General features: G+C 39.6%; 4 protein-coding genes across 4 annotated transcripts; 1 reads left to right on the top strand and 3 right to left on the bottom strand.

Moving 5' to 3' along the window:
* Positions 1-23809: 23809 nt before the first annotated feature.
* On the bottom strand, positions 23810-24643 carry LOC137025237 (putative nuclease HARBI1). The gene has a single exon (XM_067393258.1). The coding sequence runs from the start codon at positions 24641-24643 to the stop codon at positions 23810-23812; it is 834 nt and encodes a 277-aa protein (XP_067249359.1).
* A 4893-nt stretch (positions 24644-29536) lies between these two features.
* LOC137025236 (complement C1q-like protein 4) lies at positions 29537-38816 on the bottom strand. Its single transcript, XM_067393257.1, has 4 exons — positions 38723-38816; positions 30147-30209; positions 29916-30047; positions 29537-29814 (listed from the first exon to the last, which is right to left on the bottom strand). Exons 1-4 carry the CDS (start codon positions 38814-38816, stop codon positions 29537-29539), a joined length of 567 nt encoding a protein of 188 aa, XP_067249358.1.
* Positions 38817-61147: 22331 nt separating this feature from the next.
* Positions 61148-124977, top strand: LOC137025235 (NACHT, LRR and PYD domains-containing protein 3-like). Its single transcript, XM_067393256.1, has 12 exons — positions 61148-61243; positions 61296-61468; positions 61564-61692; positions 62954-63034; positions 81606-83459; positions 94617-94790; positions 94918-95088; positions 102155-102325; positions 102481-102654; positions 105633-105797; positions 124272-124318; positions 124400-124977. The coding sequence occupies exons 1-12, from the start codon at positions 61148-61150 to the stop codon at positions 124975-124977; spliced, it is 3813 nt and encodes a 1270-aa protein (XP_067249357.1).
* Positions 124978-137398: 12421 nt separating this feature from the next.
* LOC137025234 (uncharacterized) lies at positions 137399-141333 on the bottom strand. Its single transcript, XM_067393255.1, has 7 exons — positions 141276-141333; positions 140942-141063; positions 140341-140545; positions 140211-140294; positions 137997-138058; positions 137775-137907; positions 137399-137676 (listed from the first exon to the last, which is right to left on the bottom strand). The coding sequence occupies exons 1-7, from the start codon at positions 141331-141333 to the stop codon at positions 137399-137401; spliced, it is 942 nt and encodes a 313-aa protein (XP_067249356.1).
* Positions 141334-144179: the final 2846 nt, after the last annotated feature.

Below are 144179 nucleotides of genomic sequence, written 5' to 3'. Positions count from 1 at the left end.
TATTTCCAGTATGTTTTATATTATCACACTTTCTGATGTTCAACGGTACTTTTCATCTCTCTAGAAAAATTACACGCACACACAGTATCGTCGGTTCATTGGTTCTCAAATCGGTCCAAAAGAAGCAGTTCTCGGTTGTGTACTGATGATCCGAAAACCCTTGCAACCGATTCTTGAATCGATAACAAGAACGGTGACAGGCCATGTACGTTCGTTTGTGTATGCCGCGCATGCTCACTCATGTCAGCTGCTCTGCTGCTCGTGCTCATCATCATCATTTCTCTCTTTACAGCAGGTTAAGTCAGTGTCCTGTTGGAGTAACTGAATAACTCCAGGATGTTGGTTTATTTCAAGAGGTAGTGTCAGGCATGTCAAAAGTCACCGGTTCACTGAAAACAGATTATATGGGGCCGGACAGAGTCTCTCCCGTCCCGGCCTTCATCCTCCCATCTCGCGGCGCCGTCATTTGTCGACTCGACAACTGTTGGCAGTACGAGCCCACTAATGAGGGTAAGTTGCCGTGTGTGCTTATGTTATAATGAGTAGGTAGTCCACAGTAACTCTACTAAAATTTGCAACCCTTTAACGTGTTTCTTTTTATATGCATCAGTATGTTTGACTCATTAGACAAGTCAGTTAAGACGGCAGCTCTCTCGAATGGGTGTGGTTTCAGTGCAGATAGTGGACACGCCCGAGATTTTGATAACTTCTTTCATTTACTTGCAGATTTTTTTAATCATTCAAACTTGGCTGGGTGGTTAATAACACATTTTTCTGCGGTGTGACAAACTCAGAACACATACTTTAAAATGACTTTACAGGGACTTTAATACTTCTATGAGTCTGTTTTGGACTTTCTGTGCGAGAGCTCCCTCTAGCTTTGAGTATGAATAAAACAGACTCTGTATGAGAGTGTTTAGTGATCGGGTGTGTCTCATACGTCCTGAAAAGTGAAGCTGCGGGCTCTTTGATCGCCCCCTGGTGGCTGGATGCAGTACAGGTCATAAACCCCACCCTCTCAATGCAGTCGAATGAGACTTCAGTGAAAACTTAAAAATAAATTCTGCTTCAAATAAAACTTTCTGAAAGATGGTTTTGGTCATTTAAGGTAATTGTTATCACGCTGATATATATTCAATTGTTCGTTTTTGTGATAATTTAGATTTTAGCTAGCAATTTGATTCTATAAAAACGGGCCGTGTCGTCATGATTTGCAGTTGATTGACAGCTTGTCTGAGGACTGTCGGAGCTTCGAGGGGAGATTGAAGATGTATAACTAACTATTAATTTTCGATTTCTTTGTTATTTAACACCAACAAAATTAGTTGTTCAGCAGTAAACTGTACTAACCGACCTACAGGATCTGACAGATCATCGAACTTTTTTCTGTAACATTAAATGTGGGCTTTATAAGCTAATTAACAAATGTTATTAGTTAAGATAACACACCTAATGTTAACCATGTCGGGAAAAAGCAGGTGATCATTATCTGGCAGTTACTTATTATTTTTATGGGTATAAAATAATAATTAGCAGGACAAAACTAATGATAGCCTACTCCAATTACAGCAATCGATCTCCTGTAACGTTAGTTGAACTTGATTTAAAATGGCAGGACCATTTCTGATATTTAGAGTTGTTTCTAGTGGCATATTATATTGAGTTTATCTACTGAATTTGCTGTTTCAAAAATATTATTGCTCTAGAAGCAGAATAGCCTATTATTTTATAGGTGGAATTTTAAATTGTGTATAATTTTTATAGTCTATTTAAAATACATGAAAGATGACGCAATCGTCTGGGCGGAAGTTTGATACCGCGACTCCACTTCCGGGCTCCACTGACGATTCCTTCTGCGCATGCCCATGCTCCAAACTTTTTTTTTTTTTGACGTATTGCGTAACATGTCAGCGCCCATTCGTCGGCCCATTTTGGCTTCAGTTCATTACAATGGAAGGAAGCTGTGTCGCGTTGTCCATCTTTTTTTACAGTCTATGTTAGCGATCCGTAATGTTCACATCTCATCATTTTGGGAAATGAATAAAACACCAGGCATGCATAGACTATTTTTTCTCTTAGAATTTAAATCTTTTACACTGGTCAGTGAAAACCTCTACATGAACAAACTTGCCTGAAAAAGTGTGGGGGACAAACTTTTGTTTTATTAAAAGTGGGGGGACACATCCCCTGAGTATTCTACACCCATGGTATCATATACCTGAGTGCTTCACCGCCAAAAAAACTCAAAGAATATAAGAGGCAGGTTTATTATGTAAAAAATATAAACATCAAAAAAAATGAAACATTAGGAGAATCAATTAATTGTGAACAACTTACTGCCATTGTGTAAATAATATGTAATCACGTAATCCATAAAAAGTATCTGTAGTCTGACTATGAGTATTTTAAAAAATATTTTACTCTAATTTCAAGTACTTTTTGGAGTCTGATTATGTAATCCAGATTACATGTAATCCGTTACTACCCAGCTCTTTGGGTCATAATATGATATAACATAATGTATTGCGATACAATACATATAGTGATATACTATGACATACTTTTTTATATAGGCCTATATCAAAAATGTAAAAAGAAAAAAAAATGCAACTTGCTGTGTACCACCTGGGGTATTCTGGTATGTATATCACATTATATTGATAACTCAGCAGAAAAAAATACTTCCATTCTAATTTATTAGCAAATGTATTTGTATTGCACAGTGTCACTGAACAGCGAAAACACTAAAATGTATGAAGTGCATATTGTGTAACTAAACACTTTTAACTAAAGATGTAGATACCACAAAAAAACTTGCAGTGCTGTTGATAGTGGGACGTTTGTGGAAGACAGTTATACGAGTTCATCTTGAGGTTGGAATAAAACACGAAATGTGAAAATGGTTCTTTGAGTCTGACTGGGCATCATCCACTCTGAGACCGCGACGCAAGCACTGCCTCGACTGCACAAAATGCTTCCACAACGGCCGAAAGCGGTAGTCATGCAGTGATTCCACTTGCTGCGACCCATGTAAAACTAAAGTGCACCCACACATTGGCTCTGAAAGCTGGATGCACTAATATTTTCCGCTATGCTTCCTTCTGCTTACTTCTGAGACACTGGCCATATGTATATGACGGGCAACTGTAAGCTTTGTAAACAGCGAGGTGTTCTGGCACTTAAAAAACAAAGTGATAAACATTGGATGACACTCAATCTCCAACAGTTAATTGAGCTTTATAACAGATAACAACCATGCAATTGTAACCCAAAAATTGATTTCGGAAATCGGGAAAAAAAATGTCTCAGTCCTATGTAATGTGTGTAAACAAAGGTGTCTCAGTCCTGTGTAATGTGTTTAAAAAAAAGTTTCTCAGTCCTACCACTTCACCAGGAATACCATTCAGTTAATTAAGTACGGTAGAAAGAAGAGCTGACGAGTTGATAGAGTGCGACAAGATGACAAAGAGCTGAAGAGTTGATAGAGTGTGACGAAATGATGAAAAGAATTACTTCTGAGACACTGGCCATATGTATATGACGAGCAGGTAGAGTCCTCATTCAGTATTTGTCTGAGAAATCTATTTTAAGAATCAGCCCTGATTTTTTAGGTGACCTGTCAAGCCCTAAAGACCCTGCTATGACACGGCATGTAAGAACAGTCCGTGATCTACATCAGCAGAGGTTAGGCAGGGAACTGGCATTAAGATACTAAGACGAACTGAACGCTATCCCTGGGAGTGGTAGAGCAGAATTCCTACTTGCTCTTCAGAATGAACTTCAGAGCATTCAGCTTCATTCGAATAATTCACTAGCTGTTGAGGCAGATCCACATCCTACTGTTCACAGTCCAAGTCTTCAAGCACTAACCCTGCTGAGTTAATTCAAGCTCAAAATACGATTCCAAACTTTTCCCCCTTGCATGTTCCACCAAGTCCAGTGCATGTTGATGAAAGTATGCTTAACCCCCCTCAGATTCAAAGGGTTGTTGTGGAGCATGTCATTCGTAATAAGTCTGCTCAATCACCTTTGAGCCGTATCCGCACATTCTCTGGCAGGACCCCCAAGCCAAATGGAGAAGTAGACTATGAGACGTGGCATACTCAAGTTGATCTTCTACTTTCTGACCCCTCTTCGCCAGATTCTCAGAAAGTGAGGATGATCTGAGAGAGCCTGCTTAGCCCAGCAGCTGACATTGTCAAGCCCTTAGGTATCAATTCTTTACCTAGCTCTTACCTTAATCAGATTGAATCTGCCTTTGGTGTAGTAGAAGAAGGAGAGGAGATCTTTGCCACTTTTCTTAACCTAAATCAAAATGCAGGAGAAAAGCCTTCAGTATACCTGCAAAGACTGCATTCTCTTCTTACCCGAGAAATATCCAGAGGGAGTGCCAGTGTTGCAGATTCCCGCAAGCATCTGCTCCGCCAGTTCTACCAGAAAGACTCGGGAGGCAAGATAACATAACAATGAAATTTATTAACAACCAGTAAGCTACAGAATAAGATAAAGTTCTTTGGCGTAGGCCCCGTCCATAGCACATATCCAAAGGGTTGTAGGCTCAGCATATCCTGCCCGGAATTAAGGCAGGGGCGTAGCCAACCCCCAAAGGATGGTAAAGAGTTATCCCAACTGGACGGAGCCTACCCCCAAAAAATTTTAAGAGAAATGTATACGCACCAGTGATGAATCTTGTAGTTCCTGAAACAGAGATAAGAAAAAATTAGGCATGAAAGGATTTAGTGTAAGACAATGATAACATAAACACAAAAGGCCACAATAAGCCACATAAACACGATAGCCTTGAGCGGCGACAACGGCTATGTTAAGCCACATAGACACGACAGCCTTGAGTGGCGACAACGGCTTCTGAGGTGATTCTGAGGTAAATTCCCCTGGATGCATAAAACCATAAAAAGCTGATAGAAACACTGCTTCTACTGCTTCATATATGTTAATATATGAAGAAAAAAGACAATTGCGAATGGAAATTATTCATCTTTGCAGAATAGGCAAAGTGATTGGCAGGCTTTTATCTGGGGTTTTGCATGAAGATTTAGCTATGCCTTTGAGTAGCAAGCAAATAGAAGGTACTGAGAAAAGACTTGGATAATTAGGATTAAAATACCTTGCGTAAAACTGAACGTCTGCTAGCAACCTACGAATAGAAGAAATTTTTAGATTGCGTTTCTCATGATTATAAACCAGAAAGGAACAAACAGTTGTAATCAAGATGGGAAATAACAGGATCTGAAATAAAAAGCAAAACATTAGAAATGAAGACCAAGCTGATGTATAAGCATTAAGTGTAGAGGGAGCCACACCTTTTGATATATAGTGTCTAGCCGAATTCAGCAATTTGTCTAGTTTAATATTATCTCTGCTAGAAGGGGGCAGGGTGTTGGATCCGGGTTGGCTGAAGGGCAAAGCCGTCTGAAAACCCGAAAACGAAAGCGAGAAAGAGAGTCAGATATAACATTGCAGTGACCGGGAATATGGGCTGCCTTAATAATAAAATTGTGAACAACTGATTGCCAAATTAAACGTCTTAAGAATGACATAATCGTAAAACAGAATGATCTACCTTTGTTGATAATAGCGACCGTGGCTTCGTTATCGCAAAACATCATGATACGTTTCCGAGACCACGTCGGACCCCAAAGAACACTAGCTACCACTAAGGGGTAGATTTCATGAAGAGCGGATGAAACTGAACCTGATTCTGGCTTGGGAAAATCATTTGGCCATTTCTTGGCAAACCATTGCCCTTGAAATAATCCCCCAAAGCCGATAGAAGGGGCAGCATCAGTGAATAATTGCAATTCATCAGACGATTCAAGATCATCATTGTAAAAGAAAGAAATGCCGTTCCAATTGTTTAATAAACTAGACCAGAATCTGAGATCAGACAGACATCCTTCATCTAGCTGAATTGGGTCGCATAAATTTGGCACGGAGTGAGCTAACATTAACAAACGAGATATGAAAGCCCTGCCTTGAGGAATAATACTCATTGTGAAGTTAAGGTGACCTAGCAGAGAGAGCATATAACCCTTGGAATAAAACATAACGAGACAAAAGATTCCAGAAAAGCCCTAATTCGGAGAAGCTTCTCGTTAGGAAGAGAAGCTTGCATTTTGTCAGTATCGAGTAAGATCCCTAAAAATTCTAATGAAGTAGAGGGACCCAGGGTTTTCTCTTCTGAGAGAGTTCCATTTAACGCCAAATAAAGGCCAATCGGAGGGGTGAATTGGCATGGTCTTGAATGCATCCGTAATATCAGCTTGGTTAACCATACCTTGGTTACATCCAAGTTGCCATAACCTTTCCTTGTACCGTCACGGGTGTCACTTGTACATCCCTTGTGCTTGTGGTTCCAGATTGTCACTTTAACAGTAAGGTCCCACTGTTGATTGGCACAAACGTTCTTGACCGCTTGTATCAGCAGGGCATAGAGAGGAAAGGGACCAAGTTCTTTCAAAAACCTGGGGGCAGTACTGACTATGCTTTGCTCTTTCAGCATGTTGCTCAGAATTATGAGATTAGGAGGAAATAATTTCAAGTAAGAGCACTGGGAAAATACCATATCACTATCCCTGCCAAACAGAAAACATGTATCCCTTGTCAAGTGAGAATGAAGGGCATGTCAAACACTGCATTTGTTTTAGAGCAACCAGAGTCTTTTCCCTTACCAGGAGGTCTTCTGCTTGAGTACGCTGTGGTCAGTGCCCCACGCAGGGCTTGTTCTAAGATTCCTGTCATCATAAAGAACATAACCGACCGTGATATTATCCTTTGTCCCAAGGGTGTGATCGCGAAGATGGCAGCTGCTTGTGTTCTGCCTCTGAAGACTGAACTTTTGTCTTGTTCTGGTCAGGTGCCATTTGGCGAGCTGGTGTTCGATCTTGATAACTCGACCATTCCTGAAGAATGGAAAAAACGCATCTCTGATAAACTCAACTCACTGTTGGAGGTCTTTGCTGTTGACGACTTATCATATGGTCATGCTACTACAGTGAAGCACCACATCAGATTAAAGGATGAGACCACTTTTAAGGAACGACCCAGGCCAATTCATCCCAGTGACAGGCAAGCTGTAAAGCAACATCTGAGGGAACTCCTAGATGCTGGAATAATCAGAGAGTATGAGAACCCTTTTGCATCACCAATCATTTTGGTTCGCAAGAAGAAATGGCAAATCAGACTTTGTGTCGATTATAGAAAGCTTAATGCGCACACTATAAAAGATGCATACGCACTTCCCAACATAGAGGAGACTTTCTCGGGACTCAGTGGTGCTAAATGGTTTTCTGTCATGGACCTTAAATCGGGATATTACCAAGTCAAAGTAGCCGAAGAAGATAAACACAAAACAGCTTTTGTTCGTCCTCTGGGCTTCTTTGAATTCAATTGTACGTCTCAAGGTGTCACAAATGCATCTAGCACTTTTCAGAAGCTTATGGAAAGGTGTGTAGGAGACTTACATTTAAATGAAGTACTTGTATTTCTGGATGATCTTATCATCTTTTCTAAAACACTCGAGGAACATGAAACCAGGCTGATGAAAGTGTTGACTCATCTGAAAGAGTGTGGATTGAAGATGTCTCCTGAAAAATGCCACTTTTTCAAATCCTCTGTAAAGTATCTGGGACATGTGGTGGATGTTGATGGAGTTCACACCAATCCAGAGAAGATCTCGGCTCTAAAAGATTGGCCTCATCCTTCAACCAGGCGAAAGCTAAAGCCGCTGAACCATCTTACTGTGAGATATTGTCCTCCAAGGAGAAGGGGGAAGGTTTACAAGAGAGAGAAATCAAGCACTCCTGTGAATACCAATGCTCCCATTGATGACGAGTGGACAGTCGAGTGCGAAAATGCATTTAAGACCCTGATTGAGAAATTGACATCTGTCCCAATCCTTGCCTTCATAAATCCAGAACCTTCCTATGTCTTACATACAGATGCCTGTAGGGAGGGGCTTGGCACGGCTCTCTACCAAGAGCAGGAGGGAAGCTCTGCGTGATAGCATATGCCAGTATTTGTCTCTCAAAAAGTGAGAGAAACTATCCTACCCATAAATTAGAATATTTGGCCTTGAAATGGGCCGTCTGTGAAAAATTCAGTGATTATCTTTATGGTACTGAATTTACTGTTCTAACAGTATTCAATATAAAATACAGTGCTGGGTCTGTCAATAAGGATGCTGATGGATTGTCCAGGAGACCACAGAATCCACCAGAGGAGGATGATGCGTTCCTTGAAGAAGAGAGGGCTATTGGAGACTTAAAACGGCGACTATGCAAGGAAACTGAGGTGATCTCCACCGAATTGCTCTCTGCATTGTGTGAGCGTCATTCATTTGTCTTGTTGAACGACGTGTCAGAGGCATCAGTGTCTGTTGTTCCTGTTGAGACCTTGGCTTTGAATGCTACATCTGTCCCTGAAAATTTCACCACCAAAGGGTATGAGACAATCCCTGGAATGACCTGTGACGATTGGTACCGAGCTCAGAGGGAGGATCCAACTTTGTGAAGGATTATTTCTTTCATGGAGCAAGGTCAGAAACCCAAATTCTGATACACCAAGCTTGAACCACTCAAGGTCAAACTGCTCCAAAGAGCAGTTTGACTGCTCAAACTGAGGGAATGGAAACGGCTTGAGTTACAAGATGGAGTGTTATACCGGATAACACTCCATCAAACTGAGGGAATGGAAACGGCTTGAGTTACAAGATGGAGTGTTATACCGGACGTGGAAAACTCATGGGACTGTGTTGCACCAGCTGGTTCTGCCTCAAAAGTGCAGAGAGAAAGCATTGGATGGTGTTCATGATGAGGTGGGCCATCTTGGCTATGAGCGTGCACTTGACTTAGCTTGTGCTAGATTCTTTTGGCTGAAGATGGCAAGGGATATTGAGAACAGATGTTACACCTGTGAGAGATGTTTTAGGAGGAAAGCAAGCCCTCAAAAAGCTCCCATGGAATACATACAGACAACTTATCCCCTTGATTTAATATGCATGGATTATTTGTCTCTCGAGCCTGACAATCATGACACCAGAAATATATTGGTCATGACCGACCACTTTACCAAATTTGCTGTGGCTGACCAGAAAGCTAAGACCTTCGCAAAGGCATTCTGAGAGAATTTCATTGTCCATTATGGGTTCTCAAGTCGCATCCTTAGCGACCAAGGAAAGGATTTCGAATCCCACACCAATCATGTTCTAAACATGATTCACAGAATCTACACAACAGCAAAATAGAGGCTTGATGCCAAAATAACTCTTGAGGCCTGTTTCACACTGCAAGCATAAGCAGCGCGTGAGCAGCGCATATTTTTTTCGGCGCCCATGTTAACCAACAGATGCATTCACACAGGCAGCAGGAGCAGCGCGTAAGTGTAAAGCAGGAGCGTCGCGTAAGCAGCAGTGAAGCGGGGGTTTCGGCGCCGAGTCTATTTTTGCTGCGCTGCTGAAAGCACATTTTTGATGGACAAAATAAATATAATTTTACACACAAAACATGTTCAAAATGCACAGAATAAGCATGTCTAATGTGTTTTAACAAGAATTTGAGTATGACAGAAAAGAAAATTAAGAACCAAAAATAATTATGGAAGACTTACCCATATAAACTTGTTTTTAATTATTCAGTTTGGGTTAAAGTATGGTGTATTATAAAAAAAACTAAAGTAAACCAGCCAGAAAATAGGATATATAAACATTATTTCAGTTATTACACAGAGAGATATATAGGCTCTTGCATACCCAAATCAAATCCGAGTTTGCTGGCTTTTTTCGCCGAGTTTGCTGTCTTGTAAACATGTGCACGCGGCAGATGTTGTAAAACACAAAGCTTACCTCATTCGTGTGCAGCAATGGATGACACAAGGCTTTTATTTATTTATTTTTATTTACTTATTACGTTTATATGAGAATGTTGTACACCTCCCCATGTTAACAAACTTTCAAGACTCAAGTTTATAAATGACCAACTTATAAAAACGTCTCGGTTACGTATGTAACCCTCGTTCCCTGAAGGAGGGAAAGGAAACGTACATCAGTAGTGACTGACGAATCGGGATATCGCTAGAGAGCCCCATCAGCTTCGAGAGAAATAAAACAAGCCAATGGAGATTGGCATGTGATATTTGCATAATGCGCACCGCCCCGAACAGGTGGATATAAATAGGAAGCAGATGCAATCGCACTCTGTTTTTCGCTGAGGAGACAACTGGTGTCCGCACTGCAGCGAGGGTACAGAAACTGTGGCGACGGGACGTACGTCTCTGTTCTCTCCTTTAGGGATAGAAGGTTACATACGTAACCGAGACGTTCCCTTTCAGTCGGTCACGTTCGACACACGTCAGTAGTGGGGAGTTTTAGGCCGTGGACAATTACACATATGGGACCACTCACATAGAGGGATCGCAACATATTGAACCCAGCCAACAGAAAACGTCAGTGACGGATGTTGGCCTGGCATCAGACACTCCGCAACCTGGAGGACCTGAAAACAGTTCTTTGTGGGTACCGCTGGACTCTGGAGAGCCAGTGTTGGAACAGACCAAAATTCTCCACCCGGCCCTCCTCCGGGGAGGGAGCAATGCGAGCATCGTCTCACGAAAAAACTGTTTACCTCAGCTCCAGGTCGCCTTATCTCCAGGACCACTTCCCGCTAGCCAACTGGGTTGACTGCAGGCTGAGCGGGCTGGGTTCTAGGCCAGCTTGTGAGATGAGCGCATCGAGAAAGCGTACTTTGATGGCGACACATCCCAGCAAGGCTAGCCAGGGGTGTTTCTGGACCACCATGGTGGACATTGTCTTGCCAGGGGCCTGCGCTATGACTTGCATCATACGTAGCTCAACCCTGACTCAGAACTACCCATATGCAATGAGTGCTTTGGCCTACCACGGACTTGCCGGGGGCCAAGACCCATGCAGGGTAGAGGGTAGTGAGAGAGAAAAAAACTTGCAATGCAGATTATGGCCCTTTTGGCGTTCCATATTTGACGCCAAAAAAGGCTTACAAACTGACAAGTTTTTCCATGCACTTCCGGGCTAAGACAGGGGGCGGGGCAAGGCGAGTATGCATTGCACGACGCCCCCAGGGGCCCGGGAAAGCATGGTGTCAAGTCTGAATCTGATTCAGCACGAGCACACCACAACCGATGGACGCTCAGCCTCATCTTCATGTTCAGAGCCCAACAACACTCTCTCCAATGTAGCAGTCGACATCTGATCCTCTGCTGAAGCCCTGACTAAGACACTAGGTCCCCCATGGGAAGGACCAGCAATCCATGCAGAAGCTACCAGCCATGTTGAACAGTGAACGTGGCCGTCCAACTGGATGACACACGGCGCACTGGGTGCCGACATGGCCATGTTGTACTAAACATGAACCACCCACGAACATAGTCACAACATGTTTGTGATGCACTAGAGGAGTGGGGGGCCCACGGAGAATGGCTTGGCGGGTATTGCCCCACTGTGATCCTTTGGTCACCCAGGCTTATTAACCAAAGTAGTATTTTTCTGATTCAGAAAAATAAACTAGATCAGGGAATAAGTGAGGGGACTCCACCTCATTAAAAGGCACTCGAGTCTCGACCGTGCATCTAGAGTGCCAGACAATGCGCTGGGTTGCCATGGCAACGTGCGCTGTAGCTCGATGGCACACGGCGCGCTGAGCGCTCGAGCCCTTACAAGAAAGGCGAGACAAACAACGTGCCAACGTGGGCATGCTCTCACAAGAGAACATGAACCACCCACAAACACAGTCTCAGCACGCTAAGCAGACATGAGAGAAAGTGATTGTGGCCGTCAGCAAGGATAGGAAACGACTGCCTCCAGAAACACACAGACTGAATGACGTCTTGAAAAAGACGCAGTGTCTGTCTGTGAAGCTCTTTTAGAAGCTTTTGTTCTTTGTGCCGAAGCACACAGGGAACAGCTACGATGTGACTGCAGGTACACTTTTCACTCCCTGAGTCACATACACAGAGGAAATTTCAGCTCTTTAGTGCTGAGGCACGCAGGGAGCGTGACCAGCATGTTCAAACAAACACGGGAGGAACCGGCCCAAATCACAAACCAAACAGCGTGGATTTACAGCGGAACAGATGTAGTTCTCCAGGCTCAGGCTCCACTCGCTGCTGTGCCGTCACTCCAACACCAAAGGCCAATGAAGAGGCTTGAATAGTCTTCTTTAGAAGCTGCAGGACACCAAAGTGTTGGCTCCGAAGCGAAAGACAGAGTGCGATTGCATCTGCTTCCTATTTATATCCACCTGTTGGGGGCGGTGCGCATTATGCAAATATCACATGGCAATCTCCATTGGCTTGTTTTAGTTCTCTTGAAGCTGATAGGGCTCTCTAGCGATATCCCGATTCGTTGGTCACTACTGACGTATGTCGAACGTGACCGACAGAAAGGGAACAAATTTATAGCTGTCTTTGTAAAGAAATGCTCACTTTATATGCAGCTTCGAGCCACTACTGTTACGCTGTACAAACGCTTGCAGTGTCACAGTCACATACTCCCGCGTCTCTGCAGCTGCAGTGACGGTGTAGTTATGCTCACGCGCTGCTCACGCTTGCAGTGTGAAACAGGCGTGAGACTGTATCTCTGAAATGCTTTAACATATTGACACTAAACTTTGCGATTGTCAGTGTCACCTCACTCTGATCATGCCACACTATTTTGGTCAGTGCCACCTATTGGCTGAAAGTGATAAACCAGTAAATCTTTATTATTGATTGTATTTTATTTTTCAGCTATTTTTGATATAAATTATCTTAATAGGTCTTTACTTGCTCACTGTTGCAGTTGGTCTGATGCTTCCAGCCGTGTTGGCATAACTTGTGCCTCCTTTGTGATTGGCCCCATAATTGCTGCTTGCAGCTATATTCTAAATTAATGCACTTAATCGTTTCTGTGAGAGTGGTCTTTGAAAATCTGAAATTCACCTGGCATATAAAACATTAACCTGCATTTGACACATTTGGCACAAACACTCATCCCACAGTTGCCGTTCCTTCTAGCTCTTGCGAAATGCAGGAAGAAATTTTATTGGTGTAGAATTTTGGCACTTTAGACCAGATCAGTCTCTTTGTTAAACCAAACAAGTCAAAAAGCTGGTGGGAAAATCCTATGACCAGATTCAATGATATATATATTTTTTTTGGACATGATATTTAGCCTGAAAGCATGTCTCATGCCAAATGCGAGAGAGTTGGAAACCCTGTTGCTAGTATTTTTATAGCATTTTTAGCACTTTGGTTGCATGTTGCTAGCTTGCTTTAGAATATTGCTAGTATGTTTACATCATGTTGTAGCAGGTTATTTTATCTTGATTATCTTGTTTCCATAATCACTGGGAGCCAAAACCTTAATTGAATATATAACGTGATTAACTCCCTCGGGTCTGCGGTCATGCCGGCGTGACCACCTCGGTTTTTTTCTAACCAGTGTGAAAGAGACTCAAAATACTCCGTCAATGTTGCACATACAATTAAGAGTTATACACCATTTTAATCTGTGGAATATCTTCTTTTATTTGTGTACAATCAGAGTAAAACCAAAATGTTGTGCTTTTTGTAAAATAAAAAAAACTTACATGATGCGTGATCTCTCGTCTCCCTCTGAACGAAGTCCAATCTGATAGTTCTCAGAAAATGAACTGTAACTTAGTGAATACTAATCACAAAAAAATGAGACTTGTGTCTAAAAAAACGTTGAAATGTCAGGTTTTAAATCGTGTAAGTCAAATCGAAAACGTGTTTATGTAATCTGTATGAAAAGAGAGCAATGTCAGAAGTCCGTGATTCAGCTCATTATCCGCTAATGCGGCCACGCCCACAGAGGGAGCGCTATTCAGACGCAAATTCAGTCAATACATGCATTCATCGTCTCAATCGTGTATTTATTGTCTTGAAAAGTGTTTATCTGGATGTTATAGCGATCTCTGGCCTCTGTTAGTTCCTGGTGAGTCACATGGTTGTTCTTCTTTAGATGAATTTGTGGAGTAAAGGTGCACAGAGCGCCCTCTGACTGCAAGTATGAATTGAAAACACAGTATCCAGCGTTCATAGTGATGACAATAAATATTGAATAAATATTACTCCTCTGTATAGAAAATTGACAGAAACATATGAGAATCCATCAATATTTCTCAAAATGTGCATGTTTTTAAGCTAAAAGGCTATATGAAATGCCATAGAGGTAGCATAACTATTCAGACACTTTGCATCACAGAAATGCATTATATTTTAAAGAATATAATAGAATACCATTATTTTAAATTGTAATAATATTTCACAGTATTGCTGTTTATGATGAGCTGAGACATGATTACAGAGGGTTTTTGCACAGCCTACCTGACTGAAAGACCTCATCAATATGCAAGTCATTTCAGGTCATTATTATGCAATTCTTTTGTCTTCTCTGGTGTAAATGACCCATTATTCATGATGTGTTTAATGCGCATATTGTGTTTCTTGACACAAAATTCTTACAAAATTTAAATCTCTCTATTGTTTTATATGAAGGAGTAGGCAGCATAATTTTTACATCATTCTGAAGAAAAAACTCTAGTCTACAACCTCCAATACCCAGAAGTCTTGTGAACACAGATTTAATATATATTTTTTGGCCTTATTTCAGTGACTTTTTTGTTTTGTTTGTGAAGTTTTTTGTTTTTTCAATAACCACGAATAAATGTTATTCCTTCAAAAACACAAACATGTACATACATGTTCCTCACATATTATGGTAGCCTAGTTTGTGCTGAATACAGTGTAATGACACTTTTGTCATTTATATGTTTATGAACAACTGAAAAAAGCACAAATGTCAGGGCATGTCAAAACTTCTCCAGGGCCCCAAAAATCCTCAGACCCCAGAGGGTTAATCGCCTTCCCTTTATTGTTCTCTCCCTCTGTGTGTGTGTGTGTGTGTGTGCGTAGTTTATCGGGACACAAATGTGTTTAAAGACATGGGTATTACAACGTAAACATTTTATGAGGACACTTCCCGTGTCCTTGTAAACCAAATAGCTTAAGAAAAACATAGTAAATGGTGTTTTTTTCCCATTGTTGTTGTTTAAAAAAATGCCAATTTTTTTCTGTGATGGGTAGGTTTAGGGGGTAGAATATACAGTTTGTACAGTATAAAAAATCATTGTCTATGGAATGTCCCCATAAAACATGGAAACCCAATGTATCTGTTTTTGTTGTTGTTTTACTAATTGAATATGGCACTGTGTGTTTTATAGTGTGGATCATGGAGGAGAGTTCAGGATTACAGCAGGACTACGCAAATGTATGTCTACACACACACAACACACACTCACACATACACAACTTTAGTGATTGTTGTTGTGTCATCAATGTCTCTCTTCTTGTGTTCAGATGCCTGTGATCTCACACTGGATACAAACACAGCAAACACTCGTCTCATTCTGTCTGAGGAGAACAGAAAGGTGTCATACGTGAGAGAGAAACAGTCATATCCTGATCATCCAGAGAGATTTGATAGTGAGCTTCAGGTGTTGTGTAGAGAGAGTCTGTCTGGACGCTGTTACTGGGAGATTGAGTGGAGTGGTGATACTGGTGTGTATATATCAGTGTCATATAAGAGCATCAGCAGGAAGGGACAGAGTAAAGAGTGTGTGTTTGGGAGGAATGATCAGTCCTGGAGTTTGCGCTGCTCTCCCAACAATGACTCATTCATAGACAATAACAAAAGATTCTCCACATTCTCATTCAGACACAATAACACAGAGACTGGTCTCCCTGTAAAGTCCATCAGCAGTAGAATAGGAGTGTATGTGGATCACAGTGCAGGAACTCTGTCCTTCTACAGCGTCTCTGGAGACACAATGAGCCTCATCTACACATTCCAGACCACATTCACTCAACCGCTCTATCCTGGGTTTAATGTTTATCCTGGAATATCAGTGAAACTGTGTTGATGAATCAGAATAGACTGTAGAGAGATTCTACCCATAATGCTTTGAGCTCATGATGAATCAGTAACAGTGAGATGTTATAGAGTCTCTTATTTTCTCTTCATTACATTAAATTCATTAAAGCGGAACCTCTGTCACTGAAATAACATGTCAGTAGGGCTGTCACGGTTCCTTGATTAAATTTGAGTACTTGATTTAAAAAAATCCTTGATTACAATTTACCCATGTTGAGTAACCGGCAAAATACTGGAAGTGGTGCATTCTACAGACGAGAATCCATGAACCGTATTATTAGACTGTTTTCTGCGCAATGTATTAAAACCCATTTAAAACCATAGAATAGTGATATTCTTAATTAATATTCTTAAAAAAGGCTGCGATTCAATTATTGACATAACTGTGTGTGTATTTGAACGTTTATGTGTAATAAACCGCGACCCTAAACCCCTAATAAACCCTTTTATTAGGGGTTCGAAGGGATGAAGAGTGTAGGTGTCAAAAAAAACTCTTCTGCGTCATCTTAACGAGACAATCAGGGAAGAGTAGATTGTGCAAGCTGTGCCCTTTGTTTAACGTTAGTTTATTTATTTATTTATTTATTTTTGGTTTATCGCACCATGTTGTATATTGTGTCTTTGAAACATTTGAATGGACTGATAAAGGGAGCTGTAAAGTATTTTTGTTGAAGTAAAATGTCATTTTTACCATAATAATGTACCAAATCTAACTTGTATAAATATTATAATATAGAAAAATATACATAGGTAAAATCGAACTCCGAGCCTCCTGTACCCATTCTGTGATGTCAAACAACTTCCCTGTGCAAAGGATCATAGGGGCCCGAAGTGTCCATCAGTTGGAGGGCGATATATCCCGTTTGGAACGCACCGTATGTGTATGCGTTGAGAGCGCACTGGCTGAAGACTGTCTCTCAGAGAGAGTGCACAGTTTATTCTCCCTAGGACATAGCTTACATTTTACCATAATGTTCTTGCCTACCTGTGTCAAAAAAGTTAAGTAATTGGAATATTTCCATTCTGTAAAACAACCACTTGCTTCTGCCGACATCTTCAGACAGCCAACTGGTGCGAAGTTGCGAATGTTATGACCTCAAGAGAGTTATTTAATTTGTTTCATGTTTTTGTTTATTATAGATAATTTGCAGTAATATAATAAGATAATATAAAGAAAACCTGAGGAAAATTTGTATACTGTTGGGGGCGCTGTGGGAAGAAGGACATGGGAGTAAAATGATTAGAGAATAAGTGCAGTTGACGCATGTTGTTGTTCGTGTGAAAGCCCCAAATCTGTTGCAGAAAACAAAAAGAAGAAAAAACAACCAGGGCAAATAAATCTACAGAAAAGTAAAGCTTGTCGTTGTTATTGTCCAGTGGGGCAACACGAACTCACGCACAACTGCACTATAGCTAACGATTTTAAAGAGGCAGTGTTAACTTTTACATTTAGATGACAAATTTAGATTTTAAATTCAATAATGATTTATACAGAACTGTTGAACTAATTTACTGTATGTAATGCAAATACATAAGTAACTAATTCAATTACATACAAATGAACAGTTATGCCTTACTTTACTTTTTCAGTGGATAAGTAATTTAATTACAGTAACGCATTACACCCAACACAGACTGTGAGTTTGGGTTGCTTATAACATTCATCTGGGAACGCAATGTGCACCGTTTCATCAGATTTGTAAGGTAAATCATTTATAAATCTACGCCAACATAGAATACATCAATGTGTTTCTAAATATGTAAAAGTTTAAACTCTCGCTGAGTTTGTGATGTTTTGATGTTCACATTTTCTTGTTCAAGAAATTCTTAAAGAATCTTAAAGAAATGGCCAAATATTGAAGATTAAGTAAATATTTGAATTAAATGTCTTTTGGCCAATATTAATCAAGGCTTTGATCTGCTGTAAAGTGTAATAACACAGGCCATTGGCACCCTTCTGCCGAAATTTGTTATAATACATAATGTACATAAAATGACTGTTTCTATGATGTGTGTTATGTATTTTAACAGTGTTGTTCTATAAAACCATGATTATTTGCTTTTGATATTAATATTTTATTTGAACCAAATATTATTGCCTCATTGTTATTATATATGTATCTTAAGTCATTTTTAAAGGCCTACTGAAATACTTTGGAATGCATAGCATTTTTCAATGTGTTGATGTAATTTCCACTGAAACAATAGCATTTTGTTTATATCACAGCTTGGCCAGAGCCGTTCAGCTCGGTGAAGCCACAGTTTCCTCCTAATCTCTAACTGTTTCTCCTCCTAATCTCCTGCATATCACTTTAAAATACAGCATTCTGTGCAGAATTCAAATGTGTCCGATACGTTTTGTGGTCTGCGCCAACTCACACATATGGTCTGCTCTGTGCTATCATGTCTCTGGTCTGGAGCAGACTGTGTGCACTGTGGCAGTTCACGTGACACCAAAGAATCAAAATATTCAAGTAGATGTGCATATCCCAAAAAAAACCCAAACTGGGCTTAGGTGCAGGACAACAAAAAAACGAATGAAAAAAGAAACGTGAAACATTAAATAATGCCATGTTTCGACCAACGGGTCTTCATCAGGCACAATAAACATGTAGCATACTCTTTATAGACATCAGGCGTTCAACTTAATCAACCTGACTCAAGAAACAGGTGACACCCTAAGGCTCATGTGGGAGAAAAAGCACAAACAAACAAAAAACACACCATTATATATGTATATACACACACATACAATATATATATATATATTGTACACACACACACACATACACACATGAACCTCATAAAAATATGCAAAGTCGAGAGAAAACTCATATCAGAAATAACAAGATCTTAATTACTAAAAAATAGCACTTAAATAAATCCTTATAAAAAGGTTTAATATCAAAATCCTCATCTAACCCTGATGGTGACAAAGTATTTAGTGTGTTAACAGCTTCCTCTCATAATCACCCCCTCTCAATGTTTTTTTTTTTTACCTTCTTTATACCAATGTATTGTAACACTAACAATATGGTCAATTTTTAAAAAATGAGACAATATAGGATTACGCATATCTCCGGTCCTAATGTTGCTACAATGTTTGCAAATTTGAATATGCAACGATCTAGAAGTTTTACCAACATATGCGATTCCACAAGGACATCGGATAAGATAAATAAAATTAGTAGATGAACGGGTAATAGTGCAGTGTATCAGTATATTGCGACCAGTGTGTTGGTGACTAAAAGAATTACATTTGTATGTAAACGCACACTGGGCGCAATTGCCACACATATAATTACCAGAAGGAAGATTCGGAATGCCTTGTTTATCACAAGAAGAAAAATCTAATTTCACAAGCAAGTCACAAAGATTATTTTGTTGTTTAAATATCAATGTTGGAGAATCCTTGAAAACACATGATAATTTATTTTATCACTACAAATGATATGCCAATGTTTATTTAAAACATTTCAGAAAACGTATTTAAAACATACACATGAGAATTTGAACATTACTTTTTATTGTTTTTAGCACATAAACACTGAATCTGAGATAAATCATCAAATTTATTTTTGGCATCATCAATCCATTCTTTACGATAGCCACAATTCAAAAATCTTTTGGTTAAATCAGTAGATTGCAGAGAGTAAGCTTTATTTGTTTTGCAAACTTAAATTGACTGATAGGCAAACTGTAAATTAGTGTAGCATATGCACACTTATCAGGACAGTCAATAAAATCTGGAATCTTCAGAATGCTTTTAGCATGCTGGACTGTTGTAAATCTCACATCGGCTCCGGCCGGTCTGCGAAAGACTGACATTTTTCCCATCACATCTTTGAGGTATAAACTCACAATTGTATGAAACTTTATTTCTTGCAGTTCCTACTTTGCTTGCATTTGCTTTCATTGCGGCTGACCATCAGGATTATTGCTGCTTCGTTATTATTCTACATAAAATGGAAGGCATCATAAAGGATTATTTTCAGTGCAGATTTACCAATAAAGAAATTTTGATTTTACTGGAGGAGACAAATAACATAAAAATTAGTCTCTGGACATTAGAGAGAACATTATGCAAGAATCATAAGCCAGAGCCTTCTGATTGAATATGCATAGCATGTTTCCACAGTAATCTTGTACATGAGTACAGCATTTCAAACAGAAAAACAGCTTTCACTGCCATCTAGTGGGCTTAATACTAAAACACCAATACCTATGATGTTTCATCAACACCACTTTGTATGAACTTTGCAACTTTGTCTGGTGGCTCCATAAAAGGGGCATTCAAGGGTAGAATCATGTAATTCTGCAATAATAAAAATAGTTTTTAACAGAATTGGATACACTAATGAATTTTTGAGCAAATGTGTTGTGATTACACAATAATAACAATATACCAGTAATAATAATAATAATAATAATAAGAAGAAGAATCAGTTGTGGCGGAGGTGCAATAAAACAGACGAAAGTGGCACATTTTATACACCAACAGCTTCAGACATCAGTACAGCAGCACGGCTATCGTTGGATGCACCAGAAATGTTGGATTTTGAATTGTTACAGACAGTAATATAGTATAGATGTGAAGGATTCTCATAGTCCAGTTAGTATTTTCACCCCATAATGGCAGCCGCGCTACCGGAGCGCCATTTAATGGCTGTTACCCAAAAAGTATCAAAGTGTCGCCTCTTGGGTTCTATACTCTTTAGTGTAAATGCAAGCTCCTCTCCACAACTCTAACGAGGAACAGGTGGCATGAATTAGGCTCCTGCAAGAGGACAGCGAGGAACACAGGGTAAAACTACACTTCCCAGCAGGCTGTTGGGCATCAGGGAAACACAGTCACATACACATATATTCACAAAATTAACAACAATTAATGATATACATCCTGGGACATAACACTAGTCAAGTAGAATGTTCTTCCGACTCAGGCTCCCTGTCTCTTCTCATTCTCTTGGATCTTAGTTCTGCCTTCGATACTACTGACCATGCATTATTACTTAATCGTCTTGAAACTGTATTTGGTTTGTCAGAGACAGTTCTTGGCTGGTTTAGGTCTTATCTTACTGATTGCAGTCATTTTTTTTTTATGGGTGGGTATAGGTCCAAAGTTGGTTCTGTACATACTGGTGTCCCACAGGGGTCAGTATTGGGTCCCTTACTTTTTAGTATGTATATTTATCCACTTGGTCAACTACTTAGATCTCTTGACCTTAACTATCACTTTTATGCTGATGATACGCAGATTTATATCCATTCAAGGCCAGGTCAGCATGTGGACATTGTGCAACTGTATCAATGAGATCAAGATTTGGATGTCTAATAATTTTCTGTCTTTAAATGGCTCTAAAACGGACATTATGCACCTAGGCTCTCCTTATCAGCTGCGAAATGCTGGTGGTTCTCTTACTTTGTCTGTTGATGGTGTCGCCTTGGAGTTTCAAGGCAAACTAAAAAATCTTGGTGTCATTTTTGATGCCACCCTGTCATTTGAGCCTTTTGTTCAGAATATGTTTAAGACATCCTTTTTTCACCTCAGGAATATAGCATGTTTACGTCCTATGTTGTCCTTTGCTGTGGCTGAGAAGTTGATAAACTCTTTTGTCTTTTCACGTCTGGACTATTGTAATGGTCTTCTAGTAGGAGTATCTAAACCATTACTCAACAAACTTCAATATTTACAAAATTCGGCTGCTAGAGTACTGTCTAGGGTCAGGGCTGGGGATCATATTACCCCTGTCTTGAAGTCTTTGCACTGGCTCCCTGTCAGGTATCGTATTGATTTTAAAGTCCTCATGTTAACATATAAGGCTTTGCATGATCTGGCTCCTCAGTACTTGACTGATCTTTTAATGCCTTACACACTGCGTTCCTCTCAGAGTGGACTCTTAGTTGTTCCTAAGATACGGCTTCGCTCTAGGGGTGATAGAGCATTTTCTTCTTATGCTCCTAAGCTTTGAAACTCTCTCCCAGCTGACATCAGGGAAGCAAATACATTAGTGACTTTTAAATCTCTTCTCAAAACATTCTATTTTAGGATTGCTTTTACTTGATTAATCTTTTTAATTTTTTTTTATATTTCTTTCATGTATATATTTTTTTGTATTTAAATGTGTTGTTTTCTCTGTTATGTTTTCTTGTAAAGCACTTTGAGAAAGCCACTTTTAAAGGCGCTATATAAAATAAAGGTATTATTATTATTATTAGAAAGTTGTTGTGTATGCACAGGGGAAATTTAGCATCTGATTTTTTTTCCCCAATACCGTAATTAAGCAAATGTACAGAATATGATAATTGTACATGCATACCGTGATAAACCATCATACCGGTATATTGTTACAACCCTACAAACAATATTCTTGCCTTCTATTCTTTCCTTTTTTCAATGCTTTTTTGGCTAATTCGTCAACTCTTTAATTTCCCATGATTCCTTTAATTGCAGGGATTCAAATTAATACAACACCAGTACCATTCTGGGGTGCGTTTCCCGAAAGCATCGTTGGCCAACTATGGTCGCAAGTTCCGTCGTTATCAGCATAGTTCAACGATTTGGTGTTTCCCGAAACCATCGTTCCAACGAACGTTCGCAAACTGCATCGCAAACTTGTGTGGTTGGAACGACAGCTCTTGACCTGTGGTTAGAAGTATAGTTCCTTGTTAGTTTGTCGTGTCAACGTCATTGATTTCGCAGCAGCTGGGATGTGTTCTATTCAGAGCTATTGACCCTATAGCCTATTTCTTTCGAAGGTTTCACCATCCACTTTAAGTAATTTGGATGATTTAAAGTCGAGGTGCCTAGGTTTTACACAATTTGCTTTCTTCATTACAAATTATTTGAAACGATATAATAGCGTGACGATCGCAATTATTCTCCCTTCGAAGTGCCTTCCGAAAGGATTATTTATGCCGGTTGGGACGCAGTCTTGGTTTCGTTTGTGCGAAGAAACGGTGAGTGTGCAAGTGAGTAGCTTTGTTAAATTCCCAAAGACAAATTGTCATATAACAATATTTTACAAAAAGGGGTTTACCCTTAAATATTAAATTGTATCTGTACTGTAGCATTACACATATACGCAACACATGCAGTGCTTAGCGCTAAGGAAACGTAGGCAGATTCAGATTTATTTTATTCAGACATTTAAACATTTAACAAATTATGACATAAATCAACATAAAGTCTGAAAAGGAATAGGCAGAAGCAAAAGCTTATTGCGCCTATCCTAAATTAGCCTATAGGCTATAGGCAAATTTACATACGTTAACATAGGCTAATTTACATACGTTAACATAGGCTATTTAAAATATTACACACTCAAACCACAATATTGTTTGTCAATGAATGAAGAAAAATTGTATAAATAAGCAGTTTTGTGTAGTAGAATATAATATTCTCATGGTGTTATAAGAAACAAATACATATTTATTGTTTGCAAAAGTATTTAAGTGAAGTCTGCTGGGGGAAAACATAGGCAAATAAACAACATTATTTATTAACACAAGTTATGTCAGATTAAATTAAACAAATAATAGAAAACACAGTATCCAAACTGTAAAATATTGTATTAGCCTACCATCCAAACATATTCTGAATTAAAAGTTCTCTGACTTCTGCTCCTGCAGGATGCATTCTGCTTTGATGTGGGTTCAAAGGATCATCATCATCATCGTCATCATCATCAGAAACAGCATCTTCCACACCATTGGCTCCAACGGCATCAACTTCCTCCTCAGGAAGCTGGACATTTTCCCTGACTGCAATGTTGTGAAGAATTGCAGTAACCACAATAACAGAACAGCTTTTGGTGGGGTTTAGCTTCAGGCCACCACTGGACTTGCTGATGCAGTCCTCTCCACTATAGGTGTCCTTCCATGGGCCTGATTAAACCTTTCCTCTGCAATGGTGGCTGGATGCTGCACAGGTGTCAAGAGGTAGGGGCGAAGAGGATATCCATTGTCTCCCAGGAGCCAGCTATCACCAAAGCCACCTTCTTCAGCCATCTGGCAAATTGCCGAATTGGCCCATGCAAAAGAGTCATGTGTGCTTCCAGGCCATTTTGCCACAATGTCAGTGAACATTCCCTGGTGATCACACACTACTTGAACATTAATGGCTGGATAGCCCTTCCTGCAAATGTACAAGGGCTCATTTACCTTAGGGCTTAATACTGGGATTAGGGTGCCATCAATGATGCCAATCACTCTGGGGATGTTGTCAAGATCATAGAATTGTTGATTGGCCAGCTGTATTTCCTCGGGGGTTTTGGGGAAAACCAGGATGCTCTTCATCAACTGTAAAAGCAAAGGTGTTACTGTTGTCACAGTTTTGCTGACTGAAGACTTGCTGAGCCCCAGGCCATCACCCACCACCTCCATAAAACTTCCAACAGCAAAATAACGCAGTGTAGCTAACAACTGCACCTCTGGACTTAAGGCGTAGTTTCTTCTTGTTGCCCTCTGAAGGTGTGGTTTTACTATCTGAAATAATTCAAGGATCTTGGTCCTTGGAAGACGGAATTTTCTTAAAATTGCATCATCAGATAGTGAGTCAAGAGGGGTAAAATTTGTCCTTATGTGGGCATTTATATAAACTGATTGACTTCTCAGTCGCCTTCTGTGCTCCAGCTGTAAGAATCTTTGTAAAGCTGCCATTGTTGAGCACTTGAAAAACACATACACACTGTTTTATTAGGAGAGGCATTAGTACACCTGCTTTTGAGTTAATAGAAACACCTTGGCTAATAATCATTCTTAATTAATTAAATTACTACAATTAATTATTACCATCTTTGATTTGTTATAGTAATAAGGTACAACATTAATATATTGTATATGTTGATTTGCTTTAAAATAGACTGTTGTCATTCTGTTATTTCATAATTTTCATTCTTCTCTTAAGAATAGTCTTAGTACTTAAGAGTGTTTTGTGTTATGTTTGGCTTATATTGTCATTGATGATATTAATGTTGTGAATGAACAAAATTTTCATTTACTTTATGGTCTATGTGATGGTGGCTCACCACTAAAATAAAATCAAAGTTCCATTTCATATGTTTCATTATCAGGCTTGGTCACGTTATTCAGGTATTTAATAAAAGATGACATGGCATGGTAAACATGCTTCAGCTTCACTCAGTAATGCCTGCATTTTTATATGGCATTAATATACTACTTTGAGTCAAGTTACAATAGTATGCTCTTTTCCTCATATTAAACTGAATGCCCAGTGTATTAGAAAAGCACTTGAAATACATATTACAAAAGAGTATATTTGGCCATAACATTTTTTATTTATTTGTATTTCAGTTCAACTGCTGAAGGGTTTTAACTTCATCACTCAAAAACAAATTGAATGCCATGCACCACACAGCTTCACCAGAGCCCCATTTGCCAGAAGTGAGGCATGATGGCCAACAATGTAGCCCAAAAAAAAAAAAGGGTTACATCTGTGGATCTGAAAAAACAGAAAAAAAGATTACATGGCTGTCAGCCACACATGATTTGACTTTCCATACTGAGTAAATGACACAATTTTCACTTACTGTCGGTTGGTAGAAACATGGTTAAAGAGGGCTTGATGGCTTGTTGTTGCAGGAGTTCCAATTTAGCCTTCCTATAGGCCATAACCTCCTGATGATGTTGGCCTTTCTGCTCCTTCAGGGCCCTCAGTTCTCTCCTGATTCCCTGGAGTTCAGATAATTTCTTCTTCTCCGACTGAAGCAGCTTCTCACTGCAGCCACAACGTCCCCTGTTTCTCCTTTGGCGGGAGATTAATGGCTGGTTTTCTGGAATGCCAGAATGACGTTGCCCAGCACATGAGGAGGCCTCAGACTGAGGGGAGTCAGAAGAAGAAAGCAATAGCCCAAGACCAGGACTCATTGCTGATGTTCCAGGGGCAGGTTGGAGGGGTTCTGATGTTCCAGGGGCAGGCTGGAGGGGGCCTGATGTTCCAGGGCTCAACTTTGAATTCAAAGGCCTGGTTGACGCACATGCATCTATGCCTCCAGGGATCCCTTCCAAGGCCTCAGGCCCCAGGATGGCCAAAACTCTCTCTTCCTCTGCAGTCAGAGGAGGAACGGAGTTGATACCCCCACCAGTCTTTTTTGCTTCCCTTCTACGTGCTGCAGCCCTCCGTTTTGTCACACTTGCGAAGTCCGTCCACTTTTTTCTAACTTCTTCTGGGCTTCCCTCATAACCATAGCCAGCAGCATTGATTTTTTGGGTGATTTCTGCCCAGGATTTTTTTTTTATCAGCATTTGTTACACAATTTTTCAGCTTTGAAAATAGCTGTATTTTTTTATTCTCCACCTCCTCCAAAAGAACTGTAACATTTTTTGAAAATTGTGGTTTTCGCGTCATTTTCATATAGGTCATATGAACACATAGCTGTATGGCAAGGGGACTTAAATAGGTAGGCTAATGATCTTAAGCAAAATATGCAACAGGTGTACACAGGGATCAGAGAAAACAATATTGTGTTTATATATGTTTACATTTTATTGTGCAAAGAATGAATGTTGAGTTGTTAACGTAATTACTCCACATCGTCACTAAGAAAGCGCAGTCGAAAAGAGAAAAGAACCAAATTTACAGCAGGTGGCGATATGTGCTCATAGCACCAGTCCCCCATTAGATCGAAGAAGAAGAAGAAGAACGTCATAACGACAGCTCCAACCAATGTGGTTCAAACCATGGTTTTGCGACACAGGTACCATGGTTTCGGGAAACAGTAGTGACTAGCTAGTTGATTTCTTTAAAGATGCATCGTACTATGGTAGTTAAACCAGCGAGTTGCATCGTTGTACGGGAAACGCACCCCTGCTTAGTTCTTGAATGGATACTCATTATTTCATAAAGTTATTTATAATGATTTTTTGTCATACCCAACTTGAAACTACACAAAGCAGAGACTGAATCACTACAAATAAGAACTTTGTCCACTTTACTTTGTTCAGCCCATTCTTATGCTATCAGGATGACATAAAACTCAACAACATGTACACTCAAATTATTTCAAGTCGCCTGTGTTTCCCTGTTTTACATAGGACTGTTATTGTGTTTATAGTGTTTTCCCTTCTCCTATTGTGTCCGTGGTTCCCCTACATGTTTGCCCTGTTTCCCTAGCTCTCTTGTTAGTTCCTGTAGTTACCCTTGTGTGTTTTTTAGGAAAATTTACCACACCCCCTCACTACATTGTTAAGCTTGTTTTGTTCCGTGTATAAAAAGCCCTTGTGTTTTGTCAGTCGTTGTATCTTGTTATAAGTTTCTTCTGCCTTAGGGTGTTCTCACACCTGGCCTCTTTTTTGAAAAGAAAACACTGACAAGGGCATTTTTAATGAAAAAAGAAGCCGGCAGCGTTTGGTTCCAAATACGTGCTTCTCTCTTTTGGTCACTAAATAAAAACTTCTCGGTTAACATAACATTTCTTTATTACACTTGTTAACATTTAGGTCCTGCTATAATATTTCAATTTGAATTCAGTTGATATAATACATTATTTGTGAGGTATATGACAATAAACATTTTGAGGTCATGCTCTCCCGACAAATTTCTTTTCAGGTAAAGTGTAAACACATATTCTTTTCTCACTTTAACCTTGGCTTAATATTTTTTTAGCTCTAAAAATTATATTGCATTTTGACTAATCTAACTTATTAAAAGCTGCATTACACTTGATTCAGATGTAATTCTGCAAAATATTGTAGGCTATATGTTTAAAAATAAATTACACATTTCAGCATTAGAATCTTGGTCTATCTGCATCATTAATTAGCCTATGTTTGGTTATAAAAAATAAAATCTATAACCTGCAGGGAGCATTCTGGGAACGTTCTCTTTAGGTTATGAAATAAAACTCAAAAATAACCTGCACTCAAGTCACCTTTATTATATAGCACTTCTTACAATGCAGATTGTGTCAAAGCAGCTTTACAGTGATAACAAATAATTTTGGCTGCACAGCAGCTCTTAAAGAAAACGGCGTCATTGTCCATCTTAAGTAAATTCAGTATTGATTCATTCCGTTGTCAGGCGTACCTTGATATGATGACACAATGAGCATGTTTACATGAACACTATTAAGCTGATAACTAACAAATATCAGCTTATTTAAATAACCAGTTTTCCCTGTTTACATGCATACCAGTAAACTGACAACACAAGTAAACCGTGTTTACATGACTTTATTAATAATTATTTGTGCATCTGACTCTAAGTATTTCACACGTACAGAGCCCTGGACATGACATGCAGGAAAAAAAATAGTAGGCTAAATCATGCGCACAATTTACTAATTCGTTCCCTCGATTTATTAAAACGTGCGCTTGATTTACTAATTTGTTCCCTCAATTTATAAATCAGGCACATGATTTATAAATTGAGGGAAAGAAATAGTAAATTGTAAAAGTATTGTGTATTGAAAGAGTCTACGTTTGCGATATATTTCATTCTTACTTTCCTGCAAAACGATTGCTCTGTCTAGATGTGTTTAAATCTGCACTAAGTATGCGTTTCTGTCACGTATCACACATGCGCACTTCAATAAGCCGACAGAAAGCAGGTAAATGTGTGTACATGCCGTGCAAAATCGGGTTAAGAGCCAAAAAACTACCTGTTCCGACCAGTTTATGCTTAAGCCATTTATGACCTTACTCCGTTAAAAGAAAATGGGTTACCGCGTTTACATGACCATGTTCATTGTTGGCTTATTAAGCATAAACGGCATGTAAACGCATTCAATGATGAGAATGGAGGTGCAAAGGGTATATCAGATATACACATATATCTGATAGTGTTCGTCTGAAAGAAGATAGTCATATACACCTAGGATGCTTGAGGGTAAGTAACTCATGGGATAATTTTTATTTTTTGGTGAACTACCCCTTTTACTTTGTTTGATGCTGATGTCATTTTTGAAAATGGTTCTGTGATTCATAGAGCACACACTAATATGAAACATGAAACTCATGAATATTCATGTATGTTCTGCCCAGTGCCATCAAATATCTCAGACAACAAATATTCCAAAACATAGGTCGGGCTAGGGAGGTGTCAGGTGTTTAGTGACTGAATGCCAGTGGCTGGGACCTATGGTGTAATGATGAAAAACTAATCATAGATATCTTGTTCTAGAGGCAGTCATATGTAAATGTGCTTGTGTGATGTCACAGATCCCACAAACCAAACAAGCTTTTTTTAAAGATTGAGTAAATAAGGAGGATGTTTTAAGATGAGGCTATTTTAATGGTACAAAAACTTATGGCAAAAGGATGTCAGAACTAAGAAAAAATGTATTTCTCATGTAAGACTCCCTAAAAAAAAAAACAACAACAGAATTTGTAATGTTATCACAGAGACAATAGTCCCTCTCCAGTTTATTTTTCACATCAATTTATTATTTAGCATACATTTCCCATCCCCCCCAAAAAAGAGCTTTTCTATTTGTAATTTTGTACTTGAGTGGTGGTTTAGTTGAGGTTATTTACTTGGATATAGTTTACTCACACTGAAAAGTATTTTTACATCACATCAAAAAATTCAGACATTCACAAGGGGAAAATCAGAAAACCACTGAAACTGGTGTAGCTGTGGTCATCATCATAAACCCAGGTGTTCTCCCAAAGTTGTGTGTAGATTTGATCACCGGCCTGCAGTGTGAGAACAATACCATTGCTGGCATTACCATTGGTGATAGGCTTCCAAGAAAACACAGAGCATTGGGTTTGACCATTCTTCAAAAGACTGACTGCCATTCTGTTTCCACTGTGACAGTGGGCATAAAATCTGAAGAAATAGGCTCCTTTCAATGGTGCTGTAAATATACCTGTATGGGACATGTAAATTATCACAGAAAATGTCATCACTGGTGAACAGGATTATGAACTACATGCCACTCTTTCTATCATGTCTCTTTGCAGTACTTACCAGTATTTGAGTCATAGGCACTTCCAATATTACTAAAAACTCTTTTGTAGACTAGAGTTTTCCGAATACCAGTAGGCCCAGTGTGTCCTATTCCATTATCCAGAAGTCCAGCCGAGAAGGCAACTTTTTTGTCTGTGAACAAGTGAATACACACTACCATTTTTTTCTCATTGTCATCAAAAACATTAAAATGTGTAATTACTACAGAAACAAAATGTGCTCTTTACTTGCCTTCATTCTCTTTCTGTAAAGATTCAAGCTTATTTATTGAATATTGTACTTTGCTTTTCAAATCTGTTCGAAATAAACACATGATAATGTTAATAAATTATTCCCGTTTGAGCCCCAAACAGGAAAATGACTTGCTTGATTTCAAATAGTTGTCTTTCCTAAACCATTTGTAGTATGAGATAAGTATATTTTTCTTATTTAAAACTTAACTCTTCTGTAGTTACAGCATGTACTGAGATCAACGGAAAATGAAAAGGTGTGATTTTCTAGGCTGATGTGGCTCGGAACTATACTCTCATTCTGGCGTAATAATAATCAAGGATCTTTGCTGCCGTACCATGGGTGCAGCAGGCACAATGATATTACACAGCGCCTGAAAATAGTCTAACTTCTATCAACATAACCAACGCGACAACCTGCTTACACAAGGGAATGTGCCTTGCAACCATGGAGACATTTGTGAGAGACGATTCAGAAGATATTTACTTTGGTGCAGATCCTGAACCATATCTATTTGAACCAGAATACACTGAAGATGAGCTATTGGAACGTGAAAGATAAGAAAGTGTGGCTGAACAGACTGGGGCAGAAGGGAGGATGAGAGCAGATTCGAACTGGTCCTATGCCGACCAAAAGTGAGAGCTTTGTAGAGAGTGGGACCAGGTCCTGCCATTGATGGCAAGGGTTAATCTACCTGATGAAGAAGTGTCGCATCATCCGAGGACTTATTAGTAATGCTGCATCCTGCAGTGGTTGATTTTTTTTTTTTTTTTTTTTCAGTTTGACAAAATAAACTGGAAAAAACATTCCATGCCGAGTGGACCTGATGGCCAGCTATTGCTAGAGTAAGTGAAGAGAAAGACTTTGGGAAGAGGCAACCGAAAACCACTGCCATTGTGTGTTGTTGGTGCCATTCACAGAAGATATCCATCAGAGTCAGGAGAAGCAGAAGATGCAATAAATATACTGTAGGTACTGTGACTGTTCTGTAGGCCTACATTCCAAGTGCTCAGGTTTTATGGCTTCTTACTTTCCAAAGACATTTTGCATTGTGGTGGACTATAAAGATTATATTCTGTTATATATTGCACAAGCTGTGATTATAAAACATTTGGGTTCTTGTGCTTGTGAGATTTATGTTATCAGTAATTACATTAGTCTGTTTGGACATTTTTTCATCTGACTGTCAGACTTTCAGGCTTTCCCATACTAGTAATTTCACTCTCCCCCTACTCACCAGTCAGTGGTGGGATGGTGAAGTAACTACCTTTGGAAGGCCTCTTGCAATTGCCTTACACTCAGTCCTCACAGATGTGAGGTGTCATTTAATTTGTCTAAATAAAGCTGTGCCTTCATGTACCTAGAAAATCTGTGAAGCCTTGTTTTTTTTTTTTTACATGATCTTATAGAAATACAGTAGGGCAACATGTATATTGGGTTTGGTTAGTTTTGTTATGACCATATGTACAAAATGAGATCAAACAGCTTTTACTTGTAAAATACATAAGCCTAGCTGATGTTTACAAACATAAGGACAATCACAAATTGAGAATGCAATCATTTATTTAACTGTACAATAACACACACACACACAACCTGTGTGTAGCTTGAACCTTGATGTGTAGGCTCTTAGGACAATTTCCTTGCTGGGTTTTGGCTGTAAGGCGATGATAGTTGCCAGATGAGATCTTCTGACATGGGATCCAATCGTCTCTCAATCACTCCTTCCATGAGACCATTTATGAATGTTTATGTCATCTTCGTATAGATAGTTCTGGCAATCCACTACTTAGAATGTCTTTGAAAGACAACATTGTGTCTTGGGAGTAGGGCTGCACGATATATCGCATGAGATTGTCATGCGCATTTCATCAATAAAGCCGGTTCCCTTATTACCACTAAATCGCCATCACCTGCTTTCAAATGCAGCGGCATTTAATAGACAGAGCCGTAGATCACTGAAAAGCCTCGCAATATCGCGTTCATATCGCAGATGAATCGCCTTCGATAATGAACGCGATATTGCGTGGCTTTTCAGTGATCTACGGCTCTGTCTATTAAATGCCGCTCCAATTGAAAGCAGGTGATGGCGATTTAACGGTAATCAGGGAACCGGCTTTACTGACGAAATGCGCGTGACAATCTCATGCGATATATCGTGCAGCCCTACTTGGGAGGCCTGAAATTATACACCCAGTAAGGTATTTTGAGTTAGTCTGTAATGGTTATGATATTTATGACATATTAGAGGCCTTTTATACCAGCCCAGTTTTGTGTTACTAAAAATAAATTGGTTCAGTCATACTGTATATGTGTTACGGCTGGTGGTGTAGAGATGAGGCAGATAACGGATTTCCACAAACATATAAGACTTTAATATAACCAAAGGCAGAGTACACCAAACAAGCACCTAACATAAACAGAGAACGGACAAGGAGTGCAGGGAGTGAGTGCAATATATGGGGAGTGCTGACAATAGAGTCCAGGTGCAGGTGATGAGTGCTGATGAGGAGTAGACGAGGGAAGTGAGTGCAGGTGTGGAAACAGGAGGATCATGGGATATGGAGTCCAGGAAGACAAGGGATCTGTAACAGTACCTCCCCCTCCCGGTAGGCGCGTCCTCGCGCCGTAAATAGAATAACCGGGAGGGGGGGCGGGCGCCCTGGAGACCTCATGCAGGTGCCAGGGGATGAGTGGACTGGAGTGGAGGTCTCCAGGGCGGATCCATGAGCCATGGCGGGTCTGGAGCCTTGGCAGGCCACGGCGGGTCAGGAGCCTTGGCAGGCCACGGCGGGTCAGGAGCCTTGGCAGGCCACGTCAGAGGCCCACCCACATGTGTGGCGCCCACATGTCCCCCACCCACGGGTACTTGGCCCCCCCCCAAAAAATACTTGGAGAGGTTTAGGATCATATTGAGGAGTCCAAGGAATAAAGTCAATGTGTGGGTGGAGGAGCATGGAGCTGGTTTGGCGGCGAATACTGGAGCTGGTTTGGCGGCGGATACTGGAGCTGGTTTGGCGGCGGAGACTGGAGAACTTGGCTCGGCGGCGGAGACTGGAGAACTTGGCTCGGCGGCGGAGACTGGAGAACTTGGCTCGGCGGCGGAGACTGGAGAACTTGGCTCGGCGGCGGAGACTGGAGAACTTGGCTCGGCGGCGGAGACTGGAGAACTTGGCTCGGCGGCGGAGACTGGAGAACTTGGCTCGGCGGCGGAGACTGGAGCGGCGGGCTCGGCGGCGGCGGCTGGAGCGGAGGGCTCGGCGGCGGCGGCTGGAGCGGAGGGCTCGGCGGCGGCGGCTGGAGCGGAGGGCTCGGCGGCGGCGGCTGGAGCGGAGGGCTCGGCGGCGGCGGCTGGAGCTGAGGGCCAGTTCATTCCCTCAAATACAATTAAGATCCCCACAGGCACAGGAGCTGGCTCTGTGGGGACTGGAACGGGCTCTGGAGAGACTGGAGCGGGCTCTGGAGCAGGTCTGGGGTAGGAAGGAAGTTCACCGGAGGGGTAAGCGGAGGAATACGGAGGCTGACTAACTGGCCCAGCCGACCGTGTTTCTGGACGGACTGGAGACCAACACTCATCCACATAGAATTTGGAATTATTCAAAAACAAAATAAAATTGATAGTTTCACTTAAGGAGAGACGATAATCAGGTTCATGGAGACGGAGAGTGTTGTCATCCAGACCGTCCAAAAACAGGGCGATTAAATTAGCATCGGGCCAGTCAGTCAGATAAGCCAGCTCAACGAACTCCTCCACATACCTCTCCAGTGAACGACCAACCTGAAGAAGCCCGATGAGGCGATCGCCAGCAGAAAGGTGAGTGAGAGGCGTTGGAGGAGCGGTAGCCAGGGAGCCGGGGAGTGTCTCCATCGCTTTCCTTTTTGTGGAAAATCCAAAGTTTCGGTCCGTTCTTCTGTTACGGCTGGTGGTGTAGAGATGAGGCAGATAACGGATTTCCACAAACATATAAGACTTTAATATAACCAAAGGCAGAGTACACCAAACAAGCACCTAACATAAACAGAGAACGGACAAGGAGTGCAGGGAGTGAGTGCAATATATGGGGAGTGCTGACAATAGAGTCCAGGTGCAGGTGATGAGTGCTGATGAGGAGTAGACGAGGGAAGTGAGTGCAGGTGTGGAAACAGGAGGATCATGGGATATGGAGTCCAGGAAGACAAGGGATCTGTAACAATATGTCTAAGCCAGAGATTATGTATCGATCATGTGCTTACGTCTCTATGGTTGACATCTCAAACATGTCATGGTAAGAAACAGTATGGTAATAGGAGAGCTTTGTGTAACCCCGGTTTTTCCTGCTTTTACTTTCTCTTCTCACGACTCCCCACTGTTCACGCTATCGCGGCATTCATGCAAGTATCGCGAGATTTGACAGAGGGAGTCATTTCCCTTTAAATATGACGGCGAGCTATTGTTTTGTGTGTGTGTGTGTGTGGGAGTCAATGTGTTGTGCTGCTGAAAGTAGGCGTTTAACCCTGTAAATGTTTTATATTGACTCATTAGACTGCCGGTTTTGAACTGTTATGCCTGCCAACCTTTTTAGATGCCTCCGGTTCGGTTGAGACTGTGCTGTGTTGAGTGATTTAATGATACGAGAACTGGTGAGTGTCATTGTTTGTATCATACGGTGCTAATGCTAACGCTTTTGTGTATGGCATATGAATCTGTTAGCCGGTGTTGGCGCTGGCTGTGGTTGTTATTGTATTGATTCAGACTATGTATATATACATATATATATATATATATATATATATATATATATATATATATATTGTGCTTAATTAAATATTTTTAGGTCTTACCAGCTGATGCTGTTGTTGCCTGTTCTCACTGTGTAGTATGGTTTTCGTTTATCTCACTAAAGATCGCTTTATAAATAATCTACCTGATTAGTTTCATCGCCTTAGCATACCAGACAGCTAAGAAGACCTCGATGTTGCAACAGAAACTATTGCCTCTGTATTTTCCAGCACATTAGACTCAGTTGCTCCTTTGCGTTAAAAAAAGATTAAGGAAATTAATCCAATGCCGTGGTACAATGAGCACACTCGGGCCCTAAAGGTAGCAGCCAGAAAAATGGAGCGCAGCTGGAAGAAAACAAAACTAGAAGTTTTTCGCATTTTGTGGAGAGAGAGAATTATTGAGTACAGAAAGACCTTAAACTGCTAGATCTGCCTATTTTTCAAAACTTTTAGAAGACAATAAGCACAAACCCTAGGTATTTATAGTGGCTAAATTAACAAAAAATAAAGCTTCAACTTCAACTTAAGCTTCAACTTCCAAAGAGCACAGCAGTAATGACTTTATGAACTTCTTTACTTGATTGACAATATTAGAGAGAAAATTATAACCATGCAACCATCTACTGCAGTATCGTGTCAGACAGTGCATTGTAGTGTCCCTGAAGAAAAATTCAATTCATTTACTGCTTTAGAAGAAGAATTGTCTAAACTTGTTAAATCATCAAAATCAACAACATGTATGTTAGACCCTATACCGACTAAGCTATTGAAAGAGATGCTTCCAGAGGTCATAGATCCTCTTCTTATCACTAGGATACGTACCAAAAAGTTTTAAGCTGGCTACTATTATACCACAACTTGATCCTAGAGAATTAGTCAATTACAGGCCGATCTCAAATCTCACTTTTCTGTCAAAAATACTAGAAAAGGCAGTTTCATCGCAACTATGTTCCTTTTTAGAAAGAAATAGTATCTGTGAGGATTTCTAGTCAGGATTTAGACCGTACCATAGTACTGAGACGGCTCTCATTAGAATTACTAATGATTTGCTCTTATCATCAGATCGTGGTTGTATCTCTCTATTAGTGTTACTGGATCTTAGTGCTGCATTTGACACTATCGATCATGGATTCGACACTATTGTCATGGTTCAAATCATACTTGTCAAACAAAGACATGTCATATCGATCATGAGTTCAGTATAGAGTACCGCAAGGCTCAGTACTAGGACCGTTGTTTTTCACTCTGTGCATGCTACCTTTGGGAGATATCATTAGGAAGCATGGCATTAGTTTTCAGTTACGCTGATGATACTCAGCTCTATATTTCTTCACACCCTGACGAAACTTACCAATTCACAAAATTAACGGAATGCATAGCTGATTAAAAAAAATTAAATGACCAGTAATTTCCTACTACTAAATTCAGAAAAAAATAGAGATTAAAATTTTTGGACCAAAAACTTCTTCACGCAATAACCTAGAATACTGTCTAACACTTGATGGCTGCTCTGTTAAAGTCTTCGTCATCAGCTAGGAACCTCGGTGTGCTCTTTGATACGAATCTTTCATTTGAAGGCCATGTCTCTAGCATCTGTAAAACCGCATTCTTCCATCTTAAAAATATATCTAAGCTACGACATATGCTCTCAATGAAAATGCAGAACAGTTAGTTCATGCGTTCATGACCTCAAGGCTAGATTACTGTAACGCCTTACTCGGTGGTTGTTCTGCCCGCCTGATAAATAAACTACAGCTCGTATGAAATGCAGCCACTAGAGTTCTTACTAGAACTAGGAAGTATGACCATGTTAGCCCAGTTCTGTCAACACTGCATTGGCTTCCTGTTAAACATTGTATAGATTTTAAAATCTTGCTAATTACTTACAAAGCAATAAATAGTTTAGCTCCCCAGTACCTGAGCGAGCTCTTAATGCATTATAGTCCTTCATGTCTATTGTGATCTTGAAATTCAGGCCAGCTGATAATACCTAGAATATCAAAATCAACCGCAGGAGGTAGATCCTTCTCCTATTTGGCACCTAAACTCTGGAACAATCTTCCTAGGATTGTTCGGGAAGCAGACACACTCTGTCAGTTTAAATCTAGATTAAAACGCATCTCTTTAACCTGGCATACACATAACACTTTATCAATTTATATTTTCAAATCTGTTAAAGGATTATTAGGCTGCATAAATTAGGTCAGCCGGAACCGAGAACACCTTCCTATAACACTGGATGTACTCGTTACATCAGAAGAAGAATGGCATCTACGCTAATATTAGTCTTTCTGTTTATCCCTAGGTTTACCGTAGTCAAAAGGATCCGGGCCATATCCAGGTGAGATTGAGGATCTGCGCCTTGACACGACGACAACGCAGCCCTGAAGTATTAGCAGAGATTGAGTCAACTAGATCATCCATTGTGAAGGCCTCATCAACACGACTGCCACGACACAGCTCCTCAACAAACTGTCCACACAATCCTCAACTGGATGGAACTGGAAAAAAATACTTTGAATGTTGCGATCCCATCGGACTTATGATAGCTACCTGAATTGTAACAAAGCACTGTTCGCCAGAGGAGAACTGGCCCCCCGACTAAGCCTGGTTTCTCCCAAAGTTTTTCTCCATTTTAACACCTATTTGCCACCTGTTTGCCATCTGATGTCACCTGTTGGAGTTTGGGTTCCTTGCCACTGTCGCCTTTGGCTTGTTTAGTTGGGGACACTTGACATTTGATATTCAACAGTGCTTTGGTCTGCCTGCATTGACACCATTTTCTTTAAGAGCTGCTGTGCAGCCAAAATTATATACCAGTTATCACTGTAAAGCTGCTTTGACACAATCTGCATTGTAAAAAGCGCTATATAAATAAAGGTGACTTGACTTCACTACTATATCCCTTTACAACGCACAGAACCATGGCTAATCGCACACAGGTATAATCCACTACCTAATTTGCTGGCTGCAACTCTGCAACTACACAAACTTAGTTCTGGTCACGTTGAAAGTTACCTAGCTGGGGACTATTTTCAGGCACTGCGTAATATCATTGCACCTGCTGCACCCATGGTACGGCAGCAAAGTTCCTTGATTATTACGCCGGAATGAGAGTATAGTTCCTAGCCATATCGCAACTTTTCATTTTCCGTCAGTCTTAGTACACAATCTAACAACAGCAGAGTCAAGTTTTAAATAGGAAAAATATCAAAACTCTTTGGTCATTTTTGAGCGAGATGCTAACAGTCTAATCAGATTCAATGAACTATGCTAAGCTATGCTAAAAGTGGTACCGCCAGACCCTGAGATCGGCTGAATGGTTTAAAAAAGGTAAAACTCAACTGTTTAACTCTAGGGGAGTTGGAAAATGAGCCTATTTTCAAAAAAAGTGGAGTGTTCCTTTAATGCTTTTGTGGACAAAAAAAGTACTGTTGGATGTGATGGACTGGATTTCATTACAAAGGTATGAAGTCCCGTTTTAATTTTGTGTGTTGTCATTTGCACTCATATTGTAACAAATTACAATATTACTGTTTCTGAAGCATCTATTGTAAAACAGACACCATAGATTGACACTTAACCCTTAGAAATCCCTGCAAATTATGTATAATTTGTCATAATTCTCAATATTTTTAGACAATATTCTATATAGTAAATGTATACCATGGTAAACAAAGTGATGTCAAGCCCGAAGTCAGGACAGTGAACCTTATTTAAAAACCACATATTCTTTAAAATAGTTCATAAATGTTTTCTCATAATGACAAATTACAGTTCAATAATATGTAATTACAGTTATTCTTCCACCTTACCTGCATTCTCACACAATACTTGGGTCAGTGTTTCTTCTAATTTTTGTATTCGTTCCTCCATGTTTTTAAGCGTCTCAGGCTCAGCATTACTCATGTTGCAGATCCCACTCTAAAAGCCAACTAAACAGATGTGAAAAATCTGTAAAACAGGAGAAAGTAAAGGAGACAAGAAATTCGGTCCACAGGTTAGGCCTTCATTTGGAACGTGTCAAACATTCAAAAATCACTGTTCACAAAAAGCAATAAAACATTTTGTATTCAAGGGTCATTTCTTTTTCTTCACAACTTTATATAATGTTGAACATATGACTGTCAACATTAACTCATTACACCATAATCAGACGCACTGCAAAATGCAATAAAAGGTATCTTTTCCATGTTAATCTGAGTTTTTGTAGCCGCAACAGCAACACGCGACGATTTTATATTGGAAACGGTTTCTACTTTTCTGTGACATTGCGGATGGAACAACAACATACAGTAGTGTTTCTCAACGGGGGCGTTCAGAGAACAACGGGGGGCGTTGGAAGCAAGATTTTTAAAAGGGGGGCGTTCTGGTGTTCTTGGGGGGGCGTTCACGAGTTTACACCAAAGATCCAGGCAAGACAAGATTAAACTTGTAATTACTTGCAAAAGAATTGCCTACAACATTCTAAAATCTGCCAGTTTCACGCAACATGTAAGTTAGGCTATGTATCGTTTCTTTTGCAACGATTATTTTTCCAGTCATAGACCAGCGCTCAAGAATTCACGTGCACAAAAATGTGTTTTGCGCTGACAACAATCCGGTGGTGGCTTGAATCCAGCGCTGAAGTCATTAAAAAAGTATTGAATTAAGAACCACTTCAATAAATCATGTTCCCATTCACTCCGGTGACGAATTTTAAAATGAATGAAACAAAATTCTATTTATAAGGTAAAACTTTTACATTTTTAATGCCTAATGACAAAATGTTTTCTTTGTTCACAAAGTAATTTACTGGGCATTATTGTTAACTCGCAAGACTGTAAGGAGAAAATGACAATTTGATGGATAATTAATTTAAAATTCTGTAATCACATTTAGGTAATTTCGCCGTCACATCTGAGCGCAAAACGCTGCTTGGATAATTTCAAGATAGGCTAGCTAGTTAAAAATAACTAATAATACAATAATACTTCAATCTAATTGTTCATATGTGTTTATTCTTGTTAGAAGATTTTTTTTATTTTTTTATTTTATTTTACTGATTATGGACCCAAATAATCATGACAAACCAAATAAATTATACCATTGATGATAACAAGCTGATACCAAGGTATTTAAGCCTATAATTATAACATAATTTTTCATGAAAAATCATGATTGTATTTATTTATCTTTTTCGAAAGTAAGATTAATGTAAGCAGCTTCTTGCAATACTCTCCTAAATGCGTAATAAAACCTAAGTGCACACATTAGCGCTGAAATGACCGTATGGTCGTTTTTACTGTCCAATGACAGCCCATACTCTGAGTGGCATGAGAGAGAGTCAGAAGTTGATTTGTTGCCCCTACGAGTTTATAATAGCATATTTTAACTATATTTTCAAATGGATAAAAAAACTGTCAAATTGTTTTTAAATGCTGGCTTTATTAAACTATGTTTTAAATATGTCAATAAACAGTCTCATATGTCTATTTATTTTTAATATAGGCCTACTATATTTATTAATTTATTGTTCTATTTTATTTAGCATTTTTACATTTAACAGGAATAATCAAACATTTAACATAAAACAAGTATCGCACAACAATTTTAAATGTCTACTCATTTGTCCTTTTTAAAATCATTTATTAATTTACATTTTTATGTTTTAATTAAATTGACTTATGCTATTCCTTATTCTTTCGGTTTATAAGGTGTCACAACAAATCTTGCATTCCTATTCTTCCATTCATAATATAATAGTCATAATAATGTCAGAATTATCAAAGAAATTCAATAGGCAGACGCAGATTATCTTTAGTTTTGCGTTAGTTCAAATGCACGTTAAGGTGATGGAAACCATTTATTGGCATACTCATGGTGTGTAGTGACCATTTGTGCGTAAAACACCATGGCATTATGCATTAGGCCCAACAAAGTCTGACAAACAGCCATCAACATAGAAATTAGATGTTTAAACTCGTATTTTGTGCGCGAGCGCGTTCATGTGGAGACTGCCAGTGTATGGGCATACGCGTTTAACCAGTATTTCATCAGTTTTTCAATAAAACGATATCCAACAACACAAATAGCTCCCTCTGTAGTCACAAGTTCCCTTCATAATGCAAAGCATGCGACTTGCACGCTTAAGTTTCAGAAAACATCGTCATTGAAGTTTATATGTCTATAATTTATGTAATTATATAATTTATATGTATTCTTTATAACACAGGTTTTCAAACCCTGTGTCAAGAGACTTAAAAATGGCATTTTCATAAAAAGCATAGTCTGAAATGAATAAATAAACAAAATATATTTGACTTAATTGATTAACAAAGCGAAAGAAAAAACTGTGCCCAATAGTAGCCTATATGCTGCTGAGTTTGATTCATTTTTGTGAGGCGCGGCGCTCCACAAACAAGTTCAATTAAAGGAAACTGAGAGGGCAAAAAGCGCATCCTGTTTTCTTTATTTTGCAAAAGCATAATGTTCTGTTTTTAGTGTGAGTGTATAAAAGTAAACTTTGCAGTATCGAATAATGTCTTACTTATATCTGTAAATTATGGAGTATTTTTGTTTCTGCTGCATAAGGAAACAGTTGAAGTGATCGCGCCGGCGCCTCGCGTGCGCACTCAACATATTCATTGCAATCTTGACATCACAGCCTGTTTATTATCAAAACAAAATACCATCAGCCAAACATATAAAAAATGACACTGCTCATTTTACATACTCCATAGTATCCTATCTGTGCCGTTCAGCGTGACCCCCACTGAAACTGATCCTGCCAAACACATTTTTGCTCATTTGAAGAGGATGATTTTTTTCGTTGATATTGAAACGGGAGTGAAGTACAAATCCTATTTGACATAATAAATAAAAGTTCAGCATCCAAATACATTGCTAATATGGAAACATTTGAATTCGTGCCGAACGAGAGGCTGCTTAAGAAGACCGGTTTTTACTTTCAGTTTCGCTTCAAATTAATTCGTTTGGGCTTGTTTATAAGCTACTTATAAGTTTTTATTCTTGTTCTGTACATGTATATTATATATTTTAGTACTCTTATGCTTGGCTTGACTTGGTTTGGTCGCGTCAATTAAAAAAAAAAAGTCGTTCTTTAAAAAAAGTTTGACAGCCACTGCTTTATATGCAGGGGCGGATCTAGAAAATTATTTATAGGGTGGCAAAGGGGTGGCATGAGGTCTATGAGGGGTGGCAACACCTAAGTAAGCGCCCATGAATAGTTTTTGGAGATTTATGGCCTGACATACACAATGTGTTGACAAACATTGCATTAACAAAATAAATAACAAGATTTCAATATCCATCATGGCACCAAGTAAAGGCACTATATGAAAAAACATCAACAGATTTAAAATGAGTCTGAGCTTGTATCACTAAAGGAGATAAGCAGTTTTATTAATATTACACAGGCTACTTCGATGGCATAAATCACATGTTTTAGTACAAGTTAAAGAACAACAAAAACGTTTTTTGCAAACAAGTTTTGAGTTTCTGTTGTTAACAGAGGTGGGAATGTCTGTGTGTGTTCACCTAAAACACCCTATCAACCACATACTCTAGCAACACCCCAGAAATTGCATAGCAAGAGCCTAGCAACCACCCAGAATCTCCTAGCAACCACCTAGCAACACTTTAGCAATCACCCAGAACATCTATATTCTGGCCTAACTGACCAGTTTTTACATTTTTTAAACAAGACTTTAAGCCAACATAAATTTGTCTTTCAAACTTTTTAATCTAGTTGAAATGAAACAATTCAATATTTTCTCACAACTACACAATCACAAAACTATGCACCAACTTGTACAAACCTCAAACTTCCAGGTCAAAATAAAATGTTTTAGTCAAAAACTTATTTTTGTCTGACAAAATCAAACTTTGGCCTCAGATGACACACAAATCTTAACAAATACACACTACTGCACTGCCCAGTGAACACAATTCATATAACACTGTAACAAAAATACCTCTTACTGGGATTCAGGAATTATTTTGCAGCTCACTGTCTACTACACTATACAAAAATAAATTTACAGATACAGTAAAATACAACAATGATTTTTTTCTTTCTTTTTTTCATTTTACTATTGTAAATTGATCTGGCAGTAGATATGTATGAACTTGGTATGCACCACAATACAGTATACTGTCAGTTACAGTAAAACTAAATTCAGCATCCTCTGCACATTTGGCCAAATTTTATTACAGTATATAAGGAACTATAGCAGTGTATTGGTCTTCTGACACATTTCTCAGTTCTGTAAAATACAGTATAACAAATGGCTACAGAGAAAGTTGACATTCAAGTTTGAGGGTGTACAACATGCTACAGTTTACTGTACATAGCGATATTTCCCTCATCTAAAGTAGCCTACTGGTACTGTGTAAGTTTAAAACCCCTGTAAATTATTAATTCAGCTCTCTCTCAGATTTTGACTGGTGTGTCATCAGTTTTGCTACCTAATGTAGTCATTGTCTTTGTTTTGAGAACTGAACGAATGGTTTGGGAAACTGGGCCACTTATAATGTGTTAGCAATCGAGAAAAGTTAAAATACATTTAGATTCTTACCTAACTAGTTTCTGTGATCGGGATCTTCTTATCGATTTCATGTTACCGTTTCGTCGGATGACAAAAAGACCTTTATCCATGATGAAAGTGGAGCGGGCGATCGGTGAATCTGAATCAGCCGAGGACTTCTTAATCAGCCGAGAAGCAGTAATTTTCCGATTCACGAACAAATGGAAAACAATTCGTAAGTGAACTTGGCTGCGCTGTGTTTTTGACTCCCAAAGAACCGGTTCATAAGAGTCATTTGTTAATGAAGCGGACTACATTGGGCGCGCTGCGTGCGCGTGCAACCGTCATGCAGCTTATTGAAAGACGTGTTTTCTTGCCATTATTTTGCAATACGCTGTCTTTTTTATGTCATCACACTGAAGCGCCGCTGCTGAAAAGCAGTAGTACTTGAAACACTGCTAACATTTATATTTTATTCTCTGATAATTTTGGGGTGGCAGATGGGGTGGCAAAGCTTTTTCTTAGGGTGGCAGTTGCCACCCCGTGCCACCCTGGTAGATCCGCCCCTGTTTATATGTTGCTTATGTGTCGGAAAACACAAAACAGGGCATGGACCACTTTTGGTGTTATATGAGAGGGGGATCCCCCAAATGAGGTGCCGGATCAGATTTCGGAGGTTCCGGTTCCAGCATGTCCCGGCACAAATTAAGGGCTTCCTGCCTCTGTTCAGTCAAATCAAATCTGTTATTTGGCTTTCAGTGACATGCTTTTTAATTATGAAAGCTGCAGTCCGTAACTTTTGGAGCTCTAGCGGTAAATAAACTAAACTGCAGGCGTCTTGGTACTGCAGGTACTGTACTCCGCAGCGGTGCCGACTCAAACCAGTCTAATAGTCCCAATATAAACACTTATTATAGGTGTGTCGTAGTGATTCAGGATAAGACAAAAACACTGTTTGGAAAATGGATTCATGATGTAGGCTACTCACTGATTAAATTTGGTAGCCTACATTTTAAATACAAAAAAGTTACGGATTTAATATTAATAATAATAATAATAAGAATAATAAGAATAAGAAAACACAGATGTGAATTATACATTGTTATTATTAATACAGAATAATAATCAGCATACTTTCAAGCATCTAATGTGAGTTTGAATATTGTGTGTAGGGTTAATAATACCATTAACATAATACCGTTCGCAAAAGGCTCTGTCAGCTGGTCGCTACTGCTTCCAAGCAAACAGGTCTCACGCTAACGGCAAATCCCTTTCACTGTTCACAGCAACATTCAGCCATACAAGAAAACATACAATCTCCCTGAGGGAAGACATGATCAAAAAGGGAAGTCATCTTTCACATTTGCTAATGTTGTTAAATAGAGAAAAAACATGTAACGCTCATTTAAGTACACAAATTGTAGGCTATTCTTGGACCTCATTATTGAAACACAAAATATAAATTCTCAAGCACCAAAAGCAGCCCATACTAGGCTGATTCTCTAAGTTGTCTAATTCTCTTTAATTGAAAAATATGCGTTTTCATTTATGTTCAGTTATTATGCTTTCAAATTTATGCCATCTATGGGTTTTTTTTTTTTTGGTTTTAAATAGAGGTTGATGTATCGGTTAGTGTAGCTAAAAAATGGGTAAAATTCAACAATTTGAACATGGAAACACATTATATCTATGGGACTGAACCATATTATAGGGCCTTTTAAATGAAGATTACAGAAGAAAGGTTTATTAAGAATGAGAATATAGATGGATATTGAGATACTTATAAGAGATAGATATAAAATACTATGTATGGCACTCCGATAGGAATGTTTAATTGTGTTGATAGAAAAAAATGAGATACATTTCTAGTTTCAACATTATTTGTTCTTCAGAAAAATGTACCAATTTACTCATGGAGGCACTTTGAGATCCCTATCTCTGGAAATTAACCATATTAGACCTTAAAAATTAAGAAAAGAAAAGTTTAAGAATTAGAATCTAAAAGAATATGAAAGTACACATGAAATCAAAATTGACCTTATTTATTTTGTAAGCTCAAATTGCTAGTTTTGTGGTGAACAATTCATCCGTGTCAAGTCAATCCACACAAAAAAATTGTTTTGAAAATGCTCCTCCTCTCTGCAACGGTGCCCCTTCTCTAATGACATCAGTTTGACAGCTTGGGTTGAAAATGCTTAAACCACTCCCCTCCAACCGTTAGTCTGCTATGAGTGAGAGATGGAGATGAGGAGCGCTAAAGTAAAAACTAAGTAGCGCTAAAGTAAAACTTGTTCTACATCGTTCTACATCATCACGAAAGTGTGCACGTGTTTTTATGTCTTGCCAATTTAAACATTTAAGCACAATAAGACACCTTTTATTTTATTTTTATAACGTGTTAATGCATGCGATTGATTTTTTCAGTTTAACCCGTTTTCCCTATATGCTTATGGTATAAAACTGAGTCATTGATAGTTTAGTTTTTTCCCTCCTTTGCTCTCCTGTGCTTCTGCTTCTTCTCTGTTATCTGCAAATGTCTTTAACTAACTAACAATAACTATTGTTCTTTTTGATCTTCATCTATTAGATACAATACTCTGGATTTTACAAAACTATAACATTTTATTATTAACTATTAATTTCTTCTTTCTGATTGTTATTTTACCTTTTGGTTTTATTAAATATTTTCATTATCGATTAAAGTTTGCGTGTGAGGCTACATTTAATTGAAATGAATAAATAATTTTTCTTCAACATCATCTACAGCCTGGATCTCATTTTCTCAAGTTTTTGCATCAACACCAAGCCAACTTTAAAGAATTAGCGGCGACGCCTTGCATCGGCTGTGTCTGGACCAAAAAGCTTGAACACACCAAACAGACATGTCTTGGTTGTTGTACAGACACCTTGATTTGCGTTCAATGAGGGGTTTTAAGATCCTATATTTCAGAGTCTCGCCGAAGTCATCCGGATACTTTTCGCCTGCTGCTTTTCGAATATTATGAATTTGAACATATCACTCTGTTTGCATACTGTTTTTCATGTACTATATAGTAGAGAATTATTCAATTTCGGATGCAGCAATTGGCTCTTGCACATTTTGTCACTGATAGCGACATGCCGTGTTTCAGGTGGTTGTACGTTTGAATGAAACGCGCGCCTTCACAAAGTGGCTCGAGGATGAAATTTTCAGCGATTAACAACTTAAATTCTACTGTGTGCCTCACGTAAAACTGTTGTATACCACCAGTGGCCTGTTGCACAAAGCCGGTTTTAGTTTCTAAACAGGTAAGTTCAAGATTAGTTTGAGTAAACTCTGGTTTTTCGGGCTTATGAAGGTGGATTGTTTTTTAGCGGGGTTCATTGCTATGGTAACTTCTGCTACACGGCTAACCTGCACTGGAGCAGGTTTTATTCTGGGTTAGAGATCGCAAACTCAAACTGGACCAATCAGCTGTGAGTAAAGTGACACGTATCTGATGCAATAAAGCCACTCCCCCTGTATCTCTCGCTCCAAATTTAGAGACAAAATTGCTCATCTTTTGCTGCTAATTATTATATTTGTATTATATGAATTATGTATAATTCATATAATAGTACATTCATATAATTATTATATTAATTGATGATAATATTAAACTTTCCTTTTAAATTGATATAAATATAATACATGCATCGATATATAAAGCTTTTAAACAAATTAAGCTTATGTGTATTCATTTGAGCTCTTTGTGAAACTAATATAAATTACTATATTATAAATTATTAGGCATATTTCTTTGATTCACATGCATTGATATAGTCAGATATTTTCTTTCGGCTGCCTTCTAAATCCTTCACTGCAGCAGCAATGTTTATTCCTGCCTTGTAAATGCAAATCATTTCATAATATTTTATAACAATCTTTTAATCTTCAAAAGAGAAGTAAATTATGTGGCTCTCCCGCGAGAAGTGAATCAAACGGACGCTCTGCATGTTTGGTTAGGTGTTTGCCGCACGTGTCACACTATCAAGTGCACGAACTTGAGAGTTAATTGCAAACTCTGGATTAAACCTGAGTTGAAAAAACCTGAGAGAATACTTCGGATAGAACACGTCGTCATTTGGACTACTTTGGTGCTGTTTTTTTTAACATGTTTGGAATAAATTGTGATTACACTAGTGGTTCCCAAACTTTTTATTTATTTTTTTTACTTATATAATGTATAATACAATATAATATATAATACTTTGTCTTTCAGTTCAAACACATTTAATACAATTATACAATATTCCTTTAAAGACATATTTTTTACCAATAGTTATTCCTCATTTTTTCCCCTCCTTTCTCTTTTTTTGTGATAATACCCATCACCAATGTTCCCTCTAATTTTTTTTCTCGCTGAGCAAAACTTTTCTCTGTTGAGCGCACATTTTGGCCACCTGAGCAAACACATACTTTATATCAGACCTGTACAATGAACGTAAACACACACACAAAAAAAAATAATGCAAAAAAAAAAAAATCATGTTTTATCATGCAACTGTAACATTTAAAATCAATGTGCCGTTTCTATTTTATTTGACCCTTGATGTAACTTAGTGATATATTAAATAATGTTTGAAAACAAGCAGTTCAGTCACTAAATTAAGCACATTTTAGGTTACTTGAGATTTTTTCACATTGCTGTATTAACTGTACCAGTCTTTACCAAGAAATTCTTAAAAAATAATTTCTGTCCTCCTGCAGGACAGTTCAGTTCTTTATAATAATATAATATGAGCAGTTACAATGATGGTTTGGGACAACCATAATGTGTTTTTGTACAGTCAATTATTAGCAACAGACAGTGTTAAACCATCAAAATTACATGTTTATTGCTTATGAATTTCCCAGATTTTATATACCAGGAGGTTAAGATTTTTCGTGGCAAGGAGCCCTAAACAATCCCCTTGTAAGATCAATTTTTTTATTAGGCTTACATTATAATATAATAAAATATAATATAATATTTAAGTATTTAAACTTATATACAGTATTATATCAGTTTAAATGCTTCCATTTGTTTTAATATATTATATAGTGAAAACAAACTGAAGCATTTAAACTGATAGCTAAATATTTTTTTAAAAAAGTGAACGTTAACTCTTTTATAGTTATCTAAACATCCCTGAAACCCACAGCACCACCACACACAAAAATCTATTTAAACGGAGGTATATCACTGATGTATTTTGAGTTTGTAAGCTACACCTGTGGTGGGTGTGTAATTGTAAATGTAAATGAGTTTTGTTAGCATTCTGTGCCCATCATCCGTTATTTCCACCACTTTTCATTAAAACATGACGTTTTATTTCACATTTCTTTTCTTTTCGTTTCGCGTTGCCTCTCGTGTTGAGGTATTTAGTCCGCAAACATGACAGTATTCTTACCGCGACTCTATAGCGATAATAACTCTATAGTGGTTGTCTAGAGCACTGCAATTATTTATCATTTAAACTACTACTATCAAATGGATTTCCCCACACATGATTTTCATGTCTGTTCTCTGCGCGGCAATTATTTTTTCTGCGCGGTCGCGGCTTCAGAAGTGTGCGGTCGCACACGCGCGCAGCTTAAAGGGAACATTGCCCATCACCAACACATAAAATAAAAAATAAATAAATAAATAACAAATAGAACATGTATTGTAACCAATACTTACAAAATTAAACACTTTTACGTATGAAAAATAAGAGGAAAAAAACAAAACAAAATACAACACACACAGACCAACACACACATTAAACATTCACATATTCATATCAAACTTGTATAATGACACCTAATTCAAATAATATTGTTTAAACATCAATTAATAATCATATTAAATAAATAAATAAGTTAAAAGGCGTTTTAAAGGGGCAGCAGGCTAATAAACGTGCCGCTCTCTATGTTGTTGATGTTAATCAAACAAAAAACAAAGAGAAAATCACTTACTGCTCTTGATTAAATTGTGTAAATGTAATTGATTAGTCAATTGATTTGTATTTAATTTTACAATGAAGATTATCCAGTGTTACTTTAAATTTTATTCCTTTGTTTCTTTATTCAGTTTCTTACCTCACTAGGCTACTACTGTTAGACCTACCAGAAAAAATAAAGCGGTCTATTTCATTTGAATCCGTATTCTATTGCATTTATTTGTGCTATTAGTAATTTATTTGTTCTTAATTCTGTTTACTTCTCTTATTTTATTTTAATTTACCATTTGAAATCAAGCTTCCTTGTGCTGTGTGAAAGACATTGCAACAAAATTACCCCATTGTAAAAACAAATACTTTGAGTTAGCAAATATTTGTGAGATAATTGTATTGTTAATTGATCAACATATATATATATATATATATATATATATATATATATATATATATATATATATATATATTTATATATGTATAAAAAAGCTTAGGTTTTATCATATAAAGTGATCTCTTCAGATTTTTTTAATTATTTTTTTTATTTCCTAGACTCCTAGGACCAAAAAATAAATAATATTAAAAATATCTATGATAGTATATGCTTCATTTTTTCCCCGTTGAAAACCATTGAAAATGGTATCGTGTTGAAGTTAGAAATTCCAGTATCGTGACAACACTAGTTTTAAGTTAAGTTTCACCTATACAATAATAACTAGTATCCACCTTTTTCTTTCTTCCACAAAATATTAATGTAATAATTGCATCAAGTGAGCTAGTTTCCATACATTTCCACTTTTGATATATTATCCGCTTAAATCCAGCTCAAAACTGGCTTAATCTGGTCTGCATAATAGTAATACTCCAAATTTTGCCAATGATAAACGCCCCATTTCTTTACTATTTTGTTAAACCTTAAGTTGTACTCTTGGTTTCCCCTCATCCCAGATAAATTTTCTAAAAATACTATGCCACTTTTTGAAATTACTAGGGTGTATATAAACATATAAAAAGGGTGAAAATCTCGGGAGTACAATCATTTTAATAGTACTTATTTAAAAAAAAAAAAAAAAAAATTGTTAATATTTTCCACCTTTTAAAATTGTTTCTTATAATAGTTTCTAAAGTATCATAATTACATTTATGTACATTGTTTGGAATTATCACTCCCAACTACCTTATCTGTTTGGTTCCATTTAATATCATACTTCTCTTTAAAACTCTCTTGTAGTTTACCGTCTATTTCCATAGCTTCAGTCTTCAAGTTCAATTTATATCCTGACATATGATGTCAGGATATAATAATAATGACAGACATGACAGATAATAATGACATGTTTCTACTTCTGTTAATAACAAAATCACATCATCTGCATACAATGCAAGTTTATGTTCCTCATCTTCAATTTTAAGACATTTTATTAAAAAATTCACGCGTATACTCTGTGCTAAGGGCTCTATACATAAAGCAAATATTTGAGGTGATAAGGGATCCCCTTAATGCAAAATTCTCTGACAGAACTCCATTGTTCCTGTATTCAGTTGATTATTTATTTGTTTTAACTAATATAATAAACCTCTGATTAAAACCATATGCTTCACAAGTTTTTATTAAAGAGTGTTTTTAGAGTTTTTAGAGCTATTTACATTATATGATTTGTGGATTTTTGTCTGAGTTTCAATTTTGTACATGATTGCTATGATTATGTTTACATACAGTATTGCCAAAACAATAATTGCAAATAACAAATATTAATATTCTGTGTTGGCAATTGCATATTAGGCTAGATAAGGCTCAAGTGTGACTCGGTTTTGTTTTTTTTTAACCCTTTAAAACCGGATGTGTTGGCGACACACCCAACCAAACTGTATTCGTGTTACCACAACTCTTGAACCGTTCGCGCTATCGTAATAATAGTAGACAACATGGGCTTTTCAGCAGTATATGGGTTATTACGGTGCCTTCTGTCAGCCAATGGCAGCCGCTTTCATGGAGAGCGGGTGGAAGGAGGATTTGAAGAGAGATATATGGAGCGCAGCAGTTTAGGTAGTTTGGGATCACATAAATAATAGAAGAAACAAACAAAAACATGGTGAAGGAGTACAGAGATGATTGAGATGAGTTTTGATAAGACTTGGGAGGAAGCTAAGTGAGACTCTTTCGTATTTGGTGTGTGCTTCTGTATAATGTGTACATGCGGTAAATGTATACATGCATATGTGTATGTGCATTTGTAGTATATGTTCCTGAATGAAAACTGTGCAACCCAGTGTCACAAAAAGAATTGTAGCTATAGATATATAATATAGTTGAATTTTCAAGTTTGAAGTGTTAGTTTCTTCTGATCATTATTTTTCTCTTTTTTTCTAAATAAAAATCAGAAAATGTATTCTTGTTGTTTTTTTTTTATTTTTTTTTTTATTCTATTTACAAACTGACCATTCATATTAATGGTCAATAACTGTAATTTATTGAAAGCCATTTGTTTTCTGCAAAAAGAAAATGACACCTTACACTTGAAGATAGTGTAGATATACTTGAAACACATTGTGTGATAATTTTATAATAATAATAAAAAAAAAACATGTGAAAACGGGCTATTTTAGCTTTAGTTTATAAATGATTAAAGACTGTTGTGGATATATTTACTTAAGGCTGTGAATTGGCACCAATATTAGAACTTGTTCTGGCGCAGTTCAGGCCCGGTTATGTGTTAATAGTTGGCTGAGACTTGGGCCAGTTATGGCCCACATGTAGCCCTTGTCTGTATTCCAGATCTGGTCCACCCTGTTGTATTTATTTGTGCTACTGCATATAGTGTGATTGAATGCTAATTATCCTTTTTTTTTTTCTGAACATACCGAACCCTATCCAAAATTGTGACCCTAAAACCATGATACAAAGCAAACCGTTACACCCCTAGTGTATAAAGAGACTTTGAAGCTGTTTTGAAGCTGTTGGGGTTATTGCACATGCTTGTCCTCTTCAAAGTGTTTCACTTGTAACATGTAACAAACAATAAAGACTACCCGATGGCCAGTGATAGCATGAAAGATGCTCAGGACAGTTGACAGAATAGGTTTATAACCGTTGCGTACACACAAACAGGCCCTGAAAGAGGTGTACACCAGTTCCAACGCATAAGTTGTGATTTATAAAAATAATTTGCACACCTGTATGCAAACTCAGACCCATGTGTATGAACATTTTGGCGACACCGATGGTAAGCTGAGGGACTGATGGCAGATGAAGGAAAACCACTTTAAATCCTCATTATGAGCCCTAGTCATAAATACAGTGCATGTTCATAATAGTTTAAATAAATAAAAGAATGATTTAAATTGACTGATTTTGATATACAAATTTTCCTTAATATTCTACTAATGGCGATAAGCACTGAAATTACATTACGCACTCATTACTAGTGATGCGAGCTGAGCGCGAGCTCAAGCCAGAATACCCTTAGTGACATGCTGGATTGAAAATATGTGAAATAGGTTTTTCTAGTCGACTAGTAGTTATTCATTTAAGCCTTTAGTTGACTAATCACAATTATATTAATTTAATTTCTTAAATACTGGAGAGAATAAACCATAATAGGCCTAATGAGCATTTACGTAGCCTAATATAGGACTCAAGAGCACGCATAAAGCTTGCCATAAAGAACCGGCAAAATTAATGATTATGAATGTGATAAAAAACAGCAAGGAGACATTTTAATTGTTTATTTTGTTAATCAGTGTCGGCTGCGAATATGAAGTTGACTGACTCTCATAATCTCGCATAGGCTACTGGACGCGCCTGAGAATGCACATTTCATTCGGTTTAGGCTAAATAATCAGAGTAGCCTATTTCTTTTCGTTTTTAGATATTTCAAGCTTTCTATAGATATGTTTCTCATGTTCATTTAGCCTAGATAAGTCGCGCTCCAGTTCACGCGCCAGTGATTGTGCCCACGCATCCATGATTATATTGTCTGTGTCACAAACTCGGCCTCACCCGAGTATTAAACTGTTCATGGACTACATTTCCCACACCCCGTACCGGGACTGATTACACCTCCATCTGATCCCTATTTCCCAGGCTATAAAAGACCCTCTGTCCCACAATGGCACGCAAAGTCTTGTTTTGCTTCAGCCAATATTTCTGAGCATTTCTCCATGTGTATTGTTTCCCTGTGTTTGACCTTGGACTGCCTTGTACCCACGATTACTGCCTGCTGCCAACCTTGTGATATTTCTGCCTGTTCTCTGATTTACCCTGTTTTGCCTGCCGCCCGCCCTGATTATCTGCCTGTCCCCGACCCTGATTACGTCTTGCCTCTGACACTGCTCTTGCTGTTATCTGACTCTTGCCTGTATGACCACGAACCTATAATAAAGCTGCAAATGGATCTCCCCGAGTCTGCCTCGTTACAGTCTGCTTGCTATATTTGCTTTTTATTTATTAAATCCAGGCAATTAGTTGATGAAACATTGATTAAAATTAAGATACAATTTTTACAAAACAAAATTCACTTCAAAGAAAGGCTTTCTACAAAACAAAACTTAATGAAGTGTTTAAAATCATGTCTGAGCCACTCCATGACTCCTGATATATTACGCATCTTATGATGTATCTTACTCATGCTGTTCACTTTTCATAATCAAGTAAATTAATTTAAAACATAACATAGGACTATTTAAACATATATATGAAACTACGTTTTCTGCTACCAACATGTATAGTAGAGTACAGAGAAATTTCATAAGCAAGAGCGGATCATGAGTCACGAGTCGGATCAAGAATAACTTATTCTTAGACTTACATTTAATATTGGGGGCATTCAAGTTATTGACTTTTTTTTTTTTTAAAGTAACGCAATAGTTACTTTCCCTGGTAATTAGTTACTTTTATAATGATGTAACTCTGTTACTATTTGTGAGAAGTAACTAGTAACTATAACTAATTACTTTTTTTAAAGTAATGTGCCCAACACTGCTTATTACACAGAAGTTAAACAAAAATTATATGAATTTAGATAGTGGATGTACTACTTTTGATCACTTCCTGTGACATGCTGTTTTAATGACAGTGAGTTTAAACTAAACTGGAGATCTCATGTTGTGACAAAATATTGTAGCGAGAACAATGATCAGTGATGCACACTTACTTCGATATTATGGCAGACACTGCTGTACCTGAAGAGGTACTCTTTTAATTTTACCTCAGATCTTCTTTGTGTCAGTTGCAACGAGCATAGAAGACTGTTCGAAAGATAAGCGAGGTGTGGGAGTATTTTGAATTCAAAACAAACAGAAAAGTTTTATGCAAGCTGCAACATGTCAAACTGGAGCCATGCATATACTCATATTCAGCACATGCATGTAGGTATGTCAGTCGAAGCAAGCAAATGCCCAAGGAGTTCTAGGACTACCCAGACACACAAGTGGTCATTGACTGCATAGAGCAAAAAACATCTTATCTCCTGCTTCAAAGTGAAGTGTTCTCCTTGTGCAAGTCCCATTGCACCTTCAAGGGGCTTAATCAGCATGGCACCACATGGCTGCAGTCACCTTTGTGTCATCCCTGTATACAGAATCTAACAATTCCAATGAGATTTTTTTTTTCTGGGATTGTGTCTCTGTGTGTGATTTTCTATAAGAAACATTTTGTTTTGTTTTCTAGAAAGACTATTTATAATAGGTGGATAAATGTATATTGGGATCATATGTATGTGGATGGGAAAGTATGTATGCCAGAATAATTCCAGAATAAAGGGTTAGTAGCCGATTTCATGGCAGAGGTGTGTGAAAGGTTTGTTAAGTGAGAACAAAAGAAACATGAATGGGGCATTTCCCTCGCCAGACATAGACAATAGACTGTAAGGGAGCTTACAGGGGGCAATACATTTTTTATTAGCCTTCTCTAAATAAATAAAACAAAGTTTTATTAGAGATAACATCCTCAGATTTAAAATGAAGCATGAGCAGAAGTGGTTTCAGCTTAATCGAGTTTCTACGTTGCTAAACCACAACCACACAATACATACATTTAAAAAATTTTAAAAATATAATCTTTATTTTTTTTTTTATGTTTGAGCTCATGTATTTCCATTTTAATAACAGTCTGAGTAATTCGTAAACTCTTAAGTGTTGGCTTTATATGTAGTATAACAGTAGTATAAAGTCCTGTGAACAAATGTTTGCTACAAAATTTAGCAAAATGTTACAAGCAACTGAAATTAGCACAGATGTAAGGGCATGTCTATATATCTCCCAGGCCCAAAAAAACACCTCAGACCCCAGAGGGTTAAATAAAACTATTCAAATGACCTCAGCACAGCAAAAAATTCTCAAAAGCACAAACACATAAGACAACACACATATTTGAAAACAGCTAACTAAAGGTAAAACACTCACCTCAAATAATGTTTTTTGAAGTGTCGTGTTGAACAGCAGCTCTGTAATTTGTCACTTCTGCATGTTTATAGAGAACTGAGGGAGTTTCTCAACAGACCATTTCAACAAAACAAGTGAAACTGGTTTTCTATGGAATGCCAAGCCTGCCAAAATTAAAAATAATTAAATAAATAAATATACAAAGAAATGTAAAAAAGCAAAAATATTTATACATTTCCCTATTTATACATTCCCCCCCCCCCACACACACACACACACATTTATTTTTTATTTTATTTATACATTTATTCATTTTGATTTTGATTTATTTCCAGATTTATTCATTTTTAATTTCTTTATTTCTACATCTCTTTATTTTCACATGTATGTATTTTTGCATTTCTTTGTGCGTAGGGTAATGAGGAGGGCGTGGTTTACCTCAGACAGCAATTGAGCTCAGAGAAGGCGAGAGCGAAACGTTGAGGCCACAGTGACACCTTGTGGTGTGCCCAAAATACAAGAAGAGGAGCCTACTGGCGAGCATGTTGATAGTGGGATGAATGACTTGGATTTGCCTGGCAAGTCTAGAATGATATATCTTCTACAAGATATATCAGTCTGGTCAGTCCGTCCTCCGTCGCGCCTCGAGCTGGTACAGCATTGAGGCTGGATTTTCCAGGCAAGACTTGGATGGACAATATGGCCAATATCTTATATCACGGGTTAAGTCATATAATGTCACCATAACTGTACTGTGTGACTTGGATAGGCTACCCTTAATTCCGGACATGGCCGTAGAACATTGTCTGGTCTAGATTTTTAAAATGTCCTGAGCTGGCAAACATGAACAGCAACATCTTCTATATCCATCTTGTTTCTCTTGTGTATAACCATTGCCTGTTTAGTTCTGTTTTTGCCTCTTGGATTACCCTTTTGCTCTGTTGTTTGGATTGGACTGCCTTATTGAGCATTACCTCTGCCTGCCTCACATTTATGGTATCTGCCTGCTGATTTGAATTCCTTTGCTATGAACTTTATTAAAATACTGCACATGGATTCTAATTCAGCTTCCACCTCGTTACATAATACTTCGCGTACGCTGAATCCAGCAGAAGTTTCTAATCTACAAACGGCGTTCGCTTTTCAAAGTGACATCCTCAAGGGATACCAAGAACAGCTGGGCAAGGTACAAGCTGCTAACGAATATCTCACGCAGTATCTACGATCGCTACCACAAGCTATGCCCAAGAATGTAAGCTTTGCTCTACCCGATAAATTTGATGGTTCAGCAGAGCAATGTAAAAGGCAATAACTCTATTAAATCCAGGTCACCATCAATAAGAACCATCGCAACCAGCCAAACACCCCAGATATCCAACCAAATCCTACTTTCTGTTCAATCCAACCCTGAACCCATGCAGCTAGGAGTTAGTAAACTCTCTACAGAGGAAAGATCACGATGACTGATATACAATCTGTGTTTTTACTGTGGAGAGGCAGGCCACGTCAACGCTGTATGTCCACTAAAAGCCCGGAGGACCACCAACATTAACAGCCAGGTGAGTGTTGATAATTTTTTGCTCCTTACAACTAAATCCCTCACTACCATTGTCAAGATTACTACTGATCGTGATTCTACTGATTTCACAGCGTTGATTGACTCCGGATTTGCATTGAATTTAATCCATCCTGGGATTGTGCTATTGACCTCCTGCCCAATGCGATACCTCCCAAAAGTAAGATCTATCCCCATTCACATCCTGAGACTCAGACAATGGAAGACTACATTGAGGAAGCTCTCAGTTCTGGTTTCATTCATCCATCTACTTCCCCAGTGGCTGCAGGCTTCTTTTTCTTTGTGGAAAAGAAGGATGGAGGACTTCGGCCTTGCATTGACTACAGAGGTTTGAACAATGTCAAAGTCAAATACCGCTATCCATTACCATTAGTACCTGCTGCCCTAGAACAGCTCAGAGAGGCAACAAGTTAGACCTCAGGAGCGCCTACAACCTCATCAGAATCAGAGAAGGTGATGCATGGAAAACAGAATTTCTGACCACTAGGGGGCACTATGAATACCAGGTTATGCCGTATGGGCTGGCCAATGCACCGGCAGTCTTCCAGTCGTTCATCAATGAGATCTTCAGAGACATCCTGAATAAGTACGTAGTGGCATACATTGACGATATCCTTATATACTCCAAGTCAGAAAGTGAACACAAGGTTCATGTCAAGACAGTGCTATCAAGACTGTTGGAGAATCAACTTTATGTAAAAGTTGAGAAGTGCGAGTTCCATGTCAAACGAATCACGTTCCTGGGATATAACATCAGCCATCAATGTGTAGAAATGGACAATTCCAAGATTACAGCAGTCACTGAATGGCCCCAACCAGACCACAGTCAAGGAACTTCAGCGCTTAGGATTTACTAATTTCATATTGACGCGTCATCCATAATTATAGCATTACAGCTGCACCACTGACATCCCTGCTGAAAGGTAAACCTTCAAAATTAAAATGGACTGAATGTGCCACCCAAGCCTTTATTGAACTCAAGAACCGTTTCACGACAGCACCCATCCTCAAACATCCAGATCACAACCTGCCGTTTGTCATGGAGGTCAACGCTTCAGACACTGGAATTGGTGCAGTACTTTCTCAATGCCACGGACAACCAGGCAAGCTCTATCCATGTGCATATTTCTGTTGGCAATAAAGAACTTCTATCTATGAAAGCTGCAATAGAAGAATGGAGACACTGGCTTGAGGGCTCCACTCACCCATTCCAGGTAATTACAGATCATAAGAATCTTGAGTACATTAAGAATGCCAAGAGACTTAACCCTTGTCAAGCACGCTGGTCACTTTTCTTCACGAGATTCCAATTCACTCTGACTTGCCGACCTGGCAGTAAAAACAGCAAGGCCGATGCACTATCCAGGTGACATGACCATCCCCAAACAGAATCCAGGCCAGAGTCCATCCTGCCCCCGTCAGTTATCATTGCACCCGTAACTTGGGATTTGATGGAAGAAATTCAAAGAGAACAACAGAATGAACCCACACCACAAGGTTGTCCTCCCAACAAGTACTACGTTCCTGTAAACCATCATTTAAGGGTCATGCAATGGGTCCATACATCACTCTGCTCAGGCCACCCAGGCATCTCAAGAACACTCCATCAGTGTTTCCCATTCATTAACTAGACTGTGGCAGCCCTCCACATTCTAATTTGTCCTGCCAGTCTCAAAATGAAACTGAAATTGGGCCTGTCGTGATATTTAAATAACCGTCTGATAATTGCGCTCTTTTATACGGGAAAAGTGGGAGTCATAGAGCAAAATAAATAGACTAGCACCAATTAAGTTTTCGTGCACTATATTCAAAGTCATCTGAAGCCATTCCATAGCTTCATGTGAGGGACAGAAGAATATGTACATCGTTAAATTTAAGTTCATGGAAACTCGTCTTCCATCCGCTGCAGCTGTCAATCATTCTCTGTTCAGCACTCAAACAGCGCGTCGCGTTCGGTAATGACAGACAGTCAGTCGGTAATGACAGTCAGACAGTCAAAGGGCTGTGGATTGGCATAAAATGACTTTATCTTGCTGGAGTTTATTGCTGTTTCTGAACTATGTCATCAACAGTGTGTCTGTTAGATTGCGCAACAGAGGGACTATGAATTGGCATCACATGCACAATAACTGGAATTTAAAAGTGAGAAGAAACATATGATCAATTGTTAGATGTAGATATACACAGAGATTGTTTTTATACCGTGAACTTTTCAATGCGCTGCACAACTGCGAGTTGTAACTCCATATTGCATTAAGCACATCATTCTGCACCCAGGATGCGCATAAGCGCTTTGTGCTGCTGTTTTGAAGCGTTTCATACTTTCATGGTTTTGCACACTGAAAGATTATTAATAGCCTATTTTGTTCTGTCATATCTATATTTTGTTGCCCCATTAAAATCTGCACAATACATTTAAAATAAACGTATTTTAATCTTACATTATAATGAATACATATATTTTTTTACATATAAATATAAATCTAATATAGTTTTTAGTTTTTTTCATTTCATAAGAATACAAATAGTAATTTTAAACTTTTTATTAACATTTGGATTTTTATAAAATTACTGTGTAATTTTTTTCAAGAATTAGGCTAGCATAATTTTTGCTGCTGAATTACTCACCTAGTTTATTTATTTATTTATTGGTCAGCTTATTATTATATATATTTATTCATTTGTTGTTTTTCTCTATAGTGAAGTAGGTTTTAGTGCATTCTGGATTGTTTAACAAATCAAAGAGTGACCATTAATTGGTTCCACAAATACAGATGTATAGATACAGTATCCCACTAATAAATTAATTCAACAAAGGTAACCTCTTTTGCTACATATTTTTAATGGTTTAAATACTCTTCATGTTTGAACATTTATGAAAAATCATTTAGCCTACTATATGTTGTGTACGTGACTAATGTGCCCTATCATCACCAATAAATAAATCACTTTTAGAACACAAAACTGTTTACAGAAAACAAATTTCTTCATTGTACTATTCACTTTATCATGCCCCCAGACCCCCCTAGAGGAACCGGTGTCCACTCACCAGTCTTACAAAATCCTGTGGGAAACACTGCATCTCACACAAAATTCATTCTGGTGGCCATCAATGATCAAAGCTGTGGCTAACTATGTCAAGTCCTGTTCAGTCTGTGCCCAGTCTAAAACACCTAAAGAATTACCTTCTGGTTTGCTACAACCTTTGCCCATTCCCCAATTTCAATAGACTTTGTCACCGATCTACCCCCATCAAATGAATTCACAACAATCCTATTTATCATTGACCGCTTCTCAAAAGCCTGTCATCTAATACCTATGATAGGCCTCCCCACTGCAATGGTCACCGCTCAAGCACTGTTCCAACATGTTTTCAGAGTTTATGGCATTCCTGAAGATGTTGTTTCAGATAGGGGAACACAATTCACCTCGCAAATATGGAAGGCCTTCTGCAAACAGCTGGACATCAACATCAGCTTAACTTCTGGATATCATCCTCAGGCCAACGGTCAAGTGGAGAGATTAAATCAAGAGATTGGCAGGTATTTATGGTCATACTGTGGTCATGGACAGCATCGTTGGTCAGAGTTTCTACCATGGGCAGAGTAAGCCTAGAACTCTTTAAGACATTCATCAACTGGTCTCACCCCATTTCAATGCCTGCTTGAATACCAACCCCCTATGTTCCCGAGGTCAGGAGAACCATCTATGGTACCTGCAGTCGATGACTGGATTCGTCGTAGTGACAGGGTGTGGGACAGTGCTCATATACATCTGCGAAGGGCTGTCAGAGAACAGGAAATTCAGGCCAATAGGCGATGTCGCACACATCCTCCCTACTAACCTGGACAAAGGGTCTGGCTTTCCACACAGGACCTCAAGGTGCGGCTACCAAGCATAAATCTCAGCCTGAGGTATGTTGGTCCATTTAAAATCTTAAAACAGATAAATGAGGTTACATACCAGTTGGAACTTCCAGCTAATTTTCGTGTCTCTCCCTCCTTCCATGTTTCCCTCCTCAAACTGTTCCACCCGGGTGCTGACCCCAACATCGAGAACCGAGAGCCACCTCCACAACTGGACATTGATGGATCTCCTGCTTATGCAGTAAAGGAGTTGTTGGACTCCAGCCGAAGGGGGTCAGCTCCAATATTTGGTGGATTGGGAGGGATACAGACCAGAGGAGAGATCCTGGGTAACCGCTCATGACATCTTGGATCCATCGCTTATCTAGGACTTTCATTGAGTCAGACCTGATCGTCCAGCACCATGACCACAGGGACACCCTTGTCAAGTGCCAGGAGTCGCTCCTGGGGGAGGAGGGATTCCGTTACGTCACACCAGCAGAGGGAGCCCTCTCCGAGTACTGACTGTGTGTCGCTCCCTCTGCTTCATGGGTTGCTTCCTGTTTGGTAGACATTTAAGCATGGCCTGGCTAACAGGCCATTGCCAAGTATTGACAGTTTACCTGCCTTACCGAGCGTTACTGTATCATTATCTTGTTTCTCTTGTGTATGTCTTGTTCTGCTTTTGCCTCTTGAATTATCCTTTTGCTCTGTCGTTTGGATTGGACTGCCTTATTGAGCGTTACCTCTGCCTGCCTTACATTTATGCTATCTGCCTGTCAATCTGGATTTGTTTGCTGTGGACTTTATTAAAATACTGCACATGGATTCTAACTCAGCTTCCGCTTCGTTACAATTACAAAAATTTTTCAATTTCTTTTTTTTTTTTTTTTTTTTAATCTTGGTCACCCAACTTCAGACATTCAATGCAGTATCATACTCAGTGATGCCTCAATATATAAAACTATATCAAACTATATTTTTTATAACAATTTCTTAGGATATGGGATATTTCTTAATCTATTTAATTCATATAATTCTATACCTGAGATCTTATTATTGTTAATATTATTATTAATATGATTTAACTCAATCAAAGAGCAAGTTGTAGTCTGTCCAAGTCGGTAAAATGATCCGAACTTCCCATCACTACTGGAAGCATTTAATCTCTAATGAACAAGCAAGAAATTCCCCTTATTCTTTCCCATGGAATTTCATTACAGAAAGGGGACTAACAGCAAAAAAAAAAAAAAAAAAAAAAAAAAATGAACATGAGAAAAGTGAAAGAAAAATATAAGAAAATATCACCACATGGAAAACATATCTGATGCATAGAACAATCAAGCAGCCTCTCTGATGAAATTGCCCTTATTCTTTCTATAAAATAAATATGTAAAATATGTAATATGTAAATATATATCACCATGTAAGACAAAAAATATAACTCAAAACGAGTAAAACGACAAAATTAATCACAGGTAAGTAAAGAAACACTATACATATATGTTTAATATATGTTTAAGTGAATATATAGATATAAAAGCAATAATTAAGATGGAGATAATTAGAGTATGAGGAAATAAAAAGAACCCAACTTCTTCCATGAGGTTTCATTACAGAAAGGGAAGAGGAGAACAGGAAATTCTCGTACAAATGACATATCATGAAAGGACAAATTATAACAGTAAATCCTGTGAGTGAACCTTTCATTTTAAATGAGTATGTGTGTTTATATGAATATTTGTTCTCACATCTTGTCCTAAAAACTGGTTTGACTAGTTTTGCAGAAGTAAAAGACAATTCAGAGCTGCTGTTCGACACAACAGTTCAGAGGAGGAAAAGATCTACAAATTATTTGACGTGAGTATTTTTCTTTAGTTGTTTATTTTTTGAGATAATTGGGTCAGTACAGTACCATTAAGTTTGAGGACAAAAGATACTGTCGATACTTGTGTTGTATCTCCGTATATTTACTTAATGGCGAATTATAAGATGCTGCTTGTCATTTGTCAAGAATGGAGGCAACACAAGTAATAATGAAACATTTACAAACAAAATATGTTATCTACGTCAAGCAATGTGCTGTATTTACTATGTCTTCATCGTGTCCCAGCTCCAACTGCCCTGCCTCAGGCGAAGGTACCATTTATAATAAAATAAAATTATTTCGAAAATTTCGATTCCTCTTATAGATTCCTTTATGCGCATTTATATGCAATATGCCTTTAAACCATTCAAGTGCGAGACTCGCGGGCTGTTTACTGTGCTGCACACACATTCCAAGCCCGTTCACAGTTAAACCATTCATGCGCGCTGTTTTCTGTGCTGCACACACAAAAAAATCATTTAGTGATTTTAAACCATTCACGAGCAAAACGACTTGTGCACCGTTTTCTGTGCTGCACACTTGTAACAGTGCAGATCCTTACAAGTCTTATAGTGACAAAACATTCTGCTGCGTCCAACAACACTAATCAAGCAACAAAAGACAAAGAGGAAATTCACGTATTCTTGACTGAGTAACTTTTATATTTGTAATGCATTTTTTATTTTAAGTGCATTGTTATTTTACATTTGATTAGTTTCTGTACTTGAATGCCTGAACATCTTAAAACACTGTTTATTTCAATCATATCTTTGTTCAATTGTATTTATTTGTTGCGATTGTTTTTTGTTTTTGTTTTGTTTTTTTGTCCTTTTTTAATTACTGAGTCTTTTACTTGTCTTTAATAATGATTGAAATATACATTAGTTAGGCTAGGTTTTTTTTTGCTATGTATTTTTTAAACCATAGGCAAAAGTTCCTTGTGTAAATGTGTACTTTAACCTGTTGATATTTGTTAATGATATTCAGCTACAATTAAATGTGAACAATATCTAAAGTTTTTTTCTTTTACCTTATTGGAATTGAAATTAGGAATCAATAAGAATCAGAATTGTTAAAATTCTGGTGTTGGGATAAGAAAGACACTTTACCTTTTCTCTTACAGCTTTACAATTGTGCTTTCTTGTGTGGCTTTTTCTGTTTGCTTATAGAGGCATTTGTAAATTACAGTACTAGAGTTCAGCAGAAATAAAATAACTTAAGATTTTTAACATCCTTTCACATCATGTCTTTTTGCACCAAATTATAGAAAGTAGTATCGATAACAGTATTGATAAGTACCAGTATCGATAAGTGTATCTGTATCGATAAAATTCCAATGATACCCATCCCTAGTCATTGGTTACTTTGTGCTTCTGAAACTTTAATGCTATGGTGAAGTAATTTTCATTATTTTATTTAACTGTCCTTATGTCATGATCAAAACAGTATTTGAATTGTGTCTTGGTGATTCACAGAGGGCTGTGCATTCTGATATTGTTGTCACATGGTGTGTAATCACGATGTACATTAACAACGATTTGAGAGAACTATAATATACATTTATTAATAATAATAATAATACCTTTATTTTATATAGCGCCTTTAAAAGTGGCTTTCTCAAAGCGCTTTACAAGAAAACATAACAGAGAAAACAACACATTTAATTTAATTTAAAACAATGTAAATGGTGCTCTGTGGTGCAGCAGAGTTTTGAACAACTTCCTGAGTCATAGCTGGGTGCCACACATAGACGCCGAATGGTGCTGCCGGTGTGCATATACTCAGAAAACAATGCGTTCGAATATAAAGACGTGACGTGGCGCTGAGCTTCTTGTTTGGTGTGCAACCCCCCCTTAGAGAGAAGAAGGGATGGTGAAGGGGTTGGTGAAAGGTTGGTGAAATAGGCAGAGTGTACAGGAGGTGGCTCTGAAGGTGGACGGCTGGCCGAAAGGAGGCGCAACAGAAAAGTTTAGGGTGGTGAGAGCCAGAGAGGAACCTTGACCAGAGGCATGCTGGTGGAAACCCAGGCCACAGCCAGAACTGCACTCTATGGTGGCATCGCCAGAGGGAGGAGCCATGGTGGTCTTAATGCCACAATAGGGATGGCCGGAGGAGATGATAATGTAGTTAAAGCCCACTGTGTAGCCAAAGAGATAGGGACATGGAGCGACATAATTGACCCAGGCAGCTGTGACGGAGCTGCAGAGTCGACCTCCTAAAATGAAAGTGTAGGTTCAAAGGTCAGAGGGCAAGGGTATATGTGTGTGTGTATGTATGTATGTATGTGTATATATATATATATATATATATATATATATATATATATATATATATATATCGGAATTATCCTAAATACGAGTTTCCTAGTTGGACATGAACGCCATCTGATGTCTTGTTTACCACTGGGTAGTTAGGAAATAATTTTGATACCCAAATTCCCGAGATGGGTGGGCCATAAACTTTAAACATGGTGTAGGGGAGAAATACTGCTGTGACAGGTATGATTTATTAGTGTTTTTCCCCACAACAGCTAGATCGTCTTGTCTTGTCATTAGGCAGAAAAATTCTAATGGGCGTCTTTCATTTAACCCTTCACATTCCAGCAAAAACTGAATAGGCAGGTTTAAAAGTAATATTTCCTCAAAAACATTTTATTTAGATATTGATTGTCAAATTATTAATAAGGTTGAGGATGCTACTGCTGATGTGTGGATCTGTTGTGCTCTTTCCTTGCTTGATTGTGCTTTTGGAATTTGCCCATCACTGAATGAGTGTGTGCTCTATTGGGTTTCAAATTCATACAAGCTTGAACAAGCACGACAATGTATAGACTAAATCCCATCTGGGTATTCTGTTACTCTGGGTTTATAAGGGTTTAATGTGATGTTGATTTCTGGTCATTTCTATAGAAGAAGAAGAAAAAAATCAAAGAATCAAAAGAGTTCCAGTAAATAATTTATAAATGTATAAATTCATTGTTCAGTTCACAATATTGTGGTTTCCTGTGAAGAGAAAATGTCAAGTCAGTCAAGTCATTTATTTATTTATATAGCGCTTTTTACAATACATATTGTTTCAAAGCAGCTTCACAGTGACAATAGGAAAATTCTTATCGAGCTGAAAGTGATTCAATCAAAAAAACAACTTTCCTACTGAAAACTGAATACCTTTATACATTCTTGCCGTTCATTTATGTGTTTAGTCTACATTTTTTGTTTGCGTGTTTGAGTGTGTATGTGTGAAGAAGCTTGGTCTGTTTTAAAAACTTGATATTTGCCAAATTAATTTACTGGTCTGCATAATGGCCCGCACACAGAAAAATTTGTTTTATCATCGTATAAACAGAGAGAGAATAACATAAGCATAGACACCATTCTTATGATCTAGCGAGTACATCAGGTGTTATGGGAAGTGTTCTTGTTCCGGCTGACCTGATCTATGCAGCCTAACACATTACATGATTTGAATTATAGAAGTAGATAATGGTTTATGTGTATGAAAGTTTAAACAGATGTGTTTTTAGTCTAGACAGAGTGTGTCTGCTTCCCAAACAGTGATAGGAAGACTGTTCCAAAGTTTAGATGCTAAAAAGAAGGGTCTACTGCCTGCAGTTGATTTTGTTATTCTAGGTATTATCAGCTGTCCTGAATTCTAAATTCACAATAGACATGAAGGACTATAATGCATTAAGAGCTCGCTCAGGTACTGGGGAGCTAAACCATTTAGGGCTTTGTAGGTAAGTAGCAAGATTTTAAAATCTATATGATGTTTAACAGGAAGCCAATGCAGTGATGACAGAACTGTGCTAATATGGTCATACTAGTTCTAGTAAGAACTCTAGCTGCTGCATTTTGGACCAGCTGTAGTTTGTTTAACAAGCGAGCAGAACAACCACCCAGTAGAGCGTTACAATAATGTAGCCTTGAGGTCATGAACGCATGAACTAACTGTTCTGCATTTTTCATTGAGAGCATATGTCATAGTTTAAATATATTTTTAAGATGGAAGAATGCGGTTTTACAGATGGTAGAAACATGGCCTTTAAATGATGTAATGGCTAGTGCTACAGAACATATGTGTAATGTAATAATATTTACCTCTTGGAATGTGTGGATCCCAGTGTTTCATTCAAAGTCACTTCCAACTGCAAAACATACAAAAAAAAACAAAACGTAGGGCTCTTAAGATATGTTAATACAAGTTTTACATCTTCAAATGCAGAACTGAAATCTTAATGGAGACATTGAAGAACACTGCCTCTAAAACAAGTTCTAATGAGGAGAGAGAGGAGCAGGATGTTGTTCAGTACCAGAATCGGAGAACAACATCTCCAGAGCCCAGCTGTGTGTCTATGAAGAGTGACAGATCCATGCATGAACCTTTTAAATTCTGTGATGGAACAGTGACCTCTAACCCCAGGTGAGACACTGGAGACAAATAACAGTTTTATAACAAACATCAGTGATAAAGAGATCATCTTAATTATTGATGTGTTCATATCAAAAGCAGGGGGTGTAATAAAAAAATTGCATCATAACAAGTGTATTGTGATTTTCAAAACATTTGGTAACTAAACAAAATTTCATTAAATTTAGTGACAACATATTACAATGTTCACAGTACAATAACTGGTAACCTACTGTTTTTAGTAGTGCTTAATTTAATATTGATTTATTTGGATAAATATTAGGTATAGTGGCTACATGTTAATTTTTTCTCAAGGAAAAATCTCTCAATTAATGTTGTAAACATACAAGGAACCCTTTCATTAAAGGTTAAAATTAACAACTCAAATTAACCCTCTGTAGTCTGAGGCTGATGTGGGGCCTGGAGAAGTTTTGACATGCCCTGACATTTGTGCTTTTTTCAGTTGTTCATAAACATATTAATGGAAAAAGTGTCATTACACTGTATTCAGCACAAACTAGGCTACAATAATATATGAGGAACATGTATGTACATGTTTGTGTTTTTGAAGGAATAACGTTTATGCGTAGTTAATGAAAAAACAAATAACTTAAGTCACTGAAATAAAGCCAAAAAAATATATATATATATATTAAATCTGTGTTCACAAGACTTCTGGGTATTGGAGGTTGTAGACTAGAGTTTTTGCTTAAAATTATGTAAAAATTATCCTGCCTATTCCTTCATATAAAACAATAGAAAGATTTAAACTTTGTAAGACACTTTTTGTCAAGAAACACAGTATGCGTGGAGGCGTGAATCATCATGAATAATGGGCCATTTACACCTGAGAAGACAAAAGAATCGCATAAAGAGCTCTAATGACCTGCATATTAATGAGGCCTTTCCAGTCAGGTAGGCTGTGAAAAAACCCTCTGTGATCATGTCTCAAGCTCATCATGGCATATATCAAACATACAGAAAAAACAGCAATACTGTGAAATATTATTACAATTTAAAATAATGGTATTCTATTATATACTTTAAAATATAATGTATTTCTGTGATGCAAAGTTTCTGAACAATTATGTTACCTCTATGGCATTTCATATAGGCTTTTATCTTAAAAACATGCACATTTGGAGAAATATTGATGGATTTTCATATGTTTATGTCAATTTTCTATACAGAGGAGTAATATTTATTCAATATTTATTGTCATCACTATGAGCGTTGGATACTGTGTTTTCAATTCATACTTGCAGCCGGAGGGCAATCTATACACCTTTAGTCCACAGATGCCTCCTAAAGAAGAACAGGCCATGTGACAATCCAGGAAGTAACTGAACTAACAGACGCTTCCAGAGATCGCTAACTATGGCTATGCAAAACACTTTTGAAGACAATAAATACACGATTGAGACGATGTATACATGTATTGCCTCAGTATTTTTGTCTGAATAGCGCTCGTTCCGTGGGCGTGGCCGCATTAGCGGATAATGAGCTGAATCACAGACTTCTGACATGGCTCTGTTTTCATACAGATTACATAAACAGAGAATATTTGTTTTCGATTTGACTTACACGACTTAAAGGGCACCTATTATGCCCCTTTTTACAAGATGTAATATTGGTCTCGGGTGTCCCCAGAATGTATTTATGAAGTTTCAGCACAAAATACCCCACAGTTAATTTATTATAACCATTTGAAAATGTCATTTTTGGGGCCTGTTTTAAAAAGAGCTGTTTTGGTGTGTACCACCTTAAATACAAATGAGCTGCATATCCCCGCCCTGCCTTTGGAGGAGGGCATAACTTGCATACCTATGGCAATAAACAGTCGGTTGAAGCAGAATGGCTAGAGTGAGAGACCCGTTGTTTTGTATGGCATTCAGCCGTACATGTTTGAGCCGGAATCAAATGATGATGATGAATAGACTCCGGCAGAAGAAACACAATTGAGAATGGAGCAGGACGTCTCTGAATGGTTATTTGATACATTTATGTACTTATAGAGTTTTAATCGCGTCTCCTTTGCAATTATGGATGTGCAACACACACACACACGCACACACACTGTGATAACGTTTGCGCAGTTTTTTTAAACTACAAACACAAATGCTGTGATAACGTTTGCTAAGTACGTTAGATACACACTATACAAACAAGGTTTAAATTATATACACAGATATTCTACGACGACGACAACAACTTTAGACGCATTTGTTATTGAATTGGCTGACATCGACTGAAATGACTAACATTATTTGCTCAAAAAAACATTAAATATACTTACTTCTTCTGGAGGTGACGTTGGATCGCAAGCAGTAGGCAACGATCCACACTTGAGGATTAACTTTGAAGCAAGACCTGCTTTGAATTGACCCTCGTTCTCAAAACAGTCAGTCAAAAAATGATTTGCGCAAACATAACGTATTTTGGAATTTTGAGTGGCGCCTTTCCTTCGTAAATAAAATCCATCCACTGCGTTTTCAGTGGCTCTGATGTCGGAAGTAAGTGAAAACTACTATGTTCATTATTACATCCCACAACAGAACACTTATGTTTCTTAGGAGACATTACCGGCTGTCGTTGAAACAATGGAGGATGGTTGACAGATCACCGACGGCTGGGTCTATGCCAATACCAGATTGTCAATCAAACCACGTGGGTGGGGCTTAGCGCAATTCTACGTCACAGTGAGAGAAATCTTAGAACAGGGCGTTCTGAGACAGTGCTTATGAATTATTGAGATTGTAAAAAAACCACTGGGTGGATTTTTCTCATTCTATGGTGGTTTTGCTCACACACTGCCAACACACATTTATGGTCAAACAGCATGTAAAAGTGAATTTTGCATAATAGGTGCCCTTTAAAACCTGACATTTCAACGTTTCTTTAGACATAAGTCTCTTTGTGATGAGTATTCACTAAGTTACAGTTAATTTTCTGAGAACTATCAGATTGGACTTCGTTCAGAGGGAGACGAGAGATCACGCATCATGTTAGTTTTCTTTATTTTGCAAAAAGCACAACATTTTGTTTTTACTCTGAGTGTACACAAATAAAAGATATTCCACAGATTAAAATGGTGTATAACTCTTAATTGTATGTGCAACATTGACGGAGTATTTTGAGTCTCTTTCACACTGGTAAGAAAAAAAACCGAGGTGGTATCGCTGGCGATACCTCAGACCTCAAACGTGATTGGTACAGACTGGTCCAATCAAGAACCCTACCAAATCATGGCCCTTTAATTGTAGTTTGCTGAAGTACTCATTTTTTCTAAGGTTTTTTCAGACACATTTCAAAACAGCTGGAGACATGTTAAAGAAAGTTCTATATCTTCAAATGCAGAACTGAAATCTTAATGAAGTCACTGAAGAACACTGCCTCTAAAACGAGTTCTAATGAGGAGAGAGAGGAGCAGGATGTTTTTCAGTACCAGAATCAGAGAACAGCATCTCTAGAGCCCAGCTGTGTGTCTATGAAGAGTGACAGATCCATGCTTGAACCTTTTACGTTCTGTGATGGAACAGTGACCTCTAACCCCAGGTGAGACGACAACCAGAACTGGAGACAAATAACTGTATTATAACATAAACATCAATGATAAAGAGGTACAAGAGCTACATGTTCATTTTTCTCAAGGAAAAAATCTCTCAACTAATGCTGTAAAAATACAAGGAGACCTGTCAGCTGTTATTATTCATAAAGGTTAAAATTAACAACAAATTAAAGGTGCACTATGTAGTTTTTCCATCTGCTAGGGGACGTCTATTCGAAACAAAGGCGTAGCTTGATGACCCCAAGTTTGAGACCAGAATCTTGGGACATGTAGTCTTCACCTCAGCCAGTGGAAAAGAATCAGGATAGGATTCAGGCAGAAATCATGTTCATGGATGAGATTATTAATGTTACTGTAGTATGAAACAGAGCACGACCGAGTGTTGTGGGAGCTGAATGAGGAGCTGGAGTGATTGCGCAACACACGCCTCATGAGCAGCGGAACTTTTGTTCCCCTTCAGTCGGTCACGTTCGACGTACGTCGGACAGACCGACGAATAGGAATCTCGCTAGAGAGGCCAATCTACTTCGAGTGTAACTAAACGAGCCAATGCACATTGGCATGCAATCATATGCATCAGCTGCTTACCTCGCAGCGCGGGTATATAATGAGCAGCAGGTGCGTTGCATCTTCAGCTTTTCGCTTCGGAGCCAAACCTTCCATGAAGACAGCTACTGAAAGCGAGTGTGGTGAACGAGTCTCTCTTCAAGACGTCTCTTTGTAGGTGCAGGCGGACAGCGCAGCAGCGGGGCCGATTCTCCTTTTGTTTTTGTTTTTGCCTTTTGTTTGATTGAGCAAAGCTGTAATCAGCGTGAAGGCCGTTCTCACGGCTGGTGAAACGGTGCGCCTAGAGCGCTAAAAAGCTGTTGTTACAGCTGGTAAGAGGAGCGCCTTCAAGGAGAGTGCACACGACAGGCTGCACATTCCCTGTCTGTGCTGCAGCGGCTATTCCCCTGCGTGCTTCAGCACCTAAAAGAGTCAGTCCTTGAAAGAGCTAACACGAGTAGTTCGCGTCTTTTTAAAGATGTCGTTCTACTTGTGTGTTTCTGGATGCGGTCGTTACCTGGCGCCTCGGGATGGTCACCAGCGCTGTATCGCATGCTTGGGCTTAAGGCACGCTGAGGCAGCGTTTGTGGATGAGTCATGTATCCATTGTGGGAAGATGACCATCGCGGAGTTGCGGTCGAGACTCCACTTTCTGCAAAGGGGTGGAGTCCCGGTCCCGACGCCTCGCTCCAATCCTCCTCAGAGGGTTGCTGCGAGCGGCGGGGCTGGTGACTTGAGGATAACGGTGAGCGCGCTTCCTTCGGGGAACCAACCCCCTAGGAACCCTCCCCCCTCGTGCGCTCCGCAGCCAGTAGACCTGCCCGCGGAACATGGTGGACCACCCCAGAGGTGTGTACCATCCGTTTCCTTCGGAGCTCCCCCAGACGACCGGATGTCGATCGCTGCATCGGAGGGTAAGCCTGATACTTCTGGGGAGGATGAGTCGGCGCAGTTGCCTCCTTCGGGGGTGACAACTGTGCCCGACACGGACCCGGAAATGATGGCTATGCTTTCCCGGGCCACCAACAGGGTCGGGCTCGTGTGGAATCCTCCACCGTGTCCCGAACCCTCGAGGTTGGATGACTGGTATCTCGGGGTGGCCAGGGCTGGTTCTCAGCCCCCCACCCCAGTGCCCTTCTTCCCGGAGGTGCATGAAGAGCTCACAGGCACGTGGACGGCACCTTTTACTGCCCGAAACCGTGTCGGTGGGTCCTCCTCCCTCACCACCCTTGATGGCGGGGCAGCGAAGGGTTACACGCGCATACCCCCTGTGGAACGGGCCGTTGCTATGCAACTGTGCCCTAACTCCACCTGGCGGGGGGAGCCGTCTCTCCCTTCCCGGGCCTGTAAGTACTTGTCGGATCTTACCGGCAAGGCTTATCAGGCCGGTGGGGAAGCTGCCTCTGCCTTACACGCTATGGCATTGTTGCAGGTCCATCAGGCCAAGGCACTGAGGGACCTGCACGAGGGTGGTCATGATCCACAAGTTCTCCAGGAACTTCGTGCCGCGACGGACCTCGCGCTTCGAGCGACGAAGGTTACGGCGCGATCAGTGGGTCGTGCGATGTCCACTATGGTGGTCCAGGAACGCCATCTCTGGCTGTGTCTTGCGGACATGAGGGATACCGACAAGGTGTCCCAGACCGGCCTTTTCGGCGACGCGGTAGAGAACTTTGCCCAACAGTTCTCGGCTGTACAAAGGCAGTCTGAGGCCATCAGTCACATCCTGCCGAGGCGGTCAGCTGCTGCACCTCCACCGCCGGCGGCACCTCAGACTACCCGTCGCCGAGGGCGCCCCCCTGCAGCCGCCCCCGCTCCCGCGCCCCAGCAGCAGCAGCCTCCATCCAAGCGGCGCCGTGGAGACGGTCGCAGGCGGGGTGCCCAGCCCGTCCAGCCACCCCCCAAGAAGAAGGGTGGCAAGGCCAAGTCCAAGCGGCCCTAGGACGGGCGACCCGAAGATGGAGGGGACTGCTCTTCAGGAGGTGGTGACTGCACCGCTCCTTCCCCCGGAGGAGGGCCGGGTGGAGAATCTTTTGTTGTTTCCTTTTGTTCCGCCGCTGGCTCAACGACCAGCGGTACCCAAATTTTCAATAAAAGAGCAGTTTCCTTTATCTCCGGGTCCGAAGAGGGCTCGGAGAGCAGTGGGAGGGCTAGAACCTCACCACTCTCATCCACCTCTTCTGTCGCCAGCGGACAGCAGCGAGCAGCAGGCAAGCAAATCCTCGACTGCTCCCTCTGTCCACCCGTGGAAGCAGGCAAGTGTTGCACAGCACACTGTGACCCCGCTTCGGGCCGCCTCACACAGAGAGCCTCCCGGGCCGCGTCCCTGCGTTCCACCTCGCTGCCCCGCGGCGGGTACGCCGGTGGTCCCCTTGGTGCCGCTGGTGCGGTCTCTGGGAGCCTGGCTAGCGCTCCCCAGTCCGTCTCGCTGGCTCCTCCGGACCATCAGGCTCGGCTATGCGATTCAGTTTGCCCGGCGTCCCCCCAAGTTCAGGCGCGTCCTCTTCACTTCAGTGAACGATGTCGATGCCCCTGTTCTGCGTGCGGAGATCGCAGTCCTACTGGCGAAGGACGCGATAGAGCCGGTCCCTCCAGCCGATTTGAGGTCAGGGTTCTACAGCCCCTACTTCATTGTACCCAAGAAAAGCGGCGGGTTACGACCGATCTTGGACCTGCAAGTTTTGAATCGGAGCCTTCACAAGCTACCGTTCAAAATGCTTATGCAGAAACGCATTTTCGAGTGCATCCGTCCCCGAGATTGGTTTGCAGCGATCGACCTGAAGGACGCGTACTTTCATGTTTCGATTCTTCCGCGACACAGGCCATTCCTGAGATTCGCGTTCGAAGGTCGAGCATATCAGTACAGAGTCTTACCCTTCGGGCTGGCCCTGTCTCCCCGCGTCTTCACGAAAGTCGTGGAGGGAGCCCTTGTTCCCATGAGAGAACAGGGTGTTCGCATTCTCAACTACCTGGACGACTGGCTCATTCTAGCACAGTCTCGGGATCAGTTGTGCGAACACAGGGACTTAGTGCTCAGGCACCTCAGCCAGTTGGGGCTTCAGGTCAACTGGGAGAAGAGCAAACTCGCCCCAGTGCAGAGGATCTCTTTTCTGGGTATGGAGTTGGATTCGGTCGAACGGGTAGCACGCCTCACAGAGGAACGTGCTCGGTCGATGTTGAACTGCCTGAATACGTTCAATGGCAGGACAGCGGTCCCACTGAAGTTTTTTCAGAGGCTCCTGGGGCATATGGCGGCTGCAGCGGCTGTAACACCGCTCGGTCTGCTTCATATGAGACCGCTTCAGCACTGGCTTCACGGCCGAGTCCCGAGATGGGCGTGGCAACGCGGCACGTTCCGGGTGCCAATCACTCAGGAGTGCCGCCGTACCTTCAGCCCGTGGTCGGACCCCTTGTTTCTTCGGGCAGGAGTCCCTCTAGAACAGGTGTCCCGGCATGCTGTGGTCTTCACAGATGCTTCTACCACCGGCTGGGGTGCCACGTACAACGGGCATGCAGTCTCAGGGGTTTGGACGGGACCCCATCTGCATTGGCACATCAATTGCCTCGAGTTGCTGGCAGTACGCCTTGCGCTGAGCCGCCTCAAAGGCCTGCTTCGCGACAAGCATGTACTGGTCTGTACGGACAACACTGCGACCGTTGCGTACATCAACCGCCAAGGTGGTCTACGCTCCCGTCGCATGTCGCAACTCGCCCGCCATCTCCTCCTGTGGAGTCGGAAGCATCTGAGGTCGCTTCGCGCCATTCATGTCCCCGGTGTGCTCAACCGTGTGGCCGACGAGCTATCACGAGCTGCGCTGCCCGGAGAGTGGCGACTCCACCCCCAGGTGGTTCAGCTGATCTGGAGAGAGTTCGGAGAGGCTCAGGTAGACCTGTTTGCCTCACCAGAAACCTCCCACTGCCAGTTGTTTTACTCTCTGACCGAGGGAACACTCGGGACAGATTCACTGGCTCACAGCTGGCCCCGGGGCCTGCGCAAATATGCGTTTCCCCCAGTGAGCCTACTTGCACAGACCCTGTGCAAAGTCAGGGAGGACGAGGAGCAGGTCTTGTTAGTTGCGCCTTACTGGCCCAACCGGACCTGGTTCCCAGAACTCTCACTCCTCGCGACAGCCCCTCCCTGGCCCATCCCTCTGAGGAAGGACCTCCTCTCTCAGAGACGGGGCACTCTTTGGCACCCGCGTCCAGACCTCTGGAAACTCCATGTCTGGTCCCTGGACGGGACGCGGAGGTTCTAGGTGACTTACCCCCTGAGGTACTTAACACCATCACTTCGGCACGTGCACTGTCTACGAGACGTGCTTACGCCTCGAAGTGGAACCTGTTCGTCGAGTGGTGTTCTTCTCGTCGAGAAGACCCCCGAAGATGCTCGATCGGAGTCGTGCTTTCCTTCTTGCAGCAAGGGTTGGAGCGTAGGCTGTCCCCTTCCACCCTCAAAGTCCATACTGCTGCCATATCCGCTTACCACGACCACATAGATGGCAAATCTGTTGGTCAGCACGACCTGGTCATCAGGTTCCTTAGGGGGGCGAGACGGTTAAATCCTCCTCGACCCCCCTCCATACCCTCTTGGGACCTTACTCTGGTGCTCAGAGCACTCCAGATTGCTCCCTTTGAGCCTTTGCTGTCAGCAGACTTAAAGATTCTCTCTATGAAGACTTTGCTGCTGGTGGCATTTGCCTCCATCAAGAGGGTAGGGGACCTGCAGTCATTTTCGGTCGACGAATCGTGCCTAGAGTTCGGGCCGGGTGACAGCCACGTGGTACTGAGACCCCGGCCTGGCTACGTGCCCAAGGTTCCTACCACTCCCTTCAGGGACCAGGTAGTGAGCCTGCAAGCGCTGCCCTCGGAGGAGGCAGACCCAGCCCTGGCTTTGCTCTGTCCAGTTCACGCCTTGCGACTGTACTTAGACAGAACTCGAAGCTTCAGGACCTCAGACCAGCTCTTTGTCTGTTACGGAGGCCAGCAGAAGGGAAAGGCTGTCTCCAAGCAGAGGATGGCCCACTGGATAGTGGATGCCATCGCCCTGGCTTACCAAGCTCAGGGCGTGCCCTGCTCGCTCAGGTTGCATGCCCACTCCACGAGAGGTGTGGCATCCTCCTGGGCGCTGGCTCGTGGCGCCTCGCTAACAGACATTTGTAGAGCTGCGAGCTGGGCGACACCTAACACGTTCGCTAGATACTATAGCCTTCATGTCGAGCCGGTCTCCTCCCGTGTTCTCGCCTCAGGTCAGAGGCACGGAGAGGCCCCGGCTTAGTGTCGGCTTGCTGCGCTACATGCGCATTCTATTCTCCAGAGAGTCCCTGCGGGCAGACCCTGTTGAGTCCTCCGGTTACCCTTCGGCAGCCGACGTGGCGGAGCGTCTGGCGCCAGGCCTATACTCCGTTGTATCCTTGAGAACCGGATTTAGGCTGGGTTCCATATGTGTGACCCTACGGGGATCCCATATGGTTTTTTCCACGGCTGCTCCTAAACGAAGCCCGTGTCTTTCCCTCTGGGAGAACCCATCTCTCATCGAGTGGAGTCACCCCAGTTCTTCCATATGTTGTACAACCTACAAGGTTAGTCCATATGTACTTATCCATATAACTCCTTCGGGGAAGGATATGGCTTCCGCTGCGTTCCTTATTGCATGTAAGGCTACGCTTTCCCAGCGTTATCCAATTGTCGCACTGAATGGGTTTTGGGAACAACAGTGATCGACCCTCTCTGTGTGAGCCTGGTCCCTTAGACAAGGGGGTTCAGGTGGCTCACATCAGAGTGCTGGAAGGGGGCAGCTCCTGTGGCGCTTTGGTAGGGATTCCTATTCGTCGGCCTGTCCGACATACGTCGAACGTGACCGACTGAATGGGAACGTCTGGGTTACATAGGTAACCCTCGTTCCCTGAAGGAGGGAATGGAGACGTACGTCCCGTCGCCACATGCGTTGTCCTGCTGATGCTGCCGCTTGCTCAGTTCGGCTCCTCAGCGAAAACCTGAAGATGCAACGCACCTGCTGCTCATTATATACCCGCGCTGCGAGGTAAGCAGCTGATGCATATGATTGCATGCCAATGTGCATTGGCTCGTTTAGTTACACTCGAAGTAGATTGGCCTCTCTAGCGAGATTCCTATTCGTCGGTCTGTCCGACGTACGTCTCCGTTCCCTCCTTCAGGGAACGAGGGTTACCTATGTAACCGAGACGTTATGACATGGTTGTCGGTGCCGCTTCCGCTTTTCCGGTCATGAGTATGAGGTAACGCAGCTCTGTTTATCATGTTAGATACATTTGAGTGTGTTGAAAATGATGTTATAACGTTACTCTGTGCGTTCACTCGGCGGCTGCTGTGAGACACTTGTTTGATACACACTGCAGTAAGCTAGATCGATTTTAGAAAATCATATTAAATATTGGATGGCTTGTGTTGATAAATGACATGCATTTTAAAACATATTGTATGATGGAGAAAATGCTGTATTACTGGTACTAAAAATAAAGCTGCATCTGATTGTTATGTTAGCTACTTCACAAAATAGTGTTTTTCTCTGAGGCATGGTAAAGCATGGTACTCACAAAAATTCAAGAAAATTAGATTTAAACAATAAGACTAAATGTGTTGAGCTATATAACAGTAGTTTTCTCACGATTTACAAATTGTTGGAAACATTTGGGATATTGTTGGTACTCAACTGAACAAAATATATAACACTGGCCTAGTGATTTTTTGGATATTTTACTGCAAAAATTTTACATATTGCAGCTTTAATAATAGTTATCTTAGATGTGTAAACCTGCTTTGTTTGCACATATTTCCGTGTTTTCAGTCTTATACAGTAGGGGGCACATTTATACATCTTCTGAACAAGTATTGTACCTCCTGATCAAAAGACAGAAAAAGACGCAGAAACAAGATTTTTAAAATTTTTCAATTTTATGTGAGGAAATGGGAGCGGAACTAGAAATTAGAGATTGTTATTACATTTGATAGCTATCATGCAGCAAGGTTTTGGCATGACAAATTACGAGGCTTCAGGTCTAAACTCGCTCTCTGGCAGTCTTTGAACAGGGCCAACTTGATATGTTTCTCTTGTGCAATGCACACTCAAACAGCAAACTTCCTGGGGGATGGGGGGAGTGGTGCTGTCTAGCATTAGTGTTTGTGTAGTAGGTGCCGTGACTGAAAAAAAGGTTTTGATCTAAACAGCATCTCCCTAATCTTAATGATGGAGCAGTGACCTCTGACACTGTGTGAGTGCAAGCGTGTAATCGGTTATTGAACTGCTTCAGTGAAATTAAACCATATATTAGGCAATTAATTATCTCTTATGTCTCAAATAAGAGAAAGAAACATTTGTCAAATCAGAGAAGGTTTTAAATAATTCTTCATGATCTTCAAATGAAATACAATGCTAGCCCCTCAGATGCTTTGCTGGCAGAGATTAAAACAGTTCAAACATCTTTATTAGCTATTCTCAACAACAAAGCAGAAAAATCTGTATTTTTTGCAAAACAGCAGATGTATGAGTTTGCCAATAAACCAAATAAATACCTGGCCAATCTATTACATCATAGATCCCACACCCAGATCATCTCTAGTATTAAGGATAAAGAAGGAACACGCCACCATAAAAAAACAGATATTTTGTGCATTATACAAGAACCTCTACTCTTCCCAAACAGATCTCACTCCAGGTGATAATATGAATATATCCCTTGCCAAACTATATATACCAGAACTAACTGAAGAGCAAAAACAAACACTAAACAAACCAATTGAAAGTAGTGAAATTTTTAAATTGTATTAATGGCATTCCTAAAGGAAAAGCACCAGGGCCAGATGGATTTATAATGTAATTCTTTCAAAAGTTCAAAGCTAGTCAGTCCAATGCACGAGATGGGATGATACAGTTCACTTATAACTCTGCTAAACTCCCTAATTCCATGTTAGAGGCCAATATTTGTGCTTTTGTTTAAAAAATTATCTCATGAGGAATGTAGATTTTACCTTCCTATGTCCCTACTTAATGCAGATACTAAAATTTTAGCTAAGATATTAGACATTCCAACTTGAATTAGTACTTCCTACAATAATTATAATTGACCAGATGGGCTTTGTAAAAGGCAGATCATCAGCTTACAATGTTAGAAGACTTCTTAATATAATTCAACATTCAAATCAATGTGCAAAAAAAAAGGATTAGTTATTTCGTTAGATGTGGAGAAAGCATTCAACAAGGTCGAGTGGCCATATTTATTTTCAATACTTTCCACATTTAATTTAGGGGAACCCTTTATTAAATGAATTAAAATATACTTTAAAAATTAAAATATTTATACTCTCTACCTACAGCAAGTGCAATTTAATTCCCTAAATTTACTCTATCATGAGGCACCAGACAAGGGTGCCCAATGTTACCACTTATGTTTGCAGTGGCTATCGAGCCACAGGCAGTGGCCATTAGAGATGACCCCTCTATATCACCCTGTAGCCCAAGACTGGTTGCCCACTGAAGCTAAGTAGGGCTGAGCCTGGTTAGTACCTGGATGGGAGACCTCCTGGGAAAACTAGGTTGCTGCTGGAAGAGGCATTAGTGAGGCCAGCAGGGGGTGCTCACCCTGTGGTCTGTGTGGGTCCTAACGCCCCAGTATAGTGATCGGGACAATATACTGTCAAAAAGCACCATCTTTCAGATGAGACGTTAAACCGAGGTCCTGACTCTCTGTGGTCGGTAAAAATCCCAGGATGTCCTTCGAAAAGAGTAGAGGTGTAACCCCGACATCCTGGCCAGATTTGCCCATTGGCCTCTGTCCATCATGGCCTCCTAATCATCCCCATATACTGATTGGCTTCATCACTCTGTCTCCTCTCCACCAATAAGCTGGTGTGTGGTGGGCGTTCTGGCGCAATATGGCTTTCGTCGCATCATCCAGGACGATGCTGCACATTGGTGGAGGCTGAGGAGATTCCCCCTACTATATGTAAAGCGCTTTGAGTACCCAGAAAAGCCTATATAAATGTAACAAATTATTAATTAATTATAATTATTATTGAGGGACTTTGCCTAGGAAAGAAGAGCCGCAAAATTTCTCTTTATCCTAACGATATTTTGATTTTCCTAGATACTCCATAACACTCTATCCCACACCTAATCGACCTGATATCCAATTCACAATTTTCAAAAAATTGTGAAAATGTATTCTGATTTATGGAGTGATAAAAATAGATTTATGGAGTGATAAAATTCCCTCTGTAAAAACCTTTGAATATATAAACAAAAAATAAACTAGAATTTTCAATCAAACTTCATCCAATATTCAGATTTTGTGTTCTAGAAATATATGCAAATTAGCCCATATTTAATTAGATAATGCCTCATTTGCATATTTATACATAACTTTTCAGAAAATATAAAAAATGTTTACAATTTTTTTATGTAATCAATTAGCTGGGGAAGTATGATGATATCTATTAGTTATTTTTTTTACTCCGTTTGCCTGGGGTGTCTCGCCTTAATTCATTTGGCAAAAAAGGCCCAGATTAAGATATAGCTACCTATCACTGACTATCAGACTGGGAGGATTTGCTGCTCCTTTTTTCAAATTATACCTTTATATCTGCCTGTCACTGTTTTATATTGGAATGCCACATAGATGATCCAAACTCAACTTGGATCAGTGCAGAAGCAGCAACTCTTTTAAGCATGGCCTCTGTTTATCCCCATTGGAAGAGCAATTGAATCAGCATCCAAATTCTTTTTTATAGTATATTGATAAATGCAAATACAGACAGTGCAGACAAAATTAAGGAGTACTTTGAAAGCTGTATGTGAGATGCCCTTTTATCTTGCCAATAATTTTTCCTGGGAAATGCAATTCAAAATTTTACAGTGCTTACATTTGACTCCAGACCAAAGGCATAAGATAAAGCCGGAGTTGCTGTTAATTGTCTTAACTGTTTTTTTTAGACATGCATGGCTTTACAAGAAGAACTTGCTACTCATGCTCATGGATTTTTGTGTTGTCTTGTTTCTGCTGTGTGGATAGAGATGACCAGACTGGAGACCTGCAGCAGGATTCTCACCAACCAGTAGATGATGAACTACAGACATTCAAAGGCCAACACAAAACCAGCATGAAGAACAGGTATGAGAGATTATTTGAGGGAATCAAAGTACAGGAGAACCAAAGCCTCCTGAACAGGATTTACACACAGCTCTACATCATAGAGGGAGAGAGTAAAGGAGTGAATGAAGAACATGAGGTTTTACAGATGGAGAAAACACCCAGAACACAACACTCACAAGACACTCCAATCTACTGCAATGACATCTTTAAACCCACACATGAACCAGGATGTGAGGAGAAAGACAAAATCAAGACTGTTCTTACTAAAGGCATCGCTGGAATCGGAAAAACAGTCTCTGTACAGAAGTTCATTCTGGACTGGGCCGAGGGAAAAGCCAATCAGGATGTAGATTTCATGTTTGTGCTTCCATTTCGAGAGCTGAACTTGATTGGAAATCATCAGAACAGTCTTCACAGACTTTTGCTGGACTTTCATCCTGAACTTCAAGATCTGGACTCAAAGATTTATGATAAATGTACAGTTTTGTTTATTTTTGATGGTTTGGATGAAAGCAGGATAACACTGATATTTTCAGACCATGAAAAAGTTTCTGATGTGAATGAGACTTCATCAGTGGCTGTGTTGATGTCAAACCTCATAAAAGGAGAGTTGCTTCCCTCTGCTCACATCTGGATCACCTCCAGACCAGCAGCAGCCAATCAGATCCCCTCCAAATACCTCAACCGCCTGACAGAAATTCAGGGATTCAATGAGCTTCAGAAGGAGGAATATTTCAGGAAGAGAATCAGTGATGAGCATCAAGCTAGAAGAATCATCTCACACATCAGAAAATCAAGAAGCCTCCACATCATGTGCCACATTCCCGTCTTCTGCTGGATCTCATCCACTGTGCTTCAAAAGCTATTGAAAGAAGATGTAAGTGCAGAAATCCCTCAAACTCTGACTGAAATGTACATCCACTTCCTGTTGATTCAGATCAACAAGAAGAATCAAAAGTATGAAGAGAGAGATCCAGAGAAACTCCTGCAATCCAACAGAGAAGTGATTGTGAAACTTGCTGAACTGGCTTTCAAACAGCTGATAAAGGGCAATGTCATGTTCTATGAGGAGGACCTGAGAGAGAGTGGCATAGACGTCACTGACGCCTCAGTGTATTCAGGGCTTAGCACTGAGATATTTAAGGAAGAATCTGGAATCCTTCAGAGGAAAGTCTACTGCTTTGTACATTTGAGCTTTCAGGAGTTTCTAGCTGCTTTCTATGTCTTTTACTCCCATCTGATGAAGAACATGGAGCCATTGGATTTGTTTGAGAGGTACAGATCTGAGAAAATCTCTCTGTGTGATCTTCTAACATCAGCAGTTGATAAAACTCTTCAGAGTAAAAATGGACTACTGGATCTTTTTCTGCGGTTCTTGCTGGGCATCTCACTGGAGTCCAATCAGAAAATCTTAAAAGTTTTACTGATACACACAGAGAACAGCTCAGAGAGCATCAGTGAAACGATACAGTACATTAAAGACACAATCAAGAGGGATGACTATCAGATGGCTATTTCAGTTGACAAATCCATCAATCTGTTCCTCTGTCTGCTGGAAGTGAATGATCAGACTCTGTACAAAGAGATTCAGGAGTATGTAAAATCAGACAAACACTTAGAGAATCAACTCTCTCCTGCTCACTGCTCAGCAATCGCCTACATGCTTCAGGTGTCAGAGGAGGTTCTGGATGAGTTCGATCTCATGAAATACAACACATCAATTGAGGGTAGATGGAGACTGATACCAGCTGTGATGAACTGCAGAAAAGCTCTGTGAGTATTCATTCATGTATTCACAGAAGAAACAGATTTGTCTGTAAGTGTATCTGTGAAATCATAACCCTGTTTTATTACTATAATACAAATCCCCCCTTCCTCCCTCTCCCTCTCACCTGTACACATTCACACCTCTCTGTCTGGGATATGCCTGTAATTATTATTTTTTTGTATTTATTATATTTACTGATGCCTTTAAATTTACACTGTTTTAGTCACTCGTTTCTTTAATCAAATTTCTCACTTCACAATATTTGCCTTTGTATCAAATGGTCTTTAAAAGAAACATTACAATGATCATTACTTTTCAAAATTAATCATAAAACATTCACACCTGGAAACAGGTTCTCAAGGGCTTGCCAGCATGTTAGATTAGCACAGCATCAAACCATAATTTATGAGATTAAAACCTTTTTTTCTCCATCTTACTTTATAAAATCAGTCGAGTATTTAAAAAAACGTTCCGTGATCCAATACGGCTTCTTATCACAGTATGAGAGAGAAAATAAATAATATTATAGTATTCTATTCTGTGATGAAGACTGACGATAATTTACTTTGTTCTTATTACAATACCCAAGATGGCTTAAAAAAACAAAATCTCTCATTATGCAGGTGATGCCCTGCTATACATCTCTGAACCTGAAAAGTCAATTCCTACACTATTAAAATGTATCTCAGATTATAGTAGTTTATCTGGATCTAAAATTAATTTACTTAATATTAATATTTCTACTTCAATTGACCTTTCATCTCTCTCACCTTTCAAAAATAACAACAAATGGTTTTAAATATCTCTGTGTCTTTATTACACTAGTATTGGATGATCTATTTAATAAAAACTACACTCCTCTTGTCAATTTGATCAAAAAAGGGTAGAATAAATGTGATAAGAATTAATATTCTCCCTAAATTTTATTTATTTCAATCCCTTCCCTGTTACTTGGCTGAACCTTTTTTTTAAAGATATTAATAAACACTTTTCTAAATTGATTTGGAACCACAAAATGCCTCAAAACAAATGTAACAAATTAACGAAACCAAAAGATAAGGTAGGTGTTGCTTTACCAAACTTTTTATTATTGGTCAGCACAGGTGACCACCACAAGCACATGGTCAGTTAGTATAATGAAAGGAATGACTCCATGTGGCTTAACATGGAAGCAATGACTTGTGAATGCTCCCCTTCCGATAAAACGTCTGCATTTCATTATAAATATTAAATATGCATTTCAAAAAACTTTATTATTTCAAATACTCTTTTGGCATGGAGAGATGTCAGAACATATCTTAAAATCCCAGCCAATCTTTCCTTGCTATCTCCTGTTGCTGATTTTCCTGTTTCTCTGCATAATATAAGTCTTTCAGTCTGGTTCAAATTAGGGATCTCAAAAATATCTTGCTTTTTTTTTTAGGTAAAACATTCAAATCTTTTTTTTTTTTTTTTTGTATTCAAACAATTATCATATCAATATAACACACAACAATCAATTTTTTTTTTCTTCAGTTTCTTCAGTTGCATCACTAAAACCTTTGTCTGATAATGGCAAATTTAGATTAACTGCCATTGAACAGATTGTGAAATAATTTTTCCAAAGGGTTAATATCTGTTATATATGATGTTTTGTCTGTCACATGTACTTCCTCTTTAGGAAATTTGAAGAGTGTTTGGGAAAACGATTTAGGTCATAGGATCGACAATGCAGATTTGTCTGCTGTATGTAACAATTTGTACTTTGATTGTGCTTCAATGGGGGTTCATGAACTTGAAGAGGGGGTATCACACAGTTTCTGCCAATCTCATGTTAAACTTGAGTACTTATAGAGTAGTATAGCATCCTTCATATCTCTGAAAAGTCTTAAGTTTTATCATATTTATAAAAGATACATACGCTGTACCGAGTTTTTCTGAAAACAGCTGATCGTCTGGTGGCGTGCCGTGTGAACGGAGCTAAAGAGTGACGAGCACACAGAGCTTTTGTGTTCGATGTTTTGCCATGAAACAGGAAGTTGTTGAAACTCGGGCATATAAAGTCCGATCTGCCCCAAACTACATGTGTTTTATTAGAGGCCTGGCCTGAAGACATCTACGTGCAAATATTCAGTTAGTCATAGCACCTGTTAGCATTAGGAAATGGCATGCTTTACACAGTAATTCACATTTAACACTCTCGAGTCGGCGGTCGCGCTGGCAATACCACCTTGCTTTTTTTCTTATCAGTGTGAAAGAGACTCAAAATACTCTGTCAAGTTTGGACATACAATTAAGAGTTATACACCATTCTAATCTGTGGAATGTCTTCTTTTATTTGTGTACACTCAGATTAAAAACAATATGTTGTGCTTTTTGCAAAATAAAGAAAACTAACATGATGCGTGAGCTGCAGTCTCTCTCTGAATGAAGTCTATTCTGATAGTCCTCAGAAAATTAACTGTAACTTAGTGAATACTAATGACACAAAAATAAGACATGTCTAAAGAAATGTTAAAATGTCAGGTTTTAAATCATTGAAGTCAAATTGAAAACAAATTCTCTGTTTATGTAATCTGTATAAAAAACGAGACATGTCAGATGTTGGCAAGTCAGCTCATTATCCACTAATTTGGCCACGCCCACGGAGCATGCATGCTATTCATACGCAAATTCTGAGGCGATACATGCAACAGAGTGAATGCCGCATTAAGTTTAGTCAAACGCATTAATTTTAGTCAGTTTCATGTACTTTTCATAGTTTTGAGATGCGGTGAGGAATAGTTGTAAGAGGATTTACCTCAGAGGATGAGCATGACTGGTTTCACTTTCATTTCGAGGATCAACTAGATTGAGCCGGATTGTGAAAGGTAAGTTGTTTTTTATTCTTAAGTTCCTTATTCTAATCGCAATATAGTGTCTGTGAATATTAAACCGCAAAAAAAAAAAAAAAAGTTTAAATATGAATCGTGCAAGTTTTGTGAGTCTCGTTAATTTATGGGGCAGATTGACGTGCATTTTCGTTACATTTTCGTTACATACTAACTTACATTAGTAAATTGCCATGGCTATTCCCAAACTATATTGCTATACTGAGATGAGTGAAATCATAATAAATATGTAATAAATACTGAAATAAAATGTGTTAGCAATGTATTAAACAGCACATTAACATTTAGGCTCTATATATAATATATAAAATACCATAGTAATATGAATGTTTAGATGCTTTGCATGACAGAAATACATTATTTTTTAAAGTATATTAAAATAGAAAAACATTATTTTAAAGGTGCCGTAGAATGGAAAATTGAATTTACCTTGGCATAGTTGAATAACAAGAGTTCAGTACATGGAAATGACATACAGTGAGTCTCATACACCATTGTTTCCTCCTTCTTATGTAAATTTGATTTGTTTAAAAGACCTCTGAAGAACAGGCAAATCTCAACATAACGGCGACTGTTACGTAACAGTCAGGATGATTAATATGTATGCCCCCAATATTTGCATATGCCAGCTCATGTTCAAGGCATTAGTCAAGGGCAGCCAGTATTAACGTCTGGATGTGTGCACAGCTGAATCAACAGACTAGGTAAGCAAGCAAGGACAATAGCAAAAAATGGCAGATGGAACAATAACTGACATAATCCATGATAACATGATATTTTTAGTAATATTTGTAAATTGCAAATAATAAAAAAAAACATGTTGCTAATGTACTGTTAAATGTGGTTAAAGTTACCATCGTTTCTTACTGTATTCACGGAGACAAGAGCCATCGTTATTTTCATTATTAAACACTTGCAGTCTATATAATTCATAAACAACTTCATTCTTTATAAATCTCTCCAACAGTGTGTAATGTTAGCTTTAGCCTGTTAGCCATGGAGCATAGCCTCAAACTCATTCAGAATCAAATGTAAACATCCAAATAAATACTGTACTTACGCGATTAGAAATGCTGCATGACGAACACTTAAAGATCCATGTTTATGCTGTTTAAGGCAGTCGCGAGCTCGGGGGCGGGGAGCACGAGAATTTAAAGGGGCCGCAGCCTGAATCAGCGCATATTTAATGATGCCCCAAAATAGGCAGTTAAAAAAATGAATTAAAAAAAATCTATGAGGTATTTTGAGCTGAGACTTCACAGACACATTCAGGGGACACATTAGACTTATATTACATCTTTTGAATATGCTGTCATGATCACCGTCTGTTCCTGTCAGTTCCCGGACTACATCTCCCATCATCCTCTCTGCCACTCACCTGCACACACTTAACACTAATCACTAATCACCACACCCAGCTGCTGCTCATTATCAGGACTATAAAGGACTTCCACTCACACCACCTCACCGCAAAGTATTGTTTAACTGTTGTTGCAATTCCAAGCGTTTCTCTGTATTCCCTGTCTGCCTGTTCCTTGTTGCCGTTACTGCCTGTTCCCTGTTGCCGTTACTGCCTGTTCCCTGTTGCCGTTACTGCCTGTTCCCTGTTTTTGACCCATTGCTGCCTGTCCTGATCATTGCCTGTCCCTTGACTACGATTCTGCCTGTTCCTCACTGTTCCTGTTTGTTCCTGGTTTGACCCTGCCTGTATGACATTCTTAATAAAGCTTGCATTTGGATCTTACCATGACTCCCGCTTCGTTACAGAAGACTTCGCCGCCACCAAGATCCAGCAGCTTTCCCGGAGGATCTCATTACGGTATGGACATTAAACTATTGCTATTGTGGAGTTCGCAAGGCACGCGATCGTTGGAGGAATATGTGCAGGAGTGATCGCCCAGAGTCACGTCACATCTCCGCTGATCGCCCAGAGTCACGTCACGTCTCCGCTGATCGCCCAGAGTCACGTCACGTCTCCGCTGATCGCCCAGAGTCACGTCACGCCTCTGCTGATCGCCCAGAGTCACGTCACGTCTCCGCTGATCGCCCAGAGTCACGTCACGTCTCCGCTGAACGCCCAGAGCAACGCCACGCCTTCGCTGAACGCCCAGAGCAACGCCACGCCTTCGCTGAACGCCCAGAGCAACGCCACGCCTTCGCTGATCGCCCAGAGCAACGTCACGTTGCCGCTGATCGCCCAGAGCAACGTCACGTCTGTAGATCAGTCCGGGAGCGGAGAGGGTTGCGTTCCAGTGTGGCTGATCCTCCACTGACTACGGTCCGAGCAGCTGGCATCCCCAAGTCCTCGCCGGACGCTTCGCTCTCAAGCCCGCCGGCCGCTTCGCTCTCAAGCCAGCCTGACGCTTCGCTCTCAAGCCTGCCGGACGCTTCGCTCTCAAGCCTGCCTGTTGCAACGCTCTCAAGCTCGCCTGTTGCAACGCTCTCAAGCTCGCCTGTTGCAACGCTCTCAAGCTCGCCTGTTGCAACGCTCTCAAGCTCGCCGGTTGCTACGCTCTCAAGCTCGCCGGTTGCTACGCTCTCAAGCTCGCCTGTTGCAACGCTCTCAAGCTCGCCTGTTGCAACGCTCTCAAGCTCGCCGGTTGCTACGCTCTCAAGCGCCCTGGACGCAATGGACAAGATGGCTGCTTTGCCAGTGCCTACGGGCAAGATGGCCGCCCCTTCGGTGCTCACGGAGGTAGGGGACGTTCCAGCCATTAAGTCCGCTCCAGAATCCGCCTCAGCCAGTGAGTCTACTCCTGAACCCGCTCCAACCGGTGAATCATCGACTCACCCTCGGAAAAAGAGGAGGAGGAGGAGGAAGAAGGCGTCCTCCTCTCCTCAAGACGCCGATGCCCTTCAAGAGGCCGCTGTGGGCCTGGGGACCATTCCAGAGGTCTCCCCTGCTCCGCCCAAACGCCTCGCCCTGCCGGCGCCACCCGAGCTCCTCGCTCTGCCGGCGCCACCTGAGCTCCTCGCTCTGCCGGCGCCACCTGAGCTCCTCGCTCTGCCGGCGCCACCTGAGCTCCTCGCCCTGCCGGCGCCACCTGTGCTCCTCGCTCTGCCAGCGCCACCCAAGCTCCTTGCTCTGCCAGCACCGCTCAAGCTCCTTGCGCTGCCAGCGTCATCCACGCTTCCAGCCCTGCCAGCAGCACCCAAGCTTCCAGCCCTGCCAGCGCCATCCAAGCTTCCAGCCCTGCCGGCGCCACTCAAACACCTTGCCCTGCCGGAACCACCCGAACTCCTTGCCCACAAACCCGCTACGGGCTCCACTGAAATCCCCAATAACTTTTTGGGGGGGGGCAGTGTACCTGAGGGTGGGGAGCTTGTGGGTGGGGACCCTGCTCAACCATGGCCGTTATGGGCCTTTGAACTGTTACGGCCATTTATGGACTGTAGCCCACTAGGGCCATTCATGGACTGTAGGCCACTAGGGCCATGTATGGACTCTGTCCTGCCGTGGCCGTCCAAGCCACCTGACCTGCCGTGGCTGTCCGTATCACCTGACCTGCCGTGGCCGCCCGAGCCACCTGACCTGCTGTGGCTGTCCGAACCACCCGACCTGCCGTGGCCGCCCAGGCCACCTAACCTGCCGTGGCCGCCCGAGCCACCTGACCCACCGTGGCTGCCTGAGTCCCTGGGGCTGCATTGGAGATCCCGTTCCCGGCTACTGTTAGATCTCCAATGCACCCACCCCCCCCCCCCCCTCCCTAGCTGTTCCTTTAGGTCGCGAGGACGCGCCTTCCGGGAGGGGGGCGTTATGTCATGATCACCGTCTGTTCCTGTCAGTTCCCGGACTACATCTCCCATCATCCTCTCTGCCACTCACCTGCACACACTTAACACTAATCACTAATCACCACACCCAGCTGCTGCTCATTATCAGGACTATAAAGGACTTCCACTCACACCACCTCACCGCGAAGTATTGTTTAACTGTTGTTGCAATTCCAAGCGTTTCTCTGTATTCCCTGTCTGCCTGTTCCTTGTTGCCGTTACTGCCTGTTCCCTGTTGCCGTTACTGCCTGTTCCCTGTTTTTGACCCATTGCTGCCTGTCCTGATCATTGCCTGTCCCCTTGACTACGATTCTGCCTGTTCCTCACTGTTCCTGTTTGTTCCTGGTTTGACCCTGCCTGTACGACCACTCTACTTTAATAAACGCTGCACTTGGATCTCCCGCCTGAGTCTCCCATTCACAACATATGCGTTCTACGGCACCTTTAAATTGTAATATTATTTCACAGTATTGCTGTTTTTTTATCAAATAAATGCAGGCTTGATGATCATGAAACTTATTTCAAAAACATTATAAATATTAATGTGTCCAATCTTTTGATACTGTAATTGTAAATGTATGCCTATACAAAATTTTCTTCACATGATGTGAAAAAATACATGCATGCATAACAACACTAAAAAATCATGTTTTCTGTCAATAGTGGACATTATATTAACGTTAATACAATTGCTGATATGATCCTGTTATCAGCATGCTCACAAAGGGTTTTTCTTTTATCTCACAGATTAGAGAATCACTGACTGGAAGCAAGAATGTTTTTTTTTTTTTTTCCTCCAGTGCAGATACACCAAACACCTTGGAATGCCAGGTAAGTGATGTTCATCTTTTAACAGGATTTATTTCCAGGTAAAACTGTAAACTCAAAATGTGCCCTCATTTATTCAGAATGTGTCTCACTTATATTGTTAACTATATTCTGAATTTGAACTTTGTACTTTGTACTTTGATTTTTTTTTTTTAGTTTCCCCTCACATAGCCTACCTGACTGAAAGGGCTCATTATACTTGTCATTATGCAGGTCATTATGTGGGTCTTATCTTCTCAGGTGTGAATCACAGCATTATTCATGAAGATTCATGCCTCCTGCATGCTGTCTTTCTTGACAAAAAAAATTGTCTTACAAAATTTAAATCAATATATTGAATAGCAACCCCTTGGATCCGAGAGCCTTAACTGATGCTTGAAGTTTCCTTTAATTCACCATGTATGACAATGCGATGTATTCAAATTTTCCATATTCAAATATTTCCATACAGCATTCCACAGCACCATAAAAACTATATAAAAACAACAAATTCATATTCAAACAAATATTCCTGGCAACAGGAAGTGACATGTTTAACGCTGTGGGGCACTACTAGCAACATACTAAAATATGCAATTGAGTGCTAAAAATGCTACAAACATTCTAAAACAACACTTAGCGGAATGCTAAAGCATGCTTTTATCATCATGAAACAGGACGTTGTTGTAACTCAAGCATACAATGTCCAATCTGCCTCAAACTTCACATGTTTAATAAGAGTCCTGGCTTGATAAGACATCTACATGCCAACATTTAGTTATAGTCATATCGCCACCAGCTGGTAGCAGGAAGTGAGGCAAATACAAATTACTGACGTTGTCGTCCTATATTTGTATACTTAAATGCATATTGCCCACCGTGCTCTGTTTTCCTAAAGCCACCGGGTGATGATGGCATGGGTGTGAGGGCCCTTTAATCGCTGCTTGGACATCCTGATCAATGATGGGACTATATTCAAGCCATTCATAAATCCCAATAGTCAATAAAGTTTGCAGACGTTTTGGGTCCATGAACTGGATCTCGTTCATGACTCTCGCTGTCAGAGGAGGCCTCACTAACCGCTCCAAATTGCTGTGGAGCAGACGGCTCACATCGGGAATTCTGAATCTCATAATCTGAATGACTGACATTTGTCTGCTCAGTTACCTGTCCTCCATCAGTTGTTTTTGTTTTCTTAGAGAAATAATAATCCACTGTATTGGGATGCTTAGCCATTTTGCCGATTCCTAATCATTCTAACAACTGTAAACTAATAAGTAGTAACCTATAATATAGTAACCTATATGTAACCTATAGCTCCTATTTTATTCTGTTGCCCCCATCAACACAAAGACATACATATAAATGCATATTAAACAATTTTTCAAATATGAAACACTGTGTCCATGACTAATAAATTGATGGCAATATGGCAAGTGGGCACTAATGTTGCCCATGCAGGCACCCATTCAAACAACTCACGAGCCGCTCCTCTTAAATCAGTCATGACTTCAGCCGTTCCTTCATAGATAGTATTCAAGCAGATACTTAATCTTCTGAATGAAGAAAACATTTCAAAACTCACGTATGAGCAAATGCTGTTGTCAGTCCCAAACAGTGACGGTGAAAGCAGCATGCATATTTCTATTACTGATATATTACTGTTAAATGCCCTTTTAAATATTGGCACATTATTTTCCATGTTGGGATTTTTTTATTATTATTTGTAATTATAATGACAAAATGTTTAAATAAACCTTGAAATATTAACAACATAATTTACAGTTAATATTTATTTGTAGGTTACTTAAGGTTATACTGATAAGCCACTATATTTGACTAATCAGAAAATAACAGATTGAAAAAATGGTCACATTCTATATTAGGTGTCCTTGTGTGATTATAGAAATAACTAAAGCTGTAGATACATGCAGGTATTTTAAAAAAATTTAAGTACAATGTAAAAACATTTACACAATAATTAAATGAATACAGTTTTTCTCAATTGCTAAAACACTATTATCAGGCTTTTGAACTAAATTTTCAAAACCATAACGCCATTTATCAAAAAGCACACCAATTTCCCTAAACTATAAACACTATTCCCCTGTTTTGACACATGAATCAGATTTGTTGAACTGTCACTGCAAAACTCTAGACACAAATCCCTTCATTTCTCATTGCCTACACCATGTTGTCATTTAGAAAGCACTATCATTCAATATTGTTCACTCAAGTCAGCATAGCTTGAGCTCAATTAGCACACCTACGTGGAAACACTAAGAGTCAAAATTGATCACACATCAATCAGAACCTTCAATAGAGAGATAAAAGAGCCCGAGTCAGTTCATTCAGTTTTGGAACTATGGATCCAGAAAGACGTAATTGAAAAGGTCAAGGACACCAGAGAGGAGGAGGAGGAGGAGGAGGAAGAGGATGAGCAAAAACGGTAAGGAGCGGAGGAAGAGGTGAAGGAGGAGGATGAGGATGAGGTGCAAGGAAACAAGGAGTCTCAGCTGAAACATGTCCTTGACCATGGTATGACTATGAGGGAGGCTGGGCAATGAGTTCAGCCAAACTTAAGTTACTTCACCATCGCCTCAAACATAAGAATCTTCAGGAAGGAAAACAGAAGATGTACCTCAGTGTACTCTACTGTAACTTCTGAGTGCTGTACTCTGTTACAACACATGCATCAAACTGCCTTATATACAGGTAGAGTTTCTGTCTGCTTCCATTTTGTAAAAAAGATGTGTTACAGTTACAGTAATCAGTACTTCTGTTTTTTTAGAACACAGAGACGATGGAATGGAAGAAGCCTGACTAGACATTTCAGTTGATGCGTGCCAGGGGTGGATCAGGCATGCAAGAGGATTTCCCCCCACTGCCTGGATAGGGCCAGTATATCCTGTGATGTTGATGAGATTCTCAGGCCAGTCCCAGACCAAAAATGTGATGCTGGGGCAGAATTTTTTTTTTTTTTTTTTTTTTTTTTTTGGTGTATTGTACTGTACAGTACATTAAAGAATAAAAAATGTGCAAATGTATACACGTGTTCATCATGTGAAAAGTTCCTTGAGGGGGAGAACCACAAGCAACACAACTTATTACTGTTTTTTGTAGTATTGTTTTGAATTTATCTCACCAGTGTTTAAGACTATGTGGTAGTGTGTGTGTTTTTTAGGGCTTGTTTATGATGTCTGAGGGCAAAGTTTATTTTTTCAGCAAGAGTGAATAGTTTTGAGTGTAGAGCTTCATTTTGGCCTGAAAATAGGATGTTTGGGGAATTGGGTGAGATGTTATGGATTTGTGTTTACTTTGTGTTTTGAGAATATGAGACATAGTTTCAAGAAATGTGTTTAAGCAATCAAGAAAAACTTTAATTTAAATGTTAGTACTTAGTTAAAGACACCTAATATAAAGTGGGGCCAAAAAATAATTTATAGATTAATCGATCATCAAAATAATCATTTGTTACTTTTCTTTATTTGTGTTGGGGCCAGCTCCAGAACACCAAACAGACATGTGTGTTGACTCTTTTGACTCAGGCTGCCCATTAAGTCTTTCTCAAGCCAACATCCAATTTTGTTTACAAACTTTAGCTTCTAGATTAATTTACACTGGAAATTTGGTTGTGTGCACTCCAGATTATAAACTCTACCTGTAAACATATATAAATATATATTGCTGTTTGTTTTGATCTCTACACAGACTACATGGGTGTAATCTCACTGGTCATTGTTGTGAAAGTTTGTCTTCAGCTCTACAATCTTCAAATTCTGTCTTGAGTGTGATGGATCTGAGTAACAATGACCTGCAAGATTCAGGTGTAAAGCTTCTTTCTGATGGACTGAAGAGTCAAAACTGTCATCTGGAGATACTGAGGTTTGAGTTCAAATTCTTTAATTTGTTTTTGTTTTTTGTTTGTTTATTTGTTTTTTGCATTTATTATTAACAATCACACTGTTGAAGCTTATTATGTATGCAACTACATGGTGTTTTTGTTATTCAGATTGCCCCTATGTAATCTTACTGCACAGTCTTGTGAGAGTTTGTCTTCAGTTCTGCAATCCTCAAACTGTCTGAGAGAGCTGGATGTGAGTTACAATGACCTTCAGGATTTAGGAGTGAGGCTTCTTTCTGATGGATTGAAGAGTCCAAACTGTCAGCTGGAGATACTGAGGTAAATGGTTTTCCATTCAATTAACAAAATATATTATTATAATGAACCAAATGTGTCATCTGTTCTTTGAATGTTAATGAACAAGAGACATGTTTGCAGTTTTTTTTCCATATTCATACAGATGAACTGTATTTTCCAATCTGAGAAGTATGTACCATGTGGACTGCATAAATGTAAACATTCAGTTTAATTCAATTCAAGCATGGATTGCTTCCAATAGCACAAGCTAGCAGCACCATCTAGTGGGTGTGTGCAGGACACCCATAGCATCTCAGCCAGCATCCAAAATTATATGAAAAATATGAAATTATGTTACTTGCCATTTGGCTGGTAACCTTTCTTTGGTAACACTTTATTGTATGGGTCCAGAATAATGCATTAGTTAAGCATTAATTAATGATTAACTTGCTCAAAATTTAGCATTAAGAATGAACACACCAGTAATTAATAATTAACTTTACATTTTAAGGGTCCTGAATCATGCATTAGTTAAGCATGGACAAAAAAGTAATTAATGATTAACATATAGTAGGGTATATTATTTACAAATTAATAGACATTTGAAAGGTATATCCACGTTAATTATGGCACTTATTGAGTGATATTCAAGTTTGACCACAATAAGCTAATAATTAGGGCTAAACTGCCATTAATAGAGTACTAATAAAGGCAATTTGACTTCTTATTCTAGAAGTTCTTATTTACATTCTTGTTTGGTTTAGTTATTCTGCAACATGATCTCGCGAGAATGTGTATATTTATGCAAAGTGTGGTTCTACTACACATACATGTACTAACATCTTAATACACTAAAACATACAAAATTGACAGCACTAAAAATAATCAAATATAAAAACTTTTTGCACAACTAATTTCAAAACCTAATTACACTTTAAATCCATAAAATGAATAACATTTCTGTAATCATTCAAGCATTAACCAGTGATCTTTATCTCCATCCTCAACAGTGACCGTAAACAAATCATGCAATGGTGATGAATTAAAAAATTGCCACCTCAAAAAGCTTGACATCTGTCACAGATTGCAACATGCCTTGAAGGGAAGTGAAGTGGAATACCATTTTCGTGGATTAATAACTTAAATTCTGCTCTGTACCTAATACAGAATAATTTATCATTGGAGAGGACTGCTGTAAGTGTAATATGTTTATGTTTAAATGTTGCCAATACGTCCATGTTGTATCTTTCACCATTTATCTAAACATACAAAAAAAGTATGTTTTGTGTCTGTAAAAGTTGTCTTTATACTATTTTAGCAATTTATTACTGCATAACCAGCCATAATTAAACATAACCAGTAGCTCGTTGTTCAGTTAACTTAATAGAATGGCACAGAAATATAATTACATCTATACATCATTAGAGCTGCTTTTGTAGGAATACACACGACAAGGAGGATAGATTAAAGAGTAAGGCTTTACTAGGCAATCCAATGGAAGATACAGGAACAGGAGTTTACACAACACAACTCCAACAACAAGGTGACTGCTTATGAAGGGAGTGCTAATGAGTGATAATGACGGTGAAGGTCTTCAGGTGCAGGTGATGATGATTGTGTGCAGGTGCTGAACGTAGTGCTGGTGCTGGTGACTGTGACACTATATGTTAGGTTAATAATTAATTACTATTGTGTCCATGCTTAACTAATGTATAATTATGAACAAATAAATAATTAGTTTCTAGTTTATTCATGCTTAAATATGCATAATTCAAGACCCTTAAAATGTAAAGTTAATCATCATTACTAGTGTGTTCATTCTTAACTAATGTTTAATTGTGAAAAAGTTAATCATTAATTAATGCTTAATGCATTATTCTGGACTTTTAATGAATTCTAACAATGCATTGTAGTGAGAACATGATATGGCTCAGTATCATTATCAAATTTTGTTATATAATTATATAAATTTACAGTGTAGCATTTTAGTCCAAAGGGAAGTATAATTAATTATTTATAATTGGTTATAATTCATTTAAGATATTTATATTTGTTTTGAGAATTAATTGTAGAAGAAATAATATTATTTCTTCTACATTGACTGATCTGTTAGTCCACCATCAGACAGGGCAGTCATGTATCAATAGGTTGTTTGCACGACATCATTGCTGCAGCGCGAAATGTGGCTGGAGGGCAGGGAGTGATTTTTCAATATAGGAAATCCTATCAAAAACTCAATTTGTATGTTTTGCGTGGTTCATGGTTGCTCAAATCACTCAAAACACAGTAATGGCAGAATTTGAAATACGTAAACTACAACTTAAAGAGAAATAAACGTTACAATTTTTAAGCATATAGTACTTGTTTCTGTATGCCAAATAATGGCAATGATTATAAGTTCTTTTCGCTGTTATCAGGAAAAAAGTGATTAATCCTAGAGGGTATCAAATTTTCATGTTGCGATAATTGCTTAAGCTTTTATCACAGTATACGGTATTATCAGAATATTTAAATAAGTTGCAAAAAAAGTGTTGTCATAGAGTTCTTAAACCTGTTATACTATCTCATAACAAAAAGAACTCTGAACATTTAAATACAATAACGCAATACACAAAAAATGACAAAGTAAAATGTTTCAAACAGATTAAACTGCAAAACTGCAAATTTTATTAAACATTAACTAAGAAATTAACACTAACTAAGATTAATAAATGCTTTATATGCATTTTTCATTGTCAGTTTGGTAATAATGAAATAACTTGTTACTATAATTATTGAAGTTTTACTGAACAATAACAAATATCCTAATCAGAACACTTTATAGGGCATGTGTTAGTCCACATTAAAATATTAAAATGTTTAAGCTTGAAAATAAGTAGCCTATTAAGTTTTCAGTATTAAGTATTTGGTGCTGTGATGAACAACATTGCGAATACAAAAAACAGAATGGCTGTTTGAAGTATTTTAAATACTGTTCAGTAGCACAGCTGCTTTGTTTATGGGGTTTCCATGGTTACTGTTGCATTTCTGCTGTTCCATCAGCACCCTCTGTTGTCAGAGAGTGAACATGCACTTTCAGAATACCGTGGTGTTGTGCATCCTAGATGGTTGATGGGGAAAGGTATTCTTAAAATGTATTATAAAAATTTGAATAATTGGTAATAAATAATTTGAAGTATTATTTTGAAGTGCCCATGATAACAATATTGTGCATATTTATTATCATGATATATCGTATTACAGAATATCGGCACATGTATAGTACACAGGTATTTATAAACAGTTTTTCCTAAAAATCATGTCCACATAGAAAGAGCATGCCAAACTAACAGGTGGCGATATAACCCTAATCGTAAAACCATGTTTGTCAGGTGACTGTCAATGACCCAGAGGGGAAGGTAGTTTGAAACAGTTTATTTAGTCCCAACAATAAACAAAAGCAGACTGCCATGCGCGATATAGAAGATGTGCTGCAGCTGAAGAGTAAAGGACAATACAGCAGCTTACTGAGTCACAGATCCTCGACTGTAGTGTGGTCCAACAGAAGTGAAGCATAGGCAGATAGTGAAGGCCCAGGCTGGCAGATGGAAACGACCACGCCGTAAGACGTTGCACAGCTGAACAGGATGCCAGGAACACAGACGGCTCTGGGCTGGGACTTAGATTCAGATAAATAGCTGCTAACACACACACAAATAGCGTCAAGTTTAATGAGCGAGAGCTCGTCACACTCACATCAAACCATTCCCAGACACAGACAAGAACAAAGAGCAGGGAGAAGTAGGCAGTGCAATCAGCGCGAAGACACAGAAAAGGTGTGTGCGCGGGAGCGTGAATGCCAGCAGTAATGGGAAACAGCTGATACAAATGAAAGGTGAGCGAAAGAGAACGGAAAAGACACCCAAAAACAAGAGCAATCAAATCTGGCTCATGACAATGTTGACCAATCAGAAGCCTGGAAAGAGGTTATTAATGGTTCTGATGTCACAAGCCAAAATCTCCGGTTTTACCATCTACACAACAACAATGCAACAGGAGTCTCTGAAAATCTGCATAGAAAAAGCTGTGGTTTTGAAAAAACCAGAGAAAATACACATTTTAAACTGTTCTTGCACATTACATGCAGTTAGATCGCAAGCACAGTAGCACACAGAATCATTAATAAGAAATTATTGTCAGTGCTTTCCTGAGATTTATCAACAAAATTAACCAGAAACTGAAAGTTATGTGTTTCTGTTTTTAAGTAACTTAAACCCAGCTCCGCTAAAGAGACGCTGCACAAACTGGTTGGACAATTTCATACACACATTTTGTTCTCACTAATGCATTAAAATAAATTCCACTTCATCTGTATCTGATTTACAATGAACAAAAATGGGTAAGTAATGTAAAGACTAAAAATAAAATAAATGATGAAAAATAATTTTGAGTGCTTCAAAACATCACATGCTGGTCAGAAGGGTGTAAATGCATCATAAATTAAACTCAAGCATGCATGAAAACATTTTATAAAGCAAATGCAAATATCTTATTAAAAGTGCAATCTAATAAATTAATTAACAAATGATCTAATACCATTAAAATGAAGTGTTGATACTATGTGCTATTTTATTAAATTATTAAATTTAACTAGTTTGGTTTGTTTTATGGAGAGCTTGGTTAATCAGACCAATAAGAGACTGTTAAAAAAAAAAAGAGTTCATGAAATTCATGAACAACAAATCCAACAAATTCATGAAATCTAATTGATCCTAGATCAGGTGTTCAGCTGCAAACCATTGAAATTTCGAAACATTCTAAAACCATTTAAGATCACGAAGGCTCATTTACTGAAATTGGTTGACTTTTGTGGTTTGATAAGTAATCTGAATGTTACACCGAATCACTGGTTTGAAAGGTTTCAAAGCTTCATGAAGAATTTTTCAAAAAGTGCCCATAACTAGTTCCTCCACATTTTGGAAAAGTATGGAATTTTAATACAGTGCATCCAGAAAGTATTCACAGCACTTAATTTGTTCCACATTTTGTTCCTTATTTTAATTTGGAGTAAATGTATTATTTTCCTCAAAATTCTACAAACAATACTCCATAATGACAATGTGAAAGAAGTTTGTTTGAAAATTTTGTTAGAAAAAAAAAAAAAAATCACATGTTCATGAGAATTCACTGCCTTTGCTCAATACTTTGTTGAAGCACCTTTGGCACCAATACAGACTAAAGTTTTTTTGAGTATGATGCTACAAGCTTGGCAAACCTATTTTTGGGTGGTTTCTCCCATTCTTTGCAGAATCTTTCAACCTCCAACAGGTTGAAAAGGGAATGGTTGAACAGCCATTTTCAGATCTCTCCAGAGATGTTCAATCAGGTTCAAGTGTGGGCTCTGGCTGGGCCACTCAAGGACATTCACAGAGTTGTCCTGTTGCCACTCCTTTGTTATCTTGGCTGTGTGCTTAGGGTCATTGTCCTGTTGAAAGATGAACCTTCACCCCAGTCTGAAGTCTAAAGCTCTCTGGAGCAGGTTATCAAGGATGTCTCTGTACATTGTTTACCACGTTTTCTTATAACATCTCCTCTCCATCATGTTTTTGATGTAAACTCTAGAAGACGAGACGAGAGGCTCCACTCTTCCTCCCTTTACTCAGCCACACACCACAGCTTTTCTCGGTGCTCAAGCTCAGCAATCTAAGCCTAGGCCACAGAGCCTTCCCCACCTAACACTTTTTGGCTGATAGGGCTTTACCCGTCCGATGCCGTGAGCCTTGGTCTCCCGTCGGATGTTGCGAGAGCCCTACCGATCGGTTGTTCCAAATTTCGGCTGCTGCTTGTTTATTGGCCATCCACCCGGCACCACAAGCTGTTCTCGTTATTTCATTAACTTCAGTGTTACTTTACTGCTCAATATTCATATATGTCTCCCCACTACAGAGTAGGGGTGTAAATCGGACAGTTCATCACGATTCGATACAATATCGATTCTCATAGCCAACGATTCGATATTTTCTGATACCTCAAAAAGTTCTGCGATACGATTACGATATGATTCGATTCGATTAATATTTCGATATTTTGAGCCTATTTTACACAACCAGTTACATTTTTATTAACTCACTGCAACCAAAATATATAAAAAACATTTATTTCAAAATGTCACATCCTGAACCCTGATTGGGTCATCCACAAATAAAAAAATTCACACAGTAATCTAATGACAGCTTATGACATGACAACAGTCAAGAAAGTATTTTAGTTCTGTGCTAAAATGTGTAATGTCAAAAAAATGATAAACAAGGAATACATAGGCTACACACACACACATAATTTAAATTTAAATACATTTAAAGACATTTAAATACATTTAAAGACATTTCTTCCGCAGGTGAAGCAACAACATATTATAGGTAGGACAAAACAAGACAGGCTATTAATATTCTTTCATTGTGCAAATTTATTATAAAGGCTCCAATACAGAGTGGCACAAAGCACTTATGCGCATCCCGTGTGCAGAATGATGTGCTTGAAGCAACACAAAGTAACAGCGCGCGGCGCTCTTATGCGGCAGTTTATTGACCATATTCTTTTAACAGTTTTAATTTCAGTTACTGTGTGTGTGAAGAACGATTCATAGCACTCTATTCTCCAGTGTTGTGATCTAACGGACACTGTTTGAGATGTGTGCGCCCTGCTTTTTGCAAGGCTTTAAACACAAGCAAATTATAAACTTTCGTGAAGATTCAGCACTAGCCCGATCAGCCATTGACAGTTCCATCTACTGTCCCGATTTTCTTTCACAAGTTCTGAAAGTTAGTTTAAACGAGAATGCACACGTTGGCGATAATGCATAGACTGATATTGTGTGAAAATGTGGAGAGGCTGTTATAGATGCATTTATGATGCCTCTATAAATAGCCCACAGGTATCGATTTTTTACGCATTGCATCGATGCATCGGATCGTTAGACATTAGATCGATGTATCGATCTATATCGATGTATTGTTACACCCCTACTACAGAGTATTAATTTAATTTACACTGAGATGTGCATTTATGCTCTCCAGATTATAAACCCTACTTGATAAACACATTATATCACTGTTTGTTTTCAACACAGGCTACAAAGCTGTAATCTCACTGGTCATTGCTGTGAAAGTTTGTCTTTAGTTTTACAATTCTTAAATGACCTGAGAGAGCTGGACCTGAGTAACAATGACCTCCATGATTCTGGTGTGAAGCTTCTTTCTGATGGACTGAAGAGTCCAAAATGTCAGTTGAAGATACTGAGGTAAGAGTTTGAATACTCTCATTTGTTTTTTTTGTTTGTTTTTTTTTAACATGAATTATATAATAAAACAATAAAAAAAAATCAATAAAAAATATATATAATAAAAATTATACTGCTAAGTTTTATCTTTATGCAATTGCATTGTTTTTGTACAGATTTTCCATATGTAATCTCACTGCACAGTCTTGTGAGAGTTTGTCTTCAGTTCTGCAATCATCAAACTCCCATCTGAAAGAGCTGGACCTGAGTACAAATGACTTGCAAGATTCAGGAGTGAAGCTTCTTTCTGATGGACTGAAGAGCCCAAACTGTCAGCTGCAGATACTGAGGTAAATGGTTTTCATACAATTATAAATAGTATATTATAGTAAATAACATTTAAATTTGGTCACCAAATGTGGCATCTGCTCTTAATTGAATTCTAAAACAAGAGACAAAAACATTTGCAGGGTTGCATTTTTTCCATTCCATATTCATATGGAATTCCACATTCATTGTTTAATTCAGTTCAACTCATGCATGGATTGCTTCCAATAGCACTGCACAAGATAGCAGCACCATCTATTGAGTTTGTGCAGGACCACCTTAGCATCACAGCCAGCATCTAAAATTATTACTACTCTGGCAAGTATATGGTTTAGTGTAATTATTTAAATTGCAATGGTTGTGATGTAATTATAGAAATATACTGTTTGATCAAGTATCTATGTCAGAAATTTCAGATCCAACCCCAGATGAAGCTCACCTAATTTGACCAAACAACAGTTTCCAATAGAGCGGGTAAAGGTTCCCTGCACGTTTGGTCTTTTCAATATAGCACAATAGTTTAATTCCAATTTACTTTGATCTGACTCCATTTTATCACAACCTCAAATTTATGTTACTCTGCTAATTGATTATTGGTAATTTGTATAATAGTTTAACTACAGATTTGATTAATCTATTTAACTCTTTACTCTTTAACTCTTACTCTATGTACTTAACCCTGGATGCAGAATTGCGGTAACAATGGGTGCATGTAATCTACTAGAGTCAATGATTTACGAATAAGTCAGAATAATTTCAAATGTAACAATTTATTATTACTCTGGTAAATGTACCATGCCAATTATGATACATTACATCGTGAAAATCATAAAAATAACATCAAATGCTCAGAAATAATAAGTAAAATATACATACCTGACATTAGAAAAATACACAATCTAGAGTATCTGGAGGACACACATGCTGATCTGACTAAAATTCACCTTGAGCCCTTTGCAATATTCTTTAAATACTCAGACCAAGACAAAACATCCCCCAAAGTGAGACAGGAACTTACAATAGGAATTTTGTATTAATAAAGGTCCCAGACCTGGGTAGTTTATACCTTTTGGGGACATTAGGTAATTTGAATAAAAACCTTGGCAGAGAATCCACCCTCCTTTGTAAGCAAGACTATCTCTAAACTTTTAAAATCTTTATTACCTTTTGGTTTACTTCTGTGGGGATGTGGCCTTTGTACCAGTCACACTGAGATATTTACTATTATTTCAAAAATGTATAGTATTGTGTGATAATTGTTCAAATGAAACCATATAGATTTCTGGGTGAATTTCAGCTGATCTCAGCATGTGGAGAGCAGAGAGTGGGATGAGATCAACTCAGTGTGATTGCATCTAGGATGAGGATGCTAACATTGAAGAGAAAGTTCAAGTGATAATTTCCAGAAAAGTTCTGTTTTCTCACAGTGAGTCTAGCTCCAGCCTTTTAATATCCATGTTCAGCCTGTCAACAGCTAGTCTTGTCTGGTCTCAAAACTGTATTAACATGTCTTACATCAGCCAAGAGGTTGACTGAGAAAGTAATGAGAATAAAAATTAGCAGGGTTTATTGAATAATCCTAGTTGCATGTTTAAATGCTCAGACTTTGTCTGACCAGCAAAAATACAACAGGTGGCTGCCTCAGAACAACCCATAAAAAAAAATTGTTAATGAATAAATGTACATGTAAATCACCACGGGCGGTGCACGTGTGCATGGTTCTTTACACGCTCATGGGCAAAGGAGCTTCTTTGAAAGGCTGAGCGGAATGTGGGAAATGAAGTATGCCCGGGCCTTAACCACCTTACATTGTAATAGACTGGAGCTCACGGTTCACATCGGGAGAAGTGGGAACACGGGGGCACCGCGATGCAATGCGCAAAGGGCACTTTCACTTTCGCGATCAAAGTGCATGCCACTGATACGCATAATGCAGTATTACAGTAGCCCATACACATACATATTAAACGCTCCTCTCGTGCGTCCTCCCCACTGCGTTGCTGGTCGAGGCAATAATCACTTTTGTTTCGCTTTCAGAGATCTCTTTTATAGATGCCATCAATGTTTTTACCTTTCTAGATGTAATTACAGAAATCAAAACAGTCCATAAACTATAAATCCTCACGAAAACTTCAGTCAATCCAGCTTGCGCGTCAACCTGAGAGATCAGCCTCCTGTCAAATTTCTCGGTTTCTGAATGGACGGTTTGGCTTGATTGACAAACGCTAACGTTCAGGCATGATTTATATACCATCGACCTGTCCTAAAAAGTTAGCATGCTCTGATCGATTGCTTGGAGATCGCGTGTTTCTCCGTTCGAGAGCACATTTCCTGTTCGCATCCGTTGAACAGTTGATTATTTACGAACGAAAGCTCACAGAAATGTGAAAAATGGTCTCATTTTTAAAGAAAATATCCTAAGCTAAAAGATTATATAGTTTGACTGATTGAAGCCCTTATAAAAAGTGCGGGGGTCGATTTCTCTCTTTTCAAAAGTGCGGGGGTCCTGACCCCCCTGTCCCCCGTGCCAACGGCGCCCCTGATGACACCACACAATACATTTTTGGACAAAAAAAAATCATTTGCAACAAGTCTTGAATCAAGCGGTCTCATTCGGTCTTGTTCTTTTTTCATTTTTTATTCTTCCTTTTTACATTCAGTAGTCTCTGTTCAGTAGACTCTGTTCATTAATAGCAGATGTCATCACTAATGGCCAGTCATCACTTGTAAAGTGAACCTAATTGATTTAATTCACTGGATTAACAATTTAACATTTAACAATAAAAAGGGTACATCCTACACTGCCTCTGTTAGATTTTAACACCTGTGGGTGAGACAAATATATACACCTAGCAATGTACATTTAACACTAGTGATTTTGTTGTGTAAAAAGTGGTCAAAAGTCTGTATTTACAGTTTGATTACAGTCTGAGGTTACAGTTTGATAGTGGTGTCTGATTGGCAAATTAATGTAATGTGCACTGTTGCTATGTGTTTGTAGATTGTCTGGCTGTATGCTAACAGAGGAAAGCTGTCATTATATGTCGTCTGCACTGAGTTCAAACCCCTCACACCTGAGAGAGCTGGATCTGAGCTACAATCACCTGGGAGAATCAGGAGTCAAGCTGCTCTCTGATGCATGCACCCATTCAAACTGCACACCCAAGTATGTTGAGCAGGGATAATTTTATTTCATCAAGGTTTTTTATTTGTTTTCAAATTATACAGAAATAACAAAGATATACAAAAAAAAATTAAACTCCTCATCCCCCAAACACCAGACATAAACGTAAGGATACTATACATGATCAGACGTCCATAAAGAAGTAATAATAATAACAAACAACATTATGTATGAGTAATATTCCCCTCCCCCTAAATTTTACATTGTCATATTGTCTGCTTTCATTTCCTCAACAAAATTTAAATAAGGTTGCCATATATTACAAAAACCCCCAGTAGACCCTCAGACTGTATACCTAATTTTCTCCAACGTAAGATGGTAGATGACTTCCCTTATCCAGTAACTAAATGTAGGTGGAAAATGGTCTTTCCATTTAATCAGTATCAGTCTTCTAGCCAGAGGAGAAAATTTTACATTTAGTAAAACTAGTGTTTTCTGGGGCCACACCAAACAATGCAATACATGGGGATGGCTCTACTACCTCCAGATACATATAAATAGCCTAGAGAAGGTCTCAAAATATTTGTCTAGAATACAAACCTGATTCCAAAAAAGTTGGGACACTGTACAAATTGTGAATAAAAAAAGAATGCAATAATTTACAAATCTCATAAACTTATTTTGTATTCACAATATAATATAGATAACATATCAAATGTTGAAAGTGAGACATTTTGAAATGTCTTGCCAAATATTGGTTCATTTTGGATTTCATGAGAGCTACACATTCCAAAAAAGTTGGGACAGGTAGCAATAAGAGGCCGGAAAAGTTAAATGCACATAAAAGGAACAGCTGGAGGACCAATATGCAACTTATTAGGTCAACTGGCAACATGATTGGGTATAAAAAGAGCCTCTCAGAGTGGCAGTGTCTCTCAGAAGTCAAGATGGGCAGAGGATCACCAATTCCCCCAATGCTGCGGCAGAAAATAGTGGAGCAATATCAGAAAGGAGTTTCTCAGAGAAAAATTGCAAAGAGTTTGAAGTTATCATCATCTGCAGTGCATAATATCATCCAATGATTCAGAGAATCTGGAGCAATCTTTGCGTAAGGGTCAAGGCCGGAAAACCATACTGGATGCCCGTGATCTTCAGGCCCTTAGACGGCACTGCATCACATACAGGAATGCTACTGTAATGGAAATCACAACATGGGCTCAGAGATACTTCCAGAAAACCTTGTCGGTGAACACAATCCACCGTGCCATTCGCCGTTGCCAGCTAAAACTCTATAGGTCAAAAAAGAAGCCATATCTAAACATGATCCAGAAGCGCAGGCGTTTTCTCTGGGCCAAGGCTCATTTAAAATGGACTGTGGCAAAGTGGGAAAACTGTTCTGTGGTCAGACGAATCAAAATTTGAAGTTCTTTTTGGAAAACTGGGATGCCATGTCATCTGGACTAAAGAGGACAAGGACAACCCAAGTTGTTATCAGCGCTCAGTTCAGAAGCCTGCATCTCTGATGGTATGGGGTTGCATGAATGTGTGTGGCATGAGCAGCTTACACATCTGGAAAGGCACCATCAATGCTGAAAGGTATATCCAGGTTTTAGAACAACATAAGCTCCCATCCAGACTTTGTCTCTTTCTGGGAAGACCTTGCATTTTCCAACATGACAATGCCAGACCACATACTGCATCAATTACAACATCATGGCTGCATAGAAGAAGGATCCGGGTACTGAAATGGCTAGCCTGCAGTCCAGATCTTTCACCCATAGAAAACATTTGGCGCATCATAAAGAGGAAGATGCGACAAAGAAGACCTAAGACAGTTGAGCAACTAGAAGCCTGTATTAGACAAGAATGGGACAACATTCCTATTCCTAAACTTGAGCAACTTGTCTCCTCAGTCCCCAGACATTTGCAGACTGTTATATAAAGAAGAGGGGATGCCACACAGTGGTAAACATGGCCTTGTCCCAACTTTTTTGAGATGTGTTGATGCCATGAAATTTAAAAACAACTTATTTTTCCCTTAAAATTGTACATTTTCTCAGTTTAAACATTTGATATGTCATCTATGTTGTATTCTGAATAAAATATTGAAATTTGAAACGTACACATCATTGCATTCTGTTTTTATTCACAATTTGTACAGTGTCCCAACTTTTTTGGAATCGGGTTTATATGTAAAGTCTTGTACATGTCCAAAACATATGCAGTAGAGTTGCGGGTGCCTGCCTGCATCTATCACATGTGGGATCTATGTTAGCTTTAATGTCTAAGACAAATGGATTATGAAAAAATTCCCTGTATTATTTTGTGCCAGATTTCCTCTGAGATTAGTTAGTCTAAATCTGCCTCCCAATATTTTTAAGTGAATCTAAAGGTGTTGAATCATACATGCTGAGTAATTCATCGATCCTGCTTATAGCCTATTTTTGGACTGATTTACATTTAAAAATTTAGTCTAATAAAGAGATTGGAGGGCATAATGGGAGAAGTTATGAAGTTGCAAATACCTATAGAAATTTATTTGGGAATATCAAATTTCTGTACCAACTGTTTGAAGAATGCAAAATTTAAATCAAAATAAGGCCCCATTTACACGTACGTGGTTATTTTGAAAAACTGAAACATTTCCCTTCGTTTGCACCCTTCATTTACACGCAAACGGAGAACTCGCCTCTGAAAACGAGTCTTTCTAAAAACTCTGGCCAGAGTGGAGATTTTTTAAATCTTCGTTTGCATGTTTGTATGTAAACTGAGACAAATGGGTGTTTAGGCAGCCAACGTCACAGTATGCGCCAGAGCTTGCACCTACATCAAAAGTGCGACCTATGTTTACATGTGCTCACGGAAGCGTTCAGAGTAGCAGTCGCATTTATGTGGGTGCGAATTTGCAAATACAGCTGCTCCATTATGTCGAGGAGCAGAGACGAATGAGTGCTCAGAGGTCAGCAATTTTGCAACAACTTGATTTGTTGCTATTTTCTGGATTATGATTGGCTTACGTGGGCTTGAGCTTCTCGTTACACCGCCACCTACAGGTTTGGCATGCTCTTGACAGCATATATACACAGGTATGTGTAAATTAACACTTTTCTGAAAACTGACATGTGTGCACGATGTTATTTTTGAAACCAGAGAGGTTAAAATGACCATTTATGAAAATAGCCGCCCACGTCATTGAGACCACATCTGTCAGGGAGTTTACACAGTCTCCACCCACCACAATCATCAGATCCCAATCACCCAACTTCTAATCACCTGCACTTGTCATCCTTCACTCACCAGCACTATAAAGATGCACTTCTCCCATTCACTCACTGTCGGGTCTCAACCTTACCTGGTTGATACTCACCTAATCCTTGGATTACCCTCTGCTGTGTCTGATCTGATTCCAAATTTTAACTGAATGTAGCTGCTAGAGAGGTGGACTCAACCGAAGCCCCCTCCAGTGTTGTCCAGGCAGGGGCAGTGATGTCATTCCTTAGCTAGAACAGCAATGCTCTTATGTTGGCTGCCCAATAATAATACATGAAATTTGGGGTCTCTGCAGTGTACTTCTTTTAATTCTTGGTGTTTTTTTTTCCAAATAAAGGTTGATATCTGATTATTTAATTTGGAGAAGATTTTGTTAAAAAAAGGCACTGAAAGATATAAAAAAACTTGGGCAGTACACTAATTTTTAATGTATTAATTCTTCCACCCACTGAGAGAGGGAGGTGGTCCCGTCGCTCAAAATCTTGCTTTAGATTAGATAAGAGAGGTAGACAGTTGGCCCCATACAAATCTTAATAATTATGTGTAACCCAAAATCCAAGGTACTTCAGTTTTTTTTTATGCTAATTTTGAAGGGAACTGAGCGTAGATAAAAGGCAAGATATCAGGCTGACCCCATCACCAACAGGCATTAGTTCACTTTTCTGTGAACTATTAACTTTATAGCCAGCTATTTTGCAGAATTCTGTAAGTAGGGTCACCAATTTAGTAAGACTTCACAGGGGTTGTGACCGGTATAATAACATGTCATCTGCTTAAAGCAAAACCTTATGTTCTAATCCTGCCCGCTAAATACCCGTGATATCAGCTCTTTGTCTCAAAGCTAAAGCAAGTGGTTCTATTGTGACTGCAAATAGAAGTGGAGGCAAAGGACATTCCTGCCTTGTGCCGCGTTGAAGCTCAAAATATCAGATATATTATTAATAGTGCGCACGGCAGCCAACGGGGACATATATAAAAGTTTGATCCATAATATAAGCTTACGGCCAAATCCAAAACTCTCCAGTGTGTTGAAAATATAGCCCCACTCCACCCGGTCAAATGCCTTTTCCGCATCCAGTGAAAGCACCACCTCTGGCATGCTGGGTGGAGAGGGGCTATATGATGGAGAGAAGAGCCCCCTCTAAATATTGCCCGAGAACCTTAGTGAGCACTTTAGCATCAGTGTTAAGAAGGGAGATTGGAGGATTCTTGAGATAACTGCCTGATGGATGATTGGTGGTAGAAAATTTAAATAAAAAAGTGACTCTTCAAAAACTGCTAACTGCTAAGTATTCACCCAGTCTTGTCCCCATGCTCATAGCACACATACCTATGAGATGCACACGTTAGAAATTAGACAATCAGCCTGCCTTGACAGGAGATCAACCTCAGTTTGCAACAGCATACGCTTTTTCATTGTATCAAGCAGGGAGAGTTTTTTGAGGTTTTATAATTTGAACTGCTTAGTGTGTGTGTCAAGTCAAGTCACCTTTATTTATATAGCGCTTTTTACAATGCAGATTGTGTCAAACCAGCTTTACAGTGATAACTGGTATATAATTTTGGCTGCACGACAACTCTTAAAGAAAATGGTGTCAATGCAAAAGCACCGTTGAATATCAAATGTCAAGTGTCCATTTATTCCAGTTCCATCCAGTTGAGGATCGTATTCATCATGCCGGTATGGATGGTTTGTTGAAGAACTATGCCACAGGTTGTTGTGTCGATGAGGCCTTCACAATGGATGATTTAGTTGACTCAATCTCTGCTGATACTTCAGGGCTGCATTGTGGTCGTGTCAAGGTGCAGGTCCTCGATATCACCTTGATATGGCCCAGATCCAGTTGACTACGGTAAACCTTGGGATAAACAGAGAGACTAAAATTAGTGTAGATGCCATTCTTCTTCTGATGTAACAAGTACATCTGGTGTTATAGGAAGTGTTCCCGGTTCCGGCTAACCTAATTTATGCAGCCTAACAATCCTTTAACAGATTTTAAAATATAAATTGATAATGTGTTATGTGTATGCCAGGTTAAAGAGATGCGTTTTTAGTCTAGATTTAAACTGACAGAGTGTGTCTGCTTCCTGAACAATGCTAGGAAGATTGTTCCAGAGTTTAGGTGCCAAATAGGAGAAGGTACGTTACAGTAATCTAGCCTTGAGGTCATGGACACATGAACTAACTGTTCTGCATTTGTCATTGAGAGAATGTCATAGTTTAGATTTATTTTTAAGATGGAAGAATGCGGTTTTACAAATGCTAGATACATGGCCTTCAACTGAAAGATTGGTATCAAAGAGCACACCCATGTTCCTAACTGACGACGAAAACTTAACGGAGCAGCCATCAAGACAGTATTCTAGGTTATTATGTGAAGAATATTTGGTCTCAAAATTAGAATCTGTTTTTTTTTTTTTTTTTCAGAATTTAGTAGTAGGAAATTACTGGTCATCCAATTTTTTATATCAGCTTTGCATTCTATTCATTTTGTGAATTGGTAAGTTTCGTCAGGGCATGAAGATATATATTTCCTGCTCACTGTGGATCTCAAATCAGGACACATAGTCCTGAAAGTTTTATCTTTTTTTACAAACAATGTTGAAGTCTCTGCAGTCTCAAATTTAACATGCCATCTCCACCATTCCAGTGTAATAGTTTCTGTAAATGGTTGGGGGATAAATTTTGGCATTTTTCTTGTTTATTAAGGCAGCTACAACTGAGGAAAAAAAAACATGTGTTGTACAGTGGACAAACATGTGTTGTACAGTGACAAAACTGTACAGTTGTACAGTTTTGTCAACTCTATCAGGTGTGTGTGTATATATATATATATATATATAATATATACTGGAGACCTGTAAAATGAGAAAAGCAAAGCACTGGAAAGATTGTTGTATTAAGTTAAATATTATTTTAAAAATTAGTTATCTTAATTTGTTGTCTTGTCAATCATTTATCATAACCTCAGTTAGACGTGGACCTTTGTCAAACTCATCAGTTTTTAACTCCGTCATTTGAAGTTTTCTGTTAATCCTTTATCATTTATTGTGTTAAAATATTAAAACATCAACTAAACTACATGATACTATGTCTGACCCAAGAATTTTAGTTATATATATTTAATACTAAAAAGGATTCAAATTGGATTGTTCATAATAACTCTAATCCAGGACATGTATTTTTTTTTTAAACTTAGCACCTTTACTAAACATAAATATTACATAATTAAATATGTTACACTGTTGTTGTCAGGGTCCTTCCCTGACTGTCTTGTCTGTTCAATGTTTCTTTGTTTGTCTTGTGCCTGAGCACATGGCTTTGTTTTTGTTGGTGATAACTGTGATGATATTGACAATAACCATGATATTCAAAGTATGAAATATCGATATGGTATTAATATAGGGTGTGACAATATTTAAAATGAATAGGACACTTATAATATCATGACATGTATGACTTAATGCTGACATCTGTCATACAAGAAGAAGACGCAGCGCGCGCAGCTATTCCAAGAAGAATGTCGTCCGAACAGGATAGTGAGAGGCTCTGTCCACACCCGAAAAAAAAGTAAAGTAAGCTCGACAGTATGGGAGTTTTTGGCTCCTTAGACAGCCCAATCCACTGGATTTGCCTAGCTACAGTCAGTGCGAAGGATGGCAACACCACCAAAATTTTTTACCACCTCCATGTCCATCACCCTGCAGATTACGCCATTTTACAGAGAGTAAGTTGCGATTATTTTACTAGTCATGGAGTGGTAAATGTTATATTAACCTGTTAACAGCGATTTTCTGTGTTCATATATTTAAATAAAGGGTGATTTCTTTTAATAAGTACAACGTTTTCTTTACTCATCTTACTCTGCGTGATGTAACTATGCGTGCAGTTATATGCCCTCAAAATTATAGATGCACTGGCATTTTTGCCCCGACGAGTTTTAGTCATTATATCATTTTATAAGATGTAGTTGTATTAATTAATTCATTCATTTTTATTTCTTCAGGTCTTAAAAAGCCTTAAATTTGACTTTAAAAAATATGCAGCAACCCTGAAAGAGAAAAAACTAACTAGACAAATTAAAAATTATTTTGACTGATACATTTCCCCCCCCCAAGGATTCTAAAGATATCACGATATATCAATATTGTGAATTCTTTTGGCCACAATAACTGTGGTGTGAAAAATCTAATATCATGACAGCCCTAGTGAACATGCTGATAAAAGTATTAACGTTAATATAATGTCCACTATTGACAAAAAAAAAAAACAAACATGATTTTTGTAATCTCATGCATGCACATAGTATTGCACATCATGTGAGGAAAATTTTTATAGGCCTATTATAGTTTAAATTACAGTACCAACCTAAAGATTAGACATATTACTACTGTTTTTCAAAGAAGTCTCAAGTCTCTAACCAAATAATGGTTTTCTATTTTAATATACTTTAAAATAGAATATATTTCTGTGATGCAAAGCATCTGATCATTTATGTTACCCCCATGGCATTTCATATAGGCTATTATATTTGTTATATAGCCTAAATGTTAATGTGCAATTGACAAACTATACATCATTAAAAAGATCTAAGAATCAAGCTTTAAATTTTGACCTCTGTTTTACTCTTATAGTGACCGTAATTTGTTAATAGCCTATGTGTCAGGAGTTATAAATATGAAAAACTGAGTCGTTACCTTTGACAAAACAACATCCATCAGGGCTTTTAGCTTAAAAGCATGCACAATTGGACAAATACGGACCTTTTTTTCCAAAATGTGACAAATGCCAGTCTCCTTTTTCTGCAGAATGCAATATATCCGCTCAACCGATCACAGCGCAGCATTCCACACACTAAACAGTATTGGCGGTGCTCTGAATACAGCCGGCTTCCTAGTTTTCCTTACTTTGTGATCAACAAAAACAGAAAAAAATAATAATTTTGACAGCATTGATGAACCTGTGGTGGTTTTTGTGGTGGGGAAGAAACTTAAGTCATTGAAATGTAATCATTTACGTGAAGAGATTTAGAAGATGAGGCACTCGGTCTAGCTGTTACTTGTTCCACAACAGCATCAAACTTCTGTCCACAAACCTGAATCATGAACAGTTTTTAAAAGCCGTTTTTAATACCAATGTATTCGGCAAATGTGTTTATTTGAACCGTGTGGTGGCGCCAGATACTCTTTAATCGGTAATGACAAACGGAGACATAATTAATTTAGAACATTAACAAGATGACCCGCTGAATTCATTTTGGGAGCGACGGCTGAATATTTTTAGTAAAATTACTGCATATAAGATTAGTATTGACAAAGTTCAGAGGCTGTCATATATGTGAATCAACTTACTTGTAATACTTTGTATTTTCAATATGGCAAATAAATTTTATATTGATGGATTAATTGCATTTTGGGGAAAAAATCACAAGTTTTTATAACAAACCTTTTAAAATCAAAATGTAGATTTGAATTTTTAATGTTTTTATAACCAAAAGATGCCATGTGAAAGTTTAAAACATCTAAAAAATCTAGCCACTTCCTTGGTAAAGAAAACACCTTTTTACTCAAATTAATCAAAATGGAGTTATTGCATTTTGGAACCAAACTCTTCATTTATTGTCATCACTATGAGCACTGGATACTGTGTTTTCAATTCATACTTGCAGCCCTAGGGCGCTCTGTGCAAATTTAGTTCACAAATGACTCAGTGAAGAACAGGCATACCATTTGACATTCCATGAACTAACAGAGGCTTCCAGAAATGGCTAACCATGGCTATAACATGAAAATAGACATTTATGAAGATAATAAATACACGATTACAGTTCATTTTCTGAGAACTATCAGATTGGACTTCGTTCAGAGGGAGACGACAGATCACGCTTCATGTTAGTTTTCTTTATTTTGAAAAAAGCACAACATTTTGATTTTACTCTGAGTGTACACAAATGAAAGAAGATATTTCACAGATTAAAATGGAGTAAATTGTTTGTGCAAAATTGTCTTTTTAGTCGCTTTGACAATGGTAAGAACAAAACCGAGGCGGTATCACCGACTCCAGAGTGTTAATAAAGCATAAAAATACCCCAATACATTTACAGATATTTAGGAAACATGCTAAGTTCACCTACTTGTTTCCCAGAAAAACAATGCTACAGCCAGATATTCTACTTTGAATTGTGCGTTCTGTGTCAGAATGTCTGTCTTTGTTTTGGTCTGTGCAAAACCGTGTGCTGTCAGTTTATCCAGTAGTATTTCAATCAGTATTAGTATTTATATCACAGGTTGGCGGAAAACACTGCATATTGCAGCCATGGAAACCAGCAAACAAACTGGGTCAGAGCATATTAAAACAAGTATTAAAACAGTAAGTCTCCTCAGCTTTCATTGTCAATGATGTTCCCTCTTGTTGTGTGTCCTCAAACTGGCCACCTGTGTCTTTGAACGAGGGGGTGGGGTAAACAATATTTTGAATTTGGACTGCAGTACCTATTTGTCATTCCTACATAGAGCCCCTTTAATTAACAAACAATTAACAGAGTTACAGTTTGGGTTTGGGTTAGTTACTGTTATTACTACAGAAAGTATACTTTATTTCAGTGCACTAAAAATCTATTGAAGTAGTAGTGGTATTTAGTATACTTTAAGTGCAGTGAAATACTACTCAAGTACAAATATACCTTGAATTGAATTAGTGTATAAATATTGTATTTGACACTTTTATGTAGCACCAAAATAAAGAATGTACTACAAATGTACTTGCTTGTTTTTAAAGTATTTTTTTAATGCACTCAAGTATACTTTTTTTCACCTGGGTAGCTACTCCTGTTATTTTCAGAGAAAGGGACAAGAACATAATAGTCAAGTGCAATATTGCAATCTGTGCGGCACTGAGGGAGAACATTCTAGAAATAGCACTTGAAAAAAAACCTGGACCGGTGCCACGCTAACACTAAATAACCAAGAGCGTCGGAGAAGAGAAAGAATACACCAGACAAGAGCGTGGGCAAGACAAAGCAACAGATGCATATATATCAGTGTATATATCAGTGAGCCGCGAGCGCATATGCCTAATGTACGACTCATGTCACTGTAATCGTCTTTACCTTTTTTACAATCGTCATCCATCAAAACTTTATTAGCGACACTTGTTTTCTTTATCCAACTGAGAGATATAGTTTGCGTATCCTATGTTACTGATGCGGTTGGGTGTTTTGAGCCACCGTTCTGTCTGTATTTCAATTTCAAGCCATCTCAAAAATTATAAGTTATCTCCAAGCCCGCCTGGACAATCACTGGCCTACACAGTCATTATGCTACAGCACATCGCCCTCCACTGGATGTAAAATGAGCAGCAATAAACATACTCGGTTACAAACGTAACCTCGGTTCCCTGAGATACAGAATGAGTACTGTGTATGGGGAAAGGTCTCCTTTTTCCCCGCTGCTGAAGCCTTTTTCAATAGTGCAGTGTAACTGCACGGCCATTGGTTCAAACTTGAGAACATTTTGAACCAATGACAGCGTGGCAGAGCTGCGCGAGCCTATGGCGATGCAGCGCACCAAAGCCCGCCAGAATGGGCGGGGCGTATGGCTATATAAGCGGGCATTTCGCCATAGGATTTCATGTCATTCGACTGAAGCGACGACACTGAAGCCGCAGCCTTGTGGCACGGCATAGAACGCAGGGAACCGAGGTTACATTCGTAACCGAGTACTTTCCCTTTCAATACTTCACTCGTACTGTGTATGGGGAACGAATTCAACCGCGCCATGCCACGGCAGGGAATGACTGAACTTGTCTTGGACACCGCAGGGGAACCAGCGGACAAGTGAGAAGGCCGAAGCCGTCGAACCCATGAGTTACACTTGCAAAGGGGAGCTAACTCCCGAAATGGCATCATACCGAGAGGACCCGAGCTTGTAAGTTCGGGATATCCAAGTTGTAAAATCTGACAAAAGTGGACAGCAAGGACCACCCAGCCGCCTCACAGGTGTCTTTAATAGAGACTCCACTGGACCAAGCCCTTGAGGAAGCCATTCCTCTCGCCAAAGCAGACAAAGAGCTGATCGGATTGCCGGAACGGCCTTGATCACTTGATGAAGGTCCTCAATGCCCTGACAGGGCAGAGTAATTCCAGCTCTTGCTCATCCGACGAGGGAGGCAGCACTGAGAGGGAAATGACCTATGCTCTGAACGGGGTCGAGAGCACTTTAGGGACGTAGCCATGCCTGGGTTTTAAAATGACTTTGGAGTCATTGGAGAGGGCCTGCAAGTCGCCGACACGCTTGACTGATGCTAATGCAAGAAGCAGAGTGGTTTTGAGTGTCAGGGGCCTGAGGTCAGTTGAACGCAGTGGCTCAAAGGGGGGCCCTTTGAGAGCTTTGAGGACCATGGAGAGGTCCCAGGTGGGAACAGTGAGAGGACGAGGGGGATTTAATCGCCTAGAGCTTCTTAGGAAACGCACCACAAGGCTGTTTCGACCCACCGACTGGCCAGCGATGGGAGCGTAGAACGCTGCGATGGCTGCTATGTACACCTTGAGTGTTGAAGGGGTGAGACCCTTATCTAAACGCTCCTGGAGGAATGACAGTATCGGGGATACGTCGCACTCCACAGGGTCTTCGTTGCATGCTCAGCACCAGTCAACAAATACCGACCATTTCTGGGCGTAGAGGCGTCTCGTGGACGGGGCTCTCGCCTGAGAGATGGTATTTAGCATGTCCCCGGGGAGGTTCACAGGCTCCCATCGAAGGACCAGAAGTGCAGAGGCTAGAGTTCTGGCTGTGGAAAGCCTGAACAGCTCTGTGGACCAAACTTTGCTCCTCCAGAGTGGGGCCAACAGGAGGACTCTGTGCTTGTCTTCCCTGATTCGTCTGATGACCTGAGGAATCAGAGCGACCGGGGGAATGCATAAAGGAGGCGGCTGGGCCAATCACGGGCCAGCGCATCTTCCTCCTTAGAAGACATCTCTCACTGCCCAATCTATTTTTCGGAGGCAAAGAGGTCTATCTCTGCCCTCCCGAAGATCTCCCAGATAGTGAGAACCGTCTGGGGGTGGAGCATCTACTCGTCTGAGGAGACATTGCTGCGAGATAGCATATCTGCTCCCAGATTAGTTCTTCCTGGTATGAGCATCGGTAATGCCCATTCCAGAAGGCACTTTGCCAGTGTGCATAAGCGGCTGGATGAAAGACCGCCTGGTGATTTATGTAATACACCACTGTCATGCTGTCCGACTAGACTAGGACGTGAAAAGAGTGAAGGGCTTGAATCACTGCCAGCATCTCGAGGCAGTTGATGTGGAGATGGCTCTCCTCATGAGACCACGAGCCAAAGGCTGGTCTGCCCTCGCAAAGATCGCCCCAACCTATATTGGACGCATCTGTCGAGAACACTGCCTGCAGGGGTACTCCATGACTGAACCAAACAGGGTTCGTCCAGGGTTTCAGAGCTGCCAGACAGGCCTGATTGACCCTGATAGAGGGACCCAAAATTTCAACCAGTATTGCAGAGCTGAGCGGCAAAACCAGGGAGGTGGAAGCCATCAGCCTTAGCATCCTCTGGAAAAACTTCATATGGAGGTAGGCTTTGTTCCTGGCAGAAGCCGTGAGCTGCTGAATAGCAGAGCACGCTCTGGCGAGACTATGGCCGTCATGCGGACTGAGTCGAAAACTGCCCCCAGGAACGTGATACGTTGGCTGGGAATCAGTGAGCTCTTGGCAAGGTTTAACCTGAGTCCTAGGCACTGTAAGTGGCTGAGGAGCCTGGATCTGTGATGTTCTAGCTCAGTTCGCGACTGGTCCAGGATGAGGCAGTCATCGAAATAATTCAGAACCCGGATTCCCATCTGTCTCAGTGGGCAAGGTCAAGGTCAAGGTCTCTTTATTTCGTACCCGCAGGTAAAATTGTTTTGCAGAATAGAATTTCATTGTCCAGCAAAAAAACACATACAAGACATAACAATTTACAACAGCATACCAGTTAATAACATCATGACAGGCTGCACCAAACACATACATATCCCTTCTTGCATTTAACTAGTGCATATTAAAACATTTAACTTCTTATTATTTAAAACCTCAATTGCCGCAGGAACAAAAGTATTCCTGTAGCGTCTCGTTTTCCATCTCGGGGCCACAAACCGGCAACCCGAGGGAAGTAACTGAAACCCGTTACTTAAGGGATGCAGCTCATCGCTTAAAATAGTACTTGCCTTCCTGTACAACTGAGTTGTATAAATGTATTCTAGAGTCCGTTGATCAACTCCTATTATCTTACTCGCCCACTTTACAATTTGATTTAAGGAGTTCTTGTTCTTCACTGACAGACTCCCATACCACACCACAATGGAAAATGACATAATAGATTCAATAAAAGTAGAATAAAACAGTGACAGCATGTGTCCATCAATGTGAAATTTAGCAAGCTTCCTAAGGCAACTCAGACGCTGATGATCTTTCTTACAGACCATTTCACAATTCAAATCAAATGTCAATTTGGAATCAATAACTATACCTAGGTATTTGTAACTCTCCACACGATCAACAACCTGTCCTTTAATAGTTGTGGTAACATGATCTACAGTGGAAGTTCTAAAATCAATAATCATATCTTTTGTTTTAGTAATATTTAACTGTAAATAAGAATCATCACACCAAGTCACAAAATCCTCCACAACTGGACCATGGCCAGACTCATCCCCTTGTAACAGGCTCACTATGACTGTGTCATCAGCAAACTTAATAAAAACTCTATTTTCATGTAGACTTTGACACAAGTTAGTATACAAAATGTATAATAAAGGTGAAAGAACACAACCTTGTGGGGATCCAGTAGATACACTTAATACATCAGAAAAACTGCCGTTCACCTTTACCTTCTGCATTCTGTTAATTAAAAAGTCCAATAACCATCCCACTAAATTATGGTTCAGCCTGTAATGCTCAAGCAGTCTTCTTACTAGGATGTGGGGTTGAATAGTATTAAAAGCAGAAGAAAAATCAATGAACAACAGTCTTGCATGTGTATTCTTTCCCTCCAAGTGCTTAGTCAGTAAATTTAATAAAACAAGTGAAGCATCCTCAACACTCCTCCCTACTCTATATGCAAATTGCATGGGATCAAGGACTTGTCTAGTCTTACTCAGTAACTCAGTCTTCACAAGTTTCTCAAATGATTTCATAACCAAGGAGGTAAGGGCGACTGGTCTCAAATCATTAAACACTTTAGGATTATTACATTTAGGAACAGGAATAATAATGGCCTCTTTCCACAGGCTAGGTACCTTTTGTGTCTGTAATGACAAATTAAAAATATCAGAAAAAATAAAACTCAGTTGCTTTGCACAGTGCTTTAAGGTTCAACCACATATGTAGTCTGGACCCGGGCTCTTGTTCACCTTGGTGGAGAGAAAAAAATTCTCCACTGCTGCTTGTTCCAAGACTAAGTGGGAATCATCTTTACACAGGCATCGCAATTCATCTACTTCATCTTTAAAATTAAAGCATTCAAATCTTGAATAAAACCTATTAAGAGCATTAGAAAGATCAACATAGGATTTAAAACCCTCTATACATACTGTTCCCTTATTTACATTGTGCTGTAATCCCACAATTTTCTTCATGCCAGACCAAGCTGAGCCTAAATTATTGTCGGCAAGATTTTTCTCTAACTTACCTTTGTATGCTTGCTTAGCTTTAAAAATCTCTGTTCTGACTTCTCTCCTCGCAATACTTCTCTCTAAACCATCACCCTGCTTGTAAGCTAGCTTCTTATTCTGCAAACTAGTTTTGACTGATTTTGACATCCACGGTTTAGTATTTGGAAAAACCTTGATTTTACGTGTAGGCACAATCATATCCTCACAAAAGGTTATATATGAACATACAACATCAGTCAATTCATCAATCTGTTCACAAGAGTCTTTAAACGCCTCCCAGTCTGTACAATCGAAGCACCCTTGCAGGCGGGCGATAGAGTCTTCAGACCACATTTTAACTTCTCTCATCTGAGGTTTTTCTCTTTTAAATAAAGGTTTATATATCGGAAGGAGCTGTACACAATTATGGTCGGCAGATCCTAATGCTGACAATAGTACCGACTTATATGCCCCCTTTATATTCCCATAACAGAGGTCCAGCATCTTGTTATGTCTCGTTGGGCAAGTAATGTATTGGTGGAAGTTTGACAGGGCCTTTTTAAGTGACACATGATTAAAATCTCCCAGAATAAAATTCGGCGCCTCTGGAGAAGTGTTCTGAAGTCCTTGCACAACATCAGATACAATATTTATTAAATTGACGTTGTTAGCTTTCGGATGAATGTACACAACAGTTATAAAAACTTGTGGAAATTCCCGTAGTAAATAAAATGGACGAAGGGATACTGACAATAACTCAATATCGGGTGTACAGATTTTCTCCCGAATAGTCACCGCAGTACAGTAGCGCCTGTTAACATAGAGGCACACATCCCCACCACGGGATTTACCTGTGATCTCTCCGCTCCTATCCGTGCGAAATGGAATACCAAATCCATCAATACACAAGTCATTGTCGAAGTCCTGCTCTGTTAGCCAGGATTCCGTGAATGCCATCACACAGCTACTTCTGTATTCCTGAAGAAAATGAACATTCCCATGCAACTCGTCCAGTTTGTTCCGTAATGACTGAACATTCCCCAAAATCATTGAGGGCAGGGGGATACGGGTAAGCTGTTTACACCGTAATCGCTGACGAACACCTCCCTTTTTCCCACGCTTCCTCTTCTTAACTTTCCCCGCACCATTTCCCGGTGCAGATGTACAGTTCTTCCTCCGAAATATGCCATCGGGAAGCTGAGAAAGCGAGCACTGACCATCAAACAAACTTGGCGTGTTCCAAGCCAATAATTGATCCTTAATTGATGATTGAATCCTTAAGGCCGGAACCACAGTTCCATGGCAAACGAGGTTCAAGTTCAAAAATATCCACAACGCGATTAAAATAATCAGTTCCATAAGTCCTAGTGAATAGTTTGTGTTTGAACAAACTCAGTCATGAAAATATAAACTATTAAAACATAAAACATACACACAAACACTCTTAAAAGTAAAACACATAGGACGCCGAAATTCCTACTGCTGGTCGCCGCATGCGCATGCGCCCTATTGAACATGGCAAAGCGCCATGTTCATGCACTTCGCCCTCGAATGCGAATCTCAAGAATCGCCTGGTGGTGGGGAGGTTATCTGGATGTGAAAGTAAGCATCTTTCAGGTCCAGTGAGCAGAACCAGTCCTCGGGGCAAATCTGTGCGAGGATCTGTTTCAGCGTTAACATCTTGAAATTCCCGTCTCATGAGGGAGAGGTTCAGGAGTCTCAGGTCTAAGATTGGTCTGAGACCACCATCTGTCTTAGGGACAAGAGAATAACGGCTGTAGAACCCCGATTCGCTCTCTGAGGGGGAAACTATTTCTATAGCTCCTTTCCCTAGAAGAGTCATCACTTCAGCATGGAGGACACGAGCGTCATCTGTATTAACTGAAGTGGGAAGCACCTGCAATCCGCGTTCTTTGAGAAATATAACATGACACTCTCACCCAAGATGGGGGAGAGTGTCATGTTATATTTCTCAAAGAACGCGGACTGCAGGGCGGAACCGGCAAGCAACGCGCTGAGAAATTCAACAAACTCGGCAGAAATACGCTGTATCAACTGAATATATATAAGTCTCACCCGAGACGGGGGGAGAGCAACATGTTATATTTCTCAATGAATGCGGCTTGCGAGGCAGCACTGGCAAGCAATGCATAGAGAAACTCAGTGCAACAGCAGAATAAGCTCCATTAAATAGAGTATATAAACATGTTTCTCGCCCGAGTCAGGGGAGAACGACATGTCATATTTCTCAATTGATGCGGCTTGCGGGGCGGAACAGGCGAGCGATGCGCATTGAGATAAGGAGATACACTCAATCAGAAAATGTATCATGAGTCTCGCCTAAGTCAGGGGAGAGCATCGTCAAATTCAGTTCAGAGATTCAGATAACTCTGCAAAAATCTGCTATATAAACTGAATGTATATAACATAGATATCACCCAAGAGAGAGTAGAGCGAAATGTTATATTACTCAATGAACGCGGTTTGCGGGCAGAACCGGCAAGCAACGCGTAGAGAAACACAGTGCAAACAGCAGAAATATGCTCCATTTAATTGAGTATATAACATGTTTCTCGCCCATGTTGGGGAAGAAAGTCATGTCATATTTCTCAACTGATGCGGCTTGCGGGGGTGGGACCAGCGAGCGACGCTCATTGAGATAAGGAGAAATACACTCAATCAGAAAGAAAATGTATCATGAGTCTCGACTAATTCAGGGGAGAGCATCATGCCAAATTCAGCTGAGAGTGAGAGCTCGCTCTCGTGCTCCCGAATGAAGAGCACGCATCCTCAACGGGATGCGGGGGCGGACCCGGCAAATGACGCGTATGGAGGAACAGCGTTTAAAGCAAATGCCAGCGAGAAAGTACTCACCTGACGGAAGACGGCAGGGGATGAGCTGAATGCTCTCAGATGCTTAAGGCGGTACGAGGGCAGCGCAGTGAACAGCTGCTAGAGAGCGAGATCCGCAGAGCGAGAGAAATTTGCTCTTTTAAGCAGTTAAATTGTTCGCCGGATGACGGCAGGAGACTCAGAGAGAAGGCAGCCAGAAGCAGGACCAGCTGAGATCGCCGAATGCCTGCAGCGTCGGTGATCTCAGCTGGTCCGCTGCGGAGCCTCTTCTATGGCGGGAGAGCTCGTTCCAGGTAGCGAAGGCTTTCAGCTTCGGAGATCAGCAAGGAGAAGTGATGTCGTCGCTGAAGGAGAGAGATCTGAAATCATATGGGGAAATGCCCGCTTATATAGCCATACGCCCCGCCCATTCTGGCGGGCTTTGGCGCGCTGCATAGCCATAGGCTCGTGCAGCCCTTGGCCATCATTGGTTCAAAAAGTTCTTAAGTTTGAACCAATGGCCGTTCGGTTACACTGCGCTATTGAAAAGGCTTCAGCAGTGGGAAAAAGGAGACCTTTCCCCATACGCAGTACGAGTGAAGTATCGAAAGGGAACTACATTTTAGCATTTTAATGCCATTATACTTCAGTGGTTATTTTCGGTGAAAGTAACTCAAAAGTAATGCAAAAGTAGTGTAACGCACTACTCTTTTTATGGGCCTGTGGCTAACGAGAGCGAAACTGATGTGGCACAATGTGTGTTTTACAGTGTGGAACATGGAGGAGAGTTCAGGATTAAAGCAGGACTATACAAATGTACGTACACACACACACACACACACACACACACAAACACACACATTTTTATGTTATAAATGTCTCTCTTCTTGTGTTCAGATGCTTGTGATCTCACTCTGGATTCAAACACCTTAAACCCTCAGCTCATTCTCTCTGAGGAGAACAGAAAGGTGACACATGTGAGAGAGTCTCAGTCATATCCTGATCATCCAGAGAGATTTGATGAGTGTCCTCAGGTTCTGTGTAGTGAGAGTCTGTCTGGACGCTGTTACTGGGAAGCTGAATGGAGTGGATATGCTGAAGTATCAGTGACATATAAAGGAATCAACAGGAAAGGAAGTAGTGAAGACTGTTGGTTTGGGCGCAGTAAAAACTCCTGGAGTCTGATCTGCCATTTTAACACATTCAATGTCAGTCACAATCATAAGTTCACTGACACCCATGTGCCTTCAGGCTCCTGTAGAAGAGTTGGAGTGTATGTGGATGTGCCGGCCGGCACTTTGTCCTTCTACAGCGTCTCTGACACACACACACTCACACACTTACACACATTCACCTCCACATTCACTGAGTCTCTCTGTGCTGGATTCATGGTTATTGTAAACTGCTCAGTGTCTCTGTGTGAGGCCAAAAAGCCTGTGAGCAACAGCAGAGACATCACACACACTGATGCGTGAGTTGACTTATTAGTTGTGTATACTTATTATGACTACTGATATTAAAGTATTATCCATACACTCTCTCTCTCTCTCTCCCCTTGCATTATCATCAACATACTCCGTACAAAGTTCACAGAAACACTTGTTACAACTAACAGTAAATAAATATATTAAGACCTTATGCCTTTTCAGGTGGTGTTTAATAAACTGGTAAACTTTATCTCCGTAAATCAACTCCACTGAACTGTAATAAAGTGCTCCCACCTTCATTACTGCTGTGTCCAGTATCACTCTGGAGGCCTAAAGCTGGATCACTAACAGGTTGTACTGATCTATCCTTGAGTAACAAACTTTTAGCTCAACCTCTATTTTTTATGGCCCCATTGTATTGATATTTGTTCACAAAGTCTGGTGTGAAATGATTTGTGCAGACATAAACGAATTTCGGTAGAGTTGAGGGAGCGTTTTCTTCGAAAACAAAATTAATCCACCTCGTCTTCAGTGGCTAAGATTTCAGGAGTAAATGGAGAGAGCTGTGGATTAATCCATCCAGCTAGAGAACACCTAAACGGTTGGGAGACGTTCTCATCAGTGCAGCAACTCGCTCAGGGCGGTTCTATGTAAAGTGTCTAAGCCACAAAGCTTTTTTTATTGTTCAAATTACACAGTTTGAAAGCTGGGATTAGTTTAATATCATAACCTGCTCTGTCTCGTATGTCGACGTGTTGTCAGTGTCCTCTTTGCTCCGCGATGTATTTTTCACTCTGTGTGGAGTGACAGCACCATGGCTTGTCAGACAAAGCAACAGTAACTAAGGGGGGCGGGTCTTTGCGAAGGGTAAATTATGCATAATTTATAGTAATTGCTATAGTAACTGCATGTGAGATATGTAATGGCACTGTAAAGTAAAGTGTTACCAAAACGTACATAAAACTATGCAATATAGACGGCATTATTTATATTTCCACTGAAGCACAACTAATGGTATGGGGGGGGGGGGGGGTGACGTTTCTGGACGCTTCAGCGAATCACAATACACTGGGCCAGCTAACCAATCTGAGCACATTGCGTATTTCAGAGGGAGTGGTATCATAGAAGCAGAAAGTCAAATGACAATGGTGTAGAATAAAGGTAAAATATATGAAAAATACAGCTTTTTTAAAAAACGAAGCATTAAGACGTGTTAAACTGCGCCCCAAAAACACAATCAAGCCTAGAAAAAAAAAACTGTGAACCACCACTTTAAGCGAACAAATATCTCAACAACAAACATGAACAAACTTATAGAGAAAAAAACAATGAATGTCCTGTAGGGAACACCCAGGAAGTGAAATTAGCTCAAATTAAATAATTTATAGGGAATTATAAAGAGTCAATTAGTTTACGACCGAGCAACTGAGTCATCCAGCGTTCATCTGCACGAACCGTAATAAGCTCTTGTAGCGGATATAAATATCCAACAATCGTGAAAACACCGATTAGAGCGCGGTAACTTAAGATCGACAGTTCAAGCACATAATATAAGACACTTTATTTTAAAATCTACAAGAGACTTTATTTACTCATACGCGTTGCAGTAAGAATGGAAATGCGAGAGAGAGAGAGTTTTAAGAGAGAGAGTGATATGATGAACGGGATTTCTAGCAAAATATGCACTTCAAAAGACCTGACCTGAACAAACCATGAATCATTAATTTAAATGCACCAGTTCAGTTTTTTAGAATATAGAGGTACTTGCTTGAGTCGACTTTAAATGTGAATTTTCTCATCGGCGTGGAGAGAAGTGTTTTCCAAGTTGATGATTTGTGTTTCAGGTCCAGATGGTGGTTAGGTAAAAACCAATCCCATTTGAGCGCGCTGGCAAAATGAAAGGAAGTCTCTTGTCATGGCTGGAGTTAAAGTTGAAGCAGCAAAAGTTGTTGGTTGAACTTTGCGGAAAAACTTATAACACAAGACTTTCAGCAGAAAAGAAACTTACGTAAAAGAAAAGAAAAGTGAGTGAAAGTTTGATGGCTTAAATGAGCTGCTTGTCTGTTCTTCTTGTTACTCCATGGTTACTCTTTGTTCTACTTACTCTGGTCACTGCTGACTGGTTCTTTTATCTAGTTCACTTCCAGTTCTGCTCTTTGTCTTGCGATATGACTATTTAAACTTAGGTGTTTGTTCCACCTCTGAGAGGAGTTTTGGCCAATCAGATATTGTCCTGTTTCAAAAGGGTTTTTCTCTGCCCCAATCATACATAGGTGTTACTTCCGGTCTCTGTTTTGGCAGAGAGTACCGTTTTAAACATAATTTCTATTAAATGGAATATGATACATTTTAAACAGATTTCATTCAAGCCAGGATTTAAAAGAGAGAAAGAGAATTAAATTCATTCCAAATAAGGCACACTTTCAGTCAGTCATTCAAGAGTTATCACATTTACATGAATCGTGGGTCTTCTAAAACAAAACTGGTTACAGGTAGTATTTGTGGACATGATGTAAAATGTATGCAGTTAAAAGATGTTTGATAATTCCATTTAAAATAGTTTGGAACAATTTTGATGCAGTCTTTGTTGGTTTTTCTGTAAAATTAGGTCAGAGAAACAAAAGGTCTGCATTGTCTCAATCTCTTTTGATCTGAAGATCAAAGAGTCTTTATCTTCTTGGTGAACGTTTGTCACAAATAGCTTCGGTTGGTCACCTCTCCTTTTGTCAGGAATCATGGGTGTCATAAAAAGTAATCAGCATTGGTTTTACTGTAGATGGACTGGAGCCGGAACTTCGATTCTGAATTAGAATTATGTTTCGAAAGAATCATCTGAATGATTAATTTGTCTGGTTTATACACGGTTCCTACAGTCCTGTTCATAATGAAATATAAATATATACACCCACTTACCTCGTTTCTACGGCGTCAACAAAAGTGCCGGTCAAAAACAACTATTTACACAAATATTTACAAGACAATAATCGTATTGTAACAGCAGTGGCAATAGGTGACAAACTTATTAAAACACCTGCTGTAGACTATTATTAATATAGCTGCAAATATGCCGGTAATAAAGAATTATGTATTTACAGGAAAAAAAAATGCAACATACTTTAAACATTACATTGCCTTACACAAGACAATATTTTAAATGTGTTACCTGCATACTAAAGGCTGAATTTCTAGGGGGACATTTTTACCTAATGCTGAATGCACTTGTTTTTAAGGCCATTACAATAAATAACATATAACTTAAATCACAGATAGAGAATACGTGGTATTAATTAACCTGTAAGCCAGCACTCCCGATTTTTAAAAATTCCAAGAAATGTATGCCCAAACTAAAACAGATACAGTTCATGAACCCTTTGCACTAAAAGCATAACTAAGGTCTCATTTGAAAGCAGACACTTTGCAGTTTAACGTAAAGTCTGTAGGGAAAACACCCTAGGAAGTAAAATTAGCTCAAATGAAATATTTAGGGAATTATAAAGAGTTGTTTAGATTACGACCGAGCAACTGATTCGTCCAGCGTTCATTTGCTCGAGCCGTAATAAGCTCTTGTAACGGATATAAATATCCAACAATCGTGAAAACACTGATTAGAGCACGGTAACTTGATCACAGTTTAAGACATTAAATCATAAAGCACGTAATACAAGACACTTTCCTTTTAAAATCTACAAGAGATTTTATTTATTCTAACAAACTAATCTAACACAAAGGCACGCACATACACACACACACATTCATACGCGTTGCAGTAAGAAGGAAATGAGAGAGAAAGAGTTTTGAAAGAGAGAGAGAGAGAGAGAGAGAGAGAGAGAGAGAGAGAGAGAGAGAGAGAGAGTGAGTGATCTGATTAACCGAATTCCTATCAATGCATTTCAAGGACCAGAACGAACCATGAATCATTCATTTATGCACCAGTTCAGTTTTGGTCTGGAGGTACTTGCTTGCGTTGACTAAGGTGAATTTCCCTCGTCGTGCAGAGAGGGGTTTCCCAAGTCGATGATTGGTCCAGATCAGGTCCGTGTGGAGCAATGGAAGAAGTCTCTTTGTCACTGGAGTTGAAGCGGAAAAAGTCGTTGGTTGAACTTTGCGGCGAAACGTAGGACACGAGACTTTCAGCGGTAAAGGAAAATTAAGTAAAGAAAAGAAAAGTGAGTGATGGTTGGATGGCTTGAATGAGCGGCTGGTCTGTTCTTCTTGTTATTCCATTGTTCTTGGTACTCTGGTCATTGTTTCTCTTACCAGAACTAACCAACTCCAGTTTGTTTACTAACCAACGTCCCTCATTCACTATCTTGCCATATGATTATTTAAACTGAGTTGTTTGTCACACCTCAGAGGAGTCTTGGCCAATCAGACATTGACCCGTTTCAAGAGGGCCTTCTTCTGCCCCCAATAAAACCTAAGTGTTACATCCCGGTCTGTCTCTGCTTTAGCAGAGTGCCATTTTAACATAATTTCTATTAAATGGAATACAATACATTTTAAACAGATTTCATTCAAGTCAGAATATAGGAAAGGGAGAAAGAATCAAATTAAGTCCAAATAAGGCATACTTCCAGTCATTCAGTCAAGAGTTAATGCATTTACACCAATTGTGAGTGTTCTAAAGCCTAACTGTTTACAGGTAGTACTTGTGGACACATAATGCAAAATGTATGTAGTTAAAAGATGTTTGATAAGTCCATTAAAATTGTTGGAACAATTTTGAAGCAGATTTATTTGTTCAACAGTCTCTTTGGCTCTCCTGTGAAGTAAGGAAACAAAAGGGTCTGGATTGTCTCTCTGTCTTCTTGGGTGACCCTTTGGTATGTCGCTTCTGCTATCAGGAAGCATGTGTCGTAAAAGTAATCAGCCTGGCTTTATCTGCAAACGGTCCGGAGCCGGAACCTCAATTCTGAATTAGAATTATGTTTTGAAAGAATCATCTAAATGATTCATTTGTCTGGTTCGTCCACAGTTCTTACAAGTCATAATTAATTATTGTCATAAATAGCTTCAAAGTTTTGAAAAGATATTAGAAATGTATTTTTATGAAATATATTTATGAAAATAAAATTGAAGTTGGCCTTGTAGCAAACTAGAAATGCACTGCAGCTGAAGCCACATGTCTGACCATGTTATAGTTCAAATCTGAGGATAAGTCTAAAACTCGACATTTTACAAAACAATTTTTACAAAACAAAATTCACTTTAAAGAAAGGCTTTCTACAAAACAAAACTTAATGAAGTGGTCAAAATGTCTGACCCACTCCATGACTCCCGATATATTGCGCATCTTATGATGTTTTCTATCTTAGTCATGCAGTTCACTTTTCATTATCAAATAGATGAAATTAAAAAATAATGTCATGTATTTACTAGAAAAAACAAATACGATGACGTATTATCTTTGATTGATGAATATTTATTTGCTGATTAACTAAAAGAATACAAATAAACAACTTGTGTACCATTCACATGAAAGTCTCCTTATTCTGCGCGCCACACAAAGGGCACGCCCCTTTTTATGTTGCGCTCTCACAGCCAATCACAAACAAAGTCAAAAGTCAGCTCAAACAAGTTAACATTATTATTCAATCATACCCTTTTAGGTTACAACAAAGCTTAGACAATAAGCTTAGACAAAGCTTTCACATACAGCATTGTTAGAATCATCATCTCTTACATGTCCTAACACAATGCCATAAGCCTTTGTTTTTAATGCATCCATGTCAATTACATCAGTCTGGAACATTTCATCATTTAACTTAGTTGCAATTCTGACCGAATGAGCTGGTTTACATGTCTCTTGTACAATTTTCAACACAATTTTACTAAGTATCCACTTGACACTTTCCCCTCCCCTGTGGTTTCAAACCAACACTTGTTTTGGCAAAAACTGTCTGACAGATTTGCCATGACACTGTTTAGCTTGCTGAGCTGCTTGTTTCTGCTGCATGCTCCAGGTTTCAAGACTGACATTCGGGTTTTGAATTCCCGCTTTATGAATAACTCTTCAGGGGTTTTTCTCATGGTAGATTGAGGGGTGCCTCGATAACAAAAATCGAAATTGTGGATACAGTGCTGTAAAGACACATTTTCATTCTTTCCCTTTTCCAAAACTCTTTTAAAAGTTTGCATCAATCGCTCTGAAGCTGCACTGAAACTGTAATTTTGACCTTCAACCCTTTGGAGGCCATTGAAGTCCACTATAAGGAGAAAAATCCTGGAATGTTTTTATCAAAAACCTTAATTTCTTTTCGACTGAAGAAAGAAAGACATGAACATCTTGAATGACATGGGGGTGAGTAAATTATCAGGAAATTTTATTTGAAAGTAAACTAATCCTTTAAGCCAGTTGATAAACAATTTTCAGAATTTTTTTGCGATTTGCGAATTTTCTGGCCCACCCACACTTTTAGAGGCCCACCCACCATCCACTTTCTGCCTCCGCGGCTGCTTACAATTGAGTGATATAAAGTCGTAATTCTGAGATATAAACTTACAACTGCGTAATTGTGTATAAAGTCGCAATTCTTACTTTTTATAATATATAAACTCACAATTGTTTGAAACTTTATTTCTCACAGTTCCTACTTTGCTTGCATTTCCTTTCATTGCGGGTGACCATCAGGATTGCTGCTTCGTTATTATTATGCATAAAATGGAAGACATCATAAAGGATTATTTTCAGCACAGATTTACCGATATAGAAATTTTGATTTTACTGGAGGAAACAAATAATGTAAAAATTAGTCTCTGGACATTAGAGAGAACATTATGCAGGAATCATAAGCCAGAGCCTTCTGATTGAATATGCATAGCATGTTTCCACAGTAACTTTGTACATGAGTACAGCATTAAAATAGAAAAACAGCTTCCACTGCCATCTAGTGGGCTTAATACTAAAACACCAATACCTATCATGTTTCATCAACACCACTTTGTATGAACTTTGCAACTCAAGTCTGGTGGCTCCATAAAAGGGGGCATTCAAGGGTAGAATCATGCAATTCTGCAAATTACAGTGGAAGTATTTGGAATAAAAGTTGGATACACTAACAAATTTGACAAGTTTTGAGCAAATATGTTGTGATTACACAATAATAACAATATACCAGTAATAGTAATAATAATAATAATAAGAATCAGTTGTGGCGGAAGCGCAATAAAACAGACGAAAGAGGCACATTTTATACACCAACAGCTTCAGACATCAGGACAGCAGCACAGCTATTGTTGGATGCACCAGAAATGTTGGATGTTGAATTGACATAGACAGAGAAACTGTCCATCAGTCAATGGCGAGAAAAAAAATAGTCAGAATTCTGAGATAAAACCTCACAATTCTGACTTTATAACTCACAATTATGAGATAAAAGGTCGCAGTGACTTTTTTTTTCATTTTTTTATTTATTGGTGGAAATGGGCTTCCATAGGATAGAGATTAGAGATAACAGCCTCTGTCTCTGTATGTGTGGAGCAAATTTAGAGTCTAGTGCTACATCCCCGTTTTTGTCTAGGGGTGGAGTAATGGAGTCTAAATAACCTCTTCTAAATAAATCTCTTCCCTGACTACCTTACTAACCGAAAACAGGGGTTAGTAAAAACAAAAGGCACCCGACCACCCTACTGCATCTGCAGCAACGATGTCATTCTGCCATTTTGTGGTGAAAACGACTCAGCAGCCCAATAGTTTCTATGGCAATATCAGCTGCTTTGTTAAAAAAAGTACATTAAAGCTGAAATCCAACCTGAATGATGACAACACAGAATAATCACTAGAGATCAACAAATCCTTTTAACAGTTTATTTTACACACATTGGGTCTCATTCATGAAACACGAGCAGAACGAATTTTTGTGTAAATCGTGTGTAAAGTGGTTCTGGCGTAAATTTTCGGATTCATTAAAATGTTCGTATTTTCCAAATGTTAGTTGGTACGAAAGAAATCTACACCTGCTCCCAGCCACGCGTAAATAGTGCGTTTAACATCCGAACGTTTTGCTCATTAATAAGGCTGCATTTTAATTCACCTTAATAAGGTACATATTTACACAGCATTTTAAAAAAATATTATATATAGTAATTACATACGTTTTTTTCTTTTTACTTTTATTGTGAGAGCCAGTAATACATTTACATTTACATTTATTCATTTGGCAGACGCTTTTATCCAAAGCGACGTACAAGTGAGGAATACAACAAGCGAGTCGTCATGACGAGGCAAATAGACAAGAAGTGCTCATAATACAAGTTATAGGCAGTGCTCAGATTATCCTAAGCTACAATAGAGAGGGATTAGAGGAAGTGAAAGGATAGGAATAAGGTTTTTGTTTTTTTGTTTTTTAAAGATGAGGTATATGAATTGCATCTGCAAACGGAGCACTTTAATCAAATAATGGATAGATTTCAATACGGTTGGGCAAACTAATGGCCCCCTTATTTGTTATGGAAATTGTTTCCTCAAATGTCCAAAATCCTTCGTTTTGTGTCATAATATGATGCCCATATATAGTTGTCAGTCGGATTTAATGGGTGGGATTTATGGTAATTGAGAATGAGCGTGCATGCGCGTCCCATTTACGACTGATTGGAATTCATTAACACACACACACATTTCACTATCACTTCTGACGTTTACGAAGTATTTGTGGATCAGGAGAAGAGTTTTCAGGAAGGTCTCTTTACGCGCAAATCACTCACATATTTACTCGTATATTTATGAATGTTTCATGAATGAGACCCTTTGTGTTTAAGTCTTTCACTTTTTTCACAAAACCTTTGCTCTCTACAGTAGAAACCCAGTCAGTTTGGGTTCAAATTCTTTGAAATTAAAGTATTAGCATTGTAAACACTGAATTAATACCAACATATGAAATTAAATTAAGGACATGCATCAGTAAAATTGGGAATGTTGGTCAAAAAATATATGAATATAACAGCTTGACTAATATCCATGTCCAAAAATCAAAAGTGTCCGTGTAGCAAAAGTTTCCAAAAGTGTGAATTATGCGATAACAGACACAGCAATGCATCATGTTTTATAAGATCATTATGTTTGTAGCGTGATCCATTAAAATGTACAATATATATTTCAGTTCAGACCTAGATATTATTATTACTATTACTCCACTAGGTCTGAAATATATTGTTAGCTGCAAACATGATGATCTTAAATGTATTATTAATTTACTATTAATAAATGTGTAAAGTTGCATAAAATGGAAATACTCAGTAAAGTAGGCTAACTACGTTACCTCAGATGGAGGATTGGTTGGATTCCACATCTGGTCAATTTAGATAATACAACATTTCCTGTAGGATCATACAATTTACTGGTGACTTAATTTAAAAAACTGTTCTATTGCGCTTCTGATTTGGCAGTGAATTTTGCCGATTTTGGGTGTGTAAGAGGATTCTATGGTCCAGTTAGTATTTTCACCCCATAATGACGGCCGCGCTACTGGAGCACCATCTAGTGGCTGTTACCCAAAAAGTATCAAAGTGTCGCCTCTTGGGTTCTATACTCTTTAATGTAAATGGAAGTTCCTCTCCACAACTCTAATGAGGAATAGGTGGCATAAATTAGGGTCCTGCAAGAGAACAGGGAGGAACACAGGGAAAAACTACACTTCCCAGCAGGCTGTTGGGCATCAGGGAAACACAGTCACATACACATATATTCACAAAATTGACAACAATTAATGATATACATCGTGGGACATAACACTAGTCAAGTAGAAAGTTGTTGCGTATGCGCAGGGGAAATTTTGCATCTGATTTTTTTTTCAATACCGTAATTAAGCAAATGTACACAATATGATCATTGTACATGTTCATACTGTGATATACCATCATACCAGTATATTGTTACAACCCTACAAACAATATTCTTGCCTTCTATTCTTTCCTTTTTTCAATGCTTTTTTGGCTAATTTGTCAACTCTTTCATTTCCCATTATTCCTTTAATTGCAGGGATCCAAATTAATACAACATCAGTACCATTCTGCTTAGTTCTTGAATGGATACTCATTATTTCATAAAGTTATTCATGATGATTTCTTGTCATACCTAACTTGAAACTACACAGAGCAGACTGAATCACTACAAATAAGAACTTTGTCCACTTTACTTTGTTCAGCCCATTCTTATGCTTTCAGGATGACATAAAACTCAACAGTTTCCCTGTTTTACATAGGTCTGTTATTGTGTTTATAGTGTTTTCCCTTCTCCTATTTTGTCTGTGGTTCCCCTACATGTTTGCTCTGTTTCCCTAGCTCTCTTTGTAGTTCCTTGTGTGTTTTTAGGACAATTTACCACACCCCCTCACTACCTTGTTAAGCTTGCTTTGTTCTGTGTATAAAAAGCCCTTGTGATTTGTCAGTTGTTGTATCTTGCTATAAGTTTCTTCTGCCTTAGGGTGTTCTCACACCTGGCCTCTTTTTTGAAAAGAAAACACTGACAAGGGCGTTTTTTAATGAAAAAAGGAAGAAGCTGGCAACGTTTGGTTCCAAATACGTGCTTCTCTCTTTTGGTCACTAAGTAAAAACTTCTCGGTTAACATAAAGTTGTCTTCAGTTATATAGGGTGAATGCAGGAAAAAGTGGGCCACTTTTTTTTTCTTTCTTTTTTTTTAATTTAGACAACTAGACATTTTTTTTTTAATTATTATTACACTTGTTAACATTTAGGTCCTGCTATAATATTTCAATTTGAATACAGTTGATATAATGCATTATTTGCGAGGTATATGCCAATAAACATTTTGAGGTCATGCTCTCCTGACAAATTTCTTTTCAGGTAAAGTGTAAACACATATTCTTTTCTCACTTTAACCTTTGCTTAATATTTTTTAGCTCTAAAAATTATATTGCATTTTGACTTATTAAAAGCTGCATTAAACTTGATTCAGACATAATTCTGCAAAATATTGTAGGTTATATGTTTATGAATAAATTACACATTTCAGCATTAGAATCATGGTCTGTCTGCTACATTAATTATTTAAAAAATAAAATCTATAACCAGCAGGGAGCATTCTGGGAATGTTCTCTTTAGGTTATGAAATAAAGGTGACTTGACTGCAGGTTTTTTTTAGTTTTATGTATATAGCACTTATTACAATGCAGATTGTGTCAAAGCAGCTTTACAGTGATAACAGGTAAATTTTGGTAAACAGGTAAATTTTGGCTGCACAGCAGCTCTTAAAGAAAACAGCATCATAGTCCAGTAAATTCAGTATTGATTCATTCCGTTGTCAGGCGCACCTTGATGTGATGACACAATGAGCACATTTGCATGCATACCAGTAAGCTGATAACTAACAAATATCAGCTTATTTAAATAACCAGTTTTCCCTGTTTACATGCAAATCAGTAAACTGACAACACAAGTGAACCGTGTTTACATGACTTTATTAATAATTATTTGTGTACGATTTACTCATTCATTCCCTTGATTTACTAAAATGTGCGCACGATTTAGTAAATCGAGGGAACGAAATAGTAAATCGTGCGCACAATTTAATTTTTTTCTTACATGTCGTGCGGGGCTCCGTATATACGTTCTGTCAGTTGCGACGTTAAATAAAGCTTGCAACTGTTACAGGTAGCTGGTGTAGAGAGATGAGGCAGATCACGGATTTCCACAATCATATAACCCCCCCCCCCCCCCCCCCCGGTAGGCGCGTCCTCGCGCCGTAGATGTAACACTGATGACACTGATAGTGTTCATCTGAAAGAAGATAGTCATATAACACCTAGGACGCTTGAGGCAGGTAAATCATGGGATAATTTTCATTTTTTGGTGAACTACCCCTTAAACTTTGTTTGATGCTGATGTCATTTTTGAAAATGGTTCTGATATTCAGAAAACACAGAAAACATGACACTCATGAATATTCATGTATGTTCTGCCCAGTGCCACCAAATATCTCAGAAAAACAAATATTCCAAAACATAGGTCGGCGTAGGGAGGTGTCAGGTGTTTAGTGACTGAATGCCAGTGGCTGGGACCTATGGTATAATGATGAAAAACTAATCATAGATGTCTTGTTCTAGATGCAGTCATATGTAAATGTGCTTGTGTGATGTCACAGATCCCACAAACCAAACAACATTTTTTAAAAGATTGAGTAAATAAGGAGGATGTTTTAAGATATCAAACTTGTAGGCTGTTTTAATGGTACAAATACTTGTGGCAAAAGGATGTCAGAACTAAGAAAAAATGAATTTCTCATGTAAGACTCCCTAAAAAACAACAGAATTTGTAATGTTATCACAGAGACAATAGTCCCTCTCCAGTTTATTTTTCATATCAATATTTATTTAGCATACATTTCCCATCCCAAAAAAGAGTTTTTCTATTTGTAATTTTGTACTTTAGTGCTGGTTTAGTTGAGGTTATTTACTTGGCTATAGTTTACTCACACTGAAAGTATGTTTACATTGCATCAAAAAATTCAGACATTCACAAGGGGAAAATCAGAAAACCACTGAAACTGGTGTAGCTGTGGTCATCATCATAAACCCAGGTGTTCTCCCAAAGTTGTGTGTAGATTTGATCACCGGCCTGCAGTGTGAGAACAATACCATTGCTGGCATTACCATTGGTGATAGGCTTCCAAGAAAACACAGAGCATTGGGGTTGATCATTCTTCAAAAGACTGACTGCCATTCTGTTTCCACTGTGACAGTGGGCATAAAATCTGAAGAAATAGGCTCCTTTCAATGGTGCTGTAAATATACCTGTATGGGACATGTAAATTACAGAAAATTTCATCACAGGTGAACAGGATTATGAACTACATGCCACTCTTTTTATCATGTCTCTTTGCAGTACCTACCAGTATTTGAGTCATAGGCACTTCCAATATTACTAAAAACTCTTTTGTAGACTAGAGTTTTCGGAATACCAACAGGCCCACTGTGTCCTAATCCATTCTCCAGAAGTCCAGCTGAGAAGACAACTTTTTTTGTCTGTGAACAAGTGAATACACACTACTTTTTTTTCTCATTGTCATCAAAAATATTAAAATGTATAGAACAAAAAGTGCTCTTTACTTGACTTCATTCTCTTTCTGTAAAGATTCAAGCTTATTTATTGAATATTGTACTTTGCTTTTCAAATCTGTTAGAAATAAACACACAATAATGTTAATAAATTATCCCCATTTGAGGAAAATGACTTGCTTGATTTCAAATTGTTGTCTTTACTAAACCATTTGTAGTATGAGCATAGTTGTGGTATTATTTGAAAGAATTTATTAAGAATATAAGAATATTAAGAATATCTCTGACTAGTGCCTTTTTAAAAAATGGTCACTTGGAGCCCCTGAGAAGGGTAGAGAAAGCTTTCACAGTTACTTTTACATGTAACACATATACTAAACCATTCTTTTTAACCAATTCAACCAAAAAAATAATAATTACAAACAATTTCATGATGTTAAAAGTTGGTGTTTTTATATAATAAAAAAATCCCTTAAATCTGTGCACATGATTTTAGTGCTTGCATTACTAAATTCACACAAAACCTAGATGTGTATAAAAGAAAGAATGAAAAAGAGAAACCATTTTACAGCCTTTAAAAAGTTTTTGCCTCCATATATGGCAAGTATTTTGATTGCCAGTTATTCACAGAACAATCATGTATCCATGCAGATGCTACATCGCTATGCTAAACAATAGGCTTGTTCGACTTGATGCAGCGCCGCAAAGACCGATCGGCGGCGGCATGCCGGTAAGAAATGTTGTCCGACTTGAGACAGTGCTGAAGTCATGTGACTGTGACGTATGGCTTTAAAGTACAAGAGAGCGATTCGAGATCAGCCGCCTGAGTTAGCCAGCGCAGTTTCTCAAGAGGAGCTGCACGAGCGCTGATGACGACACAACTGTTTCATGATTGGCCAGATTCACCACATGACAACGATCACGTGTGTATTGTCATACTGGCATATTGTCCAGCTCTAAAACTTGTGTAGTTTTTGTCAGTGTTTATTTAAAAACACCCAATTATGCAGAATATAAGATGTAATACTATATTTAATTTAAAAAATTTAATTGATGAGTTATCAACACAATGTATAACAATACAATATATAGGGTATGATTTTACCTCAAAATCCATTTGCTTCTTTTTTCTGTAGCTTTCAGCAGTCTTTAACCTACCTCAGGTTTTGTGTCAAAGCTATTTGTACAGTCAATCACAAAGCTCTTTCCCGTTTTGGATGTTTTGTGTGTTTTTCGCTGAATTTACCCTAATTAATCACTTAGTCTTTGTGCCACTCAGTGGGCGTAACTGCAATCATAACGGTTGACGATGACGTCACATGCATACCCTCTATTTGTGAAAGAATGGGTCGATCTCAGGAGCTCAGTGAATTCAAGCATGGTACCGGGGTTGATTTTTTTTTCAGGGGTTGGGCTTGGCCCCTTAGTTCCAGTGAAAGGAACTCTTAATGCTTCAGCGTACCAAGACATTTTGGACAATTTCCCAACTTTGTGGGAACAGTTTGGGGATGGCCCCTTCCTGTTCCAACATGACTGCGCACCAGTGCACAAAGCAAGGTCCATAAAGACATGGATGAGTGAGTTTGGTGTGGAGGAACTTGACTGGCCTGCACAGAGTCCTGACCTCAATCCGATAGAACACCCTTGGGATGAATTAGAGCGGAGACTGTGAGCCAGGCCTTCTTGCCAACATCATTGCCTGACCTCACAAATGCGCTTTTAGAAGAATGGTCAAAATTCCTATAAACACACTCCTAAACCTAAGAATGGGATGTCATTAAAGTTCATGTTTATGTAAAAGCAGACGTCATGACTTCATTCTCCGAATCATTCTTCTCTTTACTTCTTCTCATGAGGGAAATATGATGTTCCCTTTCGTGGGAACTATCAACGCTACGTCGAATGATGTGATGGGAATCCTCTGCATTTTGTGTTCGTGAAGCACCTGTATCCAACCAATGAGGAAACGTGACGTCAGAGGCGGGTGACGTCACGGACCAGGAAACTATAAAGCATACCCAGAACAAAGAACGCTAGCTTCTGTTGTATTCAGCAGGCGCTCTCTGTATCTTGTGTGTCTTATTTGGTGTTGTTTGTCTTATTACATATAAACAAGTCACGATCTCTTTGTCTGAGGACAAGAGTATCTCACACCAATCCATATATTTATATATAAAAAAGACACGTATTATGGCGAGAAACAGCAGTGAAATGGGAGTGAGCCCAGGCAGCTCTCGAGGGAGCCGTCTGTGTGCACTGTAAAAACTCACTCTCAGGACACTGTGCTCCAGTGATCGGGTCCCGCTTCTGCTGAGGCAGGGCGGAGGCTCCGTTCGTGGGGTTCACAAATGGATCTGACAGAGGGGTTAGAGACGGGCGCCGCCTTTTCTCTGCCCTCACCAGCCAGGTTCAGTGCCGTCTCCCAGGTGGAAGCACGCTCTGCAGTTTCTTCCCCCGGGTTGAGGCACCAATACTCACATGTCAGGGCACTGGTCTGACCATGCATCCAAAGAAAGTGTCGCCACCCTTGGTCCCCCGCAGAAAGCTTGGGGACAGGGACAGGCGACACAGCCAAAGTCTTTGTGGGGTAACACAGATCTGCGGACTGCAATTATCACCAAAAAGGCTTCCAAGAGGTCCTGATGCCAGTGGCGCGGGACATTGGAGGGCAGCCCCTCCAGAGAAGGTTGGGTATCAAAATACTTGGTACACATCCCTCTTTGGTGCCCTCAGGGGGCCGTTTTGCTAAGCCTGCCACCCAGTGTGCTTCAGGGCGCAGCGGTCTCCACCGACCCTCTGAGGAGGGCCGGTCATCACTTGATTCGGCTGTTCCTTGCCGGTTCGCCGCTTCAGGGCGCCGAGTCAAATGCTCAAAAAAACATCAGAGGCCAGTCTCGAGAGACTGGTTCCCTTTGTAAATAAGGCAGAATGGAAACTTCTCCCAAATATTTCCAAATGGGTGCTGCTCACAATAGAAAAGGGTTACAAATTCGGGTCTCACCCGCCCCAGTTTAATGGGGTCCTTCCCACAGTGGTGGCCCCCGAGCAGTTTCTGGTAATGGAACAGGAGGTTATGACGCTCTTGCAAAAAGGAGCTATAGATGGGGTTCTCCTCCCAGCAAGCTGTCAGGGTTTTACAACCTTTACTTCATTGTTCCAAAGAAGGATGGAGGGTTATCCCACAGATCAGGTCCGAGGACTGGTTTGTTGTGATAGACCTGAAAGATGCTTACTTTCATGTATCCATCCATCCTCAACACAGGAAGTTCCTCAGGTTTGCTATCGGGGCAAAGCTTACCTGTACAGGGTTCTTCCCTTCGGCCTATCTCTATCACCCCACATGTTCACAAAGAGCGTGGATGCAGCTCTGGCTCCGTTGAGACTCCAGGGCATCCGCGTACTGAACTATATCGACGACTGGTTGATACTAACTCAAACAGAACAGTTGAGATGTTGTTCTGTCGCACATGAAGAAGCTTGGGCTGAGGCTCAATGCCAAGGAAAGTGTGCTGGTTACGAGTCAAATTACCAACCACTTAGGGGTAGTTTGGGACTCCACCACGATACAGGCATATTTATCCCCTGTTCGTGTGAATTCCCTTCTCGGGGCCGTGAAAGGGGTGAAGATAGGCCAGTCACTCACTGTAAAACAGTTTCAGAGACTGTTGGGTCTTATGGCAGCTGCGTCCAATGTGATAACTTTTGGCCTTCTGCAAATGAGACTCTTACAGTGGTGGCTCAGGACCAAGGGGTTTTCTCCGAGGGGAAATCCTTTTCGCATGATCAAAGTCACGCGGTGATGCCTTCATGATCTGGTCATGTGGAAAAAGCCTTGGTTCATGTCCCAGAACCCGTGTTGGGGACTTCTCGTCATCGCGTAATGCTTACGACGGATGCTTCCCTCACGGCCTGGGGGGCGATCATGAGTGGTCGCTCAGCTCAGGGTCTCTGGGAGGACCATCAGTTCCTGGCACATAAATAGGCTGGAAATGATGGCAGTATTTATTGCAGTAAAATACTTCCTCCCAGACCTGAGGGCATTAAAATGTGGGAGCAGACGCCCTGTCGAGGCAGGGGCCGAGACCTGGGGAATGGAGTCTCCACACTGAGGTGTGGAGCTCAATTTGGAAAACTTCGGTAGAGCTGAAATCGACCTATTTGCTTCAGGGGAATCAGTGTCCACTGTGGTTCTCCCTATCTCATTCACCACCATTGGGTCTGGATGACATGGTACAGACGTGGCCGAGGCTCCCCGTTCGCTCTGCTCCCGGGAGTTCTGGAGAAAGTACGCCAGGAAGGGGTCAGTCTAATGGCCCCAGTAAGTACTGGCCAACCAAAATATGGTTCTCAGACCTAGTGTCACTTCTAGATGGCTCGCTGATGGAGCTTCCTCTCAGGCAGGACCTCCTGTCTCAAGTGGGTGGCATGATAATTCATCCACGCCCAGAACTAGGGAGACTGTGGGCCTGGCCTCTGAGGGGGCCAGGCTCATAGATGCTGGTCTCCCAACTGAGGTTGTGGAGACCATACTCCACTCCAGAGCTCCCTCCACGAGGAAGTTGTATGCGTATAAATGAAAACTGTTCTCTACTTGGTGTAGACAAAGCAATGTGGACCCTGTGCACTCATCTATTAGCCTTGTGCTTAGTTCTCGGATGGTTTTATCCCCTTCAACCTTGAAGGTTTATCTTGCGGCCATTTCGGCCACGCTCCTCTGGGGGATTCCTCGGTAGGTCGAGACCCCCCTTTTTTATACGCTTCCTCCGTGGTACTCTGAGGCTGAGGCCTTCAGTACGTACAAGGACTCCGGCCTGGGACTTAGCCGTGTTATTAGAAGGGTTAGCCGAGGCTCCCTTCGAACCACTAGAGGAAGTTTCAGAGAAATTCCTCACCCTTAAAGACCATATTTCTACTGGCTATTTCATCTCTTAAAAGAATAAGGAGATCCTCAAGCACTTTCAGTTGCTTCGTTGTGTTTGGAATTCCCGGTTTGCCGGGTGCTGGATCCAGGCCGTATCCAGATCAGATGGAGAACCTGTGTCTGGACCTGACCACAACATAGCCCAGGAGACAATGGCCTACAGATCCAGTTCTGGCTGCATCTATAATTCAGATTTTGATCTCCATATCCATTTACATATATATATCTTCCAAGGTTTTTTTCCCAGTGCTAGCACGCTGGGTTTTTCTCCTAGGGTTTTTTTTCCACCCCTGGGAGGAAAACGACGAAAATGAAATTAACTTTTTTATTATTATTTTGAGAAGTACATTCTATTTAACAATCATAATAAATTTCAGTCAATTACTTCGAGTTAAAAAGCGGTCTTTTATTTTGACGGGATGTAGTGAAGAGCTTTGAGTTTCAGTGTATTTGACAATGGTTTTTCTCAAATAAAATGATGAAATGCTCATTAAGCGCTATCTCAGAGCAACCTTGGATATGTTTGTGTTCATGTCCTCTGATAACGAGACGGCAAACACTGAAAAAACAATAAGAGCGTTGCACATACTTGAGTATGTAGTACAGGAAACGGCGCAGCTCATTCACGCAGACTGAAACGCAAAACAAACAGATTTATACAGCCGTCTTTTTGCGCTTTAATATTCACAGACCCCCCCTAGTCCATGTCACGATTTTATTTATAGTACAGCTCTGCTTTCGTTTTATTCATCAGTCCAACAAATCGCACGTTTTTACCTGACATCGCTGCGTTATACTGTATATTTTCATGACTGGATTCCGGGATTCCCTATCCATCACGCATATCATACGACCTAAGCTATAAACGGAACATACCTGCATCTACACGGATGGTGTTCTCGAATATAAGTGAACATGTTCGATGCGTTTCCTCCTTTTGCAGGTAGGCCTACTTTGCACCCACATTGTTTTTGGATATCTACACTCGAGGACAGCCCCGCGTTTGTTTTTTCTATATCTAAAGTATTTCCATAATGTAACTTATTTTTCAACGGGGCATAGAGATTAGAGATAGCAACTTCTGTCTCTGACATTGTCTGCTGTATGTGTGGAGCAAGTTTAGAGTGTAGTGAAGTAGAAAGTTGTTGTCTATGTGCAAGTGAAATTCTGCCGTAAATAAGCAAATGTACACGATATGATAATCGTACGTGTTCATACCGTGATATATTGTCATACCGGTATATCGTTACAACCCTAGTCCCCACCAATGTCCCACGTCCCATCGTTTTAGAACCTGGACGTAGGCTCATCTCCGGGG

The sequence above is a fragment of the Chanodichthys erythropterus genome, chromosome 8, assembly GCF_024489055.1.
Source record: "Chanodichthys erythropterus isolate Z2021 chromosome 8, ASM2448905v1, whole genome shotgun sequence".
Taxonomy (NCBI): domain Eukaryota; kingdom Metazoa; phylum Chordata; class Actinopteri; order Cypriniformes; family Xenocyprididae; genus Chanodichthys; species Chanodichthys erythropterus.
The sequence above is the reverse complement of the archived record's forward strand: the minus strand, read 5'-3'. Positions and strand labels throughout refer to the sequence as shown.

Excerpts from the sequence above, each read along its gene's own strand:
- LOC137025237 (XM_067393258.1), bottom strand. The coding sequence starts at position 24,643 with ATGGCAGCTTTACAAAGATTCTTACAGCTGGAGCACAGAAGGCGACTG.
- LOC137025236 (XM_067393257.1), bottom strand. The coding sequence starts at position 38,816 with ATGAGTAATGCTGAGCCTGAGACGCTTAAAAACATGGAGGAACGAATA. Across the intron at positions 30,210-38,722 it reads AGTATTGTGTGAGAATGCAG|ATTTGAAAAGCAAAGTACAA; the intron begins GTAAGGTGGAAG and ends TATTTCGAACAG. Across the intron at positions 29,815-29,915 it reads TGCCTATGACTCAAATACTG|GTATATTTACAGCACCATTG; the intron begins GTAAGTACTGCA and ends TGTCCCATACAG.
- LOC137025235 (XM_067393256.1), top strand. The coding sequence starts at position 61,148 with ATGTCGCACACATCCTCCCTACTAACCTGGACAAAGGGTCTGGCTTTC. Across the intron at positions 61,244-61,295 it reads AGCATAAATCTCAGCCTGAG|TTGGAACTTCCAGCTAATTT; the intron begins GTATGTTGGTCC and ends GTTACATACCAG. Across the intron at positions 63,035-81,605 it reads AGATCTACAAATTATTTGAC|AGATGACCAGACTGGAGACC; the intron begins GTGAGTATTTTT and ends CTGTGTGGATAG.
- LOC137025234 (XM_067393255.1), bottom strand. The coding sequence starts at position 141,333 with ATGCCCTGGAGTCTCAACGGAGCCAGAGCTGCATCCACGCTCTTTGTG. Across the intron at positions 140,295-140,340 it reads GACGGCACTGAACCTGGCTG|ATCCATTTGTGAACCCCACG; the intron begins GTGAGGGCAGAG and ends CCCCTCTGTCAG. Across the intron at positions 137,677-137,774 it reads TGCCTATGACTCAAATACTG|GTATATTTACAGCACCATTG; the intron begins GTAGGTACTGCA and ends TGTCCCATACAG.